The sequence below is a fragment of the Nycticebus coucang genome, chromosome 14 (genome assembly GCF_027406575.1).
Source record: "Nycticebus coucang isolate mNycCou1 chromosome 14, mNycCou1.pri, whole genome shotgun sequence".
NCBI classification, from domain to species: domain Eukaryota; kingdom Metazoa; phylum Chordata; class Mammalia; order Primates; family Lorisidae; genus Nycticebus; species Nycticebus coucang.
The window spans coordinates 9971842-10094681 of NC_069793.1; the positions used below are offsets into that span (position 1 = coordinate 9971842).

General features: G+C 38.9%; 1 pseudogene; it reads left to right on the plus strand.

Annotated features, from left to right (window-relative positions):
* The first annotated feature begins 2864 nt into the window (after positions 1–2864).
* LOC128565619 (steroid transmembrane transporter SLC22A24-like) lies at positions 2865–87677 on the plus strand (annotated as a pseudogene).
* The last annotated feature ends 35163 nt before the right edge of the window (positions 87678–122840 follow it).

Here is a 122840-nt window from a genome sequence, read left to right on the forward strand (position 1 = left end):
GTTCCCACAGGCATGCTGGCTGGCTGCTCACTGCCCATTCCCAAACACTCACTTTCTGTGCTCTTTCCCTCAGCTACAGACCTCACTGCCACTGGTTCACTGTGCTCCCAGAGTGATGCCCCTGGGTGGGTTCCCCTCGCCTGAGGTGGTTGACATTTTCTTTCCCCTGCCTTGCCGTAAGTGGCTTATATGGAGATGTTTCTAGTACACCACCTTGCTCCACCCCCAGGACAACTTCTTATAGAATATGCATATACCTTTCTCATCCTCAACCTCTTAATTGAAATGGGCCATGACATTTATAGTCTGGGTACAGGATTTTCCTCAAAGATCTATCAAAAAAAATAATAATAATGAGCCACCCTCCTACCCTTGGGGAAAGGTCCTTTCCAAGTAGTTTTACTACTTCCATTACAAGTAAACTACCAGAAATTTCATCCTGGACTCATCTCTCTCAACTCAAACCTATAGATCCTACTCAAACCTTATCCCCACTGCAAACTCCCTGAAAGTCTGCAAAGCTACACCTGCCCACCTGTCACCACTACCAGGCTCTGATTCACTTGCTAGAAGCCTCAAAACCATGAGCTTTCTTCTTCTGGCTTTAGTACTCCTCCTCATACTTCTACTGGCTTTCTTGTAACTGTCACCACAGACCTCATGCCAATCTCTTCTCTGTCCATTATGTATCTTGGTAATTTTGTTTACCAGATTCCCCACTATGGGCATTACATAGCATACCTATTTGCCTACATTCTAAGAACACCTCCAACTTCTTAAAGTTATGGACTCTTCTGGAGCCTATACGAATTTCTGGATATGTGTCAATTATTTCTTCACAAAAGGTGCTTGTTGTTATTCTCGCCCACCTCTCTTGGAATTGTTAAGTAGATGTCTAAGAATCATAGCTCTCCTGGAGAAGGAGGACAAAAGTGGGGTCTCAGGCCACCATCTCACCTTAATTTTGTCCCAAGTGAACGCTCACACCTGGGGAGGAAGGAACATTCTACCAAACTACCAATGAGAATATAGCATGCCTATTGCAAAACAATGTAGAACACCCTATAGCCTAGTCACAGGTAAAACAGAGTCTTAAAGGTGACCCAGAACAGCCTTATGACTAATTATTAAGCCATTAGCTTAAATATACATTGTGCTCCACCTCTCAATGGGCTTTTACTGTGGCTCATGGAAAGTCTGTATGCAAGTTAAGACTCAGGTTTCAGGGTGACCTCTGAAAAATGACATAAGCCTGATCCAGACAGTATAAAAGAGAATTGGCAGGCACAACTCATACCTTTTTCCTTGTTGCAGCAATGGGGGCCTATTTGCTGTCTATGGTGAAACTATCTAGCTCTGTAAGCCTGTATCTTTCTCTTACTCTGTAAACTTATCTTTCTTTTCCTCAGCAAACTTTGTTTCATGTTTGTCTTACTTTGGAGTGCTGGCCAGTTTCAACCAAGGGCACTCTAAGAACTAAGAACCCAGGCAGCTGCCTGAAATCTTGACATTTTAGGACATAAGCAGCTGCTTTAAAAACTGACTCTTTTGGTGACATGAGTTGGATAAAACTGATTTGGATTATTCTTGCTTAGATAAGCCAGTCTCTCCTTTTCCATAAAGAGTCTCTGACTCAGATAACTAGGTAAGTCAGATTGTTCTTTCTTTGAATTTTCCTGCCCTGTGAGGGCTTCATTACTTGCTTTCACTTTTTCACCTCTGCCATTTCCCAAACTGCAAGTTTGAATTCTAGCAAGCAAATCCTTTGAAACAGTAAGTGGTTAAGTCAAATCTTTTAATTGACCTTTGAAATAGAATTGAGTCACTTAGTTGAGACTTGGTTTTTCTATTTATGTATTTTTTTTCAGAATATTACAATGGTATACAGTTTTGGTTATTTGTTTTCTTTTATACACTTTAAATCAAAACATGCACTTCACCCAGAAAATGTGTATTATACAATTTAGGTGTTAATGCCCCAACCTCTTCTCTCATCTTGAACCTACTTGATTTCTGTCGAGATTTACTTCCATATGTGCACATAAGAGCTAATAAACTAGTTTCAAGTTAATATTGAGTACATGGTGTTGGTCTTCCATTCTTGTGATATTTCATTTAGAAGAAGCATCTCTAGTTCTATCCAAGTTGTGGCTAAAAATACTAGATCACCATTTTTATGGCTGAATAATACTCCATGGTATTCATATACAACATTTCATTAATCCACTATTGATGAATACTTGGGTTGTTTCCAAATCTTTGCAATTGGGGAATATGCTGCTATAAACATTTTAGTGCAAATGTCTTTATGATAAAATGTCTTTTTTTTTTTTTTTTTTTTGCAGTTTTTGGCCGAGGCTGGGTCTGAACTCTCCACCTCCGGCATATGGGGCTGGTGCCCCACTCCTTTGAGCCACAGGCACCGCCCTGATAAAATGTCTTTTTTCTCTTTGGATAAATAACAATCAGTGAGATTTAAGACATAGCCAGACATGCTACCTTCCACTTCTAGTGCTAGAAACTCCTTGCAACTCAGGCATGAGATTCTGTGGAGCCTAGGACTTCGAGATACAGTGAAGTATAATGGTGTTCTTGCACTCCATTCTGGTGAGAGACTGGAAAATAAAATAAGACCCCATCTATGAAAAAAGTCACTATTTCCATCCTCTGAGCCTGTTATACTCATTTGCCACTTCAAAAGTTTTAAAATGACTATCACTTGCATGATTTGAACTGAAGGAAAAGTTCACTTACAAAAAGTCAACACTTGTACCCAACATTCCTCTTTGTTTTACTTTAACTAAGGTTACAGATATTCATTAACCTTTAACAAAACTTCAGTCCTAACCAGTCAAAATCTCTTTTTCTTCTTTGCTCAAAAACATATAAAGCAGTTTGCTTTAAAGTATGGATCAACACAGGATTAGTGTGCCTTTAGTAGAAGGAAACCTGATCTCCATAAGGTCACTGTGCTGACTCTTGGGGATCACCTACTCAGCTTCAATGGCCTTTGAGGTGCTGCTGGATCAAGTCGGAAGCCAGGGGAGATTCCAGATCCTTCATCTGGCTTTCTGTTGTATCATCAGCATCCTACTGAATCCTCATGCTCTGCTGGAGAACTTCACTGCAGCCATCCCTGATCATCGCTGCTGGGTCCACATCCTTGACAATGACACTGTCTCTGACAATGACACTGGGACCCTCAGCCAAGATACCCTCCTGAGAATCTCCATCCCACTGGACTCCAACCTGAGGCCAGAGAAGTGTCATCGCTTCATCCATCCCCAGTGGCAGCTCCTTTACTCAAATGGGAGCTTCTCCAACATGAGTGAGCCAGACACAGAGCCCTGTGTGGATGGCTGGGTGTAAGACCGAAGCTTCTTCTCCTCCACCATTGTGACTGACGTAAGAAGCTTCACATTCTTCTTATGCTATTGAGGGGTTTGGGGGTGACACAAAGAATGCAATTGCTTCACACATTTAGTCCCAAGATGGGTACCGCCATCAGAACTTTCTTCATTCCTTGACCAGGTAGCAATTGTTATCTACATTACAGTGCAGTCAAGTGTATAAGTATTAAGGGTAATAAATTGAAAAGGTAAACATAAACCTGATATTATGTTATTTAATCTAGTGAGCAAGACCTATAATTTTTTAAGTAAGAAAATGTTATGAGGTCAGCAGATCTTAATATGCATTGCCAAATTAAAATACGGAGAAAATAAACCAGAACCTCTGGGCATAGGATATGGGCACCAAGCTATGAAGCTTTTTGAATGATTCTATATGTGACCAAACATAAGCATTATTGTAGTCTTTGAAATCACAGATAAGGGAAGCCAGAGGATGTAACTTACATGCTGAGGGTGGCTGTCCTAGAAAATTTTGCATATGGTTTTTAAAATTTTGATAAAGATTTTTTTTTTTTTTGAGGATGGAAAGAGGTTTATGAGGTTTATTTCTTTTTTTTTTTTTTTTATTGTTGGGGATTCATTGAGGGTACAATAAGCCAGGTTACACTGATTGCAATTGTTAGGTAAAGTCCCTCTTGCAATCATGTCTTGCCCCCATAAAGTGTGACACACACCAAGGCCCCACCCACCTCCCTCCTTCCCTCTTTCTGTTCCCCCCCCATAACCATAATTGTCATTAATTGTCCTCATATCAAAATTGAGTACATAGGATTCATGCTTCTCCATTCTTGTGATGCTTTACTAAGAATAATATCTTCCACGTCCATCCAGGTTAATACGAAGGATGTAAAGTCTCCATTTTTTTTAATGGCTGAATAGTATTCCATGGTATACATATACCACAGCTTGTTAATCCATTCCTGGGTTGGTGGGCATTTAGGCTGTTTCCACATTTTGGCGACTGTAAATTGAGCTGCAATAAACAGTCTAGTACAAGTGTCCTTATGATAAAAGGATTTCTTTCCTTCTGGGTAGATGCCCAGTAATGGGATTGCAGGATCAAATGGGAGGTCTAGCTTGAGTGCTTTGAGGATTCTCCATACTTCCTTCCAGAAAGGTTGTACTAGTTTGCAGTCCCACCAGCAGTGTAAAAGTGTTCCCTTCTCTCCACATCCACGCCAGCATCTGCAGTTTTGAGATTTTGTGATGTGGGCCATTCTCACTGGGGTTAGATGATATCTCAGGGTTGTTTTGATTTGCATTTCTCTAATATATAGAGATGATGAACATTTTTTCATGTGTTTGTTAGCCATTCGTCTGTCGTCTTTAGAGAAAGTTCTATTCATGTCTCTTGCCCATTGATATAAGGGATTGTTGGCTTTTTTCATGTGGATTAATTTGAGTTCTCTATAGATCCTAGTTATCAAGCTTTTGTCTGATTGAAAAAATGCAAATATCCTTTCCCATTGTGTAGGTTGTCTCTTTGCTTTGGTTATTGTCTCCTTAGCTGTACAGAAGCTTTTCAGTTTAATGAAGTCCCATTTGTTTATTTTTGTTGTTGTTGCAATTGCCATGGCAGTCTTCTTCATGAAGTCTTCCCCCAGGCCAATATCTTCTAGTGTTTTTCCTATGCTTTCTTGGAGGGTTTTTATTGTTTCATGCCTTAAGTTTAAGTCCTTTATCCATCTTGAATCAATTTTTGTGAGTGGGGAAAGGTGTGGGTCCAGTTTCAGTCTTTTACATGTAGACATCCAGTTCTCCCAACACCATTTATTGAATAGGGAGTCTTTCCCCCAAGGTATGTTCTTGTTTGGTTTATCAAAGATTAGGTGGTTGTAAGATGTTAGTTTCATTTCTTGGTTTTCCATTCGATTCCAAGTGTCTATGTCTCTGTTTTTGTGCCAGTACCATGCTGTCTTGAGCACTATGGCTTTGTAGTACAGACTAAAATCTGGTATGCTGATGCCCCCAGCTTTATTTTTATTACAGAGAACTGCCTTAGCTATACGGGGTTTTTTCCAGTTCCATACAAAACGCAGAATCATTTTTTCCAAATCTTGAAAGTATGATGTTGGTATTTTGATAGGAATGGCATTGAATAGGTAGATTGCTTTGGGAAGTATGGACATTTTAACAATGTTGATTCTTCCCATCCATGAGCATGGTATGTTCTTCCATTTGTTAATATCCTCTGCTATTTCCTTTCTGAGGATTTCATAGTTTTCTTTATACAGGTCCTTCACCTCCTTCGTTAGGTATATTCCTAGGTATTTGATTTTCTTTGAGACTATGGTGAAGGGAGTTGTGTCCTTAATTAGCTTCTCATCTTGACTGTTGTTGGTGTACACAAAGGCTACTGACTTGTGGGCATTGATTTTATATCCTGAAACATTACTGTATTTTTTGATGACTTCTAGGAGTCTTGTGGTTGAGTCTTTGGGGTTCTCTAAGTATAAGATCATGTCGTCAGCAAAGAGGGAGAGTTTGACCTCCTCTGCTCCCATTTGGATTCCCTTTATTTCCTTGTCTTGCCTAATTGTATTGGCTAGAACTTCCAGCACTATGTTGAATAGTAAAGGTGACAGAGGACAACCTTGTCTGGTTCCAGTTCTAAGAGGAAAAGCTTTCAGTTTTACTCCATTCAGTAAAATATTGGCTGTGGGTTTGTCATAGATAGCTTCAATCAGTTTTAGAAATGTGCCACCTATGCCTATACTCTTCAGAGTTCTAATTAGAAAAGGATGCTGGATTTTATCAAATGCTTTTTCTGCATCTATTGAGAGGATCATGTGATCTTTATTTTTGTCTCTGTTAATATGGTGGATAACGTTTATAGACTTGCGTATGTTCAACAGCCTTGCATCCCTGGGATGAAGCCTACTTGATCATGATGAATGACTTTTTTGATGATAAGCTGTAATCTATTGGCTAGGATTTTGTTGAGAATTTTTGCGTCTATGTTCATGAGTGAGATTGGTCTGAAATTCTCCTTTTTGTTTGGGTCTTTTCCTGGTTTTGGTATCAGGGTGATGTTTGCTTCATAGAATGTGTTGGGGAAGATTCCTTCTTCCTCAATTTTTTGGAATAATTTCTGCAGTACAGGAATAAGCTCTTCCTTGAAGGTTTGATAGAATTCTGGAGTGAAGCCATCTGGACCAGGGCATTTTTTGGTTGGAAGCTTTTTTATTGTTTCTTTGATCTCAGTGCTTGAAATTGGTCTGTTCAGGAGCTCTATTTCTTCCTGGCTGAGTCTAGGGAGAGGGTGTGATTCCAAATATTGATCCATTTCTTTCACATTGTCAAATTTCTGGGCATAGAGTTTCTGGTAGTATTCAGAGATGATCTCTTGTATCTCTGTGGGATCAGTTGTTATTTCCCCTTTATCATTTCTGATTGAGGTTACTAGAGATTTTACTTTTCTATTCCTCGTTAGTCTGGCCAATGGTTTATCTATTTTATTTATTTTTTCAAAAAACCAACTCCTTGTTTCATTAATTTTCTGAATGATTCTTTTGTTTTCAATTTCATTGATCTCTGATTTGATTTTGGAGATTTCTTTTCTTCTACTGAGTTTAGGCTTAGATTGTTCTTCTTTTTCCAATTCCATAAGATCTCTTGTGAGATTGTTGATGTGCTCTCTTTCAGTTTTTCGAATGTAGGCATCTAAAGCGATGAATTTTCCTCTCAAAACTGCTTTTGCAGTATCCCACAGGTTTTGGTAGCTTGTGTCTTCATTGTTGTTATGCTCAAGGAAGTTAATGATTTCCTGTTTTATTTCTTCCTGCACCCATCTGTTATTCAACAGAAGATTGTTTAGTTTCCATGCCTTTGGGTGGGGTCGAGCATTTTTGTTAGAGTTGAGTTCCACCTTTAGTGCCTTATGGTCTGAGAAGATACAAGGTAAAATTTCAATTCTTTTGATTCTGTTGATATTTGTTTTGTGTCCCAGGATATGATCAATTTTGGAGAATGTTCCATGGGGTGATGAGAAGAATGTATATTCTTTATCTTTGGGGTGGAGTGTTCTATATGCGTCTATCAAGCACAGTTGTTCTAGAGTCTCATTTAAGTCTCTTATATCCTTGTTTAATTTCTGTTTAGAGGATCTGTCCAGCTCTGTAAGAGGAGTGTTAAAGTCCCCTGTTATGATGGTATTATCAGATATCATATTGCTCAGACTGAGTAAGGTCTGCTTCAAGAATCTGGGAGCATTTAAATTGGGTGCATAAATATTTAGAATTGAAATGTCTTCTTGTTGTATTTTTCCCTTGACCAATATAAAGTAACCATCTTTGTCTTTTTTGACTTTAGTTGCTTTAAATCCACATGTGTCTGAAAATAAGATTGCAACTCCTCTTTTCTTCTGAATTCCATTTGCCTGAAAAATTGTCTTCCAACCCTTGACTCGGAGCTTTAATTTGTCTTTTGAAGCCAGGTGTGTTTCTTGCAGACAGCAAATGGATGGCCTGTGTTTTTTAATCCAGTCAACCAATCTATGTCTCTTCAGTGGGGAATTCAAGCCATTAACATTTATTGAGATAATTGACAAGTGTGGTAGTATTCTATTCGTCTTATTTTGTGAGAGTCCATTGCTTAGTTTTATCTTTTGCATCAGTGTGGAGGTTAGGTTCTGTCCTTTAATTTCTGAGTTCTTACTTTGCTGCTGATCCATTGTGGTGGTCAGTGTGCAGAACAGGTTGAAGTATTTCCTGTAGAGCTGGTCTTGTTGTGGCGAATTTCCTCAATGTTTGTATATCCGTAAATGATTTGATTTCTCCATCAATTTTGAAGCTTAGCTTAGCAGGGTACAGAATTCTGGGCTGAAAATTGTTCTGTTTAAGTAGATTAAAGGTAGATGACCATTGTCTTCTTGCTTGGAAAGTTTCATTAGAGAAGTCTGCAGTCACTCTGATGGATTTGCCCCTGTAGGTCAACTGGCGCTTACTCCTGGCAGCTTGCAGAATCTTTTCTTTGGTCTTGACTTTGGAGAGGTTCATCACAATGTGTCTTGGAGAAGCTCGGTTAGAGTTGAGGCGACCTGGGGTCCGATATCCCTCTGAAAGCAGTGTGTCAGAATCTTTGGTGATATTTGGGAAATTTTCTTTTATAATATTCTCTAGTATGGCTTCCATTCCTCTGGGGCATTCTTCTTCCCCTTCTGGAATTCCTATAACTCGTATGTTGGAACGCTTCATAAAGTCCCATAATTCTCACAGTGAACGTTCTGCTTTCTCTCTCTTCTTTTCTGCCTCTTTTACTATCTGAGTTATCTCAAAAACTTTGTCTTCTACCTCTGAAATTCTTTCTTCTGCATGGTCTAACCTGTTGCTGATACTTTCCATTGCATCTTTAAGTTCCCTGATTGACTGTTTCATTTCCTTCAGCTCTGCTATATCCTTTTTATATTCTTCATATCGTTCATCTCTTATTTGATTCTGTTTTTGAATTTCCTTTTGGTTATTTTCCACTTTATTAACAGTTTCCTTCATTGTTTCCATCATTTCCTTCATTGTTTTCAACATGTGTATTCTAAATTCCCTTTCTGTCATTCCTAACATTTCTGTATAGGTGGAATCCTCTGCAGTAGCTACCTCATGGTCCCTTGGCGGGGTAGTTCTGGACTGGTTCTTCATGTTGCCTGGAGTTTTCTGCTGATTCTTCCTCATGGGTGATTTCTTTTATCTGTTTACTTGCCCTAATTTTCCTTTCAATTCCTCTTGCTCTTTAAGTTCTTGTGCCTGTGGACTAAGGGGTTACAGGACCAGAAGGGTGAGAAGGTTTAAGAGCAAAAAAGCGATGAAAGAAATGAGGACTGAGTGATAAGAAAAAAAAAAAATGAAAAAAAAGAAAAATAGAGAAAGGAGAGTGGTTGGGTGAAAGGAATATTGACAAAAAGAAGAGAGGCACAGAAAGAGGGAGACAGAGCAATATAGGTGTACAGTAGGGTACTTTGATACAACCTTAAAAAAAAAAAACACCTTCTGGGGGTGCCAAGTGGGGTGGTTCCCTTGAGGTCAGCAGCTCTTTGCTAACCTGATCAGACACAGTACCCCACCTCCACCAAGTAGAGAGGAAAGACAAAAATGCTATAAATCAAACCAAAACAAGCAAACAGAAAACTTTACGGGATAAAATTGGCTGGAAAAACCAAATAATAGTGGTAGAAACACTAACAAAAATGAAGTTCCAATTATTGAAATAGGCAGCAATGGGAAATTATAATTAAACTAGAAAAATTGAGAAAGAAAAAGGATCTGTATGGAAAAGGTTGAACTTAAAAAACAAAACAACAATCTAGAACGTCAAAATAAACAAAAAAAACAACCAAACCAAAAAAAAAAACCAAACAAAGAAACAAAAAAAAACACACACGCAAACAAAAACAAAGCAGTATGTATATGGAATTGAATATTGTCTGGGCAACACGTGGTCTTCTGGGGTATGAGATGTTAATCACAGTTCTGATATGACTGGAGGCTGCTAGTTTCTCGAACCCCAGCAGGTAGACACCCTAAATCTCTCTTCAGCCCACTTAAAAGGCACTTTGAACTTGTTCACTTACTGAGCAGAAGCTTTCTCAGGGAAGTGCTTGTTGCTGGAATCACTGCTGAAGTGGCTATCCACTTACCCTGTGTGTCAAAACTGGTCTCCCTCTGCCCCGAGGGTTAGGGCTGCAAGGCGGCTCAGACCCCGCCCTTAGGCTACTTGGTCGCTGGGTTACCAGCTCCCACCCAATTCCAGCTCTGCGACCCTGAGGGCGGAGCTTGCCAGGGCAGATCGCTCACAATGTCTGCCTGTGACCCACAGCCAAACTCTATTAGCTCCGTCTGGCTCAGCGGCTCAGACTGGGGCCCTAGACAAAGGCCAGAGTTCTCCGCACTCCCGCTCAGGCTCTCCCCAAGGCAGTTCAGCTGAGTGCCAAGTAAAAAGACACCAAAACAGTTCACAGGTAAGGCCTTTCTGGTTTGCAGTCTCGCTGCTACTGAACTTACAGTTGCGAGTGGGTTTAGGCGGATTGAACACACGCGACCACTTGCCGGTTTTCCACTGTTTTAGTCCTCCTCTTGGGGTCCAGAAGTCTCTCGCTGACTCCCTGTATCCTCTCAGGGGTGATGATAGGCAGATCCCACCAGCCAGAGATGCCTGGAGTCCTATATCCCCAGACTCACGGTGCCCAGATGCAAGGAAGCTGTTACTCGGCTGCCATCTTGCTCCACCCTCCGATAAAGATTTTTTAATTTGTGGTTTTACAGGTTTTTTACTATAATTCTTAATGAAAATATATGTTGATACAATAAAAGATGTTCGTGGTGTGAAGATAAAATGAGTAAAGAGACATAGACTTATAGACACAGGCTGTTGGAAGATTATGAATTCAAAGAAAAAGCCAGAAGCACTTAAACTGGTGAACTTGGTTCAGTATATTTCAAATGTGAGCTACTAGAGGACTGTGTCTGTATATGTAGTGTCTGTCTGGAGAGGGAAGCAGGATAATCACGGCAGAGAGTCCTGCACATGCTATGTAGGAGTTTTGAGTCAGTATTCACTAATGGGCTCAAAGTCTTTCTTTTTTTAACTTAATTTTTTTTTTTATGAGACAGTCTCATTACGTCACCCTCGGTAGAGTGCCATGGTGTCACAGCTCACAGCAACTGCCAACTCTTGGGTTTAAGCGAGCCTCCTGTCTCAGCCTGCCAAGTAGCTGGGACTGTAAGTGCCCGCCACAATGCCTGGCTATTTTTTGGTTGCAGTTGTCATTGTTTGGCAGGTCTGGGCTGGATTCAAAACCGCCAGCTCCAGTGTATGTGACTGGAGCCCTAGCTGCTGAGCTACAGGTGCTGAGTCTTTTTAACTTAATTTTTATTAAATCATAACTGTATACATATATGGGGTACAATGTGATGATTTGATATACAATGTGGAATGCTAAAATCAAACTAATTAACATAGCCATCACCTCACTTACTTGTTTTTGTGGTAAGACATTTATAATGTACTCTTAGTTGTTTTGAAATGTTTTGAGTTCCACTGTTCTGCTTTTTTTCTCTTTCAGTGGGACCTAGTATGTGAATATGAGTCACAAAAATCAGTGGTTCAATCCCTATTTATGGCTGGGACCATTGTGGGAAGTTTGATATATGGCTATCTTTCAGACAGGTGAGTGTCACGTTATTTTGTTTTGGAGTGTTCATCAAATGATATATTTATTTCTTTATTTTTGACATATTTGCTTAGTGGCATGCACCTTGCATTGTGTTATGTGCTAATTTCTATTTCTGACTCAAGGGAGCTAAAAGTGAATACAAGTGCTTGATACGTGAACTGGAAATTATAATTTTCTATGAGAAATCTATTTGTTGTAGTGCATAAAAGAAGACTAAAAAATATGAATCAGATTCAACAAAGCTTCAGGAAGGGATTTTTGGAGAAGATTACAGACTTTGTGGTTTCTGAGTGGGAGTTAGCTCATTACAGGGAGACGAAGAAAGGGGTTTTGAGGCAGAAGTATCTGCATGTTTAAAAGCACAAATTGTGAAACAGAGTTATTGGCTTTGGCAACAATCTGAATCACCTAGACTTGAAAATGATTATGGACACTTTTAGACGCGCTCACCATTTCATGCCTGTAGTGTAGGTGCTCATGTGTAATGAGAGTAACTCATGTGCACCCCATATAGATGGAGTCACTGTTATAAAATCTGTGCATTGTGTAGCAGTGTGGCACTGACAGTGGTAACTCATTGTAATTGTAATCTGAATGCTGATCTTTGTGAAATTCATTTAATAAAAAATTCTTATAACCAGGAAAGAATTATAATATTTAGGCCCAAGGATGACTTAGGTTGGGCATGAAAAGTTTCAAGCTTCCTGAATGCTGGAGTAGGTTTTCTGGAGGCCTCAGTGAACCATGTCTATTACATGGGCATGCCTCCCACAGGATATGGAGGGTGCCTAGATGTTCAATGCCATTTGGCAATCTAAGTTAAAAATTGTGACTTTTGACTTTATTGAAGTTACATATATCCTGCATAGACTTCTGAGTCGGAGCATTTATTTTCCTTAATTTTTTAAAATTTTTAATTATTTTGTATACATAATAGTCATATTAATTATAGGACTCATGATGCTTTCACATAGGCATAGAGTATGCAATGATGAAATCAGCATACCTGGGATATCCATCATCTCAAGCATTTACCATATTGATGCCAAAAAAGCAGTCAAAATATTCAAAATCCCATCATGATTTAAAAAAATGTTTGAATACATACCTAAGTAATGGGATTGCAGAGTCAAATGGAAGGTCTACTTTTAGTTCCTTAAGGATTCTCCATACTTCTTTCCAAAAAGGCTGCACTAGTTTGCAATCCCACCAAAGTGCATCTGGGTACCCCTCTCTCCATACTCATGCCAACATCTGCAACTTTGGGACCTTCTGACATGGGCTATTCTCACAGGTGTTAGATAGACTCTCAAGATGATTTTGATTTGCATTTCTGATGATTACAAATGATGAGCATTTTTCACATGTTTTTTGGCCATTCATCTGTCTTTTTGGGAAAAAGATCTGTTTGTGTCACTTGCCCATTGATTTATGGGGTTAAAAAATTCTTTTACCATAAGGGCATTGACACTCAAATGTTTGTGGCAGCTCAATTCAGAATCATGAAGAAGTGGAAACAACCCAAGTGCTCATCAACCAACGAAGGGATTAATAAACTATGGTATATGTATATCATGGAATAGGAATCAGCCATAGAAGAAGATGGAGACTTTGCATCTTTTGTATTTACCTGGATGGATTTGGAGAATATTCTGCTAAGTAAACTATCACAAGATGGAGAAGCAAGTATCTCATGTACTTGGTACTAATCTGAAAATAGTAGGCCAAGAAGTACAGGCCCACTTGAGAGAAAAACACAATTAAATTCAAGAAAGGGGAGAGATAGATTAAAGATGGCGGCCTAGTAACAGCTTCCTTGCAACTGGGAACAGCGAGTCTGGGGAGACAAGACTCCAGGCATCTCTGGCTGGTGGGATCTGCCTATAATCATCCCTTTGAGGATACAGGGAGCCAGCAAGGGACTCTGGACCTCAAGAGGAGGACAAAACAGTGGAAAACTGGCAAGTGGTTGCATGTGGTCGATCGACCTAATCACGCCGGCAACCATAAGTACAAGCAGCAGTGAGACTGCAAACCGGAAAGGCCTTACCTGTGAACTGTTTCGGTGTTCTTGGACTTGGCACTCAGTTGAACTGCCTTGGGGAGAGCTTGAGCAGGAGTCTGGAGAACTTTGGGCATTGTCTGGGGCCCCAGACTGAGCCACTGAGCTGGGCCCTGGAAGTTATTGTGAAAGAACTGCCCTGGCAAGCTCCGCCCTCAGGGTCTCAGAGCAAGGATTGGGCGGGTCAAAGTAACCTACTGACGGAGCAGCCTAAAGGCGGGGACTGAGCTGCCTTACGGCCTTAATCCTTAGGGGCAGAGGGAGACGGTTTTGGCACACTGGAGCCTTGGGCTTTTGCCCTGGGTAGAGGGCCGTGACATCACAGCTCATAGCAACCTCAAACTCCTGGGCTTGGTGCCGCCCAGACCTCCATAAGAGCTGTGCAGTGACCCCCGACTGGTGACCCGCACCCACTGGGCCTCCACATTCCCTGACCAGGAACTGCAGGAGCCACGCAACCGTGCATCCTTCCTCCTGTGTCCTCCCAGCTTCCACACTAGCCTGTTCATCTGGACAGGGACTCTGGCAGCTGCGTGCCTTTTGGAGCCCTCCCTGCCTCTGTGCAGAGCTCTTCGCCTGGCCAGAGACTGCTGGAGCCTTGGGCTCTCTGTGCCAAAGTCACTGGGCGCCTGGCACTCCCAGAACCATGCGCACCACCCCCAGCCCTGTTACTGGATCCGGGTGTGTCACAAACCAGAGCTGCTTCCACAACCAGAACTCCCTAGCTAGAGCAGCCCCACAGGAACTACACAGGTCACTCCCTACAAAGATCCAGAAACAATAGAGTGATCCGCTGGGGTCTAATCTTGGAGAGACACCTCCCCAACTCTAAGGACAGCCAGAGGCAATGGTGAAAAACAATCATGAGGTGAAATCAACAGAAAGGTTCTGGCAATATGAATCATCAGAGTAGATCAAGTCCCCCAAGGATCAATGGGGCAGAAACAGCAGAAGACCCCATGCACAAACAAATAGCTGAGATGTCAGAAATTGAATTCAGGATCTGGATAGCAAATAAGATCGAATTAGAATTCCAAAAGTTATCTCAAGAATTCAACGGATTCAAAGACCAAATGACCAAAGATTTCGACACATTGAGACGAGAAGTTGCATCCCTCAGAGATCTGAGAAACACAGTAGAATCCCTCAGTAACAGAATGGAGCAAGCAGAAGAAAGGATTTCTGACATTGAAGACAAAGCTTTCGAATGCACCCAAACCCTCAAAGAAGAAGAGGAATGGAGAGCAAAAACAGACCACTCTCTCAGAGAGCTCTTGGATAATTTGAAGAAAACCAATATTCGTCTTATAGGGATCCCCAAAAGTGACGAAGTGGCCTCACAAGGCACAGAGTCTCTTCTCCATGAAATTATGAAGGAGAACTTTCCAGACATGCCAAGAGATTCTGAAATTCAGATAGCAGACAGTTTCAGAACTCCAGCACGACTCAACCCGAATAAGACATCCCCCAGACACATCATAATCAATTTCACTAAAGTTAATATGAAGGAGAAAATTCTGAAAGCAGCCAGATGAAAGAAAACCATTACCTACAAGGGGAAGAATATCAGAATAACTGCAGATCTTTCTGCTGAAACCTTTCAAGCTAGAAGAGGATGGTCATTGACTTTTAATCTCCTGAAACAAAATAACTTTCAACCCAGGATCCTGTACCCAGCTAAACTGAGCTTCACTTATGAAGGAGAAATTAAATACTTCAACAACATTCACATGTTGAAGAAATTTGCCACAACTAAACCAGCTCTCCAGGACATTCTTAAACCTATCCTCCATAAAGACCAGTGTAATTCTCCACCACAAAAGTAAACCCACCCCAAAAATTTCTGATTAAATTCCAACTTCCACAGTCGCAAAAGGATTAAAAATGTCCATCGTTCTCTCGAAAGACTTATCAATACTCTCAATTAATGTGAATGGTTTAAATTGTCCTCTAAACAGGCATAGGTTGGCAGATGGATACAAAAACGCAAGCCATATATCTGCTGCATCCAAGAATCGCATCTTACATTAAAAGACAGATATAGACTCAAGGTGAAGGGATGGTCATCTATATTCCAGGCAAATGGAAAGCAGAAAAAAGAAGGTGTTGCAATCCTGTTCGCAGACTCAATAGGCTTTAAACCAACCAAAATAATTGAGGATAAGGATGGACACTTCATATTTGTTAAAGGTAATACTCAGTATGATGAGATCTCAATTATTAATATTTATGCACCCAACCACAACGCACCTCAATTTATAAGAGAAACTCTAACAGACATGAGCAACTCGATTTCCTCCACTTCCATAGTAGTTGGAGATTTTAACACCCCTTTAGCAGTGCTGGATAGATCCTCCAAAAAGAAGCTAAGCAAAGAAATTTTAGATTTAAACTCAACCATTCAACATCTGGACCTAACAGACATCTACAGAACATTTCATCCCAACAAAACTGAATACACATTCTTCTCATCAGCCCACAGAACATACTCCAAAATCGACCACATCCTAGGCCACAAATCTAACCTCAGCAAATTTTAAAAAATAGAAATTATTCCTTGCATCTTCTCAGACCATCATAGAATAAAAGTTGAACTCAATAACAACAAGAACCTGCATACCCATACAAAAACATGGACGTTAAACAACCTTATGCTGAAGGATACATGGGTTATAGACAAGATTAAGAAAGAAATCACCATATTTTTGGAACAAAACAAAAATCAAGACATGAAATACCAGAACCTCTGGGATACTGCAAAGCAGTCCTAAGAGGGAAATTTATAGCACTGCAAGCCTTCCTCAAGAAAACGGAAAGAGTGGAAGTCAATAACTTAATGGAACATCTCAAGCAACTGGAAAAAGAAGAACACTTCAACCCCAAACGCAGCAGAAAAAAGAAATAACCAAAATCAGAGCAGAATTAAATGAAATTGAAAACAAAAGAATTATACAACAGATCAATAAATCCCAAAGCTGGTTTTTTGAAAAGATCAATAAAATAGATAAACCATTGGCCAACCTAACCAGGAAAAAAAGAGTAAAATCTCCAATTTCATCAATCAGAAATGGTAATGATGAAATAACAACAGACCCCCTCAGAAATTCAAAAAATCCTTAACGAATACTACAAGAAACTCTACTCTCACAAATATGAAAATCTGAAAGAAATCGACCAATACCTGGAAGCACGCCACCTACCAAAACTTAGCCAGAACGAAGTGGAAATGTTGAATAGGCCTATATCAAGTTCTGAAAAAGCATCAACTATACAAAATCTCCCTAAAAAGAAAAGCCCAGGACCAGATGGCTTTACATCAGAATTCTACCAAACATTTAAAGAAGAACTAGTACCTATGCTACTAAACCTCTTCCAAAATATAGAAAAAGAAGGAATATTACCCAGCACATTCTACGAAGCAAACATCACCTTGATCCCCAAACCAGGGAAAGACCCAACAAGAAAAGAAAATTATAGACCAATATCACTAATGAATATAGATGCTAAAATACTCAATAAGATCCTAACAAACAGAATCCAACAACACATCAAAAAAATTATACACCATGACCAAGTCGGATTTATCCCAGGGTCTCAAGGCTGGTTCAATATACGTAAATCTATAAATGTAATTCAACACATAAACAAACTTAAAAATAAAGACCATATGATTCTTTCAATTGATGCAGAAAAAGCTTTTGATAATATCCAGCATCCCTTCATGATCAGAGCACTTGAGAAAATTGGTATAGAAGGGACATTTCTTAAACTAACGGAGGCCATCTACAGCAAACCCAAAACCAATATCGTATTGAATGGAGTTAAATTGAAATCATTTCCACTTAGATCAGGAACCAGGCAAGGTTGCCCATTGTCTCCATTGCTCTTTAACATGGAAGTTTTAGCCATTGCAATTAGGGAAGAAAAGGAGATCAAGGGTATCCACATAGGGTCAGAAGAGATCAAACTTTCACTCTTTGCAGATGATATGATCGTATATCTGGAAAACACTAGGGATTCTACTACAAAACTTTTAGAAGTGATCAAGGAATATAGCAATGTCTCAGGCTACAAAATCAACACCCATAAATCTGTTGCCTTTATATATACCAATAATAACCAGGCTGAACAAACTGTCAAGGACTCTATTCCTTTCACAGTAGTGCCAAAGAAGATGAAATATTTGGGAGTATACCTGACAAAGGACGTGAAAGATCTCTACAAAGAGAACTATGAAACTCTAAGAAAAGAAATAGCCAAAGATGTTAACAAATGGAAAAACATACCATGCTCATGGCTGGGAAGAATCAACATTGTTAAAATGTCCATACTGCCCAAAGCAATATATAATTTTAATGCAATTCCTATTAAAGCTCCGTTGTCATACTTTAAAGATCTTGAAAAAATAATACTTTGTTTTATATGGAATCAGAAAAAACCTCGAATAGCCAAAACATTACTGAGCAATAAAAACAAAGCAGGAGGAATCACGCTACCAGACCTGAGACTGTACTATAAATCCATAGTGATCAAAACAGCATGGTACTGGCACAAAAGCAGAGAAGTAGATGTGTGGAACAGAATAGAGAACCAAGAGATGGATCCAGCTACTTACCGTTATTTGATCTTTGACAAGCCAATTAAAAACATTCAGTGGGGAAAAGATTCCCTATTTAACTACTGGCTGGCAACCTGTAGAAGATTGAAACTGGACCCACACCTTTCACCATTAACTAAGATAGACTCTCACTGGATAAAAGATTTAAACTTAAGACATGAAACTATAAAAATACTTGAAGAAAGTGCAGGGAAAACTCTTGAAGGAATTGGCCTGGGTGAATATTTTATGAGGAGGACTCCCCAGGCAATTGAAGCAGTATCAAAAATACACTACTGGGACCTGATCAAACTAAAAAGCTTCTGCACAGCTAAGAACATAGTGAGTAAAGCAAGCAGACAACCCTCAGAATGGGAGAAAATATTTGCAGGTTATACCTCCGATAAAGGTCTAATAACCAGAATCCACAGAGAACTGAAATGTATTAACAAGAAAAGAACACGTGACCCCATGTCAGGGTGAGCAAGGGACTTGACAAGAAACTTCTCTAAAGCAGACCAATGCAAGATCTACAAACACATGAAAAAAAGCTCAGAATCCTTAATCATCAGAGAAATGCAAATCAAAACTACTTTGAGATATCATCTAACTCCAATGAGACTAGCCTATATCACAAAATCTCAAGACCAGAGATGTTGGCGTGGATGCGGAGAAAAGGGAACACTTCTGCACTGCTGGTGGGAATGCAAATTAATTCATTCCTTTTGGAAAGATATATGGAGAACACTCAGAGATCTAAAAATAGATCTGCCATTCAATCCTGTAATTCCTCTACTGGGCATATACCCAGAAGACCAAAAATCACAACATAACAAAGATATTTGTACCAGAATGTTTATTGCAGCCCAATTCATAATAGCTAAGTCATGGAAAAAGCCCAAGTGCCCATCGATCCACGAATGGATTAATAAATTGTGGTATATGTACACCATGGAATATTATGCAGCCTTAAAGAAAGATGGAGACTTTACCTCTTTCATGTTTACATGGATGGAGCTGGAACATATTCTTCTTAGTAAAGTATCCCAAGAATGGAAGAAAAAATACCCAATGTACACAGCCCTACTATGAAACTAATTTGGGACTCTCACATGAAAGCTATAACCCAGCTACAACTTAACAATAGGGAGAAGTGGGAAAGGGGGGGGTGGGTAGAGGGAAGGGAATTGGTGGGATCACACCTGTGGTGCATATACAGGGGTATTTGCGAAACTTGGTAAATGTAGAATGTAAATGTTTTGGCACAGTAACTGAGATAACGCCGGAAAGGCTATGTTAACCACTGTGATAAAAATGTGTCAAATGGTTTATGAAGTGAGTGTATGATGCCCCATAATCATATCATTGTATACAGTTATGATTTAATAAAAAAAAAATAAAAATAAAAATACAAAAAAAAACAACAAAACAAAATAATTGAGGATAAGGATGGACACTTCATATTTGTTAAAGGTAATACTCAGTATGATGAGATCTCAATTATTAATATTTATGCACCCAACCACAACGCACCTCAATTTATAAGAGAAACTCTAACAGACATGAGCAACTCGATTTCCTCCACTTCCATAGTAGTTGGAGATTTTAACGCCCCTTTAGCAGTGCTGGATAGATCCTCCAACAAGAAGCTAAGCAAAGAAATTTTAGATTTAAACTCAACCATTCAACATCTGGACCTAACAGACATCTACAGAACATTTCATCCCAATAAAACTGAATACACATTCTTCTCATCAGCCCACAGAACATACTCCAAAATCGACCACATCCTAGGCCACAAATCTAACCTCAGCAAATTTTAAAAAATAGAAATTATTCCTTGCATCTTCTCAGACCATCATAGAATAAAAGTTGAACTCAATAACAACAAGAACCTGCATACCCATACAAAAACATGGACGTTAAACAACCTTATGCTGAAGGATACATGGGTTATAGACAAGATTAAGAAAGAAATCACCATATTTTTGGAACAAAACAAAAATCAAGACATGAAATACCAGAACCTCTGGGATACTGCAAAGCAGTCCTAAGAGGGAAATTTATAGCACTGCAAGCCTTCCTCAAGAAAACGGAAAGAGTGGAAGTCAATAACTTAATGGAACATCTCAAGCAACTGGAAAAAGAAGAACACTTCAACCCCAAACGCAGCAGAAAAAAGAAATAACCAAAATCAGAGCAGAATTAAATGAAATTGAAAACAAAAGAATTATACAACAGATCAATAAATCCAAAAGCTGGTTTTTTGAAAAGATCAATAAAATAGATAAACCATTGGCCAACCTAACCAGGAAAAAAAGAGTAAAATCTCCAATTTCATCAATCAGAAATGGTAATGATGAAATAACAACAGACCCCCTCAGAAATTCAAAAAATCCTTAACGAATACTACAAGAAACTCTACTCTCACAAATATGAAAATCTGAAAGAAATCGACCAATACCTGGAAGCACGCCACCTACCAAAACTTAGCCAGAACGAAGTGGAAATGTTGAATAGGCCTATATCAAGTTCTGAAATAGCATCAACTATACAAAATCTCCCTAAAAAGAAAAGCCCAGGACCAGATGGCTTTACATCAGAATTCTACCAAACATTTAAAGAAGAACTAGTACCTATGCTACTAAACCTCTTCCAAAATATAGAAAAAGAAGGAATATTACCCAGCACATTCTACGAAGCAAACATCACCTTGATCCCCAAACCAGGGAAAGACCCAACAAGAAAAGAAAATTATAGACCAATATCACTAATGAATATAGATGCTAAAATACTCAATAAGATCCTAACAAACAGAATCCAACAACACATCAAAAAAATTATACACCATGACCAAGTCGGATTTATCCCAGGGTCTCAAGGCTGGTTCAATATACGTAAATCTATAAATGTAATTCAACACATAAACAAACTTAAAAATAAAGACCATATGATTCTTTCAATTGATGCAGAAAAAGCTTTTGATAATATCCAGCATCCCTTCATGATCAGAGCACTTGAGAAAATTGGTATAGAAGGGACATTTCTTAAACTAACAGAGGCCATCTACAGCAAACCCAAAACCAATATCGTATTGAATGGAGTTAAATTGAAATCATTTCCACTTAGATCAGGAACCAGGCAAGGTTGCCCATTGTCTCCATTGCTCTTTAACATGGAAGTTTTAGCCATTGCAATTAGGGAAGAAAAGGCGATCAAGGGTATCCACATAGGGTCAGAAGAGATCAAACTTTCACTCTTTGCAGATGATATGATCGTATATCTGGAAAACACTAGGGATTCTACTACAAAACTTTTAGAAGTGATCAAGGAATATAGCAATGTCTCAGGCTACAAAATCAACACCCGTAAATCTGTTGCCTTTATATATACCAATAATAACCAGGCTGAACAAACTGTCAAGGACTCTATTCCTTTCACAGTAGTGCCAAAGAAGATGAAATATTTGGGAGTATACCTGACAAAGGACGTGAAAGATCTCTACAAAGAGAACTATGAAACTCTAAGAAAAGAAATAGCCAAAGATGTTAACAAATGGAAAAACATACCATGCTCATGGCTGGGAAGAATCAACATTGTTAAAATGTCCATACTGCCCAAAGCAATATATAATTTTAATGCAATTCCTATTAAAGCTCCGTTGTCATACTTTAAAGATCTTGAAAAAATAATACTTTGTTTTATATGGAATCAGAAAAAACCTCGAATAGCCAAAACATTACTGAGCAATAAAAACAAAGCAGGAGGAATCACGCTACCAGACCTGAGACTGTACTATAAATCCATAGTGATCAAAACAGCATGGTACTGGCACAAAAGCAGAGAAGTAGATGTGTGGAACAGAATAGAGAACCAAGAGATGGATCCAGCTACTTACCGTTATTTGATCTTTGACAAGCCAATTAAAAACATTCAGTGGGGAAAAGATTCCCTATTTAACTACTGGCTGGCAACCTGTAGAAGATTGAAACTGGACCCACACCTTTCACCATTAACTAAGATAGACTCTCACTGGATAAAAGATTTAAACTTAAGACATGAAACTATAAAAATACTTGAAGAAAGTGCAGGGAAAACTCTTGAAGGAATTGGCCTGGGTGAATATTTTATGAGGAGGACTCCCCAGGCAATTGAAGCAGTATCAAAAATACACTACTGGGACCTGATCAAACTAAAAAGCTTCTGCACAGCTAAGAACATAGTGAGTAAAGCAAGCAGACAACCCTCAGAATGGGAGAAAATATTTGCAGGTTATACCTCCGATAAAGGTCTAATAACCAGAATCCACAGAGAACTGAAATGTATTAACAAGAAAAGAACACGTGACCCCATGTCAGGGTGAGCAAGGGACTTGACGAGAAACTTCTCTAAAGCAGACCAATGCAAGATCTACAAACACATGGAAAAAAGCTCATAATCCTTAATCATCAGAGAAATGCAAATCAAAACTACTCTGAGATATCACCCAACCCCAGTAAGAGTAGCCCACATAACAAAATCCCAAAACCAGAAATGTTGGCGTGGATGTGGAGGAAAGGGCACACTTCTACACTGCTGGTGGGAATGCCCGCTAATACCTTCCTTCTGGAAGGATGTTTGGAGAATACTTAGAGACCTAAAAATAGACCTGCCATTCGATCCTATAATTCCTTTACTAGGTTTATACCCAGAAGACCAAAAGTCACAATATAACAAAGACATCTGTACCAGAATGTTTATTGCAGCCCAATTCATAATTGCTAAGTCATGGAAGAAGCCCAAGTTCCCCACTGACCCATGAATGGACTAGCAAATTGTGGTATATGTATATCATGGAATACTATGCAGTCTTAAAGAAAGATGGAGACTTTACCTCTTTTATGTTTACATGGATGGAGCTGGAACATATTCTTCTTAGCAAAGTATCTCAGGAATGGAAGACAAATTATCCAATGTACTCAGCCCTACTATGAAGCTAAATTATAGCTTTCACATGAAGACTATAACCCAACTATAGCACAAGACTATGGGGAAAGGGCCAAGGAAGGGGAAGGGAGGGGGGAGGTTTTGGTGGAGGGAGGGTAATGGTGGGGACACGTCTATGGTGCATCTTAGAATGGGTACAGGCAATTGCACTAATGTAAAGAGCTATGATTTAACAATAAAAAATATAAAAAAATAAATTCAAGAAAGGGGAAGGGGAGGTTCATTAGTTCTCACCTATGTGCTACAATGTGGGGTCATACGGCACACTACCAGGGTAAAGGACTCAACTACAACTCAGACTTTGGATTTTACCTTACAAACTCAAGTAGTATAAGCTAATTATAGGTATCCTCATAATAACAAATAATTTTAAAAATTCTGAGAGAAACTGGGTAGAGAAAGAACATATTTCAATATAAAAGTAACATACAACAAAGCACAGCTATTACCATACTGAATAGGGAAAAACAAGCCTTTCTTCTAAGATTTGGAACAAAATAAAACAGTACAAGCAGTCCTAGCTAGAGCAATTAGACAAGAGAAAGAAAGAGAAGTCATCCAAATTAGGAATGAAGAGCCCAAATTATCCTTGTTTGCGGATGATATAGGTCCATTTCCCCAGGTCAGATTCAGGCCATCGTACCACTAATTCAATAGCAGAATGAATGAAGTAGTGTAATGAAAATGTGAAAGAATTGTTTTGTTAGACCTCATGTCTGTGTTAGTATCTATCAACAGTAGAATGAAAAAGTAAATTGTGGCATATTTGTATAAATTTCTATTCAGCAATGAGAGAGAATAAGCTAATGTCACATGCAACAACACGAACAAAATGTTATATGACACAGGATTACAGACTGTATGCTGCCACTTTTTATAAAGATCAATAACAGTTCAAATAATCTGTGGTGTTAACATAATAATATTTGATATGCTTGGTGGGAATATCATGGGCACAACATGAATGTTTTCTTTAAGAGTGAAGTTCTATTTCTTACCTAGGATTGGTTAAATTGGTACATTTGTCTTGTGAAAATTATTAAACTTGTAGACATATGATATGTGCACTTTAGTGCATACTTTAACTTCAATGAAATGTTCAATACAGAATATAACAACGAATAGGAAGGGATAGTTGTGGTAGAAGGATTGCTCAGCAGAAGCTAATAGTGACAACCAGGAGACCAGTTGTAAAAGGATTGATTTCAATAATTACAGCTCATATTTCTACAATGACCTCATCAGATATAATATACTAAAGATAATATACTATCTTTAGAAGATAGTAATAGAACTTTAGAGTTTATCAATTCCCTATGAAACGAGGGAACCTCTGCATTACTGACAAATAACCACTACTTCTGTTACAAACCTTTTGAAAATATGTGACTCACTCCTTTAAAGGAATAGTCTGGTAGCTTTTAACTCTTGTTGATATTACACATTTTACCCATACACCAAGTTTATCTCTGTTTTCTCAAGCTTGAAACTTGTTTCACTATTTCTTCCTCCAAGATCTAGATGAGACTGGGGTAGTGTTCCACTACACTTTGAATAAAACCTGAGTTACTTTCAAGTCCTACCAGGGCTGAGATCTGGCCGCCATTTCCTTTTCTTACCTCATCTACCCTCTTCAGTCTCTGTTAGTCTTCAAAACACCAAGCTCTGTGGGTTTCCCCCACAGAGTCCTTACACTTGCTGTTCTTTTGCCTGTCACACTCTTTTCCCTATACATTTCTTAGTCCACACCTAATTACTCAAACTCCAATTTCACCTACTCAAAGATCCTTTCCCTGACTCCCTATCTAGTGTTTTTACCAAAGTTACTCTCATTTCATTTCCCAATCTTCATTTTTTTTTTTTTTCAGACAGAATCTCAAGCTTCCACCTGGGTAGAGTGCCATGGCATCATAGTTCACAGCAACCTCCAACACTTGGGCTCAAGTGATCCTCTTGCCTCAGTTTTTCTATTTTTTAGTAGAGACAGGGTCTTGCTTTTGCTTAGGCTGGTCTAGAACTTGTGAGCTCAAGTAATCCGCTTGCCCTGCCCTCCCAGAGTGCTAGGATTATAGGCCTGAGCCACTGCGCCCAGCCCCAATCTTCACTTTCAATAGCAATTTTATAACATAGCCTTTTAAATGTCGTACCCTACTAGGTGGTAATGAGGTTCATTTTGGAAGCTATTGAAATAGTGCAGAGGAAAGATCCATAGGAGTGTAAGTTAAAGGGGAATCCATGGAGACAATAACATGTAGTTGATTTAGAATAGCTTTAGTGGTAGACACAATATGAGTCATTAATAGTTTAGATTCTTTTCCACTATTGAAGTACTTTTATGGAGGAAAATAAAAGTATCCAGGGGATATAGGCTTTGGCCAGAAATCAGTAGTAAATTCTGATGCCACTATGCAAAATGGAAGAGGACAATGGACAACATAAATTTGGGGAAAACAGTAAAAAATTGCTGATTGCATTTGCCTCTTAGATAAACATATGTGTTTGTAGGTAAATAGTTATATATATTGATATATGGTCATCACAAAGGTCAAGTTTAGACATAATGACTTGGAATTACTTAGCGTGGAATATTTTCATAGTTATGAGAGTGAGATAGGTAACACAGGAAAGAATGTAAATAGAGACTGGTGTATCCAGTAGATTCAACTATGCCTAAAGTAAATTGTTCCACCTAATAACTATTTTATATCACCGTGACTGTCACTGTCATTCTCTCAGTGGACTACTCATTTCCTAGACATGATATTCTTTCAGATTACAAATCCACTTAAATTTATTTATTATGCACCACTTGGGATGCATTCGTGCCTTCATTCAATTTTCACTTTTCCCCTAACCAAAAGTCTTGGTATAAATTCAAATCAAGACCAAACAACTATTTCATCCTAGATGTTCTCCTCTCTTCCTCTCCCTCCTCCTCTAATTAAAAATGGCATATAAAGCTATTTATCTTCATCAAACATTATTTCCATCAGAGCCCTACCATATAAGTCATAATTGTTGACTGCCCCAAATCTTAATCACTTATCATAGTGAAAGGATAATCTTCAGTGATGTTTCAGACAGATATGGTAGGGTGACACCTCTGGGCACCCATCTTTCAGGCGGTGTCTCAGGGAACCAGGGACATCATTGTAGGACTCTCACATATGAGACAGAGAGGATAAGAATACAGTGGACCTTTAATGGTCAGAACTGGAATTGGCATATTACCACTGGCTACACACAATTAGTAAGATGATAAGTCCCCATGGTAACCTACAATGAATTATGAGAAATGATGTCTTCCAGGAGGCCCTAAATGAAGGAAAGGAATGGTCAGCATCTAGCCAGACTCTCCACCAACTGTATGTTTAATAAACCAAAAAAAAAAATGGGTATTTATTCTCATCATTTATGATGCAGTGTCCCCATAATCCATTCATTTGGGCAAGACCTTTAATACCTGTAACTTGTCATGTGCATGACCATTTGTCTCCACTTCCAACCATCATCATAGAGAGCTTTATCATGTGTTTACTATTACTCTTTTTATTCGTATATGCTGTAAAATATTTAATATCTCTGGTTATGCAGGCATTTTCATTTACACAAAATGTATGGTTTTTATTTATCCAATCTCTTCTTTACTTTTTGTCATTCACTTCTAACTTTGAAGACCTAGTTATGATTTTGTGTACGGATCTAATCTGTGGCTTAAATCTGCCTTTCAGCTTCCCAGAGGGAGCCCTGAACACTTTTTCCCTCATTCTCACTCCCAGTGATGGATTTCCTGATTCCCACAACAATGCTAACACCACACTGGTCTCTAATATTAACATCTTAATATATGTGTCTGCCCTGTGAGAACTTTTTTTTACAAATAGGCTCTAATTTTTGTAGCAATTTTAGACTTACAGATATTGGATAGAAAACACAGAAAGTCCTCTTACAACATTTACCGTATTCTTAACATCATGTGGTAAAAAGGACTGGTTACAAATAATCAACCAGTATTAACACATTACTGACTAAAGTCCACAGTTTACTTTAGGACACACTGTTGTTGTTTTTTTTTTTTTTTTTTATTTATTTTTTTTTTTGTTGGGGATTCATTGAGGGTACAATAAGTCAGTTACACTGATTGCAATTGTTAGGTAAAGTCCCTCTTGCAATCATGTCTTGCCCCCATAAAGTGTGACACACACTAAGGCCCCACCCTCCTCCCTCCATCCCTCTTTCTGCTTCCCCCCCCATAAACTTAATTGTCATTAATTGTCCTCATATCAAGATTGAGTACATAGGATTCATGCTTCTCCATTCTTGTGATGCTTTACTAAGAATAATGTCTTCCACGTCCATCCAGGTTAATACGAAGGATGTAAAGTCTCCATTTTTTTTAATAGCTGAATAGTATTCCATGGTATACATATACCACAGCTTGTTAATCCATTCCTGGGTTGGTGGGCATATAGGCTGTTTCCACATTTTGGCAATGGTAAATTGAGCTGCCATAAACAGTCTAGTACAAGTGTCCTTATGATAAAAGGATTTTTTTCCTTCTGGGTAGATGCCCAGTAATGGGATTGCAGGATCGAATGGGAGGTCTAGGTTGAGTGCTTTGAGGTTTCTCCATACTTCCTTCCAGAAAGGTTGTACTAGTTTGCAGTCCCACCAGCAGTGTAAAAGTGTTCCCTTCTCTCCACATCCACGCCAGCATCTGCAGTTTTGAGATTTTGTGATGTGGGCCATTCTCACTGGGGTTAGATGATATCTGAGGGTTGTTTTGATTTGCATTTCTCTAATATATAGAGATGATGAACATTTTTTCATATGTTTGTTAGCCATTCGTCTGTCATCTTTAGAGAAAGTTCTATTCATGTCTCTTGCCCATTGATATAAGGGATTGTTGGCTTTTTTCATGTGGATTAATTTGAGTTCTCTATAGATCCTGGTTATCAAGCTTTTGTCTGATTGAAAATATGCAAATATCCTTTCCCATTGTGTAGGTTGTCTCTTTGCTTTGGTTATTGTGTCCTTAGCTGTACAGAAGCTTTTCAGTTTAATGAAGTCCCATTTGTTTATTTTTGATGTTGTTGCAATTGCCATGGCAGTCTTCTTCATGAAGTCTTCCCCCAGGCCAATATCTTCCAGTGTTTTTCCTATGCTTTCTTTGAGGATTTTTATTGTTTCATGCCTTAAATTTAAGTCCTTTATCCATCTTGAATCAATTTTTGTGAGTGGGGAAAGGTGTGGGTCCAGTTTCAGTCTTTTACATGTAGACATCCAGTTCTCCCAACACCATTTATTGAATAGGGAGTCTTTCCCCCAAGGTAAGTTCTTATTTGGTTTATCAAAGATTAGGTGGTTGTAAGATGTTAGTTTCATTTCTTGGTGTTCAATTCGATTCCAAGTGTCTATGTCTCTGTTTTTGTGCCAGTACCATGCTGTCTTGAGCACTATGGCTTTGTAGTACAGACTAAAATCTGGTATGCTGACGCCCCCAGCTTTATTTTTGTTACTAAGAACTGCCTTAGCTATACGGGGTTTTTTCCGGTTCCATACAAAACGCAGAATCATTTTTTCCAAATCTTGAAAGTACGATGTAGGTACTTTGATAGGAATGGCATTGAATAGGTAGATAGCTTTGGGAAGTATAGACATTTTAACAATGTTGATTCTTCCCATCCATGAGCATGGTATGTTCTTCCATTTGTTAATATCCTCTGCTATTTCCTTTCTGAGGATTTCATAGTTTTCTTTATAGAGGTCCTTCACCTCCTTCGTTAGGTATATTCCTAGGTATTTCATTTTCTTTGAAACTATGGTGAAGGGAGTTGTGTCCTTAATTAGCTTCTCATCTTGACTGTTATTGGTGTATACAAAGGCTACTGACTTGTGGACATTGATTTTATATCCTGAAACATTACTGTATTTTTTGATGACTTCTAGGAGTCTTGTGGTTGAGTCTTTGGGGTTCTCTAAGTATAAGATCATGTCGTCAGCAAAGAGGGAGAGTTTGACCTCCTCTGCTCCCATTTGGATTCCCTTTATTTCCTTGTCTTGCCTAATTGTATTGGCTAGAACTTCCAGCACTACGTTGAATAGTAAAGGTGACAGAGGACAACCTTGTCTGGTTCCAGTTCTAAGAGGAAAAGCTTTCAGTTTTACTCCATTCAGTAAAATATTGGCTGTGGGTTTGTCATAGATAGCTTCAATCAGTTTTAGAAATGTGCCACCTATGCCTATACTCTTCAGAGTTCTAATTAGAAAAGGATGCTGGATTTTATCAAATGCTTTTTCTGCATCTATTGAGAGGATCATGTGATCCTTATTTTTGCCTCTGTTAATATGGTGGATAACGTTTATAGACTTGCGTATGTTAAACCAGCCTTGCATCCCTTGTTGTTGTTTTTTTTTTAATTGTTGGGGATTTATTGAGGGCACACAGAACCAGGTTACATTGATTGCTTTTGTTAGATAAGGATGCTCTTATAATTGTGTCCTGCCCCCAAAAGCTGCACCACATCCCTTGTCCCCCAACCCTTCACTCCTTCCCTTTCTTGGCTGTCCCCATCCCTCACCCCGCACCATGTACTAGAACCTTAATTGTTTTCATATCAGAATTGAGTACATAGGATTCTAAAGGATGCACTGTTTTTGTTGTACAGTTTTATGGGTTTTAGCAAAGGGATAATGCCACATATGTACTATAAGACCATCTCCCTAAAAATGCCCTGTGTAACACCTATTTATCTCCTCTTCTGAACCCAGGGCAACCACTACCATGAAAATTTATTTAGGATATATATATTTTTTTTTTCATTATACTTACTCTGTTTTCATTTCTCTTCTTTCCAATGATTGTCTCTTTATCATATCCTGTCACAGATATTTTTAAAAAAGCATTTCATTTTATTCTGATGTATCATAAAAAATTAGTAATAAATCATATTGCACATTTAGAAAGTTACAATTTCTGTAAGAATTATGATATTCTAATACTGCTAAAGCAATAAATGACACATAACAGGTGTCTAAAACTGAAGTTCATTTATGTAGTAATACTGCCAGGAATTCAGAATCAACCCATAATTTAATCAAAGTTGACTTTAGACTTGGTACCCAACCTGCCAACGTCACACATATGTTAATAATTGCCTTTCTTTTTGCTTATTTTTCCCTTTTTGTTTCTTATGCTTTTTCTTATGTCATCATCTCCTCTGTGAGCTTTCTATCACTTCCTGCCTTGAGGGAAACAGTAGCTGAATTGTATTCTTTTTGAGCTGTATCTCATTTCCTGAAGCCTCTCTGAAGACAGAGCTGAGAGTGGTTGTGGTATAGTCTATCTGCAAGTTTTATTTACTGTCTTTTGGCTCTTCCTTTTAAGTAAGTTTAGCCTTTACCTTCAAAGTGCAGAGTCCCAAATATAAATTTCTTGATTTCAACCTTAGTGCTCTAAACACAACAAACAAATCCACTATCCTAAATGCATATGATTTGTGGCTAACATTTATTTAAACATATTTATTTTTTATTTCAGATTAATATAAGGGTACATATGGTTAGGTTACATTGTTTGCATTCATTAGGTAAAGTCCAAGTTGCAGCTGAGGCCTCTAACCATGTAGTGTGCTAAATACCCTTACATTATACTGGCAATGTGAGAGTTTACTAAACCCCTTCCCCCTGTCCTTCCCCCTTTTGAATTTAAATGTGTTTTTCTGTCATGTGGACATGTGAGTAGATGAGTTGTTCATCTACTACTTTCATGTTAACTGAGTACATTCAATGCTTCCTTTTCCATTCTTGTGATAGTTAAGAGGATATTATGGTGTGGGTGCAGAGAGAAGGGAACACTTAAACACTGTTAATGGGATTGTAAACTAACACAGCTTTTTTGTAAAGAAGGATGGAGAATCCTCAAAGAGCTAAAAGTAAACCCTGCAATCCCATTGCTAGGTATCAACACAGAAGGAAAAAAAAAATCAAATGATTTTATTGTAAGGACATTTGCGGTTTGATGTTTATAGCAGCTTGTTTCACAATCTCAAAGATGTGGAAACAATAAGTGCCCATGAACCCATGAAGGGATAAATAAACAGTGGTATTTGTATGCCATGGGATACTATCCAGCCATAATGAAAAATGGAGACTTTACATTTTTTTGTTTAATAAGCATTTTTTACAACTTCACATTTTTCATCTTCTTTCATGTGCTTTCACATGGCATCAGAGTTCTCCTGGTTGTAGTTAGGTGAGAGAGCTTTGAAAACACTCTTATGTTGACAGATAGAAAGGGGTTACATCTAAGATTTCCACTATTGACTAATAAAATTATTCTACTAGGTCTCAAGTGGTATGTTCCATTCATGAAACATTAATTATAAATTTCAAGATGTGAATATTTGGGGATCCACTTTATTTCAAACCAGGAGCCACTCTCAATGTGACTTTGTTGATAAATAATAGAAAGTCCTCAAAAATGATCTCTGTTTTTCTCCTACTTCACATCCCTACTTGGTTGACCACACTTTGGTGGGAGTGCTAATGTGGTGATCAGAGTTTAACCTCATGCTTACTTCCTTCTATTATTAAAGAAGCATTCAAGGTGCAGAGCATTGAGAAATAAGCACTGACAACTGTGGCTCTAGTGCCTGAAGGAGATGCTGGACTGGCAACAACTTTATTTATTTATTTATTTTAATTTATTCTTCTTTTATATTTATTTATTTTTATTAAACCATAGCTGTGTACATTAGTATGATCGTGGGGCACCATACACTTGGTTCATAGATCGTTTGACACATTTTCATCACATTAGTTAACATAGCTTTTGTAGCATTTTCTTAGTTATTTTGCTAAGACCTTTACATTCCACAATTACTAGGATTCACATATACCCTTGTAAGATGCACCACAGGTGGCAACAACTTTAGAGGACACTTATTTAACCCTCTTTGTTTTTTCAAAGGAAAAGAATGAGATGAGGAGTTGAGGGGTCAAGAGGTCAAGAGTCAAGAGAAGAACATCTTAAATGTTAACACACTAGGGCCACTTTTATTTTTCGAAGTTTCTTATATTTTAAAATAAAAAGTAATTAGAAGAAAAAAGGAATGAGAAAGATGGTGGACTAAAAGCAGCTTTCTCCAGAGGCTCTTGCCCATAAGAGATTTAAGACTGAAATGGATTCAGAGAACCTCCAAGTGGGTAGCTGAGCATGGAAAGAAAATAAACAAGTGCACATAATCTCTGCTGAGATAAGCTGTGAGCCCAAGAAAGAGGAAGAAAGAAAACAAAGACCAGGTATGAAGCCCAGTGCCAAGAGGATGGGTGACCCATCCCCCAAGTGGGAGGCCCACTGAAGGCTTTCTGCAAGCAAGCCGGGAACAAAGGATCTCTCACATTACCCCACAGGAGAGAGCCTCTAAACCCCAGTATTCCTCCTCCTCTAGGGAGGTCCCATTTCCGAGCCTAGGAATCATCCTGCCTGGCACAAGAGCTAACAAATATTTTATCCACGATTCTGAACACATGGTTCACCTTTCCTCTTTATCCTGGCTGCCTGAAGGACCATCCCCTGAAGAGCCTGGAGTGTTTGGTGAATTTGCTGTGAGGGCCAGGTATTGTGTGGGCCTCTGGACAGCAGTTCAGAAACAGTGACTTATGTGGAAGCAAGGAGGCCTGGGGAAAGAGGGACATATGCAGAGAAAGTGTGTGCAGGTGTGTAGGCAATGACATCCCAGTTCTGACTGTGGTGGGTGAACTTCCCTGACTCCCCTGCCCACTGGAGGAGACCTTATTCCAGTCCATTGGGGTTGCCCATATGGATTTGCTTGGGGATTTCTGCTTTCTAGCCACTTTAGGAGCCTTTGTACTCATTCATGTGAGCAATGTTTATACTGCCTGGGACAATCTGATAAAAACTTTTGAACTGGGATATCCACACAGGGACCCTCTGAGATTGAACAGTGATGGACAGATTTTCCTCCTCCAACTGTTGCTGGTGGGGGTGGGGCACCACAGATGTCTGTATTTTTCCCCAGCTGAGAACCAGCCAAATACCGACTCCTTATGATTGAGTAGAGGCAAGTTGACATCAAGACAAAGCCAGCCTGCAGTTATCTCACCAAGCAGGTCCTCAGTGTCTCTAGCTGTAGCTCTGAAAGGGACCTTTTAAGGCTGTAGGGGAGCCTTCACAAGCCCCAGCTCTTTTTTGAAGGGCTGGTTAGCTCCGTGTCTTAGAGCCTCCAATTCAACCTCACCCCACCAGTTTTAATTGAAAAAATAGTGGAAAATACTGTGGGGGGGGTGAGGGGGAAACCAGTGGAAGAACTCTGGCAACGTGAATGATCAGAGTAGATCAACTCTGATCATTAGGCATCATCCTAATGACAAAGGAGATACAACAGAAAATACCCTTTATAGAGAAATGGCTGAAATGTCAGAAATACAGTTCAGAATATGGATGGCAAATAAGACGAATAGAATGGAGGAAAAGAGGGAAATAGAAATCCAAAAAGTATTTCAAAATAAATTAATGAATTCAAAGACAAAGTCACCAAGGATATGGACATAATGAGAAAGATATAGCAGATTGTAAGGAATTGAAACAGGCATTCAAGGAGATTCAAAATACAGCAGAGTCACTCAGTAATAGAGCTAAGCAGGCAAAGAAAGGATATCTGAAATTGAAAACAAGCCTTTTGAATGATCCTACTCATTCAAAGAGGCAGAAAAAAGAAGAGCAAGAACAGAACATTCCTTGAGAGAGTTATGAGATTATTCCAAAAGTTGAAACATCTGAATTATAGGGATTCCTGAAGGAGAAGAGGATGGTCTTAAAGGCATATATGCTCTACTCCAAGGTATTATGGTGGATAATTTCCTAAGCTTTGCAAGAGGTATAGAAATTCAGACAATAGACAGTTTCAGAATGCCACCATGACTCAATCCAAATAAAGAATCTCCTAGACACACTGTAATTAACTTTCAAAAGTTAATATGAAGGAGAAAATCCTGCAAGCAGCCTGGTATAAGAAAAGTATTACCTATAGGTGAAAAATATCAGGATGAATACAAATCTTTCAGCCAAAACTTTTCAAGCCAGAAGAGGATAGTCATTGACCTTCAACGTTCTAAAACAAAACAACTTTCAGCCCAAGATCCTGTATCTGGCTAAAATGAGTTTCATTTGTGATGGAGAAATCAAATACTTTACTGAAATCCACATGCTGAGGATATTTGCCATAACTAGACCAGGTCTCCAGGAAATGCTCAGACCTATTTTCCATAATGACTAGCATGATGGACTACCACAAAAGTAAACTCACCCAGAATTTAAAGAACAAAACCTAGTACCCAAAATGGTGAAAGGATTAAAAATATGCACTGGACTTTTGAAAAACAAGATGGACAAAACCCACCATACCTATCAATTCTCTCAATTAACTTGAAAGCTCACATTCCCCTCTAAGGAGGCACAGGTTGGCTGACTGGATAGAAAAACTCCAGCCATGTATCTGCTCAAGGGACTCACCTTACCTCAAAGGATAAAATAAGACTCAGAGTGAAGGGATGGACAATTGTAACACAGGCAAATGGAAATCAGAAAAAAGCAGGGGTTGCAATCCTATTTGCAGATACAATTGAATTTAAAGCAACAAAAAGGAGGGACACTATATATTTGTCAAGGGAAATACTCAACATGAAGAGATTTCTTTGGATACTTTTTCTTCCATTCTTGAGATACTTTACTAAGAAGAATATGTTCCAGCTCCATCCATGTAAACATGAAAGAGGTAAAGGCTCCATCTTTCTTTAAGGCTACTCAGCTCTACCATGAAACTAATTTATGGCTTTCATATGAAAGCTAGAACCCAGTTATAACCTAAGAATATAGGGAAGGGGGAGAGGGAGGGGAGGGAGGGGGGTGGATGGGTTAACGGAGGGTGATTGGTGGGATTACACCTGCGGTGCATCTTACAAGGGTACATGTGAAACTTAGCAAATGTAGAATATAAATGTCTTAACACAATAACTAAGAAAATGCCAGGAAGGCTATGTTAACCAGTGTGATGAAAATGTGTCAAAGGGTCTATAAAACCAGTGTATGGTGCCCCATGATTGCATTAATGTACACAGCTATGATTTAATATAAAAAAAGAGATGTCAATAATTAACATTTATACACCCTACCTGAATGCTCCTTGATTAATAAAACAAAATCTAATGAATATGAGCAATATGATATCTCCCTGCACTATAATACTTGGAAATTTTAACACCCCTTTGTCAGTTCCGGATACATCCTCCAAGATGAAACTAAACAAAGAAATAAGAGGCTTAAACTTGCTCCTAGAACAAAGGGACTTAACAGACATATACAGATCACTTCATCCTAATAAAACTGAATATACATTTTTCTCATCTGCCCATGGACCATCCTCCAAAATTGATCATATCTTAGGACACAAGTCTAACCTCAGCAAATTTAAAAGAATAGGAATTATTTCTTGTATCTTCTCATGGAATAAAAGTTGAACTTAACAGTAACAGAAATCATACTCAAACAAAGTCATGGAACCTAAATAACCTTAGGCTGAATGATAGTTGGGTCAAAGATGAGATTAATAAAGAAATCATCAGATGTTTGGAATAAAATGATAATGAAGACACAAACTATCAACACCTGTGGGATACTGCAAAGGCAGTCCTAAGAAGGAAATTTATAGCATTAGAAGCCTTCATTAAGAAAAACAGAAAGAGAACAAGTCAGCAACCTAATAGGCCATCTTAACCAATTGGAAGAGAAAGCTCAATCCAACCCCAAACACAGCAAAAGTAAAAAAAAAAAATACAAATTAGAGTAGAATTAAATGAAATTGAAAACAAAAATATCATTCAGATCAAGAAAACAAAAAGTTGGTTATTTGAAAGGTTAATAAGATTGGTAAACCTTTGGCTAGACTATCCAGAAACAAAAAAGTAAAATATTAACTTCAATCAGAAATGATAAAGAGGAAATAACAATAGATACCACAGAAATTCAAAAAATCTTTAATGATTACTACAAAAACTCTATTCTCAGAAATATGGAAAAATGGAGAAAATGGACCCATACCTGGATGCATGCCATCTTCCTAGACTTAACCAGAAAGAAGTAGAAATTTTGAATAGACCTATAGCAAGCACTAAAATTGATAAAGTTTTGGCTAGATTAACTAGAAACAGAAAAGTAAAATCTCTAATAACGTCAATCGGAAATGGTAAAGGGGAAATAACTGATGCCACAGAGATACAAGAGATTATCTCTGAGCACTACAAGAAACTCCATGCCCAGAAATTTGACAATGTAGAGGAAATGGATTAATACCTGGGATCACATCCTCTTCTCAGACTTAATCAAGAAGAAATACATCTCTTGAACAGATCAATTTTAAGAACTGAAATTGAAGAAACAATAAAAAAAATCTAACAACAACAAAACCCCCCTGGTCCAGCTGGCTTCTCACTGGAATTCTATCACACCCTTAAAAGGGGATTATTTCCATACTGCAGAAATTATTCCAAAAATTGAGAAGTAAGACTCTTCCCCACCACTTTCTAGAAGCAAACATCACCCTGATACCAAAACCAGGAAAAGATCCAACTAAAAAGGAGAACTTCAGACCAATTTCACTAATGAATATAGTTGTCAAAATTCCCAATAAAACCCCAGCCAATAGATTACAACTACACACTAAAAAATTATTCGTCATGATCAAATGGTTTCATCCCAGGGATATAAGGCTGGTTTAATATACACAAGTCCATAAACATAATTCACCATATCAACAGAAGCAAAAAGAAAGTCCATATGATCCTCTCAATAGATGCAGAAAAAGCATTCACTAAAATTCAGCATCCTGTTCTAATTAGAATACTTAAGAGTATAGACATAGGTGGCATACTTCTTAAACTGCTTGAAGCCATGTATGACAAACCCACAGCTAATATTATACTTAATGGAGTAGGACTAAAAGCTTTTCACTTAGAACTGGATCCAGACAAGGTTGTCCTCTATCACTACTACTGTTTAACATAGTGCTGAAAGTTCTAGCCAATACAATCAGGCAAGAGAAGGGAACAAAGGGCATCCAAATAGTTGCAGAGGAGGACAAACTCTTACCTTTTGCCAATGATATGATCGTATACTTAGAGAACCCCAAAGACTCAACCATGAGACTCCTGGAAGTGATTAAAAAATACAGCAATGTCTCAAGATATAAAATCAATGTCAACAAATCAGTAGCCTTTGTATATGCCAATAACAGCAAAGACAAGAAGCTAATCAAGGGCACAATTCCTTTTACAGTAGTTAAAAAAAAAAACAACAACAAAATACCTAGGAATATGCATAACAGAAGAGGTGAAGGACCTCTACAAAGAAAATTATGAAACCCTAAGAAAAGAAATAGCACAGGATATTAACAAATGGAGGAAAATACCATGCTCATGGCTGGGAAGAATCAACATTATCAAAATGTCTATACTACCCAAAGCAATCTACAGATTCAATGCCATCCCCATTAAAATATCAACATCATACTTTCAAGGTTTGTAAAAAACAATTCATCATTTTGTATAGAACCAGAAAAAACCCATATAAGCCAAGGCAATTCTTAGTAATAAAAACAAAGCCAGGGGTATCAGCCTACCAGACTTTGGGCTGTACACAAGGCCATAGAGGTCAAAACAGCATGTTATTGGCACAAAAATAGAGACATGGACATCAGGAAGTGAATAGAAAACAAAGAGATGAAATTAACCTCTTACAGCCACCTGATCTTCGATAAACCAAATGAGAACATATATATTGGGGAAAAGAACATACACCATTAATAAATAGTGCTGGGAGAACTGGAAAACCACATGTAAAAGACTGAAACTGGGGGAGGCGGAGCAAGATGGCAGCCGAGTAACAGCTTCCTTGCATCTGGGCAACGTGAGTCTGGGGAGATAGGACTCCAGGCATCTCTCGCTGGTGGGAACTGCCTATCATCACTCCTATGAAGATACAGGGAGTCAGCGAGAGACTTCTGGACCCCAAGAGGAGGACTAAAACAGTGGAAAACCGGCAAGTGGTCGCGTGTGTTCAATCCGTCTAAACCCGCCCACAACTGTAAGTTCAGTAGCAGCGAGACTGCAAACCAGAAAGGCTTACCTGTGAACTGTTTTGATGTCCTTGGACTTGGCACTGAGTTGAACTGCCTTGGGGAAGGCCTGAGCAGGAGTGCGGAGAACTTTGGCCGTTGTCTAGGGCCCCAGTCTGAGCCGCTGAGCCAGATGAAGCTAATAGTGTTTGGTGGTGGGCCACACGGATCCATTGTCACTGATCTGCCCCGGCAAGCTCTGCCCTCAGGGTCACAGAGCTAGAAACGGGTGGGAGCTGGTAACCCAGCAACCAAGTAGCCTAAGGGTGGGGTCTGAGCTGCCTTGCAGCCCTAACCCTCAGGGGCAGAGTGAGACCGGTTTTGGCACACTGGGTAAGTGGATAGCCACTTCAGCAGCGATTTCAGCGAGAAAGCTGGGAAAGCTGCTCAGCAAGTTTACAAGTTCAAAGTGCCTTTTAAGTAGGCTGAAGAGAGATTTAGGGTGTCTACCAGCTGGGGGTTGAGAAATCAGCAGCCTCCAGTCGTATCAGAACTGTGACTAACATCTCATACCCCAGAAGACCACGTGTTGCCCAGACAATATTCAATAACATATACAAACTGCTTTGTTTTTGGTTGTGTATTTTTTTCTTTTTTTTTTGTTTGGTTGTTTTTTTTGTTTGTTTATTTTGACGTTGCTGATGTTCTTTTGTTTTTTTAATTTCAATCTTTTCCACACAGATCCCTTTTTCTTTCTCAATTTTCCTAGTTTAATTATAATTTCCCATTGCTGCCTTTTTTAATAACTTCAACTTCATTTTTGCTAGTGTTTCTACCGCTATCATTTGGTTTTTCACCCAATTTTATCCCCGTAAAGTTTTCTGTTTGCTTGTTTTGGTTTGATTTATAGCATTTTTGTCTTTCCTCTCTACTTGGTGGAGGTGGGGTACTGTGTCTGATCAGGTTAGCAAAGAGCTGCTGACCTCAAGGAAACCACCCAACTGGGCACCCACAGAAGGTGGGGTTTTTTAAGGTTGTGTCAAAGTACCCTACTGTACACCTATATTGCCCTGTCTCCCTCTTTCTGTGCCTCTCTTCTTTTTGTCAATATTCCTTATACCCACCCCCTCTCCTTTCTCTATCTTTCTTTTTTTTCTTATCACTCGGTCCTCCTTTCTTTCATCCCTTTTTTGCTCTTCAACCTTCTCACCCTTCTGGTCCTGTAAACCTTAGTCCACAGGCACAAGAACTTAAAGAGCAAGAGGAAGTGAAAGGAAAATTAGGGCAAGGAAACAGATAAAAGAAATCACTCATGAGGAAGAATCAGCAGAAAACTCCAGGCAACATGAAGAACCAGTCTAGAACAACCCCACCAAGGGACCATGAGGTAGCTACTGCAGATGATTCCACCAGTATAGAAATGTTAGGAATCACAGAAAGGGAATTTAGAATACACATGTTGAAAACAATGAAAGAAATGATGGAAACAATGAAGGAAATTGCTAATAAAGTGGAAAATAACCAAAAGGAAATCCAAAAACAGAATCAAATAAGAGATGAACGATATGAAGAATATCAAAAGGATATAGCAGACCTGAAGGAACTGAAACAGTCAATTAGGGAACTTAAAGATGCAATGGAAAGTATCAGCAACAGGTTAGACCATGCAGAAGAAAGAATTTCAGAGGTAGAAGACAAAGTTCTTGAGATAACTCAGACAGTAAAAGAGGCAGAAAAGAAGAGAGAGAAAGCAGAACGTTCACTGTCAGAATTATGGGACTTTATGAAGCGTTCCAACATACGAGTTATAGGAATTCCAGAAGGGGAAGAAGAATGCCCCAGAGGAATGGAAGCCATACTAGAGAATATTATAAAAGAAAATTTCCCAAACATCACCAAAGAGTCTGACACACTGCTTTCAGAGGGCTATCGGACCCCGGGTCGCCTCAACTCTAACCGAGCTTCTCCAAGACACATTGTGATGAACCTGTCCAAAGTCAAGACAAAAGAAAAGATTCTGCAAGCTGCCAGGAGTAAGCGCCAGTTGACCTACAGGGGCAAATCCATCAGAGTGACAGCAGACTTCTCTAATGAAACTTTCCAAGCAAGAAGACAATGGTCATCTACCTTTAATCTACTTAAACAGAACAATTTTCAGCCCAGAATTCTGTACCCTGCTAAGCTAAACTTCAAAATTGACAGAGAAATCAAATCATTTACGGATATACAAACATTGAGGAAATTCGCCACAACAAGACCAGCTCTACAGGAAATACTTCAACCTGTTCTGCACACTGACCACCACAATGGATGAGCAGCAAAGTAAGAACTCAGAAATCAAAGGACAGAACCTAACCTCCACACTGATGCAAAAGATAAAACTAAGCAATGGACTCTCACCAAATAAGACGAATAGAATACTACCACACTTATCAATTATCTCAATAAACGTTAATGGCTTGAATTCCCCACTGAAGAGACATAGATTGGCTGACTGGATTAAAAAACACAAGCCATCCATTTGCTGTCTGCAAGAAACACACCTGGCTTCAAAAGACAAATTAAAGCTCTGAGTCAAGGGTTGGAAGACAATTTTTCAGGCAAATGGAATTCAGAAGAAAAGAGGAGTTGCAATCTTATTTTCAGATACATGTGGATTTAAAGCAACTTAAGTCAAAAAAGACAAAGATGGTCACTTTATATTGGTCAAGGGAAAACTACAACAAGAAGACATTTCAATTCTAAATATCTATGCACCCAATTTAAATGCTCCCAGATTCTTGAAGCAGACCTTACTCAGTCTGAGCAATATGATATCTGATAATACCATCATAACAGGGGACTTTAACACACCTCTTACAGAGCTGGACAGATCCTCTAAACAGAAATTAAACAAAGATGTAAGAGATTTAAATGAGACCCTAGAACAACTATGCTTGATAGACGCATATAGAACACTCCACCCCAAAGATAAAGAATATACATTCTTCTCATCACCCCATGGAACATTCTCCAAAATTGACCATATCCTGGGACACAAAACAAATATCAACAGAATCAAAAGAATTGAAATTTTACCTTGTATCTTCTCAGACCATAAGGCACTAAAGGTGGAACTCAACTCTACCAAAAATGCTCAAGCCCACCCAAAGGCATGGAAATTAAACAATCTTCTGTTGAATAACAGATGGGTGAAGGAAGAAATAAAGCAGGAAATCATTAACTTCCTTGAGCATAACAACAATGAAGACACAAGCTACCAAAACCTGTGGGATACTGCAAAAGCAGTTTTGAGAGGAAAATTCATCGCTTTATATGCCTACATTCGAAAAACAGAAAGAGAGCACATGAACAATCTCACAAGAGATCTTATGGAATTGGAAAAAGAAGAACAATCTAAGCCTAAACTCAGTAGAAGAAAAGAAATATCCAAAATCAAATCAGAGATCAATGAAATTGAAAACAAAAGAATCATTCAGAAAATTAATGAAACAAGGAGTTGGTTTTTTGAAAAAATAAATAAAATAGATAAACCATTGGCCAGACTAACTAGAAATAGAAAAGTAAAATCTCTAATAACCTCAATCAGAAACGATAAAGGGGAAATAACAACTGATCCCACAGAGATACAAGAGATCATCTCTGAATACTACCAGAAACTCTATGCCCAGAAATTTGACAATGTGAAGGAAATGGATCAATATTTGGAATCACACCCTCTCCCTAGACTAGCCAGGATGAAATAGACCTCCTGAACAGACCAATTTCAAGCACAGAGATCAAAGAAACAATAAAAAAGCTTCCAACTAAAAAATGCCCTGGTCCAGATGGCTTCACTCCAGAATTCTATCAAACCTTCAAGGAAGAGCTTATTCCTGTACTGCAGAAATTATTCCAAAAAACTGAGGAAGAAGGAATCTTCCCCCACACATTCTAGGAAGCAAACATCACCCTGATACCAAAACCAGGAAAAGACCCAAACCAAAAGGAGAATTTCAGACCAATCTCACTCATGAATATAGACGGAAAAATTCTCAACAAAATCCTAGCCAATAGATTACAGCTTATCATCAAAAAAGTCATTCATCATGATCAAGTAGGCTTCATCCCAGGGATGCAAGGCTGTTGAACATACGCAAGTCCATAAACGTTATCCACCATATTAACAGAGGCAAAAATAAAGATCATTTGATCCTCTCAATAGATGCAGAAAAAGCATTTGATAAAATCCAACATCCTTTTCTAATTAGAACACTGAAGAGTATAGGCATAGGTGGCACATTTCTAAAACTGATTGAAGCTATCTATGACAAACCCACAGCCAATATTTTACTGAATGGAGTAAAACTCAAAGCTTTTCCTCTTAGAACTGGAACCAGACAAGGTTGTCCTCTGTCACCTTTACTATTCAACATAGTGCTGGAAGTTCTAGCCAATACAATTAGGCAAGACAAGGAAATAAAGGGAATCCAAATGGGAGCAGAGGAGGTCAAACTCTCCCTCTTTGCTGACGACATGATCTTATACTTAGAGAACCCCAAAGACTCAACCACAAGACTCCTAGAAGTCATCAAAAAATACAGTAATGTTTCAGGATATAAAATCAATGTCCACAAGTCAGTAGCCTTTGTATACACCAACAACAGTCAAGATGAGAAGCTAATTAAGGACACAACTCCCTTCACCATAGTTTCAAAGAAAATGAAATACCTAGGAATATACCTAACGAAGGAGGTGAAGGACCTCTATAAAGAAAACTATGAACTCCTCAGAAAGGAAATAGCAGAGGATATTAACAAATGGAAGAACATACCATGCTCATGGATGGGAAGAATCAACATTGTTAAAATGTCTATACTTCCCAAAGCTATCTACCTATTCAATGCCATTCCTATCAAAATACCTACATCGTACTTTCAAGATTTGGAAAAAATGATTCTGTGTTTTGTATGGAACCGGAAAAAACCCCGTATAGCTAAGGCAGTTCTTAGTAACAAAAATAAAGCTGGGGGCATCAGCATACCAGATTTTAGTCTGTACTACAAAGCCGTAGTGGTCAAGACAGCATGGTACTGGCACAAAAACAGAGACATAGACACTTGGAATCGAATTGAATACCAAGAAATGAAACTAACATCTTACAACCACCTAAACTTTGATAAACCAAACAAGAACTTACCTTTGGGGAAAGACTCCCTATTCAATAAATGGTGTTGGGAGTACTGGATGTCTACATGTAAAAGACTGAAACTGGACCTACACCTTTCCCCACTCGCAAAAATTGATTCAAGATGGATAAAGGACTTAAATTTAAGGCATGAAACAATAAAAATCCTCAAAGAAAGCATAGGAAAAACACTGGAAGATATTGGCCTGGGGGAAGACTTCATGAAGAAGACTGCCATGGCAATTGCAACAACAACAAAAATAAACAAATGGGACTTCATTAAAGCTTCTTGTAAAGCTTCTGTACAGCTAAGGACACAATAACCAAAGCAAAGAGACAACCTACACAATGGGAAAGGATATTTGCATATTTTCAATCAGACAAAAGCTTGATAACTAGGATCTATAGAGAACTCAAATTAATCCACATGAAAAAAGCCAACAATCCCTTATATCAATGGGCAAGAGACATGAATAGAACTTTCTATAAAGATGACAGACGAATGGCTAACAAACACATGAAAAAATGTTCATCATCTCTATATATTAGAGAAATGCAAATCAAAACAACCCTGAGTTATCATCTAACCCCAGTGAGAATGGCCCACATCACAAAATCTCAAAACTGCAGATGCTGGCGTGGATGTGGAGAGAAGGGAACACTTTTACACTGCTGGTGGGACTGCAAACTAGTACAACCTTTCTGGAAGGAAGTATGGAGAAACCTCAAAGCACTCAACCTAGACCTCCCATTCGATCCTGCAATCCCATTAGTGGGCATCTACTCAGAAGGAAAAAAATCCTTTTATCATAAGGACACTTGTACTAGACTGTTTATTGCAGCTCAATTTATCATTGCCAAAATGTGGAAACAGCCTAAATGCCCACCAACCCAGGAATGGATTAACAAGCTGTGGTATATGTATACCATGGAATACTATTCAGCTATTAAAAAAAATGGAGACTTTACATCCTTCGTATTAACCTGGATGGAAGTGGAAGACATTATTCTTAGTAAAGCATCACAAAAATGGAGAAGCATGAATCCTATGTACTCAATCTTGATATGAGGACAATTAATGACAATTAAGTTTATGGGGGGGAAGCAGAAAGAGGGATGGAGGGAAGAGGGTGGGGCCTTGGTGTGTGTCACACCTTATGGGGGCAAGACATGATTGCAAGAGGGACTTTACCTAACAATTGCAATCAGTGTAACTGGCTTATTGTACCCTCAATGAATCCCCAACAATAAAAAAAAAAAAAAAAGACTGAAACTGGACCCATACCTCTCACCACTTACAAAAATTGATTCAAGATGGATAAAAGATTTAAATATAAGGCATGAAACCAAGAAAAATCCTTGAAGAAAGTGTGGGGAAAGCACTCGAAGATATCGACCTGGGGAAAGATTTTATGTAGGAGAGTTCTGTAGCAATTGCAACAACAACGAAAATAAACAATTGGGACTTATTAAACTGAAAAGCTTCTGTACAGCTAAGGAAACAACAACCAAAACAAACAAACAGCCTTCATAATGGGAAAAGATATTTGCATATTATAAATTGGACAAAAACTTGATAACTGGAATCTGTAGAGAACTCATATTAATCTACAAAAAGAGCCAATAATCCCTTATATCACTGGGCAAGAGAGATGAATAGAACCTTCCCTGAAGGAGTCAGATGAATGGCTAACAAACATTTTTAAAAAACGCTCATTTAAGAAATTTGCCATAACCAAAACAGCTCTTCAGGATATTCTCACACCTATCCTCCATAATGACCAACCCAATCCTATACCATAAAAGTAAACTCACTCAGAAACTTTGGATCAAACTCCAATTTACACACTGGCGAAAGGATTAAAAATGTCCACTGGACTTTTGAAAAACTCGATACCCAAAATTTCACCAGACTTATCAATATTCTCCATTAATGTGAATGGCTTAAACTGTCCTGTAAAGAGGCCCAGGATAGCTGACTGGATACAAAAACTCAGGTCAGATATTTGTTGCATACAAGAGTCACATCTTAACTTAAAAGACAAATACAGACTCAGGGTGAAAGGATGGTCATCCATATTTCAGGCAAACGGTAATCAGAAAAAAAAGCAGGTGTTGCAATTTTATTTTCAGATACTATAGGCTTTAAACCAACAAAAGTAAGGAAGGACAAGAATGGTCATTTCATATTTGTTAAGGGTAATACTCAATATGATGAGATTTCAATTATTAATATCTATGCACCCAACCAGAATGCACCTCAATTTATAAGAGAAACTCTAACAGACATGAGCAACTTGATTTCCTCCAGCTCCATAATAGTTGGAGAGTTCAACACTCTTTTGGCAGTGTTGGATCGATCTCCAACAAGAAGCTGAGCAAAGAAATTTTAGATTTAAACCTAACCATCCAACATTTGGATTTAGCAGACATCCACAGAACATTTCATCCCAACAAAACTGAATACACATACTTCTCATCAGCCCACAGAACGTACTCCAAAATCGATCACATCTTAGGTCACAAGTCTAACCTCAGTAAATTTAAAGGAATGGAAATTATTCCATGCATCTTCTTGGACCACCATCGAATAAAACTTGAGCTGAGAAACAACAGGAATCTGCATACTCATACAAAAACATGGAATTTAAATAACATTATGCTGAATGATAGCTGGGTCAGAGATGAGATTAAGAAAGAAATTGCCAATTTTTTGGAACAAAACGACAATGAAGACATGAACTATCAGAACCTCTGGGACACTGCAAAGGAAGTTCTAAGAGAAAAATTTATAGCACTGCAAGCCTTCCTCAAGAGAATGGAAAGAGAGGAAGTTTACAACTTAATGGGACATCTCAGGCAACTGGAAAAGGAAGAACATTCCAACCCCAAACCCAGTAGAAGAAAAGAAATAACCAAAACTAGAGCAGAATTAAATGAAATTGAAAACAAAAGAATAATACAACAGATCAATAAATCGAAAAGCTGGTTTTTTGAAAAGGTCAATAAAATAGATAAACCTTTGGCTAACCTAATCAGGAAAAAAATAGTAAAATCTCTAATCTCATCAATCAGAAACGACAGAGATGAAATAACAACAGACTCCTCAGAAATCAAAAAAATCCTTAATGAATATTGCAAGAAACTTTATTCTCAGAAATATAAAAATCTGAAGGAAATTGACTGATACTTGGAAGCACGTCACCTTCCAAGACTTAGCCAGAATCAAGTGGAAATGTTGAACAAGCCAATGTCACCTTCTGAAATAGCACCAACCATACAAAACCTCCCTAAAAAGAAAAGCCTGGGACCAGATGGTTTCATGTCAGAATTCTACCAAACCTTTAAAGAGGAATTAGTACCTATATTATTCAACCTGTTCCAAAATGTAGAAAAAGAAGGAAGACTACCCAACACGTTCTATGAAGCAAACATCACCCTGATCCCCAAACCAGGAAAAGACCCAACAAGAAAAGAAAATTATAGACCAATATCACTAATGAATATAGATGCAAAAATATTCAACAAGATCCTAACAAACAGAATCCAGCAACACATCAAACAAATTATACATCATGACCAAGTTGGTTTTATCCCAGGGTCTCAAGGCTGGTTCAATATACGTAAATCTATAAATGTAATCCAGCACATAAACAAATTAAAAAACAAAGACCATATGATTCTCTCAATCAATGCAGAAAAAGCTTTTGATAATATCCAGCATCCCTTCATGATCAGAACACTTAAGAAAATCGGTATAGAAGGGACATTTCTTAAAATGATAGAGACCATCTACGGCAAACCCACACCCAATATCATATTGAATGGAGTTAAATTGGAATCAGTTCCACTCAGATCAGGAACCAGACAAGGCTGCCCATTGTCTCCATTTCTTTTTAACATTGTAATGGAAGTTTTGGCCACCGCAATTAGGGAAGAAAAGGCAATCAAGGGTATCCATATAGGGTCAGAAGAGATCAAATTTTCGCTCTTCACAGATGATATGATTGTATATCTGGAAAACACTAGGGACTCTGTTACAAAACTCTTAGAAGTGTTCAAGGAATACAGCAGCATCTCAGGTTACAAAATCAACATTCATAAATCGGTAGTCTTTATATATAGCAACAATAGTCAAGTTGAAAAAACAGTTAAGAACTCTATCCCATTCACAGTAATGCCAAAGAAGATGAAATATTTGGGAATTTTTCTAATAAAGGACGTGAAAGATCTCTATAAAGAGAACTATGAAACTGTAAGAAAAGAAATAGCTGAAAATGTTAACAAATGGAAAAACATACCATGCTCATGCCTAGGAAGAATCAACATTGATAAAATGTCCATACTACCCAAAGCAATATATAATTTCAATGCAATCCCTATTAAAGCTCCACTGTCCTACTTTAAAGATCTTGAAAAAACAATACTTCATTTTATATAGAATCAGAAAAAAACTCGAATAGCCAAGACATTACTCAGAAATAAAAACAAAGCAGTAGGAATTACGCTACCAGACCTCAGACTATACTACAAATCGATAGTGATCAAAACAGCATGGTATTGGCACAAAAACAGAGAAGTAGATGTCTGGAACAGAATAGAGAACCTAGAGATGAATCCAGCTACTTACCATTATTTGATCTTTGACAAGCCAATTAAAAACATTCAGTGGGGAAAAGATTCCCTATTTAACAAATGGTGCTGGGTGAACTGGCTGGCAACCTGTAGAAGACTGAAACTGGACCCACACCTTTCACCATTAACTAAGATAGACTCTCACTGGATAAAAGATTTAAACTTAAGACATGAAACTATAAAAATACTAGAGGAGAGTGCAGGGAAAACCATTGAAGAAATCGGTCTGGGTGAGTATTTTATGAGGAGGACCCCACGGGCAATTGAAGTAGTATCAAAAATACACTACTGGGACCTGATCCAACTAAAAAGCTTCTGCACAGCCAAGAACACAGTAAGTAAAGCAAGCAAACAGCCCTCAGAATGGGAGAAGATATTTGCAGGTTATGACTCTGACAAAGGTTTAATAACCAGAATCCACAGAGAACTCAAACGCATTAGCAAGAAAAGAACAAGGGATCCCATTGCAGGCTGGGCAAGGGATTTGAAGAGAAACTTCTCTGAAGAAGACAGGCGCGCAGCCTTCAGACATATGAAAAAATGCTCATCATCTTTAATCATCAGAGAAATGCAAATCAAAACTACTTTGAGATATCATCTAACTCCAGTGAGATTAACCTATATCACAAAATCGCAAGACCGGAGATGTTGGCGCGGATGTGGAGAAAAGGGAACACTTTTGCACTGCTGGTGGGAATGCAAATTAATACATTCCTTTTGGAAAGAGATATGGAGAACACTTAGAGACCTAAAAATAGATCTGCCATTCAATCCTGTAATCCTTCTACTGGGCATATACCCAGAAGACCAAAAAGCACATCATAACAAAGATATTTGTACCAGAATGTTTATTGCAGCCCAATTCATAATTGCTAAGTCATGGAAAAAGCCCAAGTGCTCATCGATCCACGAATGGATTAATAAATTGTGGTAGGGCGGCGCCTGTGGCTCAGTCGGTAAGGCGCCGGCCCCATATGCCGAGGGTGGCAGGTTTGAATCCGGCCCCGGCCAAACTGCAACCATAAAATAGCCGGGCGTTGTGGCGGGCGCCTGTAGTCCCAGCTGCTCGGGAGGCTGAGGCAAGAGAATCGCTTAAGCCCAGGAGTTGGAGGTTGCTGTGAGCTGTGTGAAGCCACGGCACTCTACCGAGGGCCATAAAGTGAGACTCTGTCTCTACAAAAAAAAAAAAAAAAATTGTGGTTATGCATAAAAAAAAATATTATGCAGCCTTAAAGAAAGATGGAGACTTTACCTCTTTCATGTTTACATGGATGGAGCTGGAACTTATTCTTCTCAGTAAAGTATCTCAAGAATGGAAGAAAAAGTACTCAATGTACTCAGCCCTACTATGAAACTAATTTAGGGCTTTCGCATGAAAGCTATAACACAGTTACAACCTAAGAATAGGGCAAAGAGGGAAAGGGACGGGAGGGAGGGGGGAGGTGGGTAGGGGGAAGAGGATTGGTGGGATTACACCAGCGGTGCTTCTTACAAGGGTATATGTGAAACTTGGTAAATGTGGAATGTAAGTGTCTTGGCATAGTAACTGAGAGAATGCCAGGAAGGCTATGTTAACCAGTGTGATCAAAGTGTGTCAAACGGTCTGTGAAGGTAGTGAATGATGCCCCATGATCATATCAATGTACACAGCTATGATTTAATTTAAAAAATGCTCATTTAATCATCACAGAAATGCAAATCAAAATCACTTTGAGATATCACCTAACTCCATTAAGATTAGCCCACATCTGGCTCGGTGCCTGTAGCACAGTGGTTATTGCACCAGCCACATACACCAAGGGTGGCTGGTTTGAATCCAGCCTGGGTCAGCTATACAATGACAACTGCAACAAAAAATAGCTGGGCATTGTGGTGGGCACCTGTAGTCCCAGCTACCTGGGAGACTGAGGCAAGACAATTGCTTAAGCAATCGCTTGAGATTGCTGTTAGCTCTGATGCCACAGCACTCTACTGAGGGTGACACAAAAAGACTGTAACAACAACAACTACAACAACAACAACAAAAGATTAGCCCACATCAGAAAGTCCCAAAACTGAAAATGCTGGTGTGGATGTGGAGAGAAGGGAACACTTCTACACTCCTGGTGGGATTGCAAACTAATACTACCTTTATAGAAAGAAGTATAGAGAATTCTCAAAGAACTAAAAGTTGACCTTCCATTCGATCCTATAACCCCATTACTAGGTATCTACCCATAAGAATACAAATCATTTTACAGCAAAGATAATTGCTCCAGAATGTTTATTGCAGCTCAATTCATAATTGCCAAGTGGTGGAAACAACACAAATGCCCATCAACTTGTGAATGGATTAACAAATTGTGGTATATGTATACCATGGAATACCATTCAGCCATAAAAAAGATGGAGACTTTACATATTTTATGTTTATCTGGATGGAGATGGAACACATTCTTCTTAGTAAGGTAGCTCAAGAATGGGGGGGGGTAACCAATGTACTCAATACTAATATGAAACCAATATATAAACACACACTCAAATGAATGATAAAACATAAATACGGTCTAGCAAGCGGTAGGGGACTAGAGGAAAAGGGGAAAGAAGGAGGGGAGGGTGATTGGTGTGAGGAGGGAGGGAAGTTGGTACGATCTCACATAATGTGCATGATGCAAGGGTCCACATTTTATATCAAGTCATCACATTGTACCCCACAAATGTATACAGTTATTATTTTAATTAGAAATCATAATAAATTAAAAAATAAATTACGATCACTCAGAAAAATAAGAAACTGCATGAAAAAGGCAATATATGAATTAAATTAAAGCAAATATATGAATTTAATTAAAAATTAAATAAAAAATAAAAGAAGCAATTAAAAAATGAGAATAATAAAAAAAGTTTCAAGATGTGCCCTGTGTATCAAGTTTTCCACGTATTATTATTTTTTTTGTGAATAATCTTATCTGGTTCAATATTTTTTAGGTTTGGACGGAAGATCATATGCAGATTGTCTCTCCTCCAGCTGGCCATCTCTGACACCTGTGTGGCCTTTGCCCCCACCTTTTTCATTTACTGCTCACTACGCTTCTTGGCAGGGTTCTGTGTTATGAATATTACAGTAAATCTCTTTAGTATTGGTAAGCTACTAAGCTACTAATTTGAGTCTTTTATTATCTACATGCCTTAAATTGACCTTGAAATTATCCTTTGTCTGAAATTACTATTACCATTTATGTTTTCTTTCAGTGTTACAGTGGACAAATACCCAAGCACAATCTATGGCTTTAATGCTGCTATTGTGTTCCATTAGTGCTGGGAAGATGTTCCTGGGAGGACTGGCTTTTGCCATTCGAGATTGGCGCATACTGCAACTGACCATATCTATACCCATGTTTGTCTTATTCTTGTTCTCCAGGTAAGGACAATCTCCATTTTTTTTTTTTTTTTGCCTATAAAGGAAGCTATGGTGGGAACTAAGAGGAGAATCCTAACACTTGGGATCTGTTCAGTCCCTGGGCTGGTCCTGACCCATAGTCCCTATTAACTGCTATTATGGTATGTGAGAAACAATGGATAAACTAGAATAACAAAGTATCTGGGAGGCTGGCACTTTGTAGTCATTGTTGTATAGCAAAGAAAATTATCCAGTTACTTTTCTTATTTGAAAAAATCATCCCCTTATCATGGAGCATGTATATTATTGATTTGACTTTAGAAATGCCATGTATTATGAGACAGAGATGATTTGGGGATATTTGACATTATGTGATTGGATAAAAAAAAAAAAAAAAGGGCGGCTCCTGTGGCTCAGTGATTGGATAAAAGGAAAGGGCATAAAGTGGGCCAGAATCACAGAATAAAGCAGCCTGCACTCATTGTCTGATAGGAAAGATCAAAAGTTGTGGATACAGGCTCACTAAAGGATGTACTTATAGGAGCAAACCTTGTGAATCATCAGAGAAGCAACTGAAGACAACCAATGAGGGGGAGAGAGAGGTAGGATGATAAACTCAGTAATATTGAAAGATACCTGGGGGACGCATCGGCAGATAAGGAAGGGGTAGAGGAAAGATCTGGGGCTCCATACTCCCCAAAAGGGTAGTGCAAGGCTAGCTTTGAGGGGGTTCCCCAACCATAGCAGGCTTCAGTACTGATCAGGAAGCTGCGTGGAGACTGTGCAGCAGCATTTCAACAGAAAATAGACATAGTGGGGTTCCACCTGGTCTCAGGTCCATTGTAATAGATGCCATTCTGACCTCTCAGGCCCAGGACACCTACTCTACAGAGGTGTCAGCTCAACTGCTACACTCTATACCCCAGCCAGACCAGGGAGGGAGCAGGGAAGGCGGGTGCTCTCATGTGACATGTGACTGAGTGCTGTGAACCCTCTGAACTGTCCCACTGGTTTGTGCCCAGTGATCTAAGCAGAGCAGGCATCCACTGGCCCTCAGTGTCTGCTGCTATAACCTTACCAAATTGACAGCACTGCTGCTACAACCTGAGTAGCACCAGAGTAGCTGTCATAGGCCCACCTGTGTAGAGGGAGAGCCCCAGCCATTGCAACTCTCCAGCAGTGCATAGCAAATCTCCCAGGCCTCACCCAGCCACCACAGTGCAAGAAGCCAACCCACAACTGGCCACTCTCCTCCAATCTGTACAGGCATGTTGCAAGATCCCTGGGCCTTTCCAGGTGCCTCCCAAGATCTTGCGAACCAGTAGGCACCCACCAAGGTGCCATGACAATCCCCATTTCTGGTGCAGTCCTGTGACAGACCTAGGCACTTGAGAATGTCCTGTGAATTACCTTGACACAGATGTCATCCCAAAATGCACCCAGGAATCCTAGAAAGCTTAAAAAATGGCCCAGGATTAAAGATTTAAACTTAAGACATGAAACTATAAAAATACTAGAAGAGAGTGCAGGGAAAACTCTTGAAGAAATTGGTCTGGGTGAGTATTTTATGAGAAGGAGCCCCCCAGGCAATTGAAGCAGCTTCAAAAATACACTACTGGGACCTGACCAAACTAAAAAGCTTCTGCACAGCCAAGAACACAGTAAGTAAAGCAAGCAGACAGCCCTCAGAATGGGAGAAGGCATTTGCAGGTTATGACTCTGACAAAGGTTTAATAACCAGAATCCACAGAGAACTCAAACGTATAAGTAAGAAAACAACAAGTGATTCCATCGCAGGCTAGGCAAGGGACTTGAAGAGAAACTTCTTTGAAGAAGACAGGCGCATGGCCTACAGACATATGAAAAAATGTTCATCATCCTTAATCATCAGAGAAATGCAAATCAAAACGACTTTGAGATATCATCTAACTCCAGTAAGATTAGCCCATATCACAAAATCCCAAGACCAGAGATGTTGGCCCGGATGTGGAGAAAAGGGAACACGTCTACACTGCTGGTGGGAATGCAAATTAATAAATTCCTTTTGGAAAGATGTTTGGAGAACTCTTAGAGATCTAAAAATAGATCTGCCATTTAATCCTATAATTCCTCTACTAGGCGTATACCCAGAAGACCAAAAATCACATTGTAACAAAGATATTTGTACCAGAATGTTTATTGCAGCCCAATTCACAATTGCTAAGTCATGGAAAAAGCCCAAGTGCCCATCGATCCACGAACGGATTAATAAATTGTGGTATATGTACATCATGGAATATTATGTAGCCTTAAAGAAAGATGGAGACTTTACCTCTTTCATGTTTACATGGATGGAGCTGGAATATATTCTTCTTAGTAAAGTATCTCAAGAATGGAAGAAAAAGTATCCAATGTACTCAGCTCTACTATGAAACTAATTTATGGCTTTCACATGAAACCTATAACCCAGTTATAACCTAAGAATATGGGGAAGGGGAAGAGGGTGGGCAGAGGGAGGGTGATTGGTGGGATTACACCTGTGGTGCATCTTACAGGGGTACATGTGAAACTTAGTAAATGTAGAATATAAATGTCTTAACACAATAACTAAGAAAATGCCAGGAAGGCTATGTTAACCAGTGTGGTGAAAATACGTCAAATGGTCTATAAAAGCAGTGTATGGGGCCGCGCCTGTGGCTCGAGGAGTAGGGCGCTGGTCCCATATGCAGGAGGTGGCAGGTTCAAAGCTAGCCCCAGCCAAAAACCACACACACACAAAAAAAACAACAGTGTATGGTACCCCATGATTGCATTAATGTACACAGCTATGATTTAATAATAAAATAAAATAAAATGGCCCAGGTTTTTGTCAAGTTCCAATGACCCACCCAAGTCCTGTATCTTCCACTTGGCTTCCTGAAAAGGTCCCACAACACATGGGAGTGCCCCCTATGGATCTTGGCACTGGCCAAGGTCCCATAACCCACCCAGGTGCTGACTAAGAGTAGGTTGAGCCAACCAACACAGTTCTGCATCCAGGCCAGGCACCTGCCTAGGTCCCACAATCAAAGCAAGAGCCTGTCAAGGTTCCAAGAAAAGCATAGGCCCTGGCCAAAGATCTTTAATATTAACAGACTCTGGTCAAGGTCTGTTGACTTGCCCACCACCAGCTGCAGTTGTGTGAGGCGTCCTGAAATCTGCTGAGTGCTCTCCAAAGTCACTATACCCATCTCCTTGAGGAAGGATTTTCATATCCATGTCAAGGGCTTCTGACAGTAGCCTGGGGGGAAAAATGACACAAATCTAAATAAATATCCCAGCACAGTCTTGGACTGCAACACACACACAAGAAAGTGGGATGTGTGGCTCAGTGCCTGTAGCTTAGCGACTGGGGTGCCAACCACATACATCGAAGCTGGCAGGTTTGAATCCAGCCTGGGACTGCCAAACAACAATGACAACCACAACAAAAAAATAGCCTGGCGTTGTGGCAGGCACCTATCATCCCAGCTACTTGGGAGGCTGAGGCAAGATAATTGCTTGAGCCCAAGAGTTTGGAGTTGCTGTGAGCTGTGATGCCACAGCACTCTCCTGAGGGTGACATAGTGAGACTCTGTCTCAAAATAAATAAATAAATAAAAGAAAGAAAGAAAGAAAGAAAATGGGATGTGGCGGGCAGGAGAACAGCTGCATTATAGGATTTCAGTGCATCCACCTCTCTCCCCCGGATACGTCCTCCAAAGTAGAATACAAAGGCTTTATCTAGGACTATTCCTCTTCTCATTAATTGGCAGAGTTCCCAGTAAAGCTGAACAGGTGTACCCCAAACCTACCAACCTTAAGAGAAAGATTTCAAATAATAAGCAACCAGCAAAAGAATCCAAGCAATATGAAAAACCAAACAAGCTCAACACCCTCAAGCAACTAGTACAGATCCACAGCAATAGACCTAAAAGTAAAGAAAATTGTCAAAATGTCAGAAATGAAATTCATAATATGGATGGCAAACAAGAGAAATGGGATTAAAGGGTAAGTTGAAAGCTAACACAAACCAAATAAATACTTCAGTACATTAATGAAAACTATGAGAACATCATTAAAGAGACAGACAACATAAGAAAGAATATAACTGAATTTAAGGAAATGAGTCATTTAGCTATTAAAATATAAAAAAAATAGCATAAACCTTCAACAATGGCTAGACCAAGGAGAAGAAAGAAAATCTCAAAGCTTGAAAACAAAAGAATTTGAACTAAACCCATCAGTCAAACATGCAAAAAACCAGAACAAAACAAAGAAGAAAGAATCAACAATCACTCAGAACAACAAGAAACTGCATGAAAAAAGCCAATATATGAATTTTAGGTATTATAGAGGGATAAGAAGGAAAAGCAAAAAGCATAGAAAATCTATTCAAGGAAATTATTTAGAAGACTATCCTGGTGTTGCAGGATAAGATATGCAGATAGAAGATGCTCATCAAACTCTGGGAAGATCCGTAGCAAATAGGATATCTTGAAGACACATAGATAGACACATAGACACATTTGGCCAAAGTCAAAATGAGGGAGAAAAATTCTACAAGCTGCAAGGTCAAAGCAACAACTAGCATACAAAGGAAAACCCACCTGATTTAGGTCTTAGATTTGGTCCTTTGTGCAGTTTTAATTCTGTATATGGTATTGGATAAGAGCCCACCTTCACTTTTTGCATGCATATATTCAACTTCCCCAGTACTATTTGTTGAAAAAGACTATTTAGCCCATTAATACTTTCATTAAAAAATCACTCGGTTTCATATATTAGGAGTTATTTCGGGCCTCTCCTCTTCTATTGGTAGTACCACATTGTACTGATACTGTAGCTTTGTTATAAGTTTTGAATTTAGAAAGTGTGAGTCCTCCACCACTGTTTTTTGAAAGATTGTTTTGGTTATTTGGGATATCACGAGATTTCATGTGAATTTTATCATGGGTGCTTCAGAAAAGAAAGCAATTGGAATTTTCATAGGCATTGCATGTGTAGATTGCTTTGAATAGTATTGTCAATATTAAGATATCAATATTAAGTCTTTCAATCTAGAAATGTAAAATGTATTTATATATATTTTTCTTCTTTGATTTCTTTTAGTGGTGTTTTATAACTTTAATTCTACATGTGTACAAACTCCTTAAGATAAATTTATAAATATTTTATTCTTGTGCATGCTGTTATGGAATTATTTCTGTAATTTTCCTTTCAGAGTACTCAGTGTGTAGAAATGCAGCTGATTTTTGTATAATGGTTTTGTATTCTGCTACTGAATACACTTTTTGGCAGTTTTTTGGTAAAATCTTTAGAATTCCTCCCATATGAGTTCACGTTATCTGCAAATAGAGATAATTTTTTCACCTTTCAAAGTAGATACCTTTTCTTTTCCTGGACTGATCACTCTGGCTAGAACTTTCTGTACAATGGTGAATAGAAATGAAAGTGGGTATCCTTGACTTGTTGTTGGTCTTAGAGTAACAGCTTTCAGTATTTAATCATTGAGTATTGTGTTCACTGTGGATTTCTCTGATATGATATTTGTTATTCTGAGGTAGTTTCCTTGTATTCATAAGTTTTTGAGTGTCTTATCATAAAAGATGTTAAATTAACTTTTTCTGCATTGAAGAAAATGACCATATGATGACCATATGTGGTTTCTTACTTATTATGTAAATGTGATGTGTTACAGTGATGGATTTTCATATGTTGAAACATCATTACAATCAGCAATAAATGCCACCTGAGCATGGTGTATGATCCCCTCAAAATGCCCCTGAATTGGTTTGTTACTCTTACATTGTAGACTTTTCCCTCAAAGTTCACAAAAGATATGGTTTTATAATTTCTTATTGTCTTTTTGTTTGGCTTTTTATCAAGGTGATACTGACCCCATAGAATGCCACAAGAGGTCACATTGTGAATTGTACAATGTCTACGAAGTATTCAGTATGGAAAAATCCATAAAGACAGAAAGTAGATAAGTGGTTACTGTGGGCTGGGGTAAAGAAGCAATGAGAGGGGTGATGAAAATGTCGTAGGATTAGGTAGTGGTGATGTCTGAAGAACCTTGTGATTATTTTAAACTATTAAATTATACTCTTTAAAGAAAGGTTAATTTTATGATATAAAATTTTTATATTAGTAACAAAAAATAGGGATGTAAATGAATGATACATGACATGTTTATTATTCACAGATGGTCACATACACACTTCCCTGTAGGAGTCCAATGGATGAGGATGACTTGGTTAGGAATGACTCTCCTGCAGTTTTTAAAGTCTGTATTAAAATGATTTAGGAAAAGAAACTTGGGTTAAAGGTTGACAAACAAACAATTATTTACTGTACCTACATTGTCTTCTTTTCTCAGGTGGATGGTCGAGTCTGCTCACTGGCTGATTATCAACAATCGGCTAGATGAGGGCTGAAAGGAACTTCAAAGAGTTGCACACATAAATGGACAAAAGTGTATTGAAGAGACCTTGAACATTGAGGTGATTTGAAAAGGGAGGCTGGTAACGAGTGTAAAAAGGAAACATGAACTTACAGTAACACTAGTCTGGGTTCCTGGGGGTAACTATGCTTCCAGAATTAGAATTTTCTGAGTGGGACCTTCTAGTGCTATCCTGGTTCCCCATTGATTTATCACTGGGGGTGGAAAGGAAATTTTAAAAAATCATTCCATTTGTCTTTTGCAAGGATTTGGACCTTGGTATTACAGAAATTCACATAATTTCTGTGCAGAAGTGCACATATCCATGGGTAAAAGTACATTCAATTGTTAGAATAATTTGGCCATCATATTTCAATTCTATTATCCTAGACATATAGGACAAAGAAATCAACACACAATTCATTTCTCACTATTTCACTAACCCTAGTCCCTTCAAGGGGAAAAGAAATCAACACACACTTCATTTCTCACTATTTCTCTAACCCTGGTCCCTTCAAGGGGAACTGAGAAAAACTATAATAGAAATGGAAATTAACCACATGTAGAATAGATTTTATAGGTTGATCTTAATTTTATGCAAAGATTCAATCATTCACTAAATATTTATTGAGAATAAAATATAAGTAAATACTATTCTACACAATGTGGGTATGATAGGGAAGAAAACTGATAATTTTTTTGGCATTTACATCGTCTACATTAGAGGGTACTAATATTGTGTCTGAGTAGAAAGACTCAGTTTTTTAACTTAATTTTTATTAAATCATAACTGTATACATTTATGGGATACAATGTGATGATTTGATATACAATGTGGAATGCTTAAATCAATCTAATTAAGATAACCATCACCTTACTTACTTATTTTTGTGGTACGACATAATATATCCTTAGCTGTTTTGAAATGTACCTCAGAGGGAGAGAATTTGGCGGAATCTCACCTAAACTTCTCAGTTTTATTTGAAGTTTCCTTCCACATAACAGGAAGTCAGACACTTCATTCATGGTTCATTTAAGCTGTCTTCCTCCTTCATTTCAAAATACTTATACACCTACCATGTGCCAGTCTGGGGATAGGTAGTAATAAGAGAATAAGTCAGGTACTCTTCCCTCAAGGAATGTACATTTTACTAAGGAATTAAAAATTAACTGTCCATTACAACACAGATTATGGGATATGACAAGGTTATACACAGAATACTTGTGAGAGAATACAGAGAAGTATTCACTCTAGCTTTATTGAGCCAGAAAGGGAAGAGGAAAGGCATTTAAACCATTATAGGAACAGGCACAACTCAAAGACAATCCGTATCAGTACTGAGAAAGCACAAATGCCCTATAGAAGAAAATTTTAATAGAGGAGATTTTATACAAGTATGAATACCCAGAGGTGGTGATAATTGTTGGCTATTTTTCAAAACTGCCAACAATTTTTCATTCGATAAAACATTCTCCTTCATCCAACTTTATCTGTTGTCCTCCTCAAGCATAGAATCTATTCTCATGTTTACCTTCCTGCCAGCATGGATTAGCTTACTACTTGAGCTCTTTGTGCATGCAGGCCCTTTCCTACCTGACAATAAACTTCCCCAGATATATATTTTTCTTTAGTTATTGGTCTAATAGAAGGTCAATGGTGATAGATAAACCTCTGCAATACCTTTCAAGGCAGGAGCACTAGCTTTTACCAGGGAGAAGTGATCTCCTCATTCAACCCAAGTAATACAAGGAAATGTGGAGATTCAAAATGATCAAATGCATCAACTCAGATTCACCCATTCCCTTATGAGTCCTACTTACTCTCAGTCACAGCCATGAACTTGGCAAAGGAGACCAGCCAAGCTTCAGATTTTCAAGCTTTCCTAAAGGTACTATTAAAATTAAGTCCTGGGCCTTACCTTCAGTTTTCTGTCTTCCACTTGTGGGAGATGAGGGTTTCTTTATAGGCACCTCTCTGTATGCACCCTCTAGATTTCACAATTCACTTTATACTCATAGTCAATCACCATCAGTCTTCCACTATCTTTCTTCAATGCATTGATGGTCCCAAAGTCCCTTAAATAATTATTTTTCTTGAAACCTTCAAAATCCTGAAGTCTTATATAGGCCAATGCATTCTTTTAAAAATAAATAGCCCATCCCTGTTCAACAGCAGTGAAATTTTAATACTAATATCACAACTGCATGCTCCAACTACTACCAGTTAGAAGACAGTCGTTGGATGATGTAGTTCTAAATTCTCATTGTGACATCAAATTCTTCCTTACTCCCAGGCAGCAATAATAGTTGAAGCTTCAATTCCTCAGGAACTGGGCAATCATAAGTTTGCATGCATGAGAAATGTGATTGGACTAAAAAAACAGGGGCGGGGGGAGGAGATTAAAGTGCCATGCATTTGCAACAGAGGGCCTAGAGGATCTTGCAGGAAACTCTGAACCTGGGATTGCCCAACAGAATTTCTCTGCCTTGCAATGAGGAAGCCAGACTTTCAGATGCCTGAAATTATGAGCCATTGAATAAGGACAGGGTGCCCTTCACTCTACACAGAAATTTCCTTGAGGAAAGGGGACAATATTTTCAGCTCATCCTCTTGTAGGTGGCACTAAGTCTGGCGCATTGTTGACATCTCATAAATGCTTGTTATTTTGTTGTTTTTGTTGGTGCTGTTGTTGAAGTTTCTGAGATCCATCATGCAGGAGGATTTGGAGAGAGCCCAGATCAAAGCATCAGTTTGGTCCTTGTTCCATGCACCTAAAATGCGAATGAGACTCGTCTGCCTGTCTTTTGTGCTGTAAGCTCCATTTGGTGATAATTAATTTAAAATTATTAGTGAATATATTCATTTCTTCTTCCAAAAAATTAGCAGCAGCATTGTAGAGGGCTCATTAATACATAAGAGAAAAGCCAAGTATATATCTTTAAGAGTCACATTTTAAGATAGCCTGATAATATCAGAAGACTCAGTAGGACCTGATTACAAATACGCAAAGTGAATTTTTCTAAAGTGTTTACCTAGATAAATTAGAGATTCATTACACCATGTAACCATTACCCAGATAAGCACCTTTCAGGATTCCTGAATCATATCTCATGTCTCTCTTTCCCCAAGACAAGTTAATTCTTGCCGAAAAGTATTAACTGTTCTTTCCCCTATTCCTATAGGTTACATTAGACTGTTCTGGACTTTCGTATAAATTAAATCATGATATACATACACTTTTTATATATGGGAAATTCACCAATATTGTTTTGCATAGATGTAATTTTGTTTTTTGATTGTAGGTTATTTTCCTTTATATTAATATACCCTAAGTTATTTATCCATTGTTCTCTTCATGAATCACGGATTTCACACTAGGACACTATTATGTGTTCCTGGGCTTACAGCATATGTAACCTTCCAAACAGTACTCCAAAATCAGTGTACAACTATACACTCCCTTCATCAAGTATAAGGGCTTTTTAATTTCATATTGATACATGTTAGTATAATCTCTATATACCAATAGATAGCACTAGTATGTGACAATATTAATTGTTGTAAATTACTTTAAGTTAGCTATTTCAAGGGACATAGATGTTAGCACATTGTGATATAAATTTGCATTTTCTTGATCACTAATGATGAAGGCTTTCCTATCTTGCCTAGACTTTATCCATTTTTATTAGATCATTACTTACTTATTTATTTATTTTAGATATATGTGTTAAATGTCTTTTCTCAACCTGTGGACTACCTTTCCACTCCCTGATCATGTGTTTTGATGAACTAAATTTCTCAATTTTCATGAGTATATCAATCAAGTTTTTCTTTTGTGACTGCTATTTTTGGTATTCTGTTTCAGAAATCTTTTCTATCCATATTTATAAAGATACTTCCCTGTTTGCTTTTGAAACCTTTTTTCCCCTATCAAATTTGTGTTGTCTATGATCCATCTCAAGGTAATATTTGAATAGAATTTCAGATTGGGGTCAAAATTTATATTTTCCATATGCATGGTCAATTCACTCATTACCATTTAGTAGAAAGGCCATCATTTCCCTATTTAGTTTCAGAGGCAGTTTTGTTATTAACCAGGCAACTCTATGTAGTTTTTGGACTCTCTTTTCTTTTGAATTATTTCTATTTCTACCTAAATATTTGTGGTTGTTTTGAGCATATGTAGTTAGGCCTAAATTTTATTTGAAAAAATTGTTAACTATATATTCAATATCTATGCTAGACAAAGTACTAGTGAGAGTTTCTACTTTTATCTGGTTTTTGACAAGTTGTTTTTCAAGACTTTGCCCATTTCTTCTAAATTGTCCAATGATTTTGGAATAAAATTGTTCTCAGTATCCTCTTTGTATCAATTAGATAATTATGAAATATAAAGTAGCCTTTTTTCTTAATCCTGATATAGATAACTAATGTTTACATATTTTTAAGGATCTGTCTTGCTGGAAGTTTCTAAAGTTTAGTAATTTTTCAAAGAGATAACTTTATGTACATTGTTGTGTGCTTCATATTTCATTGATTTATGATCTTTAATATTACTTTTGCTTCAATTTACTGGAGTTTCAGTGTGTATAGGGGTGTGTATTGTGTGTCTGTGTGTCCTTCAGGCAAAGAAGCTTAATTCTTTTCTGCTCAAGCTTTCAAATTTCTTGGAAATACACATAACTATGAAGGAATTACAATATTCCCTGTTAGCCAGCATTACCAAACCTGTATCCTATATGTTTAAAGAAATTAAATTATGTATATTTAAGGTATACAACATGATGTTATGAGATACATATATAGGTAAATCATTATTACCATAAAAAATTAACATATCCATCTTACATAGGTACCCATTTCTGTATAGTTCTGAGATGCAATATCTTTAATCTAAATCAGTTCAAAGCAATTTCTAACTTATGATTTGGATCTTGTTTGACTTATTAATTTATTATAAAGTTCTAATTAGTTTCCAAATACCTGTGTACATTTTAGTTATCAAATTTTGCTGTGTATAATGCAAACTTTTTTGCCCAATTTTTGATGGAAAAATAAGAATGCACATTATACATGGGTAATACTAACTCTATATTCATATAAAAGTTTTTGATTCATTTATTTATGTTTAGATGTTAAAAATGTATCTCCAGAAAGCAAGAATGACATCTGTATGCAAAATAATAACCCCGGAATGTGGTAATTCATTTTATTTAGCTTACAATGAGCTTCCAATAGAAGCATTTTGGCCTATGAAGAGTGATATATTTCTTTTCATTCACTTTAGGCAGGAGCTAGAAATCTAGCCGATACTTTTACAAAACTTATTGGAAAATACCTGGGAAAATGTCAAAACAGTTTTTATACACTGCAAGCTTTAGGCTAACAGTTATTGAATATGCTAAAGAGCATAACAACAAAGCTGCTGAGAGATACTTTAGACCTCCTAGCACTGAGGGTGTCATCAGATTGTGAAGACCATGAGAAGGAAAGTTTCTTCAGATGCCAAGGCAGAAGAAGGTAACACTAGGGCAATCTTCAAAGTGGCTGGTGGTGGAACAGGAGGTGAAGACCTGGATTCTGGAGCAGCATTGAACCGGGATCTCTGTTTTGACCAAGATGATACAAGAAGAGGGTAAAAGGGTTACATGAGAAGAAAGAAAAAACATCGATGATTTCTTAGGGGTCCATAACTGGTGATTTAACTTTATGAAGAAAGGTGATTTAACTTTATGAAGAAAGGATGAGGACATGAATAAAACTTGCTCCCAAACTCCCGCAGCCTATAAGAATCAAGTTTTGTAATTTCATTCTTATGTTATCAATCTACAAAAGATTTACAACATTGCGCTGTACCAAATCACCAAGGTGTATGATGTTCCACTCATGTTTAATGTGCCATCCAATGAACTGATAACATTAAAGGAGCAAAGACATGTGAAAACACATTTATTTATTGTTCTAGCCTGTTGTGTAGATGGGACAAAGCTACCATCTATGATCATCTTTAAAAGAAAAATGTTTATGAAAGAAAAGATTCCAAGTGGAGTTATTTTGCATGTGAGTGAAAAAAGGATGGATGAATGAAGGCATGATAATCTTGTTTAACAAAGTCTGGTCAAGAAGGCCTGGAGGATCCCATGTACTCAATACTAATATGAAGCCAGTAGATGAACTAATACACACCCACACAACAGAAAACCTCAATTTAGTTCAAGTTGCAAGGAGGTTGGGGGTGGTGAGAGCAGAGAGGGAGGGGGATTGGTGTGCTTTCCCCCAGTGGGCACAATGTTTGGGGATCAAGGTGATGTTTGCTTCATAGAATGTGTTGGTAATTATGCCTTCTTCTATGTTTTGGAAAAGATTGAGTAATATAGATACTACCTCTAAAGGTTTGGTAGAATTCTGACGTGAAGCCATCTGGTCCTGGGTTTTTCTTTTTAGGGAGATTTTGTATAGTTGATACTATTTCAGAACTTGATATAGGCCTGTTCAACATTTACACTTGATTTTGGCTAAGTCTTGGAAGGTAGTGTGTTTCTAAGTATTGGCCAATTTCCTTTAGATTTTTATATTTCTGAAAATAAAGTTTTTTGTAATATTCATTAAGGATTTTTTGAATTTCTGAGGAGTCTGTTGTTATTTCATCATTACCATTTCTGATTGATGAAATTAGAGATTTTACTCTTTTTTTTTCCTGTATAGGTTAGCCAAAGGTTTATCTATTTTATTGACCTTTTTAAAAAAACCAACTTTTTAAAAATTTTTTTTATTTATTTTTTTATTGTTGGGGATTCATTGAGGGTACAATAAGCCAGGTTACATTGATTGCATTTGTTAGGTAAAGTCCCTCTTGCAATCCTGTCTTGCCCCCAAAAGGTGTGGCACACACCAAGGCCCCAACCCCCTCCCTCCTTCCCTCTCTCTGCTCTTCCTTTCCCCACCCCTCCCTCCTTTTTTCTCTCTTTGCTATCCCCTCTCTGCTACCTCCATCCAGGTTAATATGATGGATGTAAAGTCTCCATTTTTTGTTGTTGTTGGGGATTCATTGAGGGTACAATAAGCCAGGTACACTGATTGTATTTTTTAGGTAAAGTCTCTCTTGCAATCGTGTCTTGCCCCCAGAAGGTGTGGCACACACCAAGGCCCCACCCCCTCCCTTCTTCCCTCTCTCTCCTCTTCCTTTCCCCACCCCTCCCTCCTTCTTTCTTTCTCTGCTCTCCCCTTCCTCCACCCCCACAGTGACCTTAATTGTCGTTAATTGTCCTCATATCAAAATTGAGTACATAGGATTCATGCTTCTCCATTCTTTTTTTTTTTGTAGAGACAGAGTCTCACTGTACTGCCCTCGGGTAGAGTGCCGTGGCATCACACGGCTCACAGCAACCTCTAACTCTTGGGCTTACGCGATTCTCTTGCCTCAGCCTCCCGAGCAGCTACAGGCGCCCGCCACAATGCCCGGCAATTCTTTTTGTTGCAGTTTGGCCGGGGCTGGGTTTGAACCCGCCACCCTCGGCATATGGGGCTGGTGCCCTACTCACTGAGCCATAGGCACCGCCCCGCTTCTCCATTCTTGTGATGCTTTACTAAGAATAATGTCTTCCACTTCCATCCAGGTTAATATGAAAAACGTAAAGTCTCCATTTTTTTTTAAATAGCTGAATAGTATTCCATGGTATACATATACCACACCTTTTAATCCATTCCTGGGTTGGTGGGCATTTAGGCTATTTCCACATTTTGGCGATTGTAAATTGAGCTGCAATAAACAGTCTAGTACAAGTGTCCTTAGGAGAAAAGGATTTCTTTTCCTTCTGGATAGATGCCCAGTAATGGGATTGCAGGATCAAATGGGAGGTCTAGCTTGAGTTATTTGAGGGTTCTCCATACTTCCTTCCAAAAAGGTTGTACTAGTTTGCAGTCCCACCAGCAGTATAAAAGTGTTCCCTTCTCTCCACATCTATGCCAGCATCTGCAGTTTTGAGATTTTGTGATGTGGGCCATTCTTGCTGGGGTTAGATGGTATCTCATTCTTGATTTGCATTTCTCTAATAGATAGGGATGATGAACATTTTTTCATATGTTTCTTAGCCATTCGTCTGTCTTCTTTAGAGAAAGTTCTATTCATGTCTCTTGCCCATTGATATATGGGATTGTTGGCTTTTTTTATGTCTATTAATTTGAGTTCTCTATAGATTCTAGTTATCAAGTTTTTGTCTGATTCAAAATATGTAAATATCCTTTCCCATTGTGTAGGTTGTCTATTTGCTTTGGTTATTGTCTCCTTAGCTGTACAGAAGCTTTTCGGTTTAATTAAGTCCCATTGTTTATTTTTGTTGTTGTTGCAATTGCCATGGCAGTCTTCTTCATGAAGTCTTCCCCCAGGCCAATATCTTTCAGTGATTTTCCTATGCTTTCTTTAAGGATTTTTATTGTTTCATGCCTTAAATTTAAGTCCTTTATCTATCTTGAATCAATTTTTGTGAGTGGGGAAATGTGTGGGTCCAGTTTCAGTCTTTTACGTGTGGATATCCAGTTCTCCCAACACCATTTATTGAATAGGGAGTCTTTCCCCCAAGGTATGTTCTTGTTTGGTTTATCAAAGATTAGGTGGTTGTTAGATGTTAGTTTTATTTCCTGGTTTTCTATTTGATTCCAAGTGTCTATGTCTCTATTTTTGTGCCAGTACCATGCTATCTCGACCACTATGGCTTTGTAGTACAGCCTAAAATCTGGTGTGGTGATGCCCCCAGCTTTATTTTTCTTACTAAGAACTGCCTTAGCTATACGGTTTTTTTTCTGGTTCCATACAAAAAGTAGAATCATTTTTTCCAAATCTTGAAAGTACAATGTTGGTATTTTGATAGGAATGGCATTGAATAGGTAGATTGCTTTGGGAAGTATAGACATTTTAACAATGTTGATTCTTCCCATCCATGAGCATGGTATGTTCTTCCATTTGTTAATATCCTTTGCTATTTCCTTTCTGAGGATTTTAAAATTTTCTTTATAGAGGTCCTTCACCTCCTTTGTTAGGTATACTCCTAGGTATTTCATGTTTTTTGAAACTATGGTGAAGGGAGTTGTGTCCTTAATTACCTTCTCATCTTGACTGTTATTGGCGTATACACAGGCTACTGACTTGTGGACATTGATTTTATATCCTGAAACATTACTGTATTTTTTGATGATTTCTAGGAGTCTTGTGGTTGAGTCTTTGGGGTTCTCTAAGTATAAGATCATGTCGTCAGCAAAGAGGGAGAGTTTGACCTCCTCTGCTCCCATTTGGATTCCCTTTATTTCCTTGTCTTGCCTAATTGTATTGGCTAGAACTTCCAGCACTACGTTGAATAGTAAAGGTGACAGAGGACAACCTTTGTGGTTCCAGTTCTAAGAGGAAAAGCTTTCAGTTTTACTCCATTCAGTAAAATATTAGCTGTGGGTTTGTCATAGATATCTTCAATCAGTTTTAGAAATGTGCCACCTATGCCTATACTCTTCAGTGTTCTAATTAGAAAAGGATGCTGGATTTTATCAAATGCTTTTTCTGCATCTATTGAGAGGATCATCTGATCTTTATTTTTGCCTCTGTTAATATGGTGCATAACGTTTATAGACTTGTGTATGTTAAACCAGCCTTGCATCTCTGGGATGAAACCTACTTGATCATGATGTATGACTTTTTGATGATAAGGTGTAATGTATTGGCTAGGATTTTGTTGAGAATTTTTGCTTCTATATTCATGAGTGAAATTGATCTGAAATTCTCCTTTTTGGATGGGTCTTTTCATTGTTTGGGTATCAGGGTGATGTTTGCTTCATAGAACGTGTTGGGGAAGATTCCTTCCTCCTCAATTTTTTTGAACAATTTGTGCAGTACAGGAATAAGCTCTTCCTTGAAGGTTTGATAGAATTCTGGAGTGAAGCCATCTGGACCAGGGCATTTTTTGGATGGAAGCCTTTTTATTGTTTCTTTAATCTCAGTGCTTGAAATTGGTCTGTTTAGGAGCTGTTTCTTCCTGGCTAAGTCTAGGGAGAGGGTGTGATTTCAAATATTGATCCATTTCCTTCCCATTGTCAAATTTCTGGGCATAGAGTTTCTGGTAGTATTCAGAGATGATGTCTTGTATCTCTGTGGGATCAGTTGTTATTTCACCTTTATCATTTCTGATTGAGGTTACTAGAGATTTTACTTTCTTTTCTATTTCTCATTAGTCTGGCCAATGGTTTATCTACTTTATTTATTTTTTCAAAAAACCAACTCCTTGTTTCATTAATTTTCTGAATGATTCTTTTGTTTTCAATTTCATTGATCTCTGATTTGATTTTGGATATTTCTTTTCTTCTACTGCGTTTAGGCTTAGATTGTTCTTCTTCCAATTCCATCAGATGGCTTGTGAATTTGTTGATGCACATTCTGCTTTTCGAGTGTAGGCATCTAAAGCAAGAAATTTTCCTCTCAAAACTGCTACCACGGGTTTTGGTAGCTTGTGTCTTCATTGTTGTTATGCTCAAGGAAGGTAATGATTTCCTGTTTTATTTCTTCCTGCACCCATCTGTAATTCAACAGAAGGTTGTTTAATTTCCATGCCTTTGTGTGGGGTCGAACATTTTTGTTAGAGTTGAGTTTCACCTTTAGTGCCTTATGGTCTGAGAAGATACAAGGTAAAATTTCAATTCTTTTGATTCTGTTGATATTTGTTTTCTTCCCAGAATATGATCAATTTTGGAGAATGTTCCATAGGGTGTTGAGAAGAATGTATATTCTTTATCTTTGGGATAGAGTGTTCTATATGCGTCTATCAAGCACAGTTGTTCTAGGGTCTCATTTAAATCTCTTATATCTTTGTTTAGTGTCTGTTTAGAGGATCTGTACAGCTCTGTAAGAGGAGTGTTAAAGTCCCCCGTTATTATGGTATTGTCGGATATCATATTGCTCAGACTGGGTAGGGTCTGTTTCAAGAATCTGGGAGAATTTAAATTGGGTACATAAATATTTAGAATTGAAACGTCTTCTTGTATTTTTCCCTTGACCAATATAAAGTGACCATCTTTGTCTTTTTTGACTTTAGTTGCTTTAAATCCACATGTATCTGAAAATAAGATTGCAACTCCTCTTTTCTTCTGAATTCCATTTGCCTGAAAAATTGTCTCCAACCCTTGACTCAGAGTTTTAATTTGTCTTTTGAAGCCAGGTGTGTTTCTTGCAGACAGCAAATGGATGGCTTGTGTTTTTTAATCCAGTCAGCCAATCTATGTCTCTTCAGTGGGGAATTCAAGCCATTAAAATTTATTGAGATAATAAGTGTGGTAGTATTCTATTCATCTTATTTGGTGAGAGTCCATTGCTTAGTTTTATCTTTTGCATCAGTGTGGAAGTTAGGTTCTGTCCTTTAATTTCTGAGTTCATACTTTGATGCTGATCCATTGTCATAGTCAGTGTGTAGAACAGGTTGAAGTATTTCCTGTAGAGCTGGTCTTGTTGTGGCAAATTTCCTCAATGTTTGTATATCCATAAATATATACTTGATTTCACCATCAATTTTAAAGCTTAGCCTAGCAGGGTATAGCATTCTGGGCTAAAAATTGTTCTGATTAAATAGATTAAAGGTAGATGACCATTGTCTTCTTGCTTGGAAATTTTCATTAGAGAAGTCTGCAGTGACTCTAATGGATTTGCCCCTGTAGGTCAACTGGCACTTACTCCTGACAGCTTGCAGAATCTTTTCTTTTGTCTTGACTTTGGACAGGTTCATCACAATGTGTCTTGCAGAAGCTTGGTTAGAATTGAGGCAACCTAGGGTCCGATATCCCTCTAAAAGCAATGTGTCAGAATCTTTGGTGATATTTGGGAAATTTTCATTTATAATATTCTCTAGTATGGCTTCCATTCCTATTGGACATTCTTCTTCCCCTTCTGGGATTCCTATAACTTGTATGTTGGAATGCTTCATAAAGTCCCATAATTCTGACAGTGAACATTCTGCTTTCTCTCTCTTCTTTTTTGCCTCTTTAACTATCTTAGTTATCTCAAGAACTTTGTCTTCTACCTCCGAAATTCTTTCTTCTACATGGTCTAACCTGTTGCTGATACTTTCCATTGCATCTTTAAGTTCCCTAATGACTGCTTCAGTTCCTTCAGCTCTGCTATATCCTTTCTATATTCTTCATATCATTCATCTCTTATTTGGTTCTGGTTTTGGATTTCCTTTTGATTATTTTCTACCTTATTAGCAGTTTCCTTCGTTGTTTCCATCATTTCCTTCATTGTTTTCATCATGTGTATTCTAAATTCCCTTTCTGTCATTCCTAACATTTCTTTATAGGTGGAATCCTCTGCAGTAGCTGCCCATGGTCCCTTGGAGGGGTTGCTCTGGACTGGTTCTTCATGTTGCCAGGAGTTTTCTGCTGATTCTTCCTCATGAGTGATTTCTTTTATCTGTTTCCTTGCACTAGTTTTCTTTTCACTTCCTCATCCTCTTTACGTTCCCGTGCCTGTGGACTAAGGTTTTGATGAGTCCTTTTGGTACAGGACCAGAAGGATGAGAAGGTTGAAGAGCAAGAAGTGACAAAAGAAAGAAAAAGCAAGAAAGAAAATAAAATAGAGAAAGGAGAGGGAGTGGGTAAAAGGGAATATTGCCAAAAAGAAGAGAGACACAGAAGGAGGGAGACAGAGCAATATAGGTGTACAGTGGGGTACTTTGACACAACCTTATAAAAACCCAAACCTCTGGTGGTGCCTGGTGGGGTGGTTCCCTTGAAGTCAGCACCTCTATGCTAACCTGATCAGACGCACTACCCCACCTCCACCAAGTAGAAATGAAAGACAAAAATGCTGTAAATCAAACTAAAGCAAGAAAACAGAAAAGTTTACAGGATAAAATTGGGTGAAAAAACAAATAACAGGGGTAGAAACACTAGCAGACATGAAGTTCTAATTATTGAAAAAGGCAGCAATGGGAAATTGTATTTAAACTAGAAAAATGGAGAAAGAAGAGAGAGAGAGAAAAAAAGAAAAGAAAACATCTGTACAGAAAAAGTTGAAGTTAAAAAACAAAACAACAACAACAAAATAAACTACAAACAAGCAAACAAACAACCAAAAACAACCCAGTATATATATCTTGTTGAATATTGTCTGGGCAACAGGTGGTCTTCTGGGGTATGAGATGTTAATCACAATGCTGATACAACTAGAGGCCTCCGCTGATTTCTCAAACCCCACAGGGTGGAGACCCTAAATCTCTCTTCAGCCTGCTTAAAAGACACTTTAAACTTCTAAACTTGACTAAGCAGAAGCTTTCCCAGGAAAGTGCTTATCTCTGGGATCACTGCTGAAGTGGCTATCCACTTACCCAGTGTGCCAAAACCGGTCCACTCTGCCCCTGAGAGTTAAGGCTGTAAGGCAGCTTATTCCCCTCCTTTAGGATGCTCAGTCACTAAGTTACTAGCTCCCACCTGATCCTTGCTCTGTGACCCAGAGGGCAGAGTTTGCCAGGGCAGTTCTCTCACAATGGCTCCCTGTGGCACACAGCCGAACACCATTAGCTCCGTCAGGCTCAGAGGCTCAGTCTGGGGCCCTAGACAATGCCCAAAGTTCTCTGCACTCCTGCTCAAGCTCTCCCCAAAGGCAGTTCAACTGAGTGCCAAGTCCAAAAACACCCAAACAGTTCACAGGTAAGGCCTTTCCAGTTTGTAGTCTCACTGCTGCTGTACTTACAGCTGCTGGTGGGATTAGACTGATCGAACACATGCAACCACTTGCCAGTTTTCCACTGTTTTTGTCCACCTCTTGGGGTCCAGAAGTCTCTCGCTGACTCCCTGTATCCTCAAAGGGATGATTATAGGCAGATCCCACCAGCCAAAGATGCCAGGAGTCTTATCTCCCAAGACTGTACTTGGCTGCCATCTTGCTCTCACCAAAAAAAACCAATTTTTTGATTTATTGATCTGTTGTATAATCCTTTTGTTTTCAATTTCATTTAATTCTGCTCTAATTTTGGTTATTTATTTACTTCTGCTAGGTTTGGGATTGGAATGTTCTTCCTTTTCCAGTTGTGTGAGATGTCCCATTTAGTTGTTAACTTTCTCTCTTTCCATTCTCCTGAGGAAAGTTTGCAGTGCTATAAATTTCCCCCTTAGTACTGCCTTTGCAGTATCCCAGAGGTTCTGATAATTCTTGTCTTCACTATCGTTTTGTTCCAAAAATTTGGTAATTTCTTTCTTAATCTCGTCTATGACACAGTTATCATAGAGCACAAGGTGATTTAGCTTCCATGTTTTTGTCAGAGTATGCAGATTCCAGTTGTTACTGAGTTCAACTTTTATTCTATGATGGTCTCAGAAGATGTAAGGAGTAATTTCTACTCTTTTAAATTTTGCTGAGGTTAGACTTGTGACCTAAGATGTGATCAATTTTTTTTATTATTAAATCATGCTGTGTATATTAATGAGGGCACCATACACTGGTTTTATAGACTGTTTGACACATTTTCATCATACCGGTTAACATAGCCCTCCTGGCATTTTCTTAGTTCTTGTGTTAAGACATTTACATTCTACATTTACTAAGTTTCACATGTACCCTTGTAAGATGCACCGCAGGTGTAATCCCACCAATCACCCTCCCTCCGCCCACCTCCTGCCTTCTTCCCCTCCCTTTTCCCCTTACCCCAATTCTTATGTTATAACTGGGTTATAGCTTTCATGTGAAAGCCATAAATTAGTTTTACAGTAGGGCTGAGTACATTGGATACTTTTTCTTCCATTCTTGAGATACTTTACTAAGAAGAATATGTTTCAGCTCCATCCATGTAAACATGAAAGAGGTAAAGTCTCCATCTTTCTCTAAGGCTGCATAATATTCCATGGTGTACATATACCACAATTTATTAATCCATTCATGGATCTATGGGCACTTGGGATATTTCCATGACTTAACAATTATGAATTGGGCTGCAATAAACCTTCTGCTACAAATATCTTTGTTATAATGTGATTTTTGGTCTTCTGGATATATACGTAGTAGAGGAATTATAGGATTCTATTTAGATCTATTTTAGATCTCTAAGTGTTCTCCAAACATCTTTCCAAAAGGAATGTATTAATTTGCATTCCCACCAGCAGTGTAGAATTGTTCCCCTTTCTCCACATTCATGCCAACATCTATGGTCTTGGGATTTTGTGATATGGGCTGATCTTACTGGAGTTAGATGATATCTCAAAGTAGTTTGGGTTTGCATTTCTCTGATGATTAAAGATGATGAGCATTTTTTCATATGTCTGTAGGCCGTGCGCCTGTCTTCTTCAGAGAACATTCTCTTCAAGTCCCTTGCCCAGCCTGTGATGGGATCACTTGTTCTTTTCTTGCTTATACTTTTGAGTTCTCTGTGGATTCTGGTTATTAAACCTTTGTCGGAGTCACAACCTGCAAATGTCTCCTCCCATTCTGAGGGCTGTTTGCTTGCTTTACTTACTGTGTTCTTGGCTGTGCAGAAGCTTTTTAGTTGGATTAGGTCCCAGTAGTGTATTTTTGATACTGCTTCAATTTCCCGGGGGGTCCTCCTCATAAAATACTCGCCCAGACCAATTTCTTCAAGGGTTTTCCCTGCACTCTCTTCTAGTTTTGTTATAGTCTTATGTCTTAAGTTTAAATCTTCAATCCAGTGAGAGTCTATCTTACTTAATGGTGAAAGGTGTGGGTCCAGTTTCAGTCTTCTACAGGTTGCCTGCCACTTCCTTAGCACCATTTGTTAAATAGGGAATCTTTTCCCCACTGAATGTTTTTAATTGGCTTGTCAAAGTTCAAATAATGGTAAGTAGCTTGATTCATCTCTTGGTTCTCTATTCTATTCCAGACATCTACTTCTCTGTTTTTGTGTCAGTACCATGCTGTTTTGATCACTATCCAATTATAGTATAGTCTGAGGTCTGGTAGCGTGATTCCTCCAGCTTTGTTTTTACTTCTGAGAAATGTCTTGGCAATTCGAGGTTTTTTCTGATTCCATATAAAACAAAGTATTATTTTTTCAAGATCTTTAAAGTATGACAGTGGTGCTTTAATAGGGATTGCATTAAAATTATATATTGCTTTGGGTATTATGGACATTTTAACAATGTCGATTCTTCCCAGCCATGAGCATGGTATGTTTTTCCATTTGTTAACATTTTCAGCTATTTCTTTTCTTAGAGTTTCATAGTTCTCTTTATAGAGATCTTTCACATTCTTTGTTGGATAAACTCCCAAATATTTCATCTTCTTTGGCACTACTGTGAACAGAATAGAGTCCCTAACTGTTTTTTCAGCTTGACTATTGTTGGTATATATAAAGGCTACCAATTTTTGAATGTTGATTTTGTAACCTGCGATGCTGCCGTATTCCTTGATCACTTCTAAGAGTTTTGTAGTAGAATCCCTGGTGTTTTCCAGATATACAATCATATCATCTGTGAACAGCAAAAGTTTGATCTCTTCTGACCCTATATGGATACCCTTGATCGCCTTTTCTTCCCTAATTGCGGTGGCTAAAACTTCCATTGCAAGGTTAAAGATCAGTGGAAACAATGAGCAGCCTTGTCTGGTTCCTGATCTGAGTGGAAATGATTTCAATTTAACTCCATTGAATACGATATTGGCTGTGGGTTTGCTGTAGATGGCCTCTAGCGTTTAAGAAATGTCCCTTCATTCCAATTTTCTTAAATATTTTGATCATGAGTGGATGATGAGTATTATCAAAAGCTTTTTCTGCATCAATTGAGAGAATCATGTGGTCTTTGTTTCTTAATTTGTTTATATGCTGAATTATACTTATAGATTTACTTATATTGAACCAGCCTTGAGACCCTGGGATAAAACCGACTTATGTATGTATAATTTGGTTGATGTGTTGCTGGATTCTGTTTGTTAGGATCTCGTTGAATATTTATGCATCTATATTCATTCATGATATTGGTCTATAATTTTATTTTCTTGTTGGTCTTTTCCTGGTTTGGGGATCAGGGTGATGTTTGCTTCATAGAACGTGTTGGGTAGTCTTCCTTCTTTTTCTACATTTTGGAACAGGTTGAGTAATATAGGTACTAATTCCTCTTTAAGGTTTGGTAGAATTCTGACATGAAGCCATCTGGTCCCAGGCTTTTCTTTTTAGGGAGATTTTGTATGGTTGGTGCTATTTCAGAAGGTGACATTGGCCTGTTCAACATTTCCACTTGATTCTGGCTAAGTCTTGGAAGGTGATGTGCTTTCAAGTATTGGTCAATTTCCTTCAGATTTTCATATTTCTGAGAATAGTTTCTTGTAATATTCTTTATGGATTTTTTGAATGTCTGAGGAGTCTGTTGTTATTTCGTCTTTGTCATTTCTGATTGATGAGATTAGAGATTTTACTATTTTTTTCCTGGTTAGGTTAGCCAAAGTTTTATCTATTTTATTGACCTTTTCAAAAAACCAACTTTTTGATTTATTGATCTGTTGTATAATTCTTTTGCTTTCAATTTCATTTAATTCTTCTCTAATTTTGGTTATTTCTTTTCTTCTACTGGGTTTGGGGTTGGAATGTTCTTCCTTTTCCAGTTGCTTGAGATGTCTCATTAAGTTGTAAACTTCCTCTCTTTCTGTTCTCTTGAGGAAGGCTTGCAGTGCTATAAATTTCACTCTTACGACTGCCTTTGCAGTATCCCAGAGGTTCTGACAATTCGTGTTTTCATTGTCGTTTTGTTCCAAAAATTTGGCAATTTCCTTCTTAATTTCATCTGACCCAGCTATCATTCAGCATAAGGTTATTTAACTTCCATGTTTTTGTCAGAATATGCAGATTCCTGTTGTTACTGAGTTCAACTTTTATTACATCATGCTCTGAGAAAATGTAAGGAATAATTTCTATTCTTTTAAATTTACTGAGGTTAGACTTGTGACCTAAGATGTGATCGATTTTGGAGTATGTTCTGTGGGCTGATGAGAAGAATGTGTATTCAGTTTTGTTGGGATGAAATGTTCTGTGGATGTCTGCTAAATCCAAATGTTGGATGGTTATGTTTAAATCTAAATTTCTTTGCTCAGCTTCTTCTTGGAGGATCTATCCAACACGGCCAAAGGAGTGTTGAAATCTGTGACTATTATGGAGCTGGAGGAAATCAAGTTGCTCATGTCTGTTAGAGTTTCTCTTATAAATTGAGGTGCATTCTTGTTGGGTGCATAGATATTAATAATTGAAATCTCATCATATTATTACCCTTAACAAACTTGAAGTGACTATTCTTATCCTTCTGTACTTTTTTTGGTTTAAAGTCTGTTGTATATGAAAATAGAATTGCAACACCTGCTTTTTTCTGATTACCATTTCCCTGAAATATGGATGACCATCCTTTCACCCTGAGTCTATATTTATCTTTTAATATAAGATGTGACTCTTGTATGCAGCAAATATCTGGCCTGAATTTTTGTGTCCAGTCAGCTAACCTGTGCCTCTTTAGAGGACAGTTTAAGCCATTCACATTAATGGAGAATATTGATATGTCTGGCAAAATTTGGGGTATCAAGTTTTTTGAAAGTCCAGTGGACATTTTTAATCCTTTTGCCACTGTGGAAGTTGAAGTTTGATCAAAAGTTTCTGAGTGAGTTTACTTTTGTGGTAGAGGATTGGGCTGTTCATTATGGAGGATAGGTCTGGGAATATCCTGAAGAGCTGGTTTGGTAGTGGCAAATTTCTTGAACATATGAATGTCATATGGGCGATTGGCTCAGTTCAAAAAGTCCCAATCAATTGTCTCAGTTAGCATCCATTACAGGTGGGAGAGTTTAAAAGGTCTTTGGCAACTGGATCACAGGGGTCTGGTGACTACTCAGATATGGCTTGCTCCAGTGCTCTGTGGAGTCAGGAGGAGCCACCCAGGAAATAGATCAGTCTGGGAAGGTTGATACCTCCTTCCCCACCTTGTACCTCTGTCACACCCAGTCACTGATAGCCCTGCAGGGCTGTGACTCAGTTGCCTCTAGTGAACAGATACTCCAGGGGTTTCACCTGCCTGAATCACAAGGAAATCTATTTATGCTCACCCAGGCCGCTGCGCTCTGCCTCTATCTTGCAGTGGGAGGTGAGGCCTGACAACCTCGAGGCTGGTGGGTGTTCACTCAGTTCCAGCCCTGCCCCTGATTGATGTTACTGACAGAACAAAACAGAACAACTTTGTGGGAATTTGTTTCTGTCCCTGCTAAATTCTCCTGCGGAAGAGAAGCTGTTTTGAGTTCCCAAAGCCTGCACTTCAGGCTCTTGCTTCGCTCCTGCAGGTTTGTATTCGGTTAGTTGTCAGTTCTAGCCACCTGTCTTCCTTTGTCTATTTGCTGATGATCCCCTGATGGCCGGGTGTGTCTTAGGCTCAGGAAAGCGGTCCTCTGGTTCAGACCCGCCCTGGCAACTTCCCAGCTCTGCCCATGCAATTCTAGTACCCGCGCTCCACCCAGGCCTATACCGCCTCCGGGAAACCCTTTACTCACGGGGCCTGCATTTCCGTCCCAGATATGTTCCATGGTGATTGCCACCTGAGTAGATTCCCGGCCTCCTCTGGTTGCCCAGGGAGACAGGGAGTGTGGCTTCGGAATATCCGTGAGTGAGCCCTATTGTTGCCAAAAGATGGCTGCTGCTCTGCACTTCGGGGCACCCCCACTATGGTTTGGTTCCCTCTCAGCCGACCATCCTCTCTTCACTCCCATGCCATAGAGTCAGCACTCACTCTCTGCAGTTTTGGCCCTGTCCACACCCCTCGAGAAATCACCCAAGAATCTGGACTCCTCGGGGACAGGTCTCCAGACCTCAGAGTGAGAGTGAAGGGGAGTGCTGGGAGCTCAGAGTTGCAGGTGGAGAATATGTACAGTTTTATACCTGGCAGGAGAATGCCTTGGCACCCTAGTAGGGGAGGTAGGTCCAGTTTTTAGAGGGTCTGTCCCGTGGAGTGTAGTGGGAGGACCTTTGAACTCTGCTCATTTGTTTGTGGGGGCACTTCGAGCTGTACTCACAGGGTAGGGGACTCCTGTCCTCTTGGTGATGGATTTTGTACCTTTTGTTTGTATCCTTGTGGTCGCAGCTCACCTCAGCAGGGTTGATGTGCGTTTTTCAACCTTCTCTCTTGGTGCAGCTCAAATCCACCAGGTTACTTGCTAAATTTCTGTCCTTTAACTCTCCCTCTGGACGGGAACCTATGTGGAAATCTGGCTTCAGTCAGCCATCTTGTCTCCGCCTCTCGATGTGATCAAATTTTTTTTTTTTATTGTTGGGGATTCATTGAGGGTATAATAAGCCAGGTTACACTGATTGCAATTGTTAGGCAAAGTCCCTCTTGCAATCATGTCTTGCCCCCATAAAGTGTGACACACACCAAGGCCCCACCCCCTGTCCCTCTTTCTGCTTCCCCCCCATAAACTTAATTGTCATTAATTGTCCTCATATCAAAATTGAGTGATGTGATCAATTTTGGAGTATGTTCCGCGGGCTGGTGAGAAGAACGTGTATTCAGTTTTGTTAGGATGAAGTGTTCTGTAGATGTTTGTTAAATCCAAATGTTGAATGGTTAAGTTTAAATCTAAAATTTCTTTGCTTGGCTTCTTATTAGAGGATCTATCCAACACTGCCAAAGGAGTATTAAAATCTCTGACTATTATGGAGCTGGTGGAAATCAAGTTGCTCATGTCTGTTAAAATCCCTCTTACAAATTGAGGCGCATTCTGGTTGGGTGCATAAATGTTAACAATTGAAATCTCATCATATTGATTGTTACCCTTAACAAATATGAAGTGACCATCCTTATCTTTCCATACTTTTGTTGATTTAAAGCCTATTGTATCTGTGAATAAAATTGCAACACCTGCTTTTTTTCTGATTTACATTTGCCTGAGATATAGATGACCATCCCTCCACCCTAAGTCTATATTTATCTTTTAAGGTAAGATGTGACTCTTGTATGCAGCAGATATCTGGCCTTAGTTTTTGGCACAGTCAGCCAACCTGTGCCTCTTTAGAGAACAATTTAAGGCATTCACATTAATTGAGAATATTGATAAGAATATTTGGGTATTCTTTTGGGTATCAAGTTTTTCAAAAGTCCAGTGACATTTTTAATCTTTTTGCTGCTGTGGATTTTGGAATTTGATCAAAAGTTTTTGAGCGAGTTTACTTTTGTGGTAGAGGATTGTGCTGGTCATTATGAAGGATAGGTCTGAGAATATCCTGGAGAGCTGGTTTTGTTATGGCAAATTTCTTCAACATGTGAATGTCATTAAAGTATTTAATTTCTACATCATAAATAAAACTCAGTTTAGCTGGATACAGGGTCCTGGGTTTTAGGAGATTAAAAGTCAATGACCACCCTCTTCTAGCTTGAAAGTTTTCAGCAGAAGGATCTGCAGTCATTCTAATATTCTTCCCCTTGTAGGTTATGGTTTTCTTACACCTGGCTGCTTTCAGAATTTTCTCCTTCATATTAACTTTAGTGAAGTTAATTATGATGTGCTTGGGGGTTGTCTTATTTGGGTTGAGTCATGCTGGGGTTCTGAAACTGTCTGCTATCTGAATTTCAGAATCTCTTGGCATGTCTGGGAAGTTCTCCTTCATTATCTAATTAAGTATGGCATCTGTACCTTTCAAAGTTACCTTGTTGCCTTCAGGAATTCCTGTAAGACAAATATAGATTTTCTTTAAATTATCCCAGAGCTCTCTTAGAGAATGATCCATTTTTTGCTCTCCACTTCTCTTCCTCTGTGAGCATTTGGGAGTGTTCAAAAGCTTTGTCTTCAATGTTAGAAATTCTTTCTTCTGCTTGCTCCATTCTGTTACTGAAGGATTCTACTGTATTTCTCAGATCTTTTAGGGCTGCAAATTCTTGTCTCAGTGTGTCAAAATCTTTGGTGATTTTGTCTTTGAATTCTTTAAATTCTGGAAACAACTTTTGAAATGTTCCTTGAATTTCTAATTCCAACTTTACCTCCATTCTATTAATCTTATTTGCGATCCAAACTCTGAATTCGATTTGTGACATCTCAGCCATTTGTCTATGAATGGGATCTTCAGTTGTGTCTGCCATATTGTTCCTTGGGGGGGGTTGATCTACTCTGGTTATTCATGTTACCAGAGTTTTCCTGCTGATTCTGCCCCATGATTATTTTACACCATTTGGCTAGATGAGCAGATAAGGTGAAGTTGGTTTGGGGGGGTTCTGGAGTAGTGATTAACCAGCCATTTGCTGAAGAGCTGGGATTGGCATCTGTACCTTTCCCCCTAGATCTTTGCAAAGGAGCTGTACAGTGCTCTGGCCTGAGACACTGGGAACTTACTTGGTGTGATGGGGCTAAGTGGCTCTGTCTTGTTTTCAGCTGGTTTCTGTCCTGCCCTAGTGAATTGGTTACTCTGGGTTGACGTCTCAACTGTGTAGAAATACCAGCAATTAAGTCACTCTGCCCCCCGTGGGCAACAACTAGGAAAAGAAAATCAAACCTTCCCACAACCACACACCCAAGATACCACTTTGGATAGTCCTCAGGTGATTGGTCCAGTCCAAGAGATCCAAATCAATTGTCCCAGTCAGCACCCGGTCTCAAGTGAGGGAGTTCAAAAGGTCTCTGGCAATTAGATAGCAGTGGTCTTCTGGCAGTTTGAGTATGACTCTTTCTGGTGCTCTGTGGAGTCAGAAGGACCCCCCCCCACCCACACACACACCAGCAAATGAATTAGTCTGGGAAGGTTGATGCCTCCTTCCGCACCTTGCATCTCTGTCACACCCCGTCACTGGCAACCCCACAGGGTTATGACCCTGTTCCCTCCAGTGAGCAGATGCTCTAGGGGTTCGAGCCTGCGTGAGTCACAGAGAGATCTTATGTCTCCTTGGCAAGGCCTTCACACTCTGCCACTATCCATCAGAGGAAGTTGAGGCCTGACAACCTTGGGTGGTTAATGGAAGCTGGGGCGGTTCACTCAGTTCCAGCCCTGCCCCTGATTGATGTTTCTGACACTTATATTTGTGCAGAATTTGTGCTTCTGTCCTGGTTATATTCCCCTGCAGACCAGGCACTGTTTGAGTTCACAGAAACTGGGACTCAGCCCCAGTCTGTGCCATGCCGAGAGCTAGTGTTTCTGTTTCCCCTGCAGTCTGTGTTGGGGTGGGTGTGGTTAGAGCTCACACTTGGCTCAGAGTTCCAGCCTTGGCCCACCTGCTTTTGCCTCAGCTATGATCCCCTGACAGCCAGGTGTTTCTTAGGCCACTAAAGCAGTCCTCTGGCTCAGCCCCACCCTGGGAGTATGCCGTCTCTGTGCATGCTCACTAAAGCCATCTGGCTCAGCCCCACCCTGGGACTATGCTGTCTCTGTGCACGTATCTTTACTTCTCCATCTCACTGCACTCCACCCAGGCAGGTACTGCCTCAGGCATACTCTTTGCTCATGGGGTCTGTGTTACCATCCCAGATCTATTCCACCAGTGTCTGCGACTGGAGAATATGGCTTGCTCTGGTTTCCCAGAGAGACAGGGAGTGTCCTTCCAAAATATCCCCAGGGGTGTGAGTCCTATTATTCCCAGTGCTGCCATTGCTGCTCTGTGCTGGGGGGCATCACCTCTCCCTTTCCCATAGGGTTCCTTCAGTGACCGTTTTCTCCTTATCCTTGTGCTGCAGAATCACCACAGAACTGCAACAGCCCATGCCTTGTCCACACCTCTCAAGAAAATGCCCAGGAATATGGACTGCACAGGGGACAGGTTTACAGACCTTGGGGTGAAAGGGCAGGGGAGTGCTGGGAGTCCAGAATTGCAGATAGAGAATATATACAATTTTTATACAGTTTTATGCCTGGCCAGAGAGTGCCATGGCACCCTAGTAAGGGAAGGAGGTCTGGTTTTTAGAGGGTCTCTTCTGTGGGAAAAAAATGGGAAGACATTTGATCTCTGCTCACTTGTTTGTAGAAAGTATACTGAGAGCCATTCTCATGGGATAGGGGACTCCCATCCACTTGGCGATGGATTTAGTACCTTTTGTTTGTATCCTTGGGGTCACAGCTCACCTCAGCAGGGTTGATGTGCATTCTTCAACCTCCTCTCTTGGCTCAGCTCCAAACCATCAGCTTACTTGCTAAACTTCTGTCCTTTAACTCTCTTTCCTGATGGGAGCCTCTTTGGAAAGCTGGCCCCAGTCGGCCATCTTGCCTCCACCCCCTTCACATCTAGAATTCTTATGGCTTTATAACACATTTAAGTTTTATTTATTTATTTATTTATTTTCTATTCACTCTATTCCTTTCATAGTAGTGCCAAAGAAGATGAAATATTTGGGAGTTTACATAACAAAGGACATGAAAGATCTCTGTACAGAGAACTATGAAACTCTAAGAAAAGAAATAGCTGAAGTTATTAACAAACGGAAAAACATACCATGCTCATGGCTGGGAAGAATCAACATTGTTAAAATGTCCATACTTCCCAAAGAAATATACAATTTTAGTGTAATCCCTATTAAGCTAAAGTGTCATAGTTTAAAGATTTTGAAAAAAATAACACTTAATTTTATATGGAATCAGAAAAAACCTCGAATAGCCAAGACGTTACTTGGAAATAAAAACAAGTTAGGAGGAATCACTCTACCGGACCTCAGATTATACTATAAATTGATAGTGATCAAAACTGTATGGTACTGACACAAAAACAGAGATGTAGATGTATGGAACAGAATAGAGAACGAAGAGATGAACCCAGCTACTTACTGTTATTTGATCTTTGACAAGCAAATTACAAACATTCAGTAGGGAAAAGATTCCCTATTTAACAAATGGTGCTGGGTGAACTGGCTGGCGACCTGTAGAAGACTGAAAGTGGACCCACACCTCTCACCATTAACTAAGATAGACTCTCACTGGATTAAAGATTTAAACTTAAGACATGAAACTATAAAAATAGTAGAAGAAAGTGCAGGGAAAACAATTGAAGAAAACATTTAAGTTTTAATCAGTCTTCAATTAATTTTTGTGAGCAGTGAGAAATAGGAGTCCTGTTTCATTCTTCTGCATGAGGCTATCCAATTTTCTCAGCACATTTATTGAATAGGGCTTCATTTTCCCCCATGTGCATTGTTTTCTGCTTTGTTGATGATGAATTTGTTGTAGGTGAATGGTTTTACATCTGAGTTCTCTGTCTTGTTCTATTGTTCTTTGTCTCTACTTTTATACTGATAGAATGCTGTTTTGAGTACTATAACCTTGTAGTTTAGTTGAAGTCTGGTAAGGTGATGTCTACAGAATTGGTTAAAAATGCCTTGGGCATTCAGACTCTTTCCTGGTTTCAAACAGAGTGTAGAGATTAATTTTTTCATATCTGTGAAATCTTATTGAATATGACTTTACTCCTTTTATTCACTTCAGGTTGGCAAGCAATCTACCTCTCTATGGCCTGACACTCAACTTGCAGCACTTGGGGAGGAATGTCTACCTGTTTCAGGTTCTCTTTGGAGCTGTCACACTCATAGGTAGACTTGTTGCCCTTTGGCTACTGAATCATGTGGGTCGTCGACTAAGCCAGATGTTGTTCCTGTTCCTGGTAGGACTTTTCATTCTGGTCAACACCTTTTTGGACAAAGGTGAGAGAGATAGGAGTTTAGAGAAGGAATGTGGTTTCCCCCTTTCCTCAGGGATTACATTGGTCTTATTGCCTGGTGCCAAAAGAATGGCAATGCCATTGAAAACCAGAAGGATCCATACCTTAATAATATGAGGGTGTGAAAGTGATCCTCACAAGTTGTTGGCAGCATGTGGGCTCTTCCTGAACCGACATCAGCCAAAGGCAGTTTACACAGGGTTAACTTCATCGAAGGTGAATCTAGATATCAGCTCTAATTATGCCTAACAATTTCATTACAAGAATAACTAACCACATACATTTCAGATACTCACCATTTTACTAAGAACCATTAAGAACCAGGCACTCAGCTTGTATTTCAGAGTGGAAACATGATAATATCAACTCTTCTCTCTTTGGACTTTTTGCAGTTTTTAAGACCTCCCTAACTTGTCCAATAGTCATTCCCATATTTTCACTTTTGAGTTTGTCATTAAATCACCATACAGGTAACACATTATTTTGGTTAGCCTTCTTGACTTCTATGAAACAAAAATCTCTTGTCCTCAAGCAGAAAGGAAGTGGACAAGGGAACAAGGAAAGAATCTCGTCTTAATGTGTCTCTTAATCTATTTTATAGTATGTCCGTAAACAAGAATCATATTAAGTAATTGATACAGCTTCTTTTAAATTTATTTTTCCAAATTAGTAGATTGTCCTTATACAACATTAATGGAAACTTGAATGGTCTATTTGTTTGCAAATAGGAGAACTAATATTAAGTTTGTAATCCTGACTTGTCTAGAACTTCTCTCCCTTCATCCGGCTCACTACTAAATCCACTACAGCCTTTTTGTACTATAAGGTGAAACACCTTTCCTGTTCTATATCATGATTTGTTTCCACATGTGCCTCATAAACCATATTTATCTTTATGCCCTGTAGAAAGTGCAGAGAAAGTATTACACAGAATGAATAAAACAAATATTTCTTGACTCCGTCTCCCAACTTATTGACAATACTCAAATATGCACAGAGAGTTGAAGCAACTGATTTTGCTCCTCTAATTCAATTTTTAAGTCCTAGAATTCTACACACTGCATTTCTTAGGTTATCCACCATTCCCTAATCTCAGACACACTGGACTTTATCTTCTGCATATTTCACACTTGCAGAGCCCTACGATGGCATCTTTCTACAAGTATTTAGGGGGTTAGGAAGATTTAGGAAGAATTTAGGAAGATTTCTTCAGACAAGATCTCCCAACTCTTATTGTCTTCTCTCCCTAGAAATGCAGACCCTGCGTGTGGCTCTAGCAACTTTGGGAACTGGTGCTATTTCTGCCTCTTTTACCAGCGCTTCTGTCCACCAAAATGAGCTCACCCCCACCAAATTCAGGTACAAGAGCTATAGGCCATCTGTCCAGTTTCAAAACAGAGCATTCTGAACACTTTAATATTTACTGTGGCAAAAAACTGAGACTGTTTAGGAGTCAGAAAATCACTATATGCCCCAACTGTTTTAATGCATCATCTCCTTTGATCTTAACAACCACTGAATTGGTGCTATGGTTATCTATATTTCAATAATAATGAAATGGGTTAGAGAAGTTGCCAACATAATATTATCAAGCAGTAGAGCCCAATAGATTTAAATGCCACAATTAAGAGCTTGTTGTTAAAGCCTATGCATTAAATAAGTGTGTTATACAGTCCCCTATAGTGACTAAACATGATGAATAAGAACTGACATATAATGATGTATAGAATATTTTTTTGGCTTTTATATTCAACCTAAGGTCAACAGTTGGAGGATTCCTTTCAATGTTCGCCATGAGTGGGGCAGCACTGGCACCTCTGTTGATGATCCTAAGGAGATATTCTCCCCGCTTGCCATGGATTACCTATGGAGTTTTCCCCATCCTTGCTGGACTTGTTGTCCTTTTCCTCCCAGAAACCAGGAACCTGCCTCTTCCTAACACCATCCAGTATGTGGAAAATGAGTCAGTAAATCTTTCATCTATCACCTGACTAGGGAGTGGCTGTGTGCTTATAGCACTGTGATGATGAATATTAATGACCATTTGGGGCCCTCTGTCCTTCCTGTAGGCTCAAACCTGGCTATTTCACATTTGGCCCCAGGGGCTTTAGTTCAGTGGCAGCCTCACACCATTAGCTTTAGTAGTGAAAAGACCTAAGTTAGCTCAATTAGGTCACATACTCCCTGCTGTTATAGGAAACACATAATCTTGTTATTTTATAAATTCGTTAGGAATATAATGCCTCATTCCCATCCCCTGATTTTATCACTCTTCAGCCCAGTGAGTGCTGGATATATTATTGGGAAGGGAATGATATTGCCTCACAGATACATATCTGATTATTGCTGCAGTCAAAGAAGAATTGTAGGACTAGAGCATACATAAATATCCTTGCAAAAATATCAATGTATCTAGAAGGTGTGTATCTTGTTGGAATACTTGAGATATTTGGTCAAATTTACTGCTATAGTCAATAGAAATTTTGACAAAAGAGTAATTAAGAAATGAAAACAATTAAAAATGAGGAAAAGTAAGGGAATAGTTTTTTTTTAAAGTAAATCATAACTGTGTACATTAATGCAATCATGGGGTACAATGTGCTGGTTTTATATACCATTTGAAATATTTTCCTCAAACTGGTTAACATAGCTTTCACTACAGTTTCTTAGTTATTATGTTATTTCACCCTTTAATTTTTCAAAAAAATGTAACTGGTCAAAAGTTGAAAGAGATAACAGTGACAGTAGCAATATTCAGAATTGTTGTTCTGTGTATGCCCAGGTAGCAAAGCCTTTTCCAGCAGAATAGTGGCAAAATCCAGAGGGTCTTCTTAGCTTACAAAGCTGGTGGGTAGAGGCTCAGCTTGTCCTGAGGTATGCAGCATATATACACTTACCTTATTCTTTCTTTTCTTTCTTTCTTTCCCTCTCTTTCTCTCTCTCTTTCTTTCTTTTTCTGGATACCTACTTTTCAGAAGAAAAAGAACAAGAAAAGTAAAGCAGGAAGATACTTGTGTGAATGTAACAAAATTTTAAGGAGTTCCCAAGACTTGATCCTAGACAGAAAAAAACAAGTGAAAAAATCAAGGTAATTGATATATACCTACTCGCTACCCCAATATACAATGGACAGATGAATGCCATTTACACTGAATATTACTGATTTACACTGATACCACTGAATATATGAATTATCTCCAAATAATTTATAAGTTTAAATAATTCTGGAAAATACTTTTGTGATGAAGTTGCAAACTTCCAAATTCACCTAGATATCAATAAAAATCAAGATGATCTATGAAAAAAGCATCATGAGTGATGATGGGCCTGACTCACATATGGCAAAGCTTATGCTGGACTCTGTTGTAAAACCGCAATCATCTAAACAGTAACAGCCAATGTAAACTCCAGTCATACCCATTTCAGAAATACACCCAAGTATGTATAAGCAGTCCGTTATCAAATTGTGGGTGCCAAGAATCACTTATATATTGGAAGATTATGTAATTAATATTATTATTTACCTCTTTGGAAATAGAATGAAAAAGTTTATGAGAATGGTTTCCTTTTAATGGTAAAATTATGTATTTTTTGTACACATTTGAATCATTTAAATATATTATAAATGTAAACTATTAAAGAACAATTGACATGTCAAGTGATTTCAACGTATATACATAGATGTGTATGCATATTTAATACATATTATTCCAACAAAATTATACTTCAATACAAAAATGGGCAAAGGGATAAAGAACAAGCATGTTTCAAAAGCCACATAAATAATAAATATAAAAGGAAATGAAAAGATCTACATATTTAATGGTGATCAAAGTAATATATACTAAAGTGAAATACTAATTTTACACAAAAATGATTTTGAAATTCCCTATTCCTTCTCAGTAAGGTAGCTATGCAGTGGCATAGACATCCATATAGTACTGAAAGTGTTATGAAATAAAACATGGATTAAAGCTGTGGCTTATTTATCAGAAGTTTAAGTTTGAGTTTTATTCATCTACTAAATTCAGTGCTTGTCAACTTACTATCCTAGTTCCTATCATCTATCAATAAAACTTTCTTTCCAATTCATATCCCCTTCTTTATTTACCTTCCCTAATTGTACTGGTGAGAAACACCAGCACAACGTAGAAGTGGTGAGAATGAAAATCCTTGCCTTACTTCCCATCTTTGGAGGAGAAAGCATTCAGCATTTAGGTATTAGCTATGAAAAAATCTACTGGTGTTCTCTAGATTCCCTTCATCAGTTTGAAGACATCTTTTTTATTCCTAAAATGCCCAGATTTTGTTAAGAACACATATTGTAATTTACCAGATCTATAAAATGATATTTTTCTTTTTAAACTCATAGCCTATGAAATTCTAGTGACTAATTTTGAAATGTTTAAGCACTCTTTACACAATACTGTCAATTTGGTCATATGTACTATTTTCATGCAATGTTGGATTGATTTTTGCCTTACTCAGTTTGGGCTGCTATAACAGAATTCACCAGACTATGTGGCTTAAACAACAAATATTTCTCACAATTCTGGAAACTGTCAGGCAAAAAATCAACCCACTGGCAGATCTGATGTTTCATGGATGATGACACTTTCCAGGGTTACACACAGATGTTTTTTCCTTGTATTTTCAATGGCAGAGGAGACAGAGAAAGCAGACCCTTCTGTCTCTTTTTATAAGGGCACTAATCCAATATGTGTTGGTGAGTCCTCATGATCTAATTCTCTCAAAGGCCTCACTGCCTCATGGCATCACAGTAGGGGTTAGGCTTTCAACTTATGAATTTGGGGAACACACAGACATTGAATCCATAATACTTATCTGAAATAATATTGACATATTTTTTAATCCACATACGCATGAGAGTATTGGTCTAAGGTGTCCTTTTTTTTCTGCAACATTTTCATCTCATTTTTTTTTTATCAGAGTAATTCTGGCATCAAAGAATTAGTTTCAAAGAACCTTCTACCCTGAAAGTCTTTCTGTAAGATTGAAAGGGATTCTTCTTTGAATGTTTTCTAGAATTCACCATTGAATCTCTCTGGCCCTGTACTTTATTGTGTGATTTCATTTTTGTTTGTATTTTGTCTTTTTTAACACTTTACTACAAAGTTTATTTCTGTAGTAGAGAGATAAGTGTACTTATTTATGTCTTCCCCTGTGATTTTTCTCCTCCTTAAGGGTCATGTATTCCTTCTCATCCAAAGATTAGCCATGCTAAAATTTTATACTAATTTTTGAGCTCAGATCCAAGAGCGAAGACTTTTTGAATGAAAAGAACCATCCTGTTATTGAACAGAAAATGACGTTGGAAATAAGCTTGTGTAATTGTAAGGTAAAACATCACTTGCAAGTGGATCTTACATACTGTGAAGTCACTCCAGTGACAGCAAACTTTAACCTTGTTAGAATGGTGATTATCAAAAAGTCAAAAAATAATAGATGCTGTCATGGATGCAGAGGGAAAGGAACCCTTATACACTGTTGATGGGACTGCAAATTATTGAAACCTGTATGGAAAGCAGCATGGAGATTCCAGAAAGAAATAATGTAGTCTTACCATTTAAACCAGCATTTCTACTGCTGGGCACCTATCCAAAGGAAAAGAGGTCATTTTACGAAAAGACATCTGTGCTCAAATGGTTATTGCAGCACATTTCACAATTGCAAAGATATGGATCAACCTATATCTTTTAAGTACCCATAATTTCATGAGTAAATACATAAAATGTATATGTATATATCATGGAATGCTATTGCAACTCAAGAACTGAGTTACAGCACAGTGGACTGGGAGTTCCCTTACACAGGGACCTTGACTGTGTACCTGGGATCTGGCAGACAAAAGGTGAGAAAGCACTGCAAAATTTTCACACACACACATACACAGTGTTCTGACCCATGAGAGATGACATTGTATCAACCCCTTGCGAGGCTAATAGGCTCTCTCTTAAGCTCAACATTCAAGGCTATTTATCAGAAATTTGGAGGGTGTGCATATACAAGGCAAAAAGTGAAAAGGTAACAGTTTCATGTTTGAATTAAAAAAGGCAGTTATTTGTTCAAGAAGAGAGCTATGAAAGACAGAGAAGTATTAAGCTACAGATCAAAGAATACACTGGCGAGAATTTAATGAAGGAAAGATAGTCTACAGGGCAAAGTGCCTGCAGCTACAGGGTATCTGTAGGAGCAATTATCAATTACTTTCTAGTTTCATTTATATTATTTGTCTAAGCTGCTGATGTCTATCTAGACATTTCCCAGACTATTTTCTAGTCTACTGTGCTGGACATTCCAACCCCCGTTTGCCACTTTAGGCATGCATCACAGTGGAGGACTGAATCTTGGAGCCATAACCCACTAGGGAATGCCAGCCTACTCTAGCTGTCATCCACAGAATACTATATATACATATATAAAGTATATTTATGTATGTGTATATGCATGTGTATATATATGTATTGTGTGTGTGTATATATATATATACATTTGTGTGTGTGTGTGTGTGTGTGTATGTATGTATGAATACTACTCAGCCTTCAATAGCAATGTGTTTTGTAGCAACTTAATTGGAACTGGAGACCATTATCCTAAGTGAAGTATCTCAGGAATGGAAAAATCCACACCAAATATATTCACTAAGAAATGATAGTTAAATGATTGCATACATGGACACAAAGAGATGTAAATGATACTAGGAGCCAAGAAGGGGAGAGGGTAGAAGATAGTAAGGGATAAAAATATATCTATTGCGCACAATGAACACTATTCTGGTGATAGGGACACTGAAAACCTCTACTTAATCATTTTACAAAGTATCCATGTAACATAAACTTTTTGACCCTTAATAATATTTTGAAACTTTAGTAAAACTAAAGAGCATAAATGAATTTTCTTAAGTTATGGAACTGGTCTGCATTTGATAGGATTTCAGTTTGCACCTGTACGTGGATTTATTTTGAACACATTGAATTTTGCACTTAAGATCATTATAATTGATTATGTGTGTATACATATTATAATTGTATGTGTAAATGTTACCTAACAAAGCAACCACAAACAAAAAAATCAATATATGCCTGGAGCTGTTTATTACAGACATTTAGATAGTAGTTCCTCATAGAAGGGCTGTGGGTTCAGGGGGGCCCCATAAGGAGGAAGCACTGAGGGTGATGGTGTGAGGAAGGACTTAGATTCAGTTATCTTAAGCAGAATAACTGATGAGAGCCTGAAGAGACACAGGCTATCTCTAGTATCCGGAGCTGCTAGGAAGTGCTGCACTGAGCAGACTTCTCAAAGGTCCTTTTATTCCATCAAAGCCATGAAATGGCTGCCCCGAGTAACATTAACATTAAGCAATAAGGAAATAAGCGGCAAAAAAATCATTGGGGTACATGATGTGATTTCAAAATATACTCAAAAGGCAAAGGGGTAAACTCCTTGAGATCAGAAGCTCCTTACAAACCTGAGCAAAGCCAGACTCTTTCTCTGACCAAAAATAGTTAAGAGTAAGAAAAGAGCAAAAACAAAAAGAATAATAAGAAGGAAAAATGGATAAAAATGGAAAAGAAGTAGAAAAATTCTGCAGTGTGGAGTTGCCAATACTGTCTTCCTAGGGCTAAAGGTATAGGGGCTCCCTAGACCATAATCTCTTTCTGTGACTTCCCTGCCAGACCACAGCTGTGGCACCTGAGCTCTCATTGACAAAAAATAATAATAAAATAATTTATAAAGAAGATTAAAAATACAGTTGCATGAAATAAAGGAGAGAAAGGGAAGAGAAAAAGGAAAAAAAGAAGAAAGACCAAAAAAGGGGAGGAGATATCTTAGCTGTTGCATGAACGATTTATGTGGGAAAGATGAGAAAAGTAGAAGCGTCTCTATCAAAAGAGACAACGGAGAGGAGTGAAATAGAGAGAGAGAATAAATGAGGCTAAAACATTGTAACTAAAAATATAGGAGCCCTTGCTCTTGATGAAGGTAAAAATGGAAGTTAAAAATAGAACCAACCAAACAAATTAGCAAAAATTAACCATAACAAAACAAAACAAGAAAAGCTCAAATAGCCAAAAATAGTGGCAACCTCAGCAACAGAGAAAAGAAGAAAAATTTCTTAAAAAATTATATATATTGGTTCAGCGCCCGAGGCACAGTGGTTACAGTGCCAGCCACATACACTAAGGGTGGCGGGTTCGAAACTGGCCCAGGCAAACTAAACAACTGCAACAAAAAAATAGCCAGGCATTGTGGTGGGCACCTGTAGTCCCAGCTACTTGGGAGGCTGAGGCAAGAGAATTGCTTAAGGCCGGGAGTTAGATGTTGCTGTGAGCTGTGATGCCACTGCACTCTACCAATGGGGATATAGTGAGACTCTGTCTCAAAAAAAAAACAGTACATATATAGCTATGAAGGGACTGATATATATGTGTGTGTGTGTGTGTGTGTGTATATATATATATAGAGAGAGAGAGAGAGAGCGTGCACGCAATGTATTGCTGGGACACCCAGTGGCACTATGGTTTTTTTTCCTTAGGAGATAGAGAACCCAGCCAGCAACTTTCATCAGCATTCAGACCCGATGGATTGGGATCATAAAGCTTTCCAGAATCCCTCAGAGGCAGGTCTCTCAGTGCCCCTTAACAACAGTATCCATGGGGTGTGGGAATCTCCCAGCCTGTCCCAAGAGTCTAGTACTAATCCTGGCAGGCAGAGCAAAGACAGGCATGCTTTAGGCTCTTGTTATGAGGCCCACCCTCACAACAAGAAGGTCAACGTTCTGATGACCTTCCCACAATTGTGGGTCTCTGGCAGTTGGGACCTTCCCAGTATGGCTGCCCTGCCAGCCACCAAAAACCACCAAAGACAGGCATGCTTTAGGCTCTTGTTATGAGGCCCACCCTCATAACAAAGAAGGTGAACCTTCTGATGACCTTCCCACAATGGTGAGTCCCTGGCAGCTGGGACCTTCCCAGTATGGCTGCCCTGCCAGCCACCACACCATGGCAAATCTACTCCAACCAGTAGTCAAATCTGGCTCCTATATAATGTTTGAGTCCACCCACTCTTCCAAGCTTTCCACTCAATGTGCAGCTTTCCTTAAATCTGAGAACTATGGAAAGGCTTTTCTTCCATCCCTGGACCTCTTTTTTTGGGGGGGGAGGTGCCATTCCTGCTGGCTCCTAAACACTCGCCTGCTGAGTCAGACTTCCACTGCTCTGAATCACACACAGTTTCCTGTTCAGCACCACCTCATCATTGTGCACCCTAAGCTACGACTCCAGGAAGGTCCCCACACCAGGTATGGTTGGGTTCTCTTTTATTCTGCAGGCATACTAGGAGAACTCAGCTCAATAATCCTTCTAGTCCGCCATCTTATTCTTTTTTTTGAAGGAAATTTTTTTTTTTTTTTATTGTTGGGGATTCATTGAGGGTACAATACGCCAGGTTACACTGATTGCAATTGTTAGGTAAAGTCCCTCTTGCAATCATGTCTTGCCCCCATAAAGTGTGACACACACCAAGGCCCCACCCACCTCCCTCCTTCCCTCTTTCTGCTTCCCCCCACCATAAACTTAATTGTCATTAATTGTCCTCATATCAAAATTGAGTACATAGGATTCATGCTTCTCCATTCTTGTGATGCTTTACTAAGAATAATGTCTTCCACTTCCATCCAGGTTAATACGAAGGATGTAAAGTCTCCATTTTTTTTAATGGCTGAATAGTATTCCATGGTATACATATACCACAGCTTGTTAATCCATTCCTGGGTTGGTGGGCATTTAGGCTGTTTCCACATTTTGGCGATTGTAAATTGAGCTGCAATAAACAGTCTAGTACAAGTGTCCTTATGATAAAAGGATTTTTTTCCTTCTGGGTAGATGCCCAGTAATGGGATTGCAGGATCAAATGGGAGGTCTAGCTTGAGTGCTTTGAGGTTTCTCCATACTTCCTTCCAGAAAGGTTGTACTAGTTTGCAGTCCCACCAACAGTGTAAAAGTGTTCCCTTCTCTCCACATCCACGCCAGCATCTGCAGTTTTGAGATTTTGTGATGTGGGCCATTCTCACTGGGGTTAGATGATATCTCAGGGTTGTTTTGATTTGCATTTCTCTAATATATAGAGATGATGAACATTTTTTCATGTGTTTGTTAGCCATTCGTCTGTCGTCTTTAGAGAAAGTTCTATTCATGTCTCTTGCCCATTGATATATGGGATTGTTGGCTTTTTTCATGTGGATTAATTTGAGTTCTCTATAGATCCTAGTTATCAATCTTTTGTCTGATTGAAAATATGCAAATATCGTTTCCCATTGTGTAGGTTGTCTACTTGCTTTGGTTGCTGTCACCTTAGCTGGACAGAAGCTTTTCAGTTTAATGAAGTCCCATTTGTTTATTTTTGTTGTTGTTGCAATTGCCATGGCAGTCTTCTTCATGAAGTCTTTCCCCAGGACAATATCTTCCAGTGTTTTTCCTATGCTTTCTTGGAGGACTTTTATTGTTTCATGCCTTAAATTTAAGTCCTTTATCCATCTTGAATCAATTTTTGTGAGTGGGGAAAGGTGTGGGTCCAGTTTCAGTCTTTTACATGTAGACAGTTCTCCCAACACCATTTATTGAATAGGGAGTCTTTCCCCCAAGGTATGTTCTTGTTTGGTTTATCAAAGATTAGGTGGTTGTAAGATGTTAGTTTCATTTCTTGGTTTTCAATTCGATTCCAAGTGTCTATGTCTCTGTTTTTGTGCCAGTACCATGCTGTCTTGACCACTATGGCTTTGTAGTACAGACTAAAATCTGGTATGCTGATGCCTCCAGCTTTATTTTTGTTACACAGAACTGCCTTAGCTATACGGGGTTTTTTCCAGTTCCATACAAAATGCAGAATCATTTTTTCCAAATCTTGAAAGTACGATGTTGGTATTTTGATAGGAATGGCATTGAATAGGTAGATTGCTTTGGGAAGTATAGACATTTTAACAATGTTGATTCTTCCCATCCATGAGCATGGTATGTTCTTCCATTTGTTAATATCCTCTGCTATTTCCTTTCTGAGGAGTTCATAGTTTTCTTTATAGAGGTCCTTCACCTCCTTTGTCAGGTATATTCCTAGGTATTTCATTTTCTTTGAAACTATGGTGAAGGGAGTTGTGTCCTTAATTAGCTTCTCATCTTGACTGTTATTGGTATATACAAAGGCTACTGACTTGTGGACATTGATTTTATATCCTGAAACATTACTGTATTTTTTGATGACTTCTAGGAGTCTTGTGGTTGAGTCTTTGGGGTTCTCTAAGTATAAGATCATGTCATCAGCAAGGAGGGAGAGTTTGACCTCCTCTGCTCCCATTTGGATTCCCTTTATTTCCTTGTCTTGCCTAATTGTATTGGCTAGAACTTCAAGCACTACGTTGAATAGTAAAGGTGACAGGTGACAACCTTCTCTGGTTCCAGTTCTAAGAGGAAAAGCTTTCAGTTTTACTCCATTCAGTAAAATATTGGCTGTGGGTTTGTCATAGATAGCTTCAATCAGTTTTAGAAATGTGCCACCTATGCCTATACTCTTCAGTGTTCTAATTAGAAAGGATGCTGGATTTTATCGAATGCTTTTTCTGCATCTATTGAGAGGATCGTGTGATCTTTATTTTTGCCTCTGTTAATATGGTGAATAACGTTTATGGACTTGCGTATGTTAAACCAGCCTTGCACCCCTGGGATGAAGCCTACTTGATCATGATGAATGACTTTTTTGATGATAAGCTGTAATCTATTGGCTAGGATTTTGTTGAGGATTTTTGCATCTATATTCATGAGTGAGATTGGTCTGAAATTCTCCTTTTTGTTTGGGTCCTTTCCTGGTTTTGGTATCAAGGTGATGTTTGCTTCATAGAATGTGTTGGGAAAGATTCCTTCTTCCTCAATTTTTTGGAATAATTTCTGCAGTACAGGAATAAGCTCTTCCTTGAAGGTTTGATAGAATTCTGGAGTGAAGCCATCTGGACCAGGGCATTTTTTGGTTGGAAGATTTGTTATCGTTTCTTTGATCTCAGTGCTTGAAATTGGTCTGTTCAGGAGCTCTATTTCTTCCTGGCTAAGTCTAGGGAGAGGGTGTGATTCCAAATATTGATCCATTTCTTTCACATTGTCAAATTTCTGGGCATACAGTTTCTGGTAGTATTCAGAGATGATCTCTTGAATCTTTGTGGGATCAGTTGTTATTTCCCCTTTATCATTTCTGATTGAGGTTACTAGAGATTTTACTTTTCTATTCCTCGTTAGTCTGGCCAATGGTTTATCTATTTTATTTATTTTTTCAAAAAACCAACTCCTTGTTTCATTAATTTTCTGAATGATTCTTTTGTTTTCAATTTCACTGATCTCTGATTTGATTTTGGAGATTTGTTTTCTTCTACTGAGTTTAGGCTTAGATTGTTCTTCTTTTTCCAATTCCATAAGATCTCTTGTGAGATTGTTGATGCTCTCTCTTTCTGTTTTTCAAATGTAGGCATCTAAAGCAATGAATTTTCCTCTCAAAACTGCTTTTGCAGTATCCCACAGGTTTTGGTAGCTTGTGTCTTCATTGTTGTTATGCTCAAGGAAGTTAATGATTTCCTGTTTTATTTCTTCCTTCACCCATCTGTTATTCAACAGAAGATTGTTTAATTTCCAACCCTTTGGGTGGGATTGAACATTTTTGTTAGAGTTGAGTTCCACCTTTAGTGCCTTATGGTCTGAGAAGATACAAGGTAAAATTTCAATTCTTTTGATTCTGTCGATATTTGTTTTGTGTCCCAGGATATGATCAATTTTGGAGAATGTTCCATGGGGTGATGAGAAGAATGTATATTCTTTATCTTTGGGATGGAGTGTTCTATATGCGTCTATCAAGCACAGTTGTTCTAAGGTCTCATTTAAATCTCTTATATCTTTGTTTAATTTCTGTTTAGAGGATCTGTCCAGCTCTGTAAGAGGAGTTTTAAATTCCCCCATTATTATGGTATTATCAGATATCATATTGCTCCGACTGAGTAAGGTCTGTTTCAAGAATCTGGGAGCATTTAAATTGGGTGCATAGATATTTAGAATTGAAATGTCTTCTTGTTGTATTTTTCCCTTGACCAATATAAAGTGACCATCTTTGTCTTTTTTGACTTTAGTTGCTTTAAATCCACATGTATCTGAAAATAAGATTGCAACTCCTCTTTTCTTCTGAATTCCATTTGCCTGAAAAATTGTCTTCCAACCCTTGACTCGGAGCTTTAATTTGTCTTTTGAAGCCAGGTGTGTTTCTTGTAGACAGCAAATGGATGGCTTGTGTTTTTTAATCCGGTCAACCAATCTATGTCTCTTCAGTGGGGAATTCAAGCCATTAACATTTATTGAGATAGTTGATAAGTGTGGTAGTATTCTATTCGTCTTATTTTGTGAGAGTCCATTGCTTAGTTTTATCTTTTGCATCAGTGTGGAGGTTAAGTTCTGTCCTTTAATTTCTGAGTTCTTACTTTGCTGCTGACCATTGTGGTGGTCAGTGTGCAGAACAGGTTGAAGTATTTCCTGTAGAGCTGGTCTTGTTGTGGCGAATTTCCTCAATGTTTTTATATCCGTAAATGATTTGATTTCTCCATCCATTTTGAAGCTTAGCTTAGCAGGGTACAGAATTCTGGGCTGGAAATTGTTCTGTTTAAGTAGATTAAAGGTAGATGACCATTGTCTTCTTGCTTGGAAAGTTTCATTAGAGAAGTCTGCGGTCACTCTGATGGATTTGCCCCTGTAGGTCAACTGGCACTTACTCCTGGCAGCTTTCAGAATCTTTTCTTTTGTCTTGACTTTGGACAGGTTCATCACAATGTGTCTTGGAGAAGCTCGGTTAGAGTTGAGGCGACCTGGGGTCCAATATCCCTCTGAAAGCAATGTGTCAGAATCTTTGGTGATATTTGGGAAATTTTCTTTATAATATTCTCTAGTATGGCTTCCATTCCTCTGGGGCATTCTTCTTCTCCTTCTGGAATTCCTATAACTCGTATGTTGGAACGCTTCATAAAGTCCCATAATTCTCACAGTGAACGTTCTGCTTTCTCTCTCTTCTTTTCTGCCTCTTTTACTATCTGAGTTATCTCAAAAACTTTGCCTTCTACCTCTGAAATTCTTTCTTCTGCACGGTCTAACCTGTTGCTGATACTTTCCATTGCATCTTTAAGTTCTGTAATTGACTGTCTCCGTTCCTTCAGCTCTGCTATATCCTTTTTATATTCTTCATATTGTTCCTCTCTTATTTGATTCTGTTTTTGGATTTCCTTTTGGTTATTTTCCACTTTATTAGCAGTTTCCTTCATTGTTTCCATCATTTCTTTCATTGTTTTCAACATGTGTATTCTAAATTCCCTTTCTGTCATTCCTAACATTTCTTTATAGGTGGAATCATCTGCAGTAGCTACCTCATGGTCCCTTGGTGGGGTTGTTCTGGCTTGGTTCTTCATGTTGCCTGGAGTTTTCTGCTGATTCTTCCTCATGACTGATTTCTTTTATCTGTTTCCTTGCCCTAATTTTCCTTTGACTTCTTCTTGCTCTTTAAGTTCTCATGCCTGTGGACTAAGGGTTACAGGACCAGACAGGTGAGAAGGTTGAAGAGCAAAAAAGGGATGAAAGAAAGGAGGACCGAGTGATAAGAAAAAAAAAAGAAAAATGGAGAAAGGAGAGGGGGTGGGTAAATGGAATATTGACAAATAGAAGAGAGGCACAGAAAGACGGAGACAGAGTAATATAGGTGTACAGTAGGGTACTTTGATACAAGTTTTAAAAAACCCCACCTTCTGAGGGTGCCCAGTTGGGTGGTTCCCTTAAGGTCAGCAGCTCTTTGCTAACCTGATCAGACACAGTACCCCACCTCCACCAAATAGAGAGGAAAGACAAAAATGCTATAAATCAAACCAAAACAAGCAAACAGAAAACTTTACGGGATACAATTGGGTGGAAAACCAAATAATAGCAGTAGAAACACTAACAAAGATGAAGTTCTAATTATTGAAATAGGCAGCAATGGGAAAGTATAATTAAACTAGAAAAATTGAGAAAGGAAAAGGATCTGTATCGAAAAGGTTGAACTTAAAAAACAAAACAAGATCAACAACATCAAAATAAACAAACAAAAAAAAAAACAACCAACCCCCCCCCCAAAAAAAAAACACAACCAAAAACAAAGCAGTATGTATATGTTATTGAATATTGTCTGGGCAACACGTGGCCTTCTGTGGTATGAGATGTTATTCACAGTTCTGATATGACTGGAGGCTGCTAATTTCTCAAACCCCAGCAGGTAGACACCCTAAATCTCTCTTCAGCCCACTTAAAAGGCACTTTGAACTTGTTCACTTGCTGAGCAGAAGCTTTCCCAGGAAAGTGCTTGCCGCTGGAATCACTGCTGAACTGGCTATCCACTAACCCTGTGTGCCAAAATTGGTCTCCCTCTGCCCCCGAGGGTTAGGGCTGCAAGGCGGCTCAGACCCTGCCCTTGGGCTACTTGGTCGCTGGGTTACCAGCTCCCACCCAATTCTAGCTCTGCGACCCTGAGGGCGGAGCTTGCCCGGGCAGATTGCTCACAATGGCTCCTTGTGACCCAGAGCCAAACAGTATTAGCTCCGTCTGGCTCAGCGGCTCAGACTGGGGCCCTAGACAAAGGCCAAAGTTCTCCGCACTCCCGCTCAGGCTCTCCCCAAGGCAGTTCAACTGAGTGCCAAGTCCAAAGACACCAAAACAGTTCACAGGTAAGGCTTTTCTGGTTTGCAGTCTCGCTGCTACTGAACTTACAGTTGCGGGCGTGTTCAGACGGATTGAACACACGCGACCACTTGCCGGTTTTCCACTGTTTTAGTCCTCCTCTTGGGGTCCAGAAGTCTCTCGCTGACTCCCTGTATCCTCTCAGGGGTGATGATAGGCAGATCCCACCAGCCAGAGATGCCTGGAGTCCTATCTCCCCAGACTCACGGTGCCCAGATGCAAGGAAGCTGTTTCTCGGCTGCCATCTTGCTCCGCCACCATCATATTTTTTTATTTATTTATTTATTTATTTACAGTTTTTGGCCGGGACTGAGTTTGAACCCACCACTTCGGGCATATGGGGCTGATGCCCTAATCCTTTGAGGCACAGGCACTGCCCTGCCATCTTATTCTTCCCTTCTTTCCATTTACTGAACTTCTCCCTTGTCTTTTTCTTTTCTTTCTTTTTTTTTTTTTATTGTTGGAGAAGAACCAGGTTACATTGATTGCATTTGTTAGATAAAGACCCTCTTATAATAGTGTTCCAACCCCAAAAGGTGAACCACCTCTCGTGACCCCCCATCCCCTCCTTCCTTTCCTCTCTAGGCTCTCCTTTCCCCCACGATGTGCTAGGTCATTAATTGTCCTCATATCAGAATCAAGTACATAGGATTCTTGTTTCTCCATTATTGTGATGCTTTGTTAAGAATAATGTGTTCCACTTCCACCCAGGTTAATACAAAAGAAGTAAAGTCTGTCTTTTTAGTGGCTGAGTAGTATTCCATGGTATACATATACCATAGCTTGTTAATCCATTCCTGGCTTGATGGGCATTTAGGTTGTTTCCACATTTTGTCAATTGTAAATTGAGTTGCAGTAAACAGCCTAGAGCAAGTGTCCTTGTGGTAAAAAAAAATTTTTTTTTCTTCTGGGTAGATGCCCAGTAATGGAATTGCTGGATCAAATGGGAGGTTTAGCTTGAGTTCTTTGAGGGTTCTCCATACTTCCTTCCAAAAAGGTTGTATTAGTTTGCAGTCCCACCAGCAGTAAAAGTGTTCCTTTCTCTCCACATCCACACCAGCATCTGCAGTTTTGAGACTCTGTGTTTAGATGATATCTCAGGGTGGTTTCGATTTGCATTTCTCTGATAATTAGGGACGATGAGCGTTTTTTTTTGTATGTTTGCTAGCCATTTGTTTTCTTTAGAGAAGTTCTATTCATCTCTCTTCCCCATTGATATATGGGATTGTTAGCTTTTCTTGTGCGGATTAATTTGAGTTCTCTGTTGATCCTAGTTATCAAGCTTTTGTCTGATTCGAAATAGGCAAATATTCTTTCCCATTGTGTAGGTTGTCTATTTGCTTTGGTTATTGTCTCCTTAGCTGTGCAGAAGCTTTTAAGTTTAATTAAGTCACATTTGTTTATTATTGTTATTCCAGTTGCCATGGAAGTCTTTTTCATAAAGTCTTTCCCCAGGTCAATATCTTCAAGTGTTTTTCCTATGCTTTCTTTGAGGACTTTTATCATTTCATACCTTAAATTTAGGTCTTTTATCCATCTTGAATCAATTTTTGTGAGTGGAGAAAGGTGCAGATCCAGTTTCAATCTTTTAAATGTGGATGCCCAGTTCTCCCAGCACTATTTATTGAATAGGGATTCTTTCCCTTGTTTTTTTTTTATTTTTTTATTTTTTTTATTAAATCATAACTGTATACATTGATATGATCATGGGGCATCATACATTTGCTTCATAGACCATTTGACACATTTTCATCACAATGGTTAACATAGCCTTCCTGGCATTATCTCATTTACTGTGCCAAAACATTTACATTCTACATTTAGCAAGTTTCGCAAATACCCCTGTAAGATGCACCACAGGTATGATCCCACCGATCCCCCTCCCTCTACCCACCACCCCCCTCCCTCCCCTCCCTTTCCCACTTCCCCCTATTGTTAGGTTGTAACTGGGTTATAGCTTTCATGTGAGAGCCCCAGATTAGTTTCATAGTAGGGCTGAGTACATTGGGTACTTTTTCTTCCATTCTTGAGATACTTTACTAAGAAGAATATGTTCCAGCTCCATCCATGTAAACATGAAAGAGGTAAAGTCTCCATCTTTCTTTAAAGCTGCATAATATTCCTTGGTGTACATATACCACAATTTATTAATCCATTCGTGGATCGATGGGCACTTGGGCTTTTTCCATGACTTAGCAATTATGAATTGGGCTGCAATAAACATTCTGGTACAAATATCTTTGTTATGTTGTGATTTTTGGTCTTCTGGGTATATGCCCAGCAGAGGGATTACAGGATTGAATGGCAGATCTATTTTTAGATCTCTGAGTGTTCTCCATATCTCTTTCCAAAAGGAATGTATTAATTTGCATTCCCACCAGCAGTGCAGAAGTGTTCCCTTTTCTCCACATCCACGCCAACATCTCTGGTCTTGAGATTTTGTGATATAGGCTAGTCTCACTGGAGTTAGATTGTATCTCAAAGTAGTTTTGATTTGCATTTCTCTGATGATTAAAGATGATGAGCATTTTTTCATATGTCTGAAGGCCGTGTGCCTGTCTTCTTCAGAGAAGTTTCTCTTCAAATCCCTTGCCCAGCCTGTGATGGGATCCCTGGTTTTTTTCTTGCTGATGCGTTTGAGTTCTCTGTGGATTCTGGTTATTAAACCTTTGTCAGAGATATACCCTGCAAATATCTTCTCCCATTCTGATGGCTGTTTGTTTGCTTTACTTACTGTGTTCTTGGCTGTGCAGAAGCTTTTCAGTTTGATCAAGTCCCAATAGTGTATTTTTGAAGCTGCTTCAATTGCCTGGGGGGTTCTCCCCATAAAATACTCGCCCAGACCAATTTCTTCAAGGGTTTTCCCTGGACTCTCCTGTAGTATTTTTATAGTTTCATGTCTTAAGTTTAAATCTTTAATCCAATGAGAGTCTATCTTAGTTAATGGTGAAAGGTGTGGGTCCAATTTCAGTCTTCTACAGGTGCCAGCCAGTTCACCCAGCACCATTTGTTAAATAGGGAATCTTTTCCCCACTGAATGTTTTTAATTGGCTTGTCAAAGATCAAATAGCGGTAAGTAGCTGGATTCATCTCTTGGTTCTCTATTCTGTTCCAGATATCTACTTCTCTGTTTTTGTGCCAGTACCAAGCTGTTTTGATCACTATCAATTTGTAGTAAAGTCTGAGGTCTGGTAGTGTGATTCCTCTTGTTTTGTTTTTATTTCTGAGTAATGTCTTGGATATTCGAGGTTTTTTCTGATTCCATATAAAACGAAGTATTGTTTTTTCAAGATCTTTAAAATATGACAGTGGAGCTTTAATAGGGAGTGCGTTGAAATTATATATTGCTTTGGGTAGTATGGACATTTTGATAATGTTGATTCTTCCCAGCCATGAGCATGGTATGTTTTTCCATTTGTTAACATTTTCAGCTATTTCTTTTCTTAGAGTTTCATAGTTCGCTTTATAGAGATCTTTCACGTCTTTTGTTAGGTAAATTCCCAAATATTTCATCTTCTTTGGCACTACTGTGAATGGGATAGAGTCCTTGACTGCTTTTTCAACTTGACTGTTGTTGGTGTATATAAAGGCTACCGATTCATGGATGTTGATTTTGTAACCTGAGACGCTGCTGTATTCCTTGATCACTTCTAGGAGTTTTGTAGTAGAGTCCCTAGTGTTTTTCAGATACACAATCATATCATCTGCGAAGAGCGAAAGTTTGATCTCTTCTGACCCTATATGGATACCCTTGATCTCCTTTTCTTCCCTAATTGCAGTGGCTAAAACTTCCATTACAATGTTGAAAAGCAATGGAGACAATGGGCAGCCTTGTCTGGTTCCTGATCTGAGTGGAAATGATTCCAATTTAACTCCATTCAATATGATATTGGCTGTGGGTTTGCTGTAGATGGCCTCTATCAGTTTAAGAAAAGTCCCTGCTAGACCAATTTTCTTGAGTGTTCTGATCACGAAGGGATGCTGGATATTATCAAAAGCTTTTTCTGCATCAATTGAGAGAATCATATGGTCTTTGTTTTTTAATTTGTTTATGTGCTGAATTACATTTATAGATTTACGTATATTGAACCAGCCTTGAGACCCTTTGATAAAACCGACTTGTTCATGATGTAGAATTTGTTTGATGTGTTGTTGGATTCTGTTTGTTAGGATCTTGTTGAATATTTTTGCATCTATATTCATTAGTGATATTGGTCTATAATTTTCTTTTCTTGTTGGGTCTTTTCCTGGTTTGGGGATCAGGGTGATGTTTGCTTCATAGAACGTGTTGGGCAGTCTTCCTTCTTTTTCTACCTTTTGGAACAGGTTGAGTAATATAGGTACCAATTCCTCTTTAAAGGTTTGGTAGAATTCTGACGTAAAACCATCTGGTCCTGGGCTTTTCTTTTTGGGGAGGTTTTGTATAGTTGATGCTATTTCTGAACTTGATATGGGTCTGTTCAACATTTCCACTTGATTCTGGCTAAGTCTTGGAATGTGGCATGCTTCCAAGTATCGGTCAATTTCCTTCAGATTTTCATATTTCTGAGAATAAAGTTTCTTGTAATATTCATTAAGGATTTTTTGGATTTCTGACGAGTCTGTTGTTATTTCGTCTTTGTTGTTTCTGATTGATGATATTAGAGATTTTACTCTTTTTTTTCTGATTAGGTTGGCCAGAGGTTTATCTATTTTGTTGACCTTTTCAAAAAACCAACTTTTTGATTTATTGATCTGTTGTATTATTCTTTTGTTTTCAATTTCATTTAATTCTGCTCTAATTTTGGTTATTTCTTTTCTTCTACTGGGTTTGGGGTTGGAATGTTCTTCCTTTTCCAGGTGCTTGAGATGTCCCATTAAGTTGTCAACTTCCTCTCTTTCCGTTCTCTTGAGGAAGGCTTGCAGTGCTATAAATTTCCCTCTTAGAACTGCCTTTGCAGTGTCCCAGAGGTTCTGATAGTTTGTGTCTTCATTGTCGTTTTGTTCCAAAAAATTGGCGATTTCTTTCTTAATCTCATCTCTGACCCAGCTATCATTCAGCATAAGGTTATTTAACTTCCATGTTTTTGTATGAGTATGCAGATTCCTGTTGTTACTCAATTCAAGTTTTATTCCATGATGGTCCGAGAACATGAAAGGAATAATTTCTATTCCTTTAAATTTACTGAGGTTAGACTTGTGACCTAAAATGTGGTCAATTTTGGAGTAAGTTCCATGGGCTGATGAGAAGTATGTGTATTCAGTTTTGTTTTGATGAAATGTTCTGTAGATGTCTGCTAAATCTAAATATTGGATGGTTAGGTTTAAATCTAAGATTTCTTTGCTCAGCTTCTTGCTGGAGGATCAATCCAATACTGTCAAAGGAGTGTTGAAATCTCCAACAATTATGGAGCTGGAGGAAATCAAGTTACTCATGTCTGTTAGAGTTTCTCTTATAAATTGAGGTGCATTCTGGTTGGGTGCATAGATATTAATAATTGAGATCTCATCATATTGAGTATTACCCTTAACAAATATGAAGTGACCATTCTTGTCCTTCCTTACTTTTGATGGTTTAAAGCCTACTGATCTGCAAATAAAATTGCAACACATGCTTTTTTCTGATTACCATTTGCCTGAAATATGGATGACCATCCTTTCACCCTGAGTCTGTATTTGTCTTTTAAGTTAAGATGTGACTCTTGTATGCAACAAATATCTGGCTTGAGTTTTTGTATCCAGTCAGCTAACCTGTGCCTCTTTAGAGGACAATTTAAGCCATTCACATTAATGGAGAGTATTGATAAGTCTGGTGGAATTTTGGGTATTGAGGTTTTCAAAGGTACAGTGGACATTTTTAATCCTTTCACCAGTGTGGAAGTTGGAGTTTGATCCAAAGTTTCTGAGTGAGTTTACTTTCGTGGTATAGGATTGGGTTGGTCATTGTGGAGGATAGGTCTGAGAATATCCTGAAGAGCTGGTTTACTTATGGCAAATTTTTTCAACATATGAATGTCATTGAAGTATTTAATTTCTCCATTATAAATGAAACTCAGTTTAGCTGGATACAAGATCCTGGGTTGAAAGTTATTTTGCTTTAGGAGATTAAAAGTTGATGACCACCCTCTTCTGGCTTGAAAAGTTTCAGCAGAGAGATCTGCAGTTATTCTAATATTCTTTCCTTTGTACGTAATAGTTTTCTTTCGCCAGGCTGCTTTGAGAATCTTCTCTTTCATGTTAACTTTAGTGAAGCTAATTATGATATGCCTGGGGGATGACTTATTGGGGTTGAATCGTGCTGGGGTTCTGAAGCTGTCTGCTATCTGAATTTCAGATTCTCTAGGCATGTCTGGAAAACTTTCTTTCATAATTTCATGCAGAAGGGCCTCTGTGCCCTTCGAGGCCACTTCATCATTCTCAGAAATCCCAATTATTCGTATATTGCTTTTCTTCGAAATATCTGAGAGTTCTGTGAGGGAGTGGTCCGTTTTTGCTCTCCATTTCTCTTTCTCTTTGAGAGATTGGGAGCATTCGAAGACTTTATCTTCAATGTCAGAAATCCTTTCTTCTGCTTGCTCCATTCTGTTGCTGAGGGATTCTACTGTATTTTTCATATCTTTGAGGCCTATAAATTCTTGCTTCAGTGTGTCTAAGTCTTTGGTGTTTTGTCTTTAAATTCGTTAAATTCTTGAGACAACTTTTGAATTTCTCCTCAAATTCCTAATTCCATTTTATTAATCTTGTCTGCAATCCAAATTCTGAATTCGATTTCTGACATCTCATCCAGTTGTTTATGAATGGGATCTTCAATCACATCTGCCATATCTTTTCTTGGGGGGGTTGATCTATTCTGGTTATTCATGTTACCAGAGTTTTTCCGCTGATTCCGCCCCATGGTTATTTTACTCCCTTTGATTTTTCCCCTGGGGCTTTATCGAGGGCCCGTACAGTGTTGTGGCCTGAGAAACTGGGGCCCTGTCTTGTGTGGTGGGGCTAAGTGGTTCTGTCTTGTTTTCAGCTGGTTTCTGTTCGATCCTATTGTAACATTTACTCTGGCTTGAAGTCTCAGCTATGTGGAAAAACCAGCAATTAAGTCACCCCGCCTGCCCACCTCTGGCACCAGTTGGAAAAGGAAAACCAAACCTTCCTACAACCACATACACAGGGCACCGCCTGAAAAGTCCTCAGTCTATTAGTTCAGTTCAAAAGGTCCAAATCGATTGTCTCAATCGGCACCTGTCTTGGGTGGGACAGTTCAAGAGGTCTCTGGGAACTGGATCACAGGGGTCTGGTGACTCCTCTGATATGGCTTACTCCAGTGCTGCGTGGAGTCAGGAGGAGCCACCTAGCAAATAGATCAGTCTGGGAAGGTTGATGTCTCTTTCCCCACTTTGCCCCTCCGTCGGACCCAGTCACTGGTATCTCTGCAAATGGCTAACCCAGTTGCCTGTAGTGAACAGATACTCCAGGGGTTTGCACCTGCCTGAATTGCAAGGAAGTCTGCCAGGCCCCTGCAGTCTGCCGCTATCTAGCAGGAGGAGATGGGGCCTGACATCTTTGAGTGCTTGATGGAGGTGATGGGAGGGAGGTATTCACTCAGGCTTAGCCCTGTCGCTGATTGATGCTGCTAACAGAACAGAACAGAGCAGACAACTTTGTGGGGTTCTGTCTCTGTTTCTGCTAAAATCGCCTACAGAAGACGGGCTGTTCTGAGTTCAAATGTCTTTACTGCTGGAGATTTGTGTCCGATTACCTCTCTGTGTCGGCCCTGCCCTGGAAGCTTCCTGGGTGTGTGAGCAGCGTCAGGCAAATCCTTTGCTCACTGGTGGCCTCCTCTGGTTGCCCAGGGAGACAGTGGGTGTGGCTTCAGAATATCCAGAAGTGAGCCGTTTTGCTGTTAAAAAAAAACAGCTGTTGATTTGCCTCCAGGAACTGCCGCTCTGGTGTGGGCACCCAGCCGACCCTTTTCTCCTCTGTCTCGCGCCCCAGAGTCAGCACTGAGCGGCCGCAGTTTATGCTCTGTCCACACACCTCTAGAGATTTCCCAAGAATCCAGACTCCTGGGGGGCAGGCCCCCAGACCCCCGAGTGAGAGTGAGGGGAAGCTAGAGTTTCATTCAGTTTTATGCCTGGCCGTATTGTTGCCTGGGGAGGGCTGCTGCACCGCACCGCAGGGAAGTGCCGCCAAGGCGTGACTCTCCCTCAGCCGAGTGCCCTCTACTCGAGTGCCCTCTCCTCACTTGCCTGTCTCAAAGTCAGCTCTGGCCAGTCACGGCTCGGGCACTGTGCACTCCCCTCGAGAAATCACCCAAGGATCCGAACTCCTGTGGGACAGGCTCCCAGACCCCGAGTGAGAGTTGGGGGGCGTGCTGAGAGCTCAGCGGGGAAGCTAGAGCTTCATTCAGTTTTATGCCTGGCCGTATTGATGCATGGGGAGGGCTACTGCACCGCACTGCAGGGAAGTGCCGCCAAGGCGTGACTCCCCCTCAGCCTGGTGCCCTCTCCACACTCAAGTGCCTCAGAGTCAGCGCTGACCAGTTGCAGCTCGGGGACTGTCCACTCCCCTTGAGAAATCACCCAAGAATCCGAACTCCTGGGGGACAGGCCTCCAGACCTCAGTGAGCGGGAGGGGAGTATTGGGGCTTCAGGGTTGTCGGCAAAGGATTTTTAAAGTTTTATACAGTTTTATGCCTGGCAGGAGAATGCCATGGCACCCTAGTAGGGGAGGAAGGTCCAGTTTTTAGAAGGTCTCTCCCATGGAGTGTAGTGGGAGGGCCTTTAATTTCTGCCCGTTTGTTTAATTGTGGGGCTCTTGGGCCTGTCTCATGGGGGAGGGGGACTCCCATCCACTTGGTGGTGGATTTTGTACCTTTTGTTTGCATCCTTGTGATCACAGCTTGCCTCAGCGGTGTTGATGTGCGTTCTTCAACCTTCTCTCTTGGTGCTGCTCAAATCCACCAGGGTACTTACTAAATTCCTGTCCCTTAACTCTCCTTCTGGATGGGAGCCTCTGTTGAAAGCTGGCTTCAGTCCGCCATCTTGTCTCTCCCCTGATTCTTTCCCTTAGTGTATGTTCTTGTTTGGTTTATCAAAGATTAGGTGGTTGTAAGATGTTAGTTTCATCACCTTGTTTTCTATTTGGTTCCAGATGTCTATGTTTCTATTTTTGTGCCAGCACCATGCTGTTTTGATCACTATGGTCTTGCAGTACAGCCTAGAGTCTGGTAGGCTGATGCCCCTGGCTTTGTTTTTATTACTAAGAATCGCCTTAGCTCTATGGGTTTTTTTCTGGTTCTCTACAAATGAAGAATTATAACTGGGGATGGCATTGAATTTGTAGATTGCTTTGGGAAGTACAGACATTTTAATAATGTTGATTCTTCCCAGCCATGAGCATGGTATGTTCTTCCATTTGTTAATGTCTTTGGCTATTTCTTTTCTTAAGGTTTCAATTTTTTTTTTTTTTTTTTTTACGGAAGTCCTTCATGTCTTTTGTTAGGTATATTCCTAGGTATTTCATTTTCTTTGAAGCTACTTTGAAGGGAATTGTGTCCTTGATTAGCTTTTCATCTTGCCTGTTATTGGCATATACAAAGGCTACTGATTTGTGGACATTGATTTTATATCCTGAGATGTTATTGTATTTTTGATCAATTCCAGGAGTCTCGTGATTGAGTATTGGGGTTCTCTGACTATAAGATCATATTGTCAGCAAAGAGGGAGAGTTTGATCTCCTCTGTTTCCATTTGAATACCCTTTATTTCCTTCTCTTGCCTGATTGTATTGACAAGACATTCTACAACTATACCGAATAGTAGTGGTGATAGAGGGCGACCTTGTCTGGTTCCAGTTCTAAGTGGAAAAGCTTTCAGTTTTACTCCATTCAGTGTAATATTAGCTGTGGGTTTGTCATACATGGCTTCAACCTAATCCGTTTAAGAAATGTGCCACCTAAGCCACAACTTTTCAATGTAGTGCTGGAAGTCTTAGCCAGTCCAATCAGACAAGAGAAGGACATCAAAGGTCTCCTGAAGGGGACAGATAAGGTCAAACTTTGGTGATGATATGACCTTAAATTTAGAAAATACTGAGGACTGAATTGTGGGATTTCTGAAAGTGATCACAAAATACAATGATGTGTCAATATAAAATCATATTAATTATAACACTGTCCTGCTACTTGACCTTTATGACTGCTGGCTTTACAGATGGTCTGAAGTTCTCTACTTTCAGCCTTGAAAGTGGAAAGTAGAGTGAACAACGTCATGATGTTTACTCTACCTGCCACACATTACTTCTTACTCCTGCATCTCTCCCACTATCTTCTCTTTACTGATGATATTTCTCTTTTGGCTCTCCCTACTTCTCCTCCTTCTTTTCTGTCTCCACCTCTCTCACCCATCTACATACACTCTGGCCGACTGATTCAAAATCTCTTTCCACCTGTGCATCAGCTCCCTTTCTGTGAGGTTGTGGGGTTACAAGGCATTATAAATCAATCAAAGTCACGATAAAAATTTGGCCCTTTATTTTTGAGGATTCTCTGAAGTCGTTCCTCTTTACTAATATAAACCCTGACATAAGGGAGAGGTAGTTCCTCTTATCAATACTTTTCATTTCCCAGTTGGCCCCCAACATTCAGAATAAGTTCTGAAAACCTGAAAAAGTGCCCCAGACTCCACAAGTGGAATTTTTTAACCTAGCCTTCAAAGCTTTTTTTTTTTTTTTGCAGTTTTTGGCCAGGGCTGGGTTTGAACCCGCCACCTCTGGCATATGGGGTCAGCGCCCTACCCCTTTGAGCCACAGGCGCCACCCACCTTCAAAGCTTTTTAATAGCCAAGATGAGAAATGCTGCAATCAGAGGAGGGAGAGGGTCAAGCAATAGGCCCTAAATTTTCCAAATGGGGCTACTCTGATGGGAAGTTTTCAGAGACAGAGACACCCTGGAGACTTAGGTGAGAAGACACTAAGATCACGACCTGCTCCAGACACAAAACACTGCCTTCACTCCAACCAACTGGGGCACTGGAGCAAAAGCTTCTCCAGGAGGCCTCTGCCTGCACCATACCCTTGTTGGCTGCACAAAAAGGGCATGGGAAGCAAGAGTGCCCTCTCCTACAGATAGGGCATTGCACTCATCTTCCTAAATTGGCAGGGCCTCCTGAACTGGCATCCTCTACAAGCATGAATATCTGAGATAGCTTCTGTCTTGCTAATGGACCCTGGCTTCAGACTTCACAACATTAAAATGGCTGAGGCTAGGGTAATCTCTGTTGCCAGGAAGCAATTGATTTTTTAATGGACACTGGAGCCACATACTTAGCTTTTTGTGCATTTTTAGGACCTCTGTTTCCCTCCACATCTCCATCACTGGAGTGGGAGATAAAATACAAGCCCCTCTGTGTCCTCTACAGCTCCTCCACTTGCTGGGAGATTGAGTCTTTGCTCATTCCTTTTTACTGCTTCCCAATTGCCCTGCCCCACTGTTGGGAAGAGATTTTAAAGTCAGATTATGTATATTCAACTTCAACTAACCTCTCAGATTCCCTTCCCTGGATTTTTAGGAAAGGCATTATTTGACCATTCCTGGAGCCTCTCTATTTCTGTTCCTATTGAGGTATCTCAAAAGGTGCAACCTGAGGAATGGGATACCAGCACTCCAGGCAAAGCACAACATATACACTCATTTTCTATTTCCTTTAAAGACCTCATTTCCCTTGTAGAACTCACTCAATACCTCTTAAGCTAGAAAGTTGACTCAAGCCCCTTTTTACTAAATTTCTCCAGTCTGGATTTCTTTGTCCCAACAAATCCCCCTAAAATACACCCACTCCCTAAGGAAGCCTGATGGTTCCTACTGCCTAGTCCTGGACCTACATAATATTAATGAAGCTGTTATCCCCTTCATCCAGTTGTCCCCACTCTTCTTAGTACTATACCACCTGATACACAAGTTTTCACTTTCCTGGACCTCAAAGATGCCTTCTTCATTATACCTCTCTCTCCTGACTCCTAGGACCTTTGTGATTTCACCTGAACCAACAGGAATCCTTCACAGCAGTCACTTTGAATTCTTTGCTTCAGGGGTTCTGAAACAGCCCCCACCTCATTAGACAGACTTTATCCCAAGACCCGTCTGCACTTTCTCTAACTAGAAGCTCACTTCTCCAGTATGATAATGTTCTTCTTCTTTGCAATCCTGATTATGTCACTTAACATAATAACATTATTGTTCTCCTCACACATTTAACACATAAAGGATACCAGGTTTTGCTAGAAAATGTTAAAACTAATGAACCCACAGTAATTTACCTGGAGTGCTTGTTATCTCCTGGAATGTGAGCTATTACCACCACACTCAAACAGCTTATCTCTTCTAGGAATCCCTGGCAATCAAAAGGGATCTTAGAGCTTTTCTGGGGCTAACAGGTACTTTCATAAATGGATTCTCCAATATAGACTCATTCCTAAACATCGTATGTGACCCACAGGAGCCCAGACAAGAATATTTAGATTGAAAGTCACCAATCTTTTGTGACTTCCAATCTAAATTGGAACCACCTTTTAAGAACCTAAAAACAATATTGGTAGAAGCTTCCCCTAGCTTAAGCCCAACAGACCTTTCTTTTTGTGCATACTTGAATAGGAACAGTTGTTCTTGATATTGGGACAAAAGTCAGGCCCTGATTTTGAGGCTGTTATAAATTTATAATTCTGGCTTTCTGATGTGAAACCAGCTGGTCTTGGGCTTTTTTATAAATTTCAGATAACATTGTTAAAAGATTGACATCCTGTTTATACTCCCTGTCAGGTACAGCCCTCCTTGTTCAGGAATCTAACAAACTTACTTATGGACAGCCAACTTAGGTTTATGGTCCTCCAATCTGGCTAATGGTTTATCAATTTTATTTATCTTTTTAAAGAACCAATTTTTTGTTTCATACATTTTCTAAATGATTCTTTTATTTTCCATTTCATTTATTTCTGATTTAATTTTGGTTATTTCTTTTCTTCTTCTAGGTTTGGGATAGGATTGCTCTTCCTTTTCCATTTCTTTAAGATGATTCATTAGGTTGTTGATGTGCTCTCTTTCTGTTTTTCAGATGTAGGCATCTAATGTGTTAAATTTCCCTCTTAGGACTGCTTTTGCCATGTTCCACATGTTTTGGTAGTGTGTGCCTTCATTGTTGTTATGCTCAAGGAAGGTAATGATTTCCTTTTTTTTTTTTAATCTCTTTCTTAACCCAACTGTTATTCAGCATAAGGTTGTTTAATTTCCATGCCTTTGTGTGGGGATGATAATTTTTGTTGGAGTTGAGTTCCACATTTATTGCCTTGCGGTCTGAGAAGATTCATGGTAAAAGTTCAATTCTTTTTTTTGTTGTTGTTGAGGTTTTATTAGAGTCCTATGATATAATCTTTTTTTTTAAGAATGTTCCATGGACCCATCTCCCTGCTACATGCCCACCTGCCAAGCCACTGCCAGCATCTCTTTGGGGTCCGTGCACCGACCTCCCACTTTATCCATCCAAATCAGCATTGGCTCTTTTGAAGGGGAGTTACAGTCACATAATATGTACTAGAATCACCACAAGAATCAAGCTTTTTGTTTCCTGCACCAAACCGTTGTCTCAACTTCAGCAGTTCCATCTCTTGGAGATAACCAGTAGTCTCAGTAGCAGTCTCTGTCACGCTGTGACCTGCAGGAACTGGGAGATCTGTAGGGAGGACACCGGGACATCTCTGAAGCTGGAAAATGGGATGTTAGAGGCGGAGCAAGATGGCAGCCGAGTAACAGCTTCCTTGCATCTGGGCACCGTGAGTCTGGGGATATAGGACTCCAGGCATCTCTGGCTGGTGGGATCTGCCTACCATCACCCCTGAGAGGATACAGGGAGTCAGCAAGAGACTTCTGGACCCCAAGAGGAGGACTAAAACAGTGGAAAACTGGCAAGTGGTTGCGTGTGTTCAATCCGTCTAAACCCACCCGCAACTATAAGTTCAGTAGCAGCAAGACTGCAAACCAGAAAGGCCTTGCCTGTGAACTGTTTCGGTGTCTTTGGACTTGGCACTCAGCTGAAATGCCTTGGGGAGAGCCTGAGTGGGAGTGTGGAGAACTTTGGCCTTTGTCTAGGGCCCCAGTCTGAGCCGTTGAGCCAGACGGAGCTAATAGTGTTTGGCTCTGGGTCACAGGCAGACATTGTGAGCGATCTGCCCTGGCAAGCTCCGCCCTCAGGGTGGCAGAGCTAGAATTGGGTGGGAGCTGGTAACCCAGCAACCAAGTAGCCTAAGGGCAGGGTCTGAGCTGCCTTGCAGCCCTAACCCTGGGGGCAGAGGGAGACCAGTTTTGACACACAGGGTAAGTGGATAGCCACTTCAGCAGTGATTCCAGCGACAAGCACTTCCCTGAGAAAGCTTCTGCTCAGTAAGTGAACAAGTTCAAAGTGCCTTTTAAGTGGGCTGAAGAGAGATTTAGGGTGTCTACCTGCTGGGGTTTGAGAAAATAGCAGCCTCCAGTCGTATCAGAACTGTGATTAACATCTCATACCCCAGAAGACCACGTGTTGCCCAGACACTATAACATATACAAACTGCTTTGTTTTTGGCTGTGCTATTGTTTTTTGTGTTTTTTTTTTTTGTTTGGTTGTTTTTTTTTTTTGTTTATTTTGATGTTGTGGATTGTTGTTTTGTTTTTTAAGTTCAACCTTTCCCATACAGGTCCTTTTTCTTTCTCAATTTTTCTAGTTTAATTATAATTTCCCATTGCTGCCTATTTCAATAATTAGAACTTCATTTTTGTTAGTGTTTCTACTGCTATTATTTGGTTTTTCCAGCCAATTTTATCCCGTAAAGTTTTCTGTTTGCTTGTTTTGGTTTGATTTATAGCATTTTTGTCTTTCCTCTCTACTTGGTGGAGGTGGGGTACTGTGTCTGATCAGGTTAGCAAAGAGCTCTGACCTCAAGGGAACCACCCAACTGGGCACCCCCAGAAGGTGGTTTTTTTTTTTTTAAGGTTGTATCAAAGTACCCTACTGTACACCTATATTGCTCTGTCTCCCTCTTTCTGTGCCTCTCTTCTTTTTGTCAATATTCCTTTTACCCACCCCCTCTCCTTTCTCCATTTTTCTTTTTTTGTTTTCTTATCACTCAGTCCTCCTTTCTTTCATCCCTTTTTTGCTCTTAAACCTTCTCACCCTTCTGGTCCTGTAACCCTTAGTCCACAGGCACGAGAACTTAAAGAGCAAGAGGAAGTGAAAGGAAAATTAGGGCAAGGAAACATATAAAATAAATCACCCATGAGGAACAATCAGCAGAAAACTCCAGGCAACATGAAGAACCAGTCCAGAACAATGCCGCCAAGGGACCATGAGGTAGCTACTGCAGAGGATTCCACCTATACAGAAATGTTAGGAATGACAGAAAGGGAATTTAGAATACACATGTTGAAAACAATGAAAGAAATGATGGAAACAATGAAGGAAACTGCTAATAAAGTGGAAAATAACCAAAAGGAAATCCAAAAACAGAATCAAATCAGAGATGAACGATATGAAGAATATAAAAAGGATATAGCAGAGCTGAAGGAACTGAAACAGTCAATCAGGGAACTTAAAGATGCAATGGAAAGTATCAGCAACAGGTTAGACGATGCAGAAGAAAGAATTTCAGAGGTAGAAGACAAAGTTTTTGAGATAACTCAGATAGTAAAAGAGGCAGAAAAGAAGAGAGAGAAAGCAGAACGTTCACTGTGAGAATTATGGGACTTTATGAAGCGTTCCAACATACGAGTTATAGGAATTCCAGAAGGGGAAGAAGAATGCCCCAGAGGAATGGAAGCCATACTAGAGAATATTATAAAAGAAAATTTCCCAAACATCACCAAAGATTCTGACACACTACTTTCAGAGGGCTATCGGACCCCAGGTCGCCTCAACTCTAACCGAGCTTCTCCAAGACACATTGTGATGAACCTGTCCAAAGTCAAGACAAAAGAAAAGATTCTGCAAGCTGCCAGGAGTAAGCGCCAGTTGACCTACAGGGGCAAATCCATCAGAGTGACTGCAGACTTCTCTAATGAAACTTTCCAAGCAAGAAGACAATGGTCATCTACCTTTAATCTACTTAAACAGAACAATTTCCAGCCCAGAATTCTGTACCCTGCTAAGCTAAGCTTCAAAATTGACGGAGAAATCAAATCATTTACGGATATACAAACATTGAGGAAATTCGCCACAACAAGACCAGCTCTACAGGAAATACTTCAACCTGTTCTGCACACTGACCACCACAATGGATCAGCAGCAAAGTAAGAACTCAGAAATTAAAGGACAGAACCTAACCTCCACACTGATGCAAAAGATAAAACTAAGCAATGGACTCTCACCAAATAAGACGAATAGAATACTACCACACTTATCAATTATCTCAATAAATGTTAATGGCTTGAATTCCCCACTGAAGAGACATAGATTGGTTGACCGGATTAAAAAACACAAGCCATCCATTTGCTGTCTGCAAGAAACACACCTGGCTTCAAAAGACAAATTAAAGCTCCGAGTCAAGGGTTGGAAGACAATTTTTCAGGCAAATGGAATTCAGAAGAAAAGAGGAGTTGCAATCTTATTTTCAGACACATGTGGATTTAAAGCAACTAAAGTCAAAAAAGACAAAGATGGTCACTTTATATTGGTCAAGGGAAAAATACAACAAGAAGACATTTCAATTCTAAATATCTATGCACCCAATTTAAATGCTCCCAGATTCTTGAAACAGACCTTACTCAGTCGGAGCAATATGATATCTGATAATACCATAATAACAGGGGACCTTAACACTCCTCTTACAGAGCTGGACAGATCCTCTAAACAGAAATTAAACAAGGATATAAGAGACTTAAATGAGACCCTAGAACAACTGTGCTTGATAGACGTATATAGAACACTGCATCCCAAAGATAAAGAATATACATTCTTCTCATCACCCCATGGAACATTCTCCAAATTGATCATATCCTGGGACACAAAACAAATATCGACAGAATCAAAAGAATTGAAATTTTACCTTGTATCTTCTCAGACCATAAGGCACTAAAGGTGGAACTCAACTCTAACAAAAATGCTCGACCCCACCCAAAGGCATGAAAATTAAACAATCTCCTGTTGAATAACAGATGGGTGCAGGAAGAAATAAAACAGGAAATCATTAACTTCCTTGAGCATAACAACAATGAAGACACAAGCTACCAAAACTTGTGGGATACTGCAAAAGCAGTTTTGAGAGGAAAATTCATCGCTTTAGATGCCTACATTCGAAAAACAGAAAGAGAGCACATGAACAATCTCACAAGAGATCTTATGGAATTGGAAAAAGAAGAACAATCTAAGCCTAAACTCAGTAGAAGAAAACAAATCTCCAAAATCAAATCAGAGATCAATGAAATTGAAAACAAAAGAATCATTCAGAAAATTAATGAAACAAGGAGTTGGTTTTTTGAAAAAATAAATAAAATAGATAAACCATTGGCCAGACTAACGAGGAATAGAAAAGTAAAATCTCTGGTAACCTCAATCAGAAATGATAAAGGGGAAATAACAACTGATCCCACAGAGATTCAAGAGATCATCTCTGAATACTACCAGAAACTCTATGCCCAGAAATTTGACAATGTGAAAGAAATGGATCAATGTTTGGAATCACAACCTCTCCCTAGACTCAGCCAGGAAGATACAGAGCTCCTGAACAGACCAATTTCAAGCACTGAGATCAAAGAAACAATAAAAAATCTTCCAACCAAAAAATGCCCTGGTCCAGATGGCTTCACTCCAGAATTCTATTAAACCTTCAAGGAAGAGCTTATTCCTGTACTGCAGAAATTATTCCAAAAAATTGAGGAAGAAGGAATCTTCCCCAACACATTCTATGAAGCAAACATCACCCTGATACCAAAACCAGGAAAAGACCCAAACAAAAAGGAGAATTTCAGACCAATCTCACTCATGAACATAGACGCAAAAATTCTCAACAAAATCCTAGCCAATAGATTACAGCTTATCATCAAAAAAGTCATTCATCATGATCAAGTAGGCTTCATCCCAGGGATGCAAGGCTGGTTTAACATACGCAAGTCTATAAACGTTATCCACCATATTAACAGAGGCAAAAATAAAGATCACATGATCCTCTCAATAGATGCAGAAAAAGCATTCGATAAAATCCAGCATCCTTTTCTAATTAGAACACTGAAGAGTATAGGCATAGGTGGCACATTTCTAAAACTGATCGAAGCTATCTATGACAAACCCACAGCCAATATTTTACTGAATGGAGTAAAACTCAAAGCTTTTCCTCTTAGAACTGGAACCAGACAAGGTTGTCCTCTGTCACCTTTACTATTCAACATAGTGCTGGAAGTTCTAGCCAATACAATTAGGCAAGACAAGGAAATAAAGGGAATCCAAATGGGAGCAGAGGAGGTCAAACTCTCCCTCTTTGCTGACGACATGATCTTATACTTAGAGAACCCCAAAGACTCAACCACAAGACTCCTAGAAGTCATCAAAAAATACAGTAATGTTTCAGGATATAAAATCAATGTCCACAAGTCAGTAGCCTTTGTGTACACCAATAACAGTCAAGATGAGAAGCTAATTAAGGACACAACTCCCTTCACCATAGTCTCAAAGAAAATGAAATACCTAGGAATATACCTAACGAAGGAGGTGAAGGACCTCTATAAAGAAAACTATGAACTCCTCAGAAAGGAAATAGCAGAGGATATTAACAAATGGAAGAACATACCATGCTCATGGATGGGAAGAATCAACATTGTTAAAATGTCTATACTTCCCAAAGCTATCTACCTATTCAATGCCATTCCTATCAAAATACCAACATCGTACTTTCAAGATTTGGAAAAAATGATTCTGCGTTTTGTATGGAACTGGAAAAAACCCCGTATAGCTAAGGCAGTTCTCTGTAACAAAAATAAAGCTGGGGGCATCAGCATACCAGATTTTAGTCTGTACTACAAAGCCATAGTGCTCAAGACAGCATGGTACTGGCACAAAAACAGAGACATAGACACTTGGAATCGAATTGAAAACCAAGAAATGAAACTAACATTTTACAACCACCTAATCTTTGATAAACCAAACAAGAACATACCTTGGGGGAAAGACTCCCTATTCAATAAATGGTGTTGGGAGAACTGGATGTCTACATGTAAAAGACTGAAACTGGACTCACACCTTTCCCCACTCACAAAAATTGATTCAAGATGGATAAAGGACTTAAACTTAAAGCATGAAACAATAAAAATCCTCCAAGAAAGCATAGGAAAAACACTGGAAGATATTGGCCTGGGCAAAGACTTCATGAAGAAGACTGCCATGGCAATTGCAACAACAACAAAAATAAACAAATGGGACTTCATTTAACTGAAAAGCTTCTGTACAGCTAAGGAGACAATAACCAAATCAAAGAGACAACCTACACAATGGGAAAGGATATTTGCATATTTTCAATCAGACAAAAGATTGATAACTAGGATCTATAGAGAACTCAAATTAATCCACATGAAAAAAGCCAACAATCCCATATATCAATGGGCAAGAGACATGAATAGAACTTTCTCTAAAGACGACAGACGAATGGCTAACAAACACATGAAAAAATGTTCATCATCTCTATATATTAGAGAAATGCAAATCAAAACAACCCTGAGATATCATCTAACCCCAGTGAGAATGGCCCACATCACAAAATCTCAAAACTGCAGATGCTGGCGTGGATGTGGAGAGAAGGGAACACTTTTACACTGTTGGTGGGACTGCAAACTAGTACAACCTTTCTGGAAGGAAGTATGGAGAAACCTCAAAGCACTCAAGCTAGACCTCCCATTTGATCCTGCAATCCCATTACTGGGCATCTACCCAGAAGGAAAAAAAATCCTTTTATCATAAGGACACTTGTACTAGACTGTTTATTGCAGCTCAATTTACAATCGCCAAAATGTGGAAACAGCCTAAATGCCCACCAACCCAGGAATGGATTAACAAGCTGTGGTATATGTATACCATGGAATACTATTCAGCCATTAAAAAAAATGGAGACTTTACATCCTTCGTATTAACCTGGATGGAAGTGGAAGACATTATTCTTAGTAAAGCATCACAAGAATGGTGAAGCATGAATCCTATGTACTCAATTTTGATATGAGGACAATTAATGACAATTATGGTTATGGGGGGGAAACAGAAAGAGGGAAGGAGGGAGGTGGGTGGGGCCTTGGTGTGTGTCACACTTTATGGGGGCAAGACATGATTGCAAGAGGGACTTTACCTAACAATTGCAATCAGTGTAACCTGGCTTATTGTACCCTCAATGAATCCCCAACAATAAAAAAAAAAAAAACTTTTCAGGTTTTGTAAAAAAAAAAAAAAAAAAAAAAGAAGAGACTCATCAGTAGTGTATCCAATGAGAGATGTGTCAATAGTGGCCAATACTCCAAGTAAATATTTGCTGTCTGTATAAAGATTAAAAGAAATTTGAGAAAAATGAATAAAAGCAATAATAACAGCAAAAAAAAAAAAAAAGAATGTTCCATGGACCAATGAGAAGAATGTATATTCTTAAGCTTTGGATGAAGTGCTCTATAAATGACTATCAAGCATAGTTGTTCAGGGGTCACATTTATGTCCCTTGTATCTTTGTTTAGTTTCTGTTTAGAGGATTGGTCCAGCTCTGTAAAAGGAGTATTAAAGTTCCCTGCCATTATGGTGTTATGGGATATCATATTGCTCAGACTAATTAAGGTCTGTTTCAAGAATCTGGGAGCATTTAATTTGTGTTCATAAATATTTAGAATTGAAATGTCTTCTTGTTGTATTGTTCCCTTGACCAATATGAAGTGTCCGTCTTTGTTGTTTTTTACTTTAGTTACTTTAAATCCACTTGTACCTGAAAATAAGATTGAAAACCCTTTTCTTATGATTTCCATTTGTCTGAAAAACAGTTTTAGATTTATTAACCCTGAGTTTTAATTCATCCTTTGAGGGTAAGTGTGTTTCCTACAGGCAGTAAATGGATGGCTTGTGCTTTTTTATTCAATCAGCCAGCCTATGCCACTTTAGTGGGGAATTCAAACCATTCTCATTTATTGAGATAATTGATAAGGGTGGTGGCGTTCTGGCCATCTTATTTTGTGAAAGTGAATGGCTTAGTTTTATCTTTTGCATCATTGTGAAAGCTAGGTTTTGTCTTTTAGCTTCTGGCTGTTTAGTTTGCTGGTGATCCATTGTGATGATCAGTGTGCAGAATAGGTCTAAGTATTCCTGCAGAGCTTGTTGTGGTAAAACTTCCTCAGTGTCTGCATATCAGTAAATGATTTGATTTCTCCATCAATTTTATAGCTTAGCTTATGAAGATATAGAATTCTGGGCTGAAAATAGTTTTGTTTAAGTAGGTTAAAGGTAGGTGACCATTGCCTTCTGGCTTGAAAAGTTTCATTTGAGAAGTCTGCAGTCACCCTGATGGATTTGCCCTATAGGTCAATTGGTGCCTACTCCTGGTAGCTTGCAGAATCTTCTCTTTTGACTTGGCTTTGGACATGTTCATGACCATGTGTCTTAGATGAGCTTGATTTGAGTTGAGACAACCTGGGATCTGACATCTTCATGAAAGAGTGTGTCATAATCTTTGGTGTTACTTCAGAAATTTTCATTTATCGTATCTTCTAGTAGGGCTTCCATTCCTCTAGGGCATTCTTCTTCCCCTTCTGGGATACCTATAACTTTTATATTTGAATGCTTCATGATGTCCATAATTTTCTCAGTGAATGTTCTACTTTCTCTCTCTTTTTTTCTGTGTCTTTAACTGCCTGAGTTAGTTCAAGAGCTTTATCCTCTAGTTCTGAGATTTTTTTCTTCTGCATGGTCTAATCTGTTATTGATACTTTCTACTGCATCTTTAAATTCCCTGATTTTACTGCTTCAATTCCTTAAGCTCTGCTATATCCTTTCTATATTCTTCATATCATTCATCTCTTGTTTGATTCTGTTTTTGGATTTCCTTTTGGTTATTTTCCACTTTCTCAGCAATTTCCTTCATTGTTTTTACCATCCACATTTTAAATTCACCTGTCATTTCTGAGATTTCTTTATATAATTTCTTCATATATTTCTTCATATATATGCAGTAGCTACCTCATGCTCCCTCGGCGGGGTTGCTCCATTCTGGTATTTCATGATGATAGGATTTCTCTGCTGTTTCTTTCTCATGAATGTTTTCTTTTTGTCTGTTCCCTTGTCCTACTTTTTCTTTTTACTTTCTCTTGCTCTTTAAGTTACTGTGCCTCTGACCTAAGGTGTTGAAGTGCCCCTTTGGTAAAGGACTAAAAGGATGAGAAGAGTTCAGAGCAAGAAGGGATAAAAGATAAAAAGAGAAAAGAGAAAGGAAAGGGGAGTAAAAGGGAAGATTGACAAAAAGAAGAGAGGAACAGAAAGAGAGACAGGAGTAATAGTGTACATTAGGGTACTTTAACACACACTGACAAACGCCAGCCTCTGGTGGGGGGCTTGGTTGGGTGGGTCCCTTGACATTTGTAGCTCTTTGCCAGCCTGAGCAGATGCAGGACCCCACCTCCATGAAATAGAAAAGAAAAACAAAAATACTATAAATCAAACCAATACAAACAAATAAAACACCTTGAGGGATAAAATGGGGGGGGGGCAATTCACAGTGTCAGAAAAACTAGCAAAAATGAAGCCTTTATTATTAAAGAAGGCAACAATAAAAAAATATATTTACATGCGGAAAGTGAGTATATATATCTTGCTATCTTGCTGAATATTGCCTGGGCAATAGGTGATCTTCTGGAATATGAGATGCTAATCACAATATAGCTGTATAAGGTGGAGACTGGAAGCCTCTGCTGACTTCTTTGTCCAAAAACCCAGCAGAGTTGGGAGCCTGAATCTCTCCTCAGCCTGCTTAATAGGCACACATAGACCATTCCAAACCATGCCCTTTGGCTAAGCAGTGACTTTTACAGAAATGCATGTGTTGCTTGGAACTCTCCAGAAGTGGCTGCACGCTTATCAGGCACACCAGAGCCAGCCTCACTCTAGGACCCTAAGGGCTGATCTTGCAAGGCAGCTCTCCCACAATGGTTGTGCCTGGCATGCAGCCAAACAATGAAAGCTCTGTTCCACCCCCAGCAGTTCAGTCCTGGTCTTTGGGTGCTGTTCCAAGTCACTTGCTCACTTGCCCAAGGTCTCCTCCCAAGAAGTGCCCAAGTCTAAAAAAAAAAAAAAAAAAATGAAGGAAGGCCTTCCCTGACTGCAAACTCTTGCCTCTGCTGTAGCTGCTGCCACTGCAGCTGCCACAGCCAGCCAGCCTCAGACTGATCACAAACACTTGCCACTTCTCCACTGCTTCCATCCTCCTCTTGGGGTCCTGAAGTCTCCTGCTGC